Source organism: Aedes aegypti, chromosome 3 (assembly GCF_002204515.2).
Source record: "Aedes aegypti strain LVP_AGWG chromosome 3, AaegL5.0 Primary Assembly, whole genome shotgun sequence".
Classification (NCBI taxonomy): domain Eukaryota; kingdom Metazoa; phylum Arthropoda; class Insecta; order Diptera; family Culicidae; genus Aedes; species Aedes aegypti.
Genome location: NC_035109.1, coordinates 103,388,777 through 103,532,373, shown reverse-complemented (window position 1 = coordinate 103,532,373; position 143,597 = coordinate 103,388,777). Strand labels below are relative to the sequence as shown.

Here is a 143,597-nt window from a genome sequence, read left to right as displayed (position 1 = left end):
CGTTGGTTCGTTTTGTAGCACTCTTCCCTGGCAGTTCAGCATCAAGTCGCGATGGACTATTCTATCAATTTTACACGAGTAATTGCAGTGCGTAAAGCGAGCTTCAAGCAACTACCTACCTAATGAAATAGCAATAAGATCTGACAGACTCTTCTTCCTGTACCTCGTTTTGTTTCTGGCGTTACGACCTAACCAGAACAGAATCTGTTTCTCAGCTTAGTGATCTTATGAGCAATTTCACAGTTATAAACTAGGAGCTGTCTATGACAAATGACCAGCAATAGTTAATTTTAAGTCTGGTAAATTCTTCATATGCATAACATGATTTGTCAACTTAAACATTTTTTTTTTCATTTCTCTGGCAAGGTTGACCGAAGATATGGTCAATCAGCTCCAGCGTTGACTCTGCTGACGAATGGAACGAATGCGATTCATTGCTCTATTCGTAGAAGCTAAATTAGTTGATTGGCGAAACCAGATGCAAGAGAAAGGTGTATGATGCGTCGTCCGAATGTCCGAAGCGCCACCAACAAACCGGAACGAGACTAATGTTTGTTTCTACGAACGCTGCTGGGCGTCAAGTTTGGCCAATTTGCCACCGGTAAAGGGGCGTTGTTGTTGAGATGGTGTGTTGCATAAATGTTGACACACGGCTTCGACTCATTATCTACCGCCAGAAACTGGAACACACTGCGTGACTAATTCCAGCTGACCGGCTTAGTTTAATTGAATCGGTCCAAATTTAATGACACAATTTATGGGCAAAACGTGACTGAAAATTGGCAAATTATTAAGTTGAGCGAGCATGTGGCGTGAATCTGGCATGGATTTCGTTAAAACACGTATGATCTGCTATTGAAAAATAAAACTGATCAAGAATATCCTCAACGACATGTAAGTGGTTTGAATAGGATAAGTAATGGTTTTAGATAAGAAGATAAACCCCAAAAGGAAACTTGTTCGTAGTAATGTATCTACCTACATTTGTTGCATTTAATTTTAATCTAATTTAATCTAAACATACACTACCGTGTAAAAGATCCTCTCTTCTTCGAATAAAGGTGACAATGGTGACAAGGTGCAGATTTTTTGTAGCAACTTTTTACTACTGGATTCTAGGCAACGATGCAATCTTGCATCATGAGAAGAAAAACTGCCAACAAACTTGCATCTTTTCACATTTATTCACAGAAGAGAGGATCGATGAAGAGAAACCGATCGTGTGGCTTACGCCCTTATTCTAGCACACGTTTGATTTGACAAAAACATGATTTTGCTTGCTTTTTTTCAATTTAATTCGTCGAATCTACACGGAGCCGCAAATCAACCCAACTTTGACTTCTTTTGACGCAATTCGGCTCTTCTGTGGGATAACCCAAATTTGGGTTAACTGATGTATACCTATCATTAGGTTGTTTCCCTTTGACAGCGACAAAATAAACAACTCAGTGCAAAAAAAAATGTATCCATACAATCCAGGGAGGGATTTTTGCAGAATTCTTGAAAGCAAAAAAAAAATAACAAATGTGCCATAAATTCTCGGCAGATATCCCCAGATTTTTAAAAATGATTTTCACACAACTTCTGGCAAGAATTCCTAACATTCTTAGACACTGCAAAAAATAAGATTGTAACAGAATCCTGTGCGGTTTTCAGAAAAATAAGCAAGATTTTGCATATTTTTGTTCAGGGTACTACTTATAGTTTCATGTAATATTCACAGATCAATAGAAAACCATACAATTCTGGGATGATTGTTATTCAATTATGAACAGAGTTCCCAGCAGATTTTTAGTCAATTATTAAATACTTGTTTCACTGACTGGCTTTTTTATATTTCATAGAAGTACTAATGTACCATCATTCAATATTGTTTCCTGCTCTTTTAAATGGAGGGTCCTCCTAAGAATTGTTCACATAAAATTGTAAATCATGATCTATTTTCAATTTTTCGCCGATAGTTTATTCTTAACCAATGATTTTTGAAAAGTTAGAGCAAGAACCAGCTTTGTGTAAAACAAAAACTTAGGTTCATTCAAGTTCCCTACACAGCTACGGCCTTACGGTTGAGGTCGAATTACGCGTATATGTCAAAGGATACAAACTCTAGTGGAATTGAATGGTATAGTGCTAAATTTGGTTTCCCATTCATTTATAGGCATTCCACTAAACAGCTCGAAGATTAATTATCAAGAAATATTAGGTGGAAAATACTTAAAAAGTGAAATTAAGTAGTTTTGAAGAAATAAATTATTTTAGCTATATTTTTTTCAAATAACGAAAGCAACCATGTTGAACATGTTTACTTCTATACATTGGCAGGGGGGCCAGGGGGCCAGGGGGGCAGGGGGACCTGGACCCCTCCAGAATCATCCAGGCCTCCCCAGATTTTTTTAAGGATAAAAAAAACTATTTAACTTCTGCATCAATGTACATGACTCTTTTTATGAACAAAAATTTCATCAGTTAGTAACAAGGATGGAAATCTAGTGATCATGATAAAACAAATGATGCATCGTGGTTGTTCTTTATCATGCGATCATAGCAACAATGATAAACCCTTAGTCGTCAAGCCAGCACAACAAACTCCGCTCCGCGAAAAATGAATCGCTCGGCCTGTGAGCTGACGATCAATTGTTCGCCAATTAAAGTCATTATTTTTGAGGATTTTTATGATTGCACTCCACGATTTGTCTCCTAGCTTGTCGTTTTTAATGTGAAAGTCAATCGTGCATGGTATGTGAGAATGTTTAACCGTGAATTTTCAATAGATTTGCCTTAATCGCTACATGTTACAATATCCGACAAACCCTTTGTCCTACGACAAACAGTTCATCAGATGCTCGATATATCTATGATTAGCGCGCGTGGTGAGGTGTTGAAATCATGTTGCTGCATGAGCGACGGCCTTCTTGGACCATTCAAATACCGTGTTGTTTGTCGTTAGAGCTGACTTTTTTTTCCATCCTTAGTCAGTAACGTTATTTTATGTTGTACAACACTAGTGTCGCTTGTCTTATACAGCATCAGCGTGGCGGTTCTGACTTCGAGGAACCGCGCGACAACCGAAAGCTTTACCATCCGACTGTCAATCGATTGGTTACTGTTAGAACTAGCTTCTTGTTGTATGCGATAAGCGCAAATTTTCAACATTTCCGTTGCAAAAAATATCGTGGTACAAACGAGCAATATTTTTATTCCAAAAATACGTTTTTCTTCTGATTATTCCAAAAAATGCTGTTTTAGCATAAAGCAGAATATTCACTGCATTCCAATTCTCATGTTTTTGGAGGATACCATGCTTGAGGTGTGTGGTGGATGCGTCAAAAATTGTTGTTCGGTTGTTTTTTTTTAGAAATATTGTTTCGAATCCCCGGAATTGGAAGGAAATATGTCTTAAAATATCTCTTGCCTTCGTATTTTCAGAGGATATTTGTTGAAAACCGCCAGAGAAACTTTTGCTTCCGAAATTGGCATAGCGGTAAAGGAATCTGTAGAGAAACATGTAGCAACAAAACTGGGAAGAGGATGAGATTTATTAAGATATTCATGAAGAGTATTGATATTCCTTAAAACACTTCTTTAGAAATAGTTTAACCAACTATTGACAGAATCCACATTTCTGGTTTGATTTTTTTGTGCGATACGATACGATTATTACGATATTTCCAGAGGGTTCCTGGCAGAATTCTAGAAAACCAGAAGTCAAAGATGGATCGGTTTCAAGGATTATTTATAGAGAAGATTCTTATGGACCTTTTTCAGAAATTTGTTTAACTTGTTAATTCATTAGACAGATTTTAACAATACTGTAATTTGTTGGGATTGTAGTGTCGCACCCTTAGGTAGAATATACAGGCATCGTCGGTGGTAGTGTTGAGAGGTATGCTATACCATACTTAGTGGAAATGTATGAATTGTAGCTAACTGGATTGCATAAAAGAAACAGCAGTTGTTATTTAGGTTATCAGTTAGTAGTTTATTTCAACATAATTTACCTCCAAACAAAAGTTTATAAATTATCTTTCATTGAACCAATGCGCATCTATTGTTCTACCTGCTTCAATATATAATTGTTTCTCCTTCCTTCGCATGACGCTTTGAGGAATTTCGTACAAAAATCTTTCCATACTCCAAAAAGCAACATTTTAAAGAATCTTCTTCTTCTTCTTTTTGGCATTAACGTCCCCACTGGGACAGAGCCGGCTACGCAGCTTAGTGTTCTTATGAGCACTTCCACAGTTATTAACTGAGAGCTTTCTTTGCCAAAGTTGCCATTTTCGCATTCGTATATCGTGTGGCAGGTACGATGATAGTCTATGCCCAGGGAAATCAAGAAAATTTCCTTTACGAAAAGATCCTGGACCGACTGGGAATCGAACCCAGACACCTTCAGCATGGCTTTGCTTCATAGCCGCGGACTCTAACCACAAGGCTAAGGAAGGCCCCGAATCTATATCTAGAATCTATAAAAGGTAAATTATAGGAATTTTGAATGAATGCAGAATTCTTATACGCATTGTTCCTGATTCCTGCAAGTCTATCAGGAATTACTCAACAAGTTTTCAAAGTAACGCAGTAGTTTTTACTAAGAATTAAATTCATTAAAATCTTACATTTTCGCGTTAAACATCTACAGTACTACAAAATAGTCGATAATGGACCCTTCAAAAAAGTTTGTTTGGTATTTGAAAGCAGCTTTCGATCGTGTTAGCCATTCGATTTTACTGGCAAAGTTAGAGAAGCTTGGTGTTTCTGTTCAGCTCGTAGCTTGGTTCAAATCATACCTGTGTGACAGGAAACTCGCGGTCAAAATTGGCTCATCTGTCTCCAGCTGGTTCTCGAACGGTTCAGGTGTACCTCAAGGGAGTAACCTTGGCCCATTATTGTTTTCCCTTTTCATCAATGATGTCGTCTTAGTTCTCGGTGAAGACATCTGCATACTTTACGCCGATGATATGAAGATTTACAAGATTATTGAGCACATTTCTGACTGTTCCGAGTTACAATCGCTTCTTGACCGGCTTATTGAGTGGTGTGGGGCAAACAAAATGACACTCAGTGTTCCTAAATGCTCTATCATTAGTTTCCATCGTAAGAAACAACCGATCATGTTCAGGTATGCGTTCGGTGAAGAATTTCTTTCACGAGTTGACTTTATACGTGACCTGGGCGTTATTCTTGACACCGAATTCACCTTTAAGTATAATTTAAGTATCATCGTCAACTAGGATTTATGTCCAAAATAACGAAGGAATTTCGCGACCCATACACTCTTAAATCATTGTATGTAGGTCTGGTCCGTCCTATACTGGAATCATCCTCTATTGTTTGGGATCCCTATCATGCAACAATAATTGACCGAATTGAAGCTGTGCAGCGCAAATTCTTAAGATTTGCTTTACGGTTGCTCCCTTGGAATGATGCTGTGAACCTGCCTCCGTACGAAGCTAGATGCCAGCTTCTGCAAATCGAACCATTACAACTACGCAGAGAAAATGCCAAGGCTGTGTTCATCTCGAAGGTCCTGACTGGGGAACTTGATGCTCCTAACTTACTGGGATCGTTAGATATAAACGTGCCAGCATATACGCTCCGCTCCAATGATTTCTTTCGCTTACCACGACGACTCCACGCCTACGATTCGAACGAGCCAATTCGATCAATGATGAACATTTTCAATCAAATGTATCTTAACATAGATTTTATTTAATAACGACGTTTATACTCTAACTATAGATTCATTAAGACACACAATATTGTCAGATGAATACACCACCAAATAAATAAATAAATAAATAAATAAATTTCTAGATGTAGAAAAATGGGTTCCACATCGATATGTTCACCATAGTCTCATGAAACTTTGGAGTTCATACGAAATATAATCTAAAATTTTAGATTCTTTCAGTAAAAATTTCATCCGAATTTAGTATTTTTTTCCAAATTATATTTAACCTGCAATTATTCAAAAAATACCAAAAAAGGTCTTTCAAACCTTCATTTGTATGTGTTTCTTTAGAAATCTGATAAGGTGTGATTCGTAGAGGAATTTGTAAAGCAATCCCTAAAAAATATTAAGATATTCCTGGAGTAGTTTTTGAACCAAAAACTGGAGAGTAGATAATTTCTTATATGTAACTTACGAAAGAATCCTGAGATTACAATTCGCAAATAGCTAAGAGTTATATCTAGAACTTTAAAGAATGCTTGATGAAACTTCTGGATTTTTTTTTAAGAAGGATGAATGGATCATTAAAATAACCAAAACGGCCGCTATTGAAAGCATAGATAGCGCCACCGTAGCCTTGTGTGTTTGACAGAACAGCAATGTTGTCACAATGTTAAATCCCATATACAGTGGCGCTTTTGTTTTGATGCGGTGAACACTGGTAAAAACTACCTTCAATGATCCATTGCAAAAAATCTTAGTATAATCTGGTGAAATTCTTCAAAAAATTCCAAAAGCGTCGTTAGTGCGGTTCAAAGGAAAAAAATCTTTGGAAAATGCTTAGATGAATCTTTGGTGGATTTTTCGGAAGAATCTTAGGGGAACAATCCGGGAAATCTTTAGTATTCTCGCGAAAGAGATTTTGAATGAACAGTTGAACGTATTTCGCTAGGAACTTTATAGGCATGTTAGAATTCTTTTAGCATTTATTAGTCAGGCATTTTAGAAAAAAATAAAAACTAAAAATTTTTTCGAGAGAGTTTTGAAAGAATGCGAGATGTTGTTCCTTGATTTTCGGTAAATCTAAAAAAATATTATCAGTGAAAAAATACAGATAGATTTACGGAGAACTTTTTTGAGGAATCATGAATAACATTTTCCCAATTGAATTAATTTTAATTGCTTATGTTTTTTTGTGGAATGTTACGAAGAATCCTTAGAGTCCTGGAAGGAAGTCTGGAAAATTTTTGCTGCGATTTTTTCAAACCATCCTATAGACAAACTTTTGGTAGAACTTCAAAAGCAAAGTTGGAATCACTGTTTGCGAACTCTCGTGGAATGAATCCTTGTTTGATGATATTGAAAACATTTTTGGTGAGAATGCTAGAATTTTTTGTACTGTTTTTTTCTGAAATATGATTTAAAAAAAAAATCTTTAAAAAAATTTGACCGAATTACAAAAAGAATAAATCTTGAGCGAAAATTGAAATTTTCAAATATCGCTGATGTGCCGCGAAATAAGACCAAATCAATACAAATCTGTTAAAACTACGAAATTTGTGATTATTGAAACCTACATTTGTGGGGCCCAGATAGCCGTAGCGGTAAACGCGCAGCTATTCAGCATGACCATGCTGAGGGTCGTGGGTTCGAATCCCACTGGTCGAGGATCTTTTCGTAAAGGAAATTTTCTCGATTCCCAGGGCATAGAGTATCTTCGTACCTGCCACACGATATATACATGCAAAAATAGTCAATCGGCAAAGAAAGCTCTCAGTTAATAACTGTGGAAGTGCTCATAAGAACACTAATCTGAGAAGCAGGCTTTGTCCCAGTTGGGACGTAACGCCAGAAAGAAGAAGAAGAAGAAGATTTGTGGGCTTCTTGGTCGAGTGGTTAGTGTCGTCAGGCAATTAGCGCATCGTGCCATGGGGTGTGAGTTCGATTCCCGCTTCAGCTATTGAAATTTTTCGTCAGGAATGTTTCTCGGCTGTACCATTGGAGCATGCTTATCCGTTGTCTAGTGTTAAGTTACAGTCTGTGCAGCTAAATGGCTGAAGACGGTGTCCGTGTCCGTGTCTTTAAAAAAAAGTATTTACTAGGCCCCCTCCAGAAAAAAAAATCTTAGCTACGCCAATGCTTCTATAGGAGGTGAAACCCAAAATTACTGTAGAAAAATGTTCTATTTCCCGCTGCATTTCCCGCATTTAGAGCCTTCAATAACACTAACGATTTATAAAATTCATGCACCCAACATAGGCTACTCGATGAGATTCACGTTTTCGAACTATTGTACTGGGAAAGCCACGTGATTTTCGCGAAATTCAAGCCTAGTACTATTACCATTCCCAGCACTGTTCAGATGTTTTGAATGGTACTGTTACAGCGATCTCACCCAATAGTCTCATTGGAAACATGAGCTGAATAAAATATGCTTGGCGTGACATCAGGCACAGGGTGGCTTTGAAATTTTAATCACTTGTATGCAAGTTTACTCACCAGCCAAAAACAAACTCTATCAATGAATGTGTGCGTTGGGCATTGGGCACTCAGTCCGTCATTTAATGAATAATAATAGCAATATTTCGCGTCGTCAGCGTAGCACGTGGTGTACTCGTGTACTTGCTGTACTCGCTACACTGTAAGATCAAAGTACCCTTTAAAGGGTAAAAAGTACCCACTTTGAGAGAAACTAGTTTAACTCATAAAAAGAGTAAAGGGCCTTTACTCTTTAAAGAGTAAACGGCTTGTACGTCAGATCAACGAGTGAATTTTACCCATTATCCAAAACATTTGTTCTGAGAAACAGAGTAAAATTTACTCTTTTTCTAAATATGAAAACTGAATTGAAGTTAATTATTTTTTCTCGTTTATAAAATTATCAACTAAAGAAAGTTCATGCTAAAACCATTTTTATTAAATAAAGTATTTACAGGTGTGGGAGCATAATTCATTAGTTAACGTTGATGTTGTTAATCTAGTAAACGGGCAGCTGCCTTTGGTGATTTTGTGCACCGGGATATGCATAAGGGATGTATTTGGCAGCAATAGTATCCTGTAATATTTGAATGTTGTCTTATAATCAGGACACGACAAGGAAATACATTATACTTACCATTGATCTATCCGAATTTCAAAATACTTATTTAAATTATATCTTGTTACTGCAATATTGAAAGTATGTCAACCACTGCTACATAAAGAACTATTACAAAATTTAATGATTTTTTTCACCCATTAAAGAGTAAATTCATGGAATATATAAAAGGGTAAAAAATACGCTGTATCTGAAAAATTAAAGTACCCGTTATTTTGACGTTTCCATATATCAGCAAATAATGGGTATTTTTCACACATTAAAGAGTAATGACGAGTTAACAGTGTAGTATTTGAGCACGGTACAACAAAGTCACACAAAGTTTCGTATGAGTAATGCAACATGCATTAAAAAAAAACTCTCTAATGTTCCTTTTATTGGCGAGTTTGTAAGAAGCCTAACACCAGTAAAATTACACGCAAAATATCATATCACATGATTTATATACCTACAGCTAGTTTTAAAACTTTTAGCTTTTCATGTTCCAATTTTGAATTACCTTTCTTAATCGTATGTTCAGGATGCAGCTATGAAAGCATAAAAGCATACAAAATAAATTTGGTATTATTCATCAATCACGTAAGGGGTTTGAGAGGCTGAATTTTGTGATTTAAATTAATTACAAAATATTTAAAAATCTAGAAAACATCAAACGTTAGGAAGCATAATAAAGGCGCCATTGAGATAGAACGCTAATATATATAACGAAATCTTTAACAGTGCATACTTTGTTGCCACATTCTGTGTGTGGATTAAACACATGCGATGCGTGGCACTACTTTAGCGTAACCCACTCACTTTTGCACGGTTCCCCGACAGTCCGTTATTATGTAAAAAAATTGTCCTTCAAGTCTGAGCACAGGGCTCCATTCCTGAGGTCATTCTGCACCTCTGGACCAATTTAAAAAAAAAAATCCTTAGGAGGAATCACAAGAAATCTTGTCTTGAAGTATCTATTCTATTCTATTTTATTCGCTCAATAGTCTTCGCTTCTGTTCTCAAATAAATGTGCTTAGAGAGCCAAGAATTAGCGTTTTATCCAGGACAAATTGACAATGATGTTTAGTTTGGATATGCTTGCATTCATAATTGCTCTCTTTGCATTATTATTGAAAATTGATTAGGTTTGCGAAACACTTTTCAGTTTTGTACGATAAAGGATCGCGAGGTGTTTTGACGCAGTTGTTAACGAAATAATGGATCTATGAAGTCAGATAAGCCTTTTTCAAGCAATAGTGTAGAAATGTCGTTTCCCTTTGCAAGTTACGGGTCCCTAAGCTGGTTACGCAATCCGTGGAAGAATATGATCGCAATCAGAACACGTGTTTTTACTGCACAGGAAACATTACAAGCTTATCCTAGTTGTCCATTTTTAAAATAATGAAACCCTGCTATACTGCACTGTGATCGATTCTAATAAAGTCATCGTCTGCAAAATCAAGGAGTATATGCGTCAAAGCGCAATATTGAACAGTAAATTCGGGAGCTCATCTCATTTTCTTGCCATGTAATTTTACTAAAAAAAGTAGGCTCGTCGTCTACAATTCTTACAATAGATTGTATTTATCAGCTTAATTAGCTTTAAGTCTTCTTTTAAAGACTTTGATATTACCTGCCACACCTAGATTTTCGTAACTGAGTCGTGATCTAGAAATCAATAAACAGATTGACGACGAGTTCATTTAAAACGAAGTAAATGGGTACAGGTATAGGAAGTGGAAGTCCTAGTGATGTTGATACTTAAGTTGTACTTATTTGGGATTTGTATGAAGTTTTTTTGGGTCCGCAGCTACAAAGCAAAGCCAAAACCGATTCCTGGTCGATCCAGGATCTTTTCGTAATGGACATTCCTTGACTTCTCTGGGAATAGGGTATAATCGTACCTGCCATACGATATACGAATGCAAAAATGGCAACTTTGGCAAAGAAAGCTCTCAGTCAATAACTGTGGAAGTGCTCATAAGAATACTAAGCTGAGAAGCAGGCTCTGTCCCAGTGAGGACGTTAATGCCATGAAGAAGAATGAAGTTGCTAAAGACTTTGTTATTCTTCGAACACTTGTGACATATGACAAGCATGATTCCCATGTAGTTATAATCATGTTGTGGTTGAGAATGTTAAACACGCTAAACTTCATCCGCTCAAAAGTGAGTGCCGAGTACACAAAATCGGCCTCTCTTCATGCAGCACAGATTCTGTGCAAAGGGGGCTGTACACAGTTTTGTGCAAACGGTGGTAAACAAACCGAATGAGTGAAATGCGCACAGAGGAGGAACGGTTGGAATGCGGAATACGCTTCCATTTTTGTTTTTGCTTCTGAAAACATTGAAAATACATTCAAATTTTAAAGTTTTCAGAGATTTTTTCATTCGAATAGCCGAAGCGGAAGCAAATGGGGAAAAAACTTCCACATCTGCGACCATCTTCAGCCTTTTCGCTGGAAAAAAAATCCCAGAAAACTCTTACCAACGGCCAACTGATTGCTGCCGTGCCGGAGATGACTGACAGTTCCATTTTTTCGATCCGCGCACAGCCAATGGCCAACACATCGGCTACACACAGCATGAGTGCGACTTATACAGAATTTTCACTCAGCCAGAGAGTCCTGCATTGGTTGCCTCATTCTGTGAACACTGAGAACAGCGTTGCGGTTGAAAATACTATATCATAGGGTTAAATTAAATACACAACGCCACTTGATTTGTGCAGACTAAATTCGCATTTATTTAGAATATTTTGTGCATTCAATTTTACCATGGCACCATTTGTATAGTAAAAATTACTATATCATGGTTAAAAACTTGCAGCAGACCAGAATCGAACCGAGGATCTGGCGATTGTCAAGCGCAAACGCTAGCCGCTCGGCTATCGACGCGGTTGGATTGAGAGGGAACAAAACGCAAATAAAAAGCGTTCATGATAGCTCAATCGTGATTGGAATAGTAAATTTAAAAACACGTTCATGGTTCTCATTACTGCACCGCTTGTTTCAGTGTAGTTTAAACACATGCGCTGCGTTGAGCAGGCTTAGCGTGAACAGGATATTTTTTACGTAAAGTGCTGAGAGCAATACTCGGTGGAAAACTAGACGTTAAGGTCAAGAGGTACTACTACAGATGTACAAAGAAGCAAATATTTTTTAAGCAAAATAAATACGGCAGACTTTGGTGGGCTGGTTACATAGTGTGAAAGTAGAAAAATAAGCTGCAAATTAATAATATTCAGCAATGTACAATTCACGTTTATCGAACGTAACATCAATTCTATATTGAAATTTCTTTCTTAGATTTCATTCCATTAAATTTAGCTTACTGGTTTGAGCCATGTAGAAACATACATAAGCCTCTCTGGTAAATATAGTCAGTACCGTCAAACGGGGCTTCTTTTGACATTATTTCCACATTCTTCAACTTTGAGGATTTGTAGCTCTAAGAATTATGGATGGATTTCGATAATTCTTGCATATATCTTAGTTGTATGTGTACGTAACATATGTGCAAAATAGGAAGCAAATCCATCAAGAAATAAAAAAAATGCTTGAATAGCGAAAAATATGTGTCCTTCAAGACAAAAATGGGGCTACTTTGGACACTTTTAGAAAGCAATACGATTTGATAACAAATGATTATTTTCGCATAAATTTTGAACTGATTTTATAGATTAACGTCTATTATGACGTTGTTGAACGTTTTTCGTTGGTACACATGATCAAGAAAATTGTAGAGCGCGAAAAAAACACATACCTATATAACATTTTTCAGCAAAATATGGCTTTTGTGTTTATTTTCTAGTATGAAATTTCAAGTTTACATTCTTTTAAATAAAACTGTCAGCTACGAATGCTTGATTGTTTAAGTTGACGCAATCAAATGATGCAATTACCAAGTACTGCGACGATTAATAAGGTCTGATTAATAATGATTAACATCCGTTAAAATTCTAAGTGTTATTTTAATGATGTGTAGAAGGATCTCATCAATTCCTGGAACTAAAAGTAATTTTATTTTAAAGTGAAATGCATGAAGTACAAGAATAATGTTTCGCAAGATCGTAGGCAATTCAAATTTTACTTTTGTAATTATTTTGGTTCTCAATAGTTTTGGGATGGCTTAATGGTAGTTTATTTTTAGCAGATGAAGAATGAAAATGTTTTGTACTACGGATTCATGTTAAATATGACCGAGAATTATTTTTTCAAGGAATATGGTTTGAGTTTACTATCAATACGTAATAAAATATATAAATTTGATGACTATTAACTTTCCAGAATCTTTGGTTTATTTTATTTGTTGTAAAATATAGAAACCAATACTTTAACATAAAATAAAAGTCGTAAAATGAAGACCTTTGATCAATTATTTTTGTAACACAACAATTTTCAACATAAAATTATCACAATTTTTTATGAAACATGGCGATTTGATAGTTTTGTGACGTTCTCAACAATTTTCCACGATATGTAAAAAGTTCAAGCAATGTTTACATAGCAAATGTTTTGTGCATTGTGAATATGTGTTCGGAATTTTTTAATATATTTTCCTGTTTATCTTGTTATTGTTGATGTTGTTCCAAAAAAAGTTCATGTCTGGTTGTAGAGCATGTTTTGGTTAATGAAAGTGCTGAAGACACAAAATAGCCCAGAATGCTGCAAATAAATTAAAAACACGAATGTCCGAAGTAGCCCCCGGAATTAAAAGTAACCCCGTCTGACGGTAGTGAATATTTCTAATTATAGCAACGGCAACAGTTATAAATTAAGATCTGTTTGGTTAACTTTTTAACATTTTTTTTATATAATAACGGTCTGTCGGGGCACCGTGTTTTGTGATCTCATCGACTGATGCGACGACGGCGGTGGCGGCGACGTCGCGACGCGACGACCAAACATACCGAATGAAAGATGAACCACGGATGATGCCCTAGTTTATACTCATGTAATATTGTGTCTAAAACTACTTTTTTTTTTAATCTTTTGAATAAAATTTACATTAATACTGTGATGGGATAGGTTGAACATTATTGTAAAATTATAACTTAAACGGAGTGTACGGATGCCCACTCTGTGAGTGCCTTTTTGTTTACAAGCATGTTCCGTTATGATCAGACGTCTAGACGGTGCTCTGTGTTGGTATTAGTGACCGCGCTCATATCCCTTTACACAAGTGCAACCCGAGTGGATCTGTCATCCAGTCAGTCCCGTTCTATCGTTCCATTCATTAGGAGTTATCTAACCACTCGATTCGCCGGCTTGTACTGGCTAGCCACATAGTGCCGAATGTTGTGAAATTCGCGCTCGGTTTTTAGTTTATTGAAATTGAGTATTCAATCGAAAGTGTTTTTGATAAACAGTTCCTTATTGTATAAGCTTTAAAAAGTGTACGGAAAATGTCTCGGGCTCAGGATGCATTAGCGCTGTTGCGTGCCCTCAAAATCGTAGCGGAAGCTTCCGGCAAAATGCATAGCGAATATGCCCGTCACCTGTGGGCCAATTCCAGTGTTCGGGAACTGCTCGAGCAGCAACTGAAGCAGAGTGAGGACACCGTAAAGAAGCTTCTCCAGAATCCCAACGTAGAGTTGGAAAAGGCCGGAGGACTGCTGAAGGAGACCCTGGAACGGTCAGCTGTGGTGGCCGAAGGATTGAAGCAACTAGCCGCAATTTCGTTGCCGAAGGTGACGGGCCCCGGTGGCATTGGTGGAACGACGGGACCGATTAGGTTCACCGGAGGGTTTGGTCAGCAGGCACAGGAACAAGATCAGTCGGCAGCCGCGGGACGGACATCGGATATTGGTAAGCTTAAACCGTAACAATTTTTAGAGGTAAGGTACCGTGGGGCAAGTGGGTAATGGAATTCGCATAGTTGAGATTCTTCAAATTCTAGAGACTTAAAATTGAAACAAATGAGGCCGTGTATATTTTTTAGCTTGACTCCCACTAAATATAAGCAGCATGCTGAAATTAATTTTTATGAAAAATTAAAGAAAAAAATACAGAAAAAGTTTTTGAAAAATGTCTCCTTACTTTTCATTTGCCCTAAACGTGGGGCAAGTGAAAAGTTTACCGTTTTGAACAATAATTTCAAAAACAAAAGGTTATATTCACGATTTCTATTAGCTTTAACATTTCTTAAGGCTTCCCAATGAACAATAACACAAGTAACATGTAAACAAAGAAAATGTTATTCTTTTCACTTGAATTTTCTTCTGTTCAGTTATGTTAGTTGAAATGATTCGACAACATTATAACTGCAACATTTCCAATGTTAGTTCTTACATTATAGGACAGCAATTGCATTTCTGCTCTGTAGAATTTCCACCGCTCGTTATTTTTTTTTTCGAGAAAGTCGAATATGACGTCGGGTAACTCTTCGGGAGAAATCGAACGGAATTCTTCAATAACGTATTTAGAATCTTTTTTATGTGGATAGACCTATACCCCATTTTTATGTTTTGAACTAGTTTACATAGACATTCCACGAGATTTCCGTGTGTTCTCTTATATTGCAACTTTTCAATCAACGTCTTCCTTTTAATTGGCTGCCCGAAGTAGACATATTAATATTGTAATGTTTGGCAACATCTTTTAGAGAAGTTCCATGATTTGTAATAGCTTTCAACGCTTGAGTATAGTGTTTTTTGAATTATCAGCACGTTATGTTTTTCTATGATAATTGCGAACCATGTTTACTTATGGTTACTTAAGTAGGAAAACTCAAATTCAATCTCTAATGATAAACTTTTCACTTGCCCCACCTGATAACAAAATTGACGGTGTTTAAATCTAGTTATTTTTAGGTCTACGTCGAATTAGTTCTAAAACTTTTTTTATTGCGGTTTGAAACTGTCACAGAGGACAACTAAGAAGTGGTACAGGAAATTATTTTCCGCAACTTTTTCCACTGAAAAAAATTAAAATAAGATTGTACGCCGCCAACTTGTTACGGAGTAACAGTTGACAGGTAACAATTTTTCGCTGTATTATGCAAAAATGGCTGAAAAATCTCAGAAATCTCTTACCTCTCGTAATGCCTCAAAGGTTTACGCATGAATTTAAAACGTTAATTCACATATTCAGTAAAATATATCAATTGTTTTCACTTACCCCATTTACCCACTTACCCCGCGGTACCTTAATCAATGTTTTTGCATAATTGACGATGTGGACAAAACATCGCGCCTTTTATATTTACTTTTTGTATTTGGGAAACGGCCCACTAATTGCTTACTTACTTTGCATTAATTGTTATCCAAACAAAAAATCGGAACCACTAATTAGAGCTGACTTGAGAAATCAGGTTCTCTAGAGGTAATTACTGTAGAGTGGTCAGAGCATCTAATGGTAATGAATATTTTGATGCTCACTTGGATATAGTTTTGATTGATATATACCTACATGATTGGAAATACAAACGTGACTGATCATATATTCCGAAATAAGTTTTACAGAAAAGTCCATATCTCTGAAGATTTCCAACGAATCTTAATGCATCAACCTGCATTCACTCTTGAATTGATTCTTGTTTCTTGGAAAAATTTCAACATCTATAAAACTTTACACCGCAAAAAATTACAATCGGCAGAAAAAAATGTAATTTGGACATGACCTCGGAAAATCCGGAACATCTTCGGTGTCCGGTGGCCAATATGCATGGCCAGGCATATTACTGAAACTAGTTCCAAATTTGCCATCGAATGCCTCCAGATGCATCAAATTTCATCATATTTTCAAACAGTTGCAAGCATTTGAATTTGGGCAAAATTTTGCCTATCTTAATGATTTTGCCTATCCCCTGTATCTTTGTCACAATTAGTTAGAAAATCACTAATTTTAACACTATAAAAATGTACCCAAAATTCGTTAAAAAATATCATTAATTATTTTTATTTATATGTCGGTGATGGAAAAGAAAACCAAAACAAAATAGTATCGATTACGATAGGATACTTAATATCTATTTATCTATCTTAGTAATCTTGTGAAGAAAATTATTTTGAGTGCATTTCTATTCATTGTTAAGTCAACTTTAACAGTATAGAATATATATTGTAGCATAATCTTATTGACTGAGCCATTTTTGACGGGACCTAGTTCGTTCTTTGGTTGGTTAGTGAATGAGTGGAAGTGTTAAAATTAGGATTCTCTAAAACCACTGCACATTCTACTTTATGTGCTGTAGCTAACGTTGCTACCAACATCACAAATTCTCTTCGTTCTCGCGGCTAAGGGGAGTTCAAATATAATTCCTTCAGGAAAACCTCCGTGGATTTCATCAATAGCTCCTCCCGCAATATCTCCAATGTTTCCACCAGCCATTTATCCAGAAATTCTTTCGAAGGTTCCTCCAGAGATTGTATTAGGAATTCCTTTAAGATAATCGCTATCGTTATCCTTACACTGGCGAAATCCTCTAGTAATTCCACTAGGGATTTCGCCAGAGATTCCTCTAGAAATTCCTCCAGGGAGAACTTTTAATCGTTACTAGATTTTTTGGACCGGTTCCGACAGGACTCCAGGATACCTTCAGCAATTCCTCCAGGAATTCTGTCAGGTGTTTCTCTAGGAATTCCACCAAAGATTATTCCATGGATTACTGCAGAAAAATCTCTACAAGGATTCTTCTAGAGATTTTACAAGGAGTTACTCCAGTGATTCCTCCATAGGTTCCTCCAGTATAAATTTTTCTCCAAGCATTTCTCTGGAACTTTTTAAGCAATTATTCTAGGGATTCCTTCAGAGATTTCTTGGACGATTCCTCTAAGGACTCCTCCAGGAAAATCTCTACTCAATCACTACATCTCTACAGCCAAGTACTTTGGCTTTATCCGGGAATCCCTTCATAGATTTTAAAGAATTAATCCTGTTATTTTCCAGTGATATCTCTAGAAATTCCTCCAAGCATACTTGCAGAAATTTCCCCAGATACACCTCTCGAGAATTCTCCAGGAGTTATTCCAGAGATTTTGTCATGGATACCTTCAGGTATTCCACCAGGAATTCTTCAGAGGTTTCGCCAAGAATTCTTCCAGGGCTTCTACAATAAATTACAATAAATTCTTCCAGGGCTTCTACAATAAATTACTTAGGGGGACGGACTTGGTGTAGTGGTTAGAACACTCGCCTCTCACGCCGAGGACCTGGGATCGAATCCCATCCCCGACATAGTCACTAAAAATTTCAGTGACGACTTCCTTCGGAAGGGAAGTAAAGCCGTTGGTCCCGAGATGAAACTAGCCCAGGGCTAAAAATCTCGTTAATAAAGATAGAAAAAAAAAATTACCTTATAAAAATTCTTCAAGAAAATCGCTTACAAGAATCAATCCAAAGATTCTTCTAAGTTCCAGGAATACCGTTTTGATTCATATTACGGACACTTAAGGCCTCAGTGAAGTATAACCCAGCTTGGACCATACAAAATAAATCATTCTGTATGATTTTTAGCGTTATCAAGCGTCGGAAGCCCTTAACTTTCGGATGGTGGGCAAAGAATACGCGTCCGCAACTTGAATAATTTTAATTAAATCAAAACGTGTGGCCTCTTCATGATTCTTATTCCGGACACTCCCTCACTTTTGCCTCATATTCCGGACGCTTTGATTCGAATTACGGACAGCTCATGATAATCATTAATGGAACGGTCAAATCATCAATTGAAATCGTTCAACCACTTAAGAGACGTCTAAGGTAGTTGGGCATTATAAATTTGCAATGATATTTATGGAAAAAACCTAATAAAACGAGCCTCGAAAATGAGAACTTTTGGACGGCGAAAATTGAAACATTTCGTGTGAAAATGTTTTCCCATACAAACGACAGTGTCTGGAATTTGAAGCTGTCCGTAATATGAATCAAAACGGTAACTTGTAATTTTTGGAGAAACTTCTGAAGAAATTGCTGGGTAAATCTCTTGAGGAAACCCTGGAGAGATTTTTTTCAAAGAATCTTTGGCGGAGTCTCTGGAGAAATTCGTGTAGGAATCTCTGAAGGATTACCTGGGTAAATTTCTGAATTACTGTAATCCGGGGTAACATTGATTTTTTTTTTTGATATTTCTTAAACAATTCATTCAAAAAAGCATATGTTGCAAGTTTTTAAAGCAAATACTGACACCCATTGCTCGTGTCTACATACTGTATTATATTTTCTGAAAGTTTAAAGCATGTTTAAAAAAAGTGATTTTTTTATATTGCTGATATGAGGTATCATTGGTCACCCATGTAAAACAACGTTCGGTAATATTGAAAATGGTTTCCGGCCATTTGGTCGAATGCCGTTTGGCCGAACGCCATTTGGCCCGAATGTCATTTGGCAGAATGGATCGTTTGGCCGAATCAAGAACAAAAAAAAAATGTTTTCAACGCTGTTATGTAGGATTTATAAGTGTGGCCCTAATCTACCAGTTAACTTATCGATCTGTATGATGTGGTGGGTCGCTATAGAAGTGCTCCAAGAGAACAATTAAAACTATCCATTCATTCAGGACGAAGTTGTTAACTCGCGTCAAGACTCTTATGGTTGGTTTATGGTTGGTTCGTCTCTGGGCTACCAACGGTGTGCTCGGGTTTGCATAGTTTTTGATAATTTCATAAGATTTTTTTCTTCTATTAAACATAGGCTATTCTTTGAATTTGTATTGGTTTATTACTATTGGGCAATAATTAAGCTTATATTTTAAATGGGAATTTTACCTTTTTAAATCAACGGCAATCTTTTACAGTTATACTGATATAATAATTGTTTGCATTACACTAGCTTAAATTTTATAAGAGATGTTTCTTCTTTTGATCATAGGCTGTTCTTTCATATTTTAATATTTTTCAAAGGGAATAGAACTAAGACTTATGATACGTTTATAGAATCTTATTAAGAAATTAAACCGAACGACTCGCTGAACACTACGTTAAAGAAGCTAACTGTTTCTCCGTTGTGAAAAGAAGAAGCTAAACTGGTGATTACTAGAAATTACTTAGTTTACTAAGTACTATCAGAAGAATTAAAGCAAATTGATGCTACAGAAAGACGAATAAGTCGTAAACCGTTTTAGTAACTGTCAAAAGCTGACTACAAAACGCAATGCGAAAACCTATGCTGGCAGCTATTACTGCTAGCAGAGAATCAAGAGAATATTTGCATTGACTGTTCCTTGAACTAGCACTAAAGAGCTGTATATCAATGATGATTTATGCTTCTTTCAGAATAAACTGTTCTTTGAAATTCAGCTTTGAAATTCATTACAAATGTATGTTAACTGTTGTTCTCTAATGATTTCAATTTCGCCCAAACGGAATTCGGCCAAATGACCCGGAAACCATTGAAAATATCATTACATACCAAAATCATGGTCCCGTGAAGCCGAATATGAAGGCCAAATACTTACAAGTCATCTACTTTTTGAATTATTTCAAAAACACTTCCGATTGTGAAATACTCCTGAAGGTAGGCAATTTCCTAAGGAAATTCTGCATTCTCTATAGTATTTTGAGAATTATGCTAAACTGAACATATTTATGAAAGTTTTGACAACGGAACGTTTTCGGCGATGTGGTTTTTAGTTAACAATAGCAATTTCTCTTGCTCATATCGTTTTCAGCACTTATGTGAGACATGATTCTTCGATCGTGTCATTCCATAATCATGAAAATCATTTGGCCCAAAAGTTGTTAAATTACGCATGAACGTTACTCAATATTCGTAAAACCCTTAATGTTTATTAGGCTCATGAATAGATGGAAGAGAATCACCATTCATGCATTGAAAATATTTTCATCGTTAACAGTTGGCTCTAACTTTTTACGCAATGACCATCGATCAATGTTACCCCGGATTACGGTAATCAATGAAAGCTTACCAGGGTGAAGGTTATGCGGGAGGAATTCCTGAAGAAATTTCTGCTGAGATAGTTCTGGAGAATTCCCTGGATAATCCTTGGAGGAATCCGTGGAGAAATATTTGAAGGAATCCATGAAGGAATTTTCCCAGAGGATTAAAAGTAGAGATTTTTCTAATGTAATCCCTAGAGAAATTCTTAGATTATCTTCTGACAAATTCCTGAATCCATGGGCAATCTTCCGAGGAGTTTCTAGAGCAATTCTTGATTGAATCATCAGCGGAATTTTTAGAAAGCCAGAACGAATCTCTAAAGTAAATTACTGAGAGAATTCATGGAAGATTACCTTGAAAAATTCCTTGGGATAATTCACGTAAACAGTTTCTAGGAGGTATTCCTTTAAGAAATTTTGTAGAGGGATCCTAAAAAATGCTTTAAATAATTCTTATAGAATCCCTGGAGGAATGTATGGTGGAATCAGGCCCAGATTTGGGGGGTGCAAATGCCCCGGGCCCCCGGATCTAGAGTTGCCCTCCGAGAAGTTGAAAAAAAAGTAAAATACAATTCAATTGTGGCTTTTGACATAAACGATTTTAAATTTAAAATACAAATCCCAAAACGATTCGAACAGAGGTATTATGACATAGGGATTATAACAAGTCGAGCACTAGACACTGAAGAAGTCTGTAAGTCGCAGGCGAAATAGGCCGATCTGTCAAGATAAGCAACACATATTAGAGTTTAAAGGTAAGGCTCGCCTTACTTAGTGATTTTAGTATTTTTATTTTTGCAAAAAGTAAAGTGTTAAAGTTCAATTAGAAGTTTTAATCATACTCCAAATATTCCCTCCATAAATTTAATAAAAAAAGTGTAGACATAGGATTATGTTATTTTTATAATTGGTAGAAAAATCCATACGAATTTATCTAATTTTTTCAGTTTCAATTAAAATCCTTTTCTTTACAAATGAGAACTTCAAAGTTGTAATAAAAACTTTAAAACTCTCCTCCGGTTAAGGTAAAACATCTCGGAATCCAAAGATTGGCCGGCACAATGGCTGACTTCTCCCCCCAACTCACGTTTTCAAAGACACAAAACTGGAGAGAATAGTTGGCAAACGTTCCCAATCTTCTTATTTTAAGCTTTCTGCTATTTCACAAAGCCAAAAATAAAAAGTGCACTGTTGTGGGATATTTTCTTCACGAGATTTGTGCCTTTGAAGTTTTTAGTGAATCTTAGAAGTTTGATTTCCAAACTGTTTCACCTTAATGTACAGCAAACTGTTACAGCTTTCTAAAAAAACATGTTCAAATTACAGCGCTCTATGTCTTGGAATGATCTTAGACGAAGATACTCGATAATTCATACATTTTCAGGATTTTACTATCAGGTACTGAAACTAATATTGTATCAAATGTTGAAGAACAAGCACATCACACACCCTGCAGTTGGAGATGACTATGGGTAAGAATTGTACAAATAACGCTTAAGTGCCATCAGTCAGTAGCCTGTGTTAGACGGAAGCTGTTTTCATTTTATATTAACGAGATTCTTAGCCCTGGGCTAGTTCATCTCGGACCAACGGCTTTACTTCACTTCCAAAGGAAGTCGTCACTATTGTCAATATCTGGATCAGTAAAATTATAAAGTAAGAAAACCAAAACATTAGCCTCGAGGAAGTTCATACAGCTAATTCTGAAAGTTGTTAGGTTGGACCGAGAGTGAAGCTCATGTGCTTTTCTGAAACAATTGCTCCCTTGTCTGCAAAGACTAGTTGAAACAGCTGATTAAATCAACGCTAGGACAATTCAAGACCAACAATGTGAAAAGGCCTCAAGTCCAAAATGTAAACAAACCGGGTTTCTGCTGATTTAAGTGTATAAGAGCCTATTCTTACTGTAACATTACAATAGTCATGCAAAAATATGCATGAAAGTTGAAAAAATATCATTTTTTCTAAAAGGCCCCATCTCATTTCCCGATTAATTAGGATATTAATCGCAAATGCGGCCTTTCCCAAAAAGGCCCATTTCTAATGATTTACTTGAAACCGAGTTGAGGCCTATTGAACAAAACATCAAAATTGCAACTAAAATTACGAAAAAATGTTTCAAATTTACTAAGCAGATACAAGTTATACTTCAGCCGCTCCGCTCCATGTATTATTGTTACACAGCGCATAGTCTCAACAGCGAACATAATCAAATTTGTTCATCGGGTTCCTGTGAAGTGATGTATTTTGTATCATACTACCTAATAATACCTGTGTCAGCATGTCTGTAATTCACGACTTATTGATAACAACACGATTTTCCGTTACAATTACATGAAACATAACGTTCAATTGAAATATTACTACAATTGACAAATATTTCCATATAATTGCTCGACGACCACTCTCGCTTAGCACATCCATGTATGTTTATCGATGACGATGATTGAATAAATCACATACTTAATCGACCGCACGAATCTCCTCTTGCTGTGGAAGTCCCATGTACCTTGCTTTACCACGTAACACTCTTCTACACTTCAATTATCGTATTTATTCATGAATATTGAATGATTTTCAAAAGGCCACATCTGAAGATGATGAAAAAACAAGCCACAACTAGAAGGCCTCAACACATTTTAAAGTAAACAAAGGCGTCAACTCACAGGCCTCATCAGCGTCGGCCGGCGTCTATGGGCACAAATGAAAGGGGCTGCATAGCTTGTTGGTGAAATAAAAGGGCCTCATTCTTTGACTCGTTTTTTTAGCAGGATTTTTTTGCTAAAATGATTAGTAATGAATATTCATAGCTATAAATCAGTTTATCCATCGACTTTTCTGACGATAAAATAACATAAAATGCTTAAATTCATAATTTAAATTTGATTTATTGTTTGACAAAACAAGATTGCATTTTTCTCATTGTTTACTTTTTGGGAGATGAGGGCCTTTTGAATTGTTAGTCTTGAATTGTTTGGTTCCTTTACCGTTACGAAAACAATTGTTTGTTGCATGCTGTTTAATCCAGTCGCTAAAGTATCATTTTTTCTATCAATAAAGGTATGAAATAAGAAAATTCCTACACAATAAAATAAAATAATTAATCGATTTGCTAATTGCTTCAAAATTGACCGTCGTTCAAATTTATTCAATGGAAATATCTTCAGCCAAATTGAAAAAGAATCAATATAATCTTTGCTATTATTATCCAAGTCTCGATGAATCATATAGTCTTGATTTCAACTGAACACTTTTTAATTTTGGACTTTATTAACCCATATAGGCCTGAATGAAAGCAAAAATACTGAAGCCTCACTGCTCAGAGGATTCTTTAACGGATTCAAATGATTTTTTTGGGCAAGTTCACTGGCCCACATATCTAGTTTTTAAAATGGTCAGAGGAACTCGGAAATATTCCTGTGGCCGGGAGTTATTCCGGTGGGTCACTGGGGTCAAGTCGGGTAAAAATTGCTGTTTTTTGAGACATTGCCAAGTTACCTTTATATATTTTGCAATGACAATCATTTAATTTGGCATAAATTCATTAAGATCTGACATTCAACATTATAAGTAAAGAGTTTTGCACCGTTTAAAATATACCGGATGTGGCCATTCGGATGTAATGCCCGGAAGAACCGGCTATAGATTTGGTGGATACTAAACCGTTTCGATGCTCGAAAAGTAGAAATCAAACGTAATTTGCACTAAAATGTGTTCCCATAAGCTTGGAACAGATGTTCAGATACAAATTGGCCACTTTAACGTAAGTTTGAGGCGTCCCGGGACCCGAAAATGGTCATTTTTAGGATTAATCAAATGCAAAACTCATAGTTATCCAATTCAATCGTTTCGCAAAGGTTTACTCTGATGCAATTTTTCTTAAAAATTCCGTCATATAGTAGCCACATTATAACCGATTCCGGAAATTATCTGTGTCTCGAAATTTGCCTACCTCCAGGGGCACAAACGCACAGTACCCTTCTCACACCGACCTGACCCAGTAATCCACCAATTAACTCCGACCAACAGGAATATTTCCGCGTTCCTCTGTCCACTTCTAGAACTAGATATGTGTGCCAGTATACTGACAAAAAATCTTTTGAATCCATTAAGAATTCGCTGAGCGGTGAAGGTTTTTAGAATTTTTGCTTTCACTCAGGCCTAAAACGTTTCAGGTCTAAAATTAATCTCATCATCTATTATTTACGACTTTTGGTATCTTATTCAGATGATTTTATTTACACAAAATTCACGAAACGATGGGTATAGTCAAAGTCCAGTAATAGGGTGCCGGTGCCGATAGCAGACTTCCTAAGCTATAAAAAATCATAACATAATACATGTCTTATCTGCAATAAACTATCTGGAGTAGTCCTTGAAGAGATTGTTCTTTAGTAATCCCTGGAGAAATACTTGAGACAAGTCCATAACCCCGTTTTTCCTGGCCAAGATCACAGGGTTTGACGATGCCAAAGTCGACCATCAGAAGGCCGGCTCCAAAGGCACGTTCCCCACCAGTTGGGACCTGGCTTTACCTCTAAGTACCTGGCATCACGATGTACGAATGCAAACAATGGCAACTTTGACAAAGAAAGCTTCAGTTAATAACTGTGGAAGTGCTCATAAGAACACTAAGCTGAGAAGAAGGACTCTGTCCCAGTGATGACGTAATGCCAATTATAAGAAGAAAAACCCCTAAATCAGGACAAAGGATATTCTGTTAATCAAAACTGTTCATCAGAAAATACAGTTGAACAGACTTTATCAATCCACCATACGATTCGTTAATAGTCTCCTCGTTTTTTCATCTTCATTTTCCAGGCAATCTAGACATATCTCAAATTACGCTCAAAGAGCTGGAGGCTATCCTTTCGGAGCATAGCAAAAACCGACAAGTAAACTTATCCCTCGACGGAGATAAACGCAAACCATTGAACCGAAGAAGTTACAGGATTTGGCCGACCCACCAATCCCTCCGCCACAACAGACGCACGAAATCAAAGTACCGCCAACCGCAACCAAGGGACCAAGAACAGGTGTCCAAAAATGATCAACTTGGTAGCTTCTTACAAACCAAACGTACCAATTGAAACCTCCGACACCTGCCGGACCAATTGAACTACCTCAGCTGAGCACAGTCGCCAAGCAGCGGAAAGTGCCGTCGTCACGTGTGGCTCGACTTCGCTCTTTCGGAGGGCTCTTCGCCGGACTGGGACTCGGCACCCGTGAGCCGAGCTTACCAAAAGCGCATTGGGACTGGTGGCACTACCGATCCCAAAGAAGCCTTGTTCAGTCCTAACAATGCTGAACGAATCGTGGACACGTTGTGCGAAGTGCGTGGAGCTGCTCTCAAACTTGGGCAGATTCTCAGTATTCAGGACTCGAACGTGGTGTCTCCGCAGCTGTGAATGCCTTCGAGAGGGTTCGTCAGGCAGCGGATTACATGCCCGATTGGCAGGTGGAGCGGCAGATGGTTAGCGAACTGGGCGATGCATTGGCGCAAGAAACTGGCCAGTTTCGATCAGAAGCCATTCGCAGCGGGCATCCATCGGTCAGGTTCATAGGGGTGTGTTGCACGATGGGACGGAAGTTGCCATTAAGATTCAATATCCGGGAGTTGCTAGGAGCATCGAAAGCGATATCGATAATTTGGTCTCGATGCTGAAGGTATGGGACGTCTTTCCGAAGGGGATTTTATCGATAATGTGGTGGCGGTTGCGAAACGGGAGCTGGCTTGGGAGGTGGACTACGTAAGGGAGGCGGAGTATACGGAACGATTTGGCGAGATGATTCAACATATGCCGGAGTTCCGAGTGCCCAAGGTGATCAAAAGCTTGACGTCGAAGAATGTTCTCACGACCGAACTGGTGCCGGGAGTTCCCATGGATAAGTGTTTCAATATGAGGTAAGTCAAGAGGTTACGGTGATTGTACAGCATTCCCCAGAATCTCACTCTAAAATTGAATCATTTGTTATAAAACTGAATCCTAGAATGTTCTTCTTCTTTCTGGCATTACGTTCCAACGGGGACAGAGCCTGCTTCTCAGTTATTAACTAGAGCTTTCTATGACAATTGACCATTTATGCATGTGCATATCGTGTGGCTGTTACGAGGGGTAGTCAAGAAAGTTGCATAACGAAAAGATCCTCGACCAGTAGGAATCGAAGAAATGACCCTCAGCTTGGTCTTACTGAACAGCTGCGCCATTTTCCACAACGGCGATTGTACCGTAAAATGTCGTTATTCAGCGCACCTAAGACCTTAACTCTGCGCAGTTTTGAATGGTTCTTAATAAATTGGGAATAATTTTAAATGATAATTTCAAGTGCAGTTGTGATGCATTACCATCATATACAGATAACGGTACGGGAAAATTTGAAAATTTTCATAAATTTTGACTACTTTGGACCAAATATCACCGACTCCGGTATTTTTTTTTACCGGTAATATAAACCGCTGAGCGCTCAGTAATGCTTTCGGTAAAGTTAAGAATTACCAAACCGAACGATCAGTAATTTAAATCAAAACACAGCTTTCAAAATATTACAAACTTTTCGTTAACGATTACCGAGCAAATTGTAAAATTAATTACCGAAATTATTGTTGATATCAGCAAGCAGTCAGTATTTCGTTCCAGACGATTAAAAAAAACATAAAAAAGAAAATTCATATTGATGGTAAATGAAACAAATTGATTTATTTTGGGTATTCATATTCGTCTTCACTTCATGTATAAATAAGTATATTATTCTACAGTCTGAAGTTCAGAAGTACAATAAAACTTCGTAGGGCAGGACAGTGCCGGATTTGCCCTTCGGGGGGCCCGGGTCAGATCTCATAAAGGGGGCCCTTTTATACAAAAATTCAGCACGTTTTGGAATTCACAAACCAACGTAATTGAATTTGAGTTTTGAACGAAATGGTCGGTCCAAAAATATGAGTGGCCCAAATGAAAAGTGGGTTGTGAGTTATATTCATTGTCAGCTAAATTCAACTGATTTCAAGTTTTCCAATAGAGCTTTTAGGTGATTTTTCCGTTCAATATTTCAATTCGTAGAAGACTGGCTTGTGTTTCGGCTTCTATATAATTTGCATAGAGTGAAAAATTGCTAAACATCTACAAAGCCGTTATAGTCCAAAGCTCTTTTTGATTCAATTTAATACAAGTTTCCAATTTTTCTCCGTTACCATTAAACGAAAATCGAGCTACCACGATACACCTCTCGGATGAGCAGCAGAGAAACCTGATCCCAATCCCTACCATGTTCTTTCCTTCAAAAATTGTGACCACTAACCTCGAGTTGCCACGAATACCGTGGCTCCATCCCGTATTAATTTTATACTGCAAAAGTCATAGAATTGTATACACTAAAAAATTCATTTCGGCTCCGTAAAGCGAGTGAGCCTTAAAAAAAACGAAATAGCAAAAAAAAAGTTTGTCTCCGGTTGGAAAAAAAAGATATTTACAGTACTGGCAAGAATAAATTGGGTACTTTAGGCTGATTTTCATACAAAATGTTCAAGTTTGGAGACCTCTGCTCGTAGCAAACCGATTGAGCTGAAATTTGAACTGCATTTTGGAATTAAATTCAAATTAGAACTGGGGAATGAATCATCAAATTGTATGCAAAAGCGTCTAAGATTTTGAAATTTTTAAACATTTTGCCATAAAAATTCCATATTTTGATACTTAAATATTTTTGGAAACAATCAATTTACGATAAGTATAATCTTCTACAAAGTTTTGCATTCCATCTAAGTGAAAAATTGCAAAACCATGCCTACTTCTAAACATCAAATCAAATAAAAACATTCCAATTTAAATTTTCTGGCATTTTTTTCAAAATAGTATACATTTTAATATCTTCCAAACTCTTGAATAGAATTTGATCAATTTTATATGAATCTAATTTCAAGTTATTTATGAGATGTAATTCAAATTTCAGGTCAGTCGATTCGTTTAGAAGCTGTTAAACAGTTCCCTAAACTTTAACATTTTGTATGAGCATCGTATGTATATTCTATGAATTATATTCAAAGCTAAGCCATTACTGAAGCAAAGCTAAGCTTATACTGAATTCAAAGAAAACATGGCATACAAAATATAATAGATATTTAAAAACACTGACTACTGCGTCACAAAAGAATTTCTTTTACACTTCAAGTAATTTTTTAGGATCATGCAAAAACATTGAGAGCGTTTTAAATTCTAATATTTTTTTAAACTAATAAGAGAAGAATTTTGAAGATGTTGGGCTCAACATTCATATTTTTTTGTAGTATATTTATTAATCAAATCATACTGTGAGATTCAGATATTAGGCGAAGAAAAACAATTTATTTGATTATTGGAAAGTTGGCTGAAACGTTTTAGTTATATGTTCAAAGAGAAAATATTGAAAGGTATTTCAAAATGTTTTTTGTTCTTAATTTTTTGTTCCTCGGGGGGCCCCCTTAATCGGGGGGGCCGGGGCATTTGCCCCACGGCACCCCCCCCCCCAAATCCGGGCCTGGGGCAGGATTGATTTCATGTTCCCGAATATGCTTGATAGGACGTTGTAATCCGAGACGTAAACTGGTAATTGTATCCAACAACGAAACAGCAAATTCCAACCTAAAATACAGCTCTTTAATAAAATTTCCATGAAAATATACTTATCATACTACGGAGCAATTCTCGCTGAAACCAGGCCGCCATCGGCACCCATCGTTAGAATTCCAATTTTATGTCACTGATCGCTAGTTTTCGATAAAACTTAAGGGTGGTCCTTTCTGTTTTCTCAAATTGGTGGACCCCTCGTACGCCAGCTAGCTGAACAGTTTGCGAAAAAGCCCATTTTTAGATAAATCTTGGGTATTTCTTCACGGGATATGTCTCATATATCGCTTGGAACACATATCAAACTTAGTGGCATCGTATAGAGAAAGGATATAGCTTTAATTTAAACTTGAAAATTTTTGGCGGCCATTTTTGAATTTGGCCGCCATTTTGAATTCGGCCGCAATTTTTAATTTTGTTAGAAAAATCGATTTTTCACCATTAGCGCACCGCTAGTTTTGAATTCTGAGATCACTATCAGAAAGCTGAGGAAAAATTGCGTAAGATAGGCTACAAAAACTAGGTGAGCAAAGGTATTTACCCTATGATATGAACGATTTTCTAAATCATGTTCTAACTATTTTTGAACGTATATGGCGAGTGCAATCAATGCAAAAATATTTTTTGTACAACAAAGAAACAAGTTTTCAATCGCCTTTTCGTTGGCAGCCCTGAAAAGCGTTGGAGTCGATTTCTCAAACGCGCCTGGATTTTCGTGAATTTTTAAGAAAAGTTTGGTGACAAAAAGATACAAATTGAAAAAAGTGTAGTTCAAGTAGTGTGGTATCACAAGATTGTGAATGTTCTCCATATTATGGAATTATCACGTGTGCATTGTAACTTAATGTTTGCAGATTGCAGCTTTATAGTTTTTTTTTTTCATCGCCATTGACTGGGTGGAAGTTTGATGTGTATGTGTGTTTCTATCGACGCGGATAAGTTTAGAGCTCTCTCGAAGTTTTACATGTTAACTGTTAGTGTTGATTCAACAATGATAATCAAGCGTACCGTAGCTTTTTGATGACTGCGGTGTGGTAGTGGGCATGGTGGTAATGCGCACAAATTCTGATGGAGAGCAAAAAGTCACTACATACAAGCAGCTGCGTACAGATACGATTGGCTACGTTTTCATCGTGTTTCATATTGGACAGCAGCAGTTCAAATGTCATCCAGGAATCATCAAATCCCAGCTAAATTGAATGTTGTAGCCTTGTTTACTGTTTTTTACATTCTGTGTTTTTGTTCGCGGGGGGGGGGGGGCGGTTGGGGGGCGTGCAATGACAAATGAGAATATATAGTATATATTCTCATTGGACAATGACCAGTGCTATCGAGTGATTTCGAAGAAAGGCAAGGTGGTGTGCGTGACAGTTTTAAGAAATCACTCTCTAAATTATGTGTATGTAATTTGAATTAGTGTGCATGGACCGATGCACGAGTTCACTAATTTGATGTTTGAGCGGTGCCGAATTCACTGGGTTCCATGGTCACATAAACAACACCACCGCTAAAAAGTCAAATGGTGAACCCGTGCATAGGTCCATAGAGAGAAGAGATAAGCTCGTTGGTGTAGTGGTGGTTCATTTCTTTTTGGCGGTGTGTCAGTCATTCAAACATAAGCAGGCCGTGACGTCAAATCGGTTGATTAGTTTCGCAGGCCCAAAACGTTGATCGAATTGATTCATCAATATTTTAACTGGTGTAGAAAATCTAAGAGATGTGCATGATATTAGATTATCCGAGGGTTTTATTGTTTTGTATTTTTTAAAATTATTTCATATCGTATTATATTATGCTATATTATACGTAGAAGCCTGATTTTGTTAACCCTTTTTCAAAATGTTTGACAGCTCTTCTTATAAATGATAGTTATTCATCAGTGTTCTGTTTGTTTTTTTTTTTCTATATGATGTTAAATTATAGCAACTTAAACAGATTTAAGGCCGCACGAGACGTCATTGCAACAATAATGTAATGTAATATATGATGTTATATTGTATGTACTGGTAAAAGTATTTTATGTTATATATTATTGCATTATATTAAAAAAAAAAAAATCCTATGGTTCACGCTTTGCCGAAGCCCTTCCCCCATAATAGGGTGACATACTTAAGAACAGCCTCTCATACAATATCATATATCGTTATATTATATTATATTATATTATATTATATTATATTATATTATATTAAATTATATTATATTATATTATATTATATTATATTATATTATATTATATTATATTATATTACAGCAAACTTTTCTATTTTATAATTTGATATGGAAAAGAAATATCGAGTTGAGGAGAAAAAAATGTAAAGGGATTATAGGTATAGCCATCTAGACCAGCTTGTAGTAGTCAGACTTCATGATATTTAATTTCCAATCATGGTGAGTTGACTATTTATTATGTAATGTAAATCAAGATCTTAAGGAAAACTTTCATTCTCAGGAGTTAACAAAATAAGTGATAATGAGAATTTAACAATTTTCAAGTACCGATATTCTTTAGAAAATAATAAAATTCCTAATACATAAACTCTCGTTTCAGGAAAACTAGCAGCGGGTCAGAGATGGTGATGGTTAGATGTTTATGTTCAATTACATTATATCATGTTCTATTGTATTATATTATATTACATTTCATAATTTTGGTTTCTGTAAACAAACAGATCAGCATATTGTGCGATGGCAAAAGTGAAGAAAACCAGTATTTCTGAGGTCATAGTAGGACTTACATGCATATTTTAAATATAATTTACCAAGATGTGTTCACTATATAATTGTAGATTGTAATTTTCAATACTTACAGCGATCCGTGTCACCGATAACCATATCAGAGATTATAGAAACTGAATCACAGAGCGATTTTATTTCAATAACAAAACCCTATATTTCAATTTTTATTTATATACATCTCATCAAGCATGGGAAAATTCACTCACTCACCCGAACGCCACCGATAAAAAATAGCAAAAAATCTGCTGCTACCGAACATTCAGTGATAGCTGAATCGTACTGGGTGGAGTGTAGCATGAAAGCGTCAAAACCGATTGAGTAAAAGCAAGAATCGGAAGGAACACGAAAGAAGTGAATACCAATACACTTGTATCTGCGAGGCACGAGTGAAAGCATTAAGCATCCATTCGCCGAATGCATTGAACTGAGTGAGCGGATTCCCACTCACTGAATCATTCCGTGGTGTGGATTGCCAGTCAGTGAACACTCATCAGCACTCAAATCCGAATGCCACTCCAACGGAATCAGAATGTAAACAATCATTCGGTATGCATTCGGTTGCCTTCGGCTTTTAGAATCGGTAGCGACTCAATCAGTTGCCGTTTTTTGTTTCGCTTGGCGCTCGTCGAAGAAGCAGATTGGGCACTGGAAATTGAAACGTTCGGCTTGGTTAGAGAAACGGCTTTCTCGCTCCCGACTGTGCGTGGAAGCGAGTGAGAGAAACACAAAAACTGAGTGAGTGTTTCCCATGCAACTATATGTTGGGAATGGATTTGACGCGCCAACAAACGCTCTCGTGGAATGCTGGTCAAGTACTGCGATTCTCATTAATATATTTGTTGAATTATACAATTGGAAAGAGATTCTCTTTTAACCGTGGGTTTCGCGTAAGTGTCTGCTTACGGGTTTGCCACTCCCCCTGGCCCTTCATACAGGAGTAGCATGAATTGAAATGTATAATGAAAATGGACCTTGCTGTACAGTGGAACCGCATGCAGAGCAGGACTCAAGCTAGGATGGTGACTATCTACATACATACATACATACATAATCTTTCATTCAATGATTCCTGGTTATTGACTGCTATCTTATATTTTTTTATTTTTTATATATATATATATATTAAATTATTGTATTTAATTAGAGCATCAGAGAAGTCACAGATGGACGATGTAGTAGGGTGTCAGCCGGAGTCTATGGGAATGTGCCGTAACATCCTTGCACTACATGCTGTAACTTAAAAATGACTTCAATGTAATTATCCTTGTTTACTACAGCGGATGAAACGAAGCGTCGGATGTAATATTATTTTGTTTGTCCTCCCTTAAATGGAAGCTGGAATTTTGTTTCTGATGTATCTGGAAACTTTATTAACAAATCACTGATTTTTATTTTTATTCAAATTATTTGTTTATTTTTATCATTCTTCCCTCGACCAGCCAAATATCATCAGTAGGACAAATATTCAAAAGAAAAATATGTGTCGGCCGATATAATACTGCATTCATCCAGATGCTGTTTCACTGCGTCATATTATATTGTTGCTACCATTTTATTTTTTTTTTCATTTTTTATAATCATACTTTTATATATTATAATCTGTTATACTATATAACATATCACTAAAATTGAATTTATCATGTTTTGGGGAGGGAGGGAGCATCAGGGCATCATTGAATTTACAACTGGACAAAGAAGTGGAGTGCCAATCGGAGTCAGGAGGAAAAGTGTTAGTCGTTCGCGTCTAGTACTTTTCTCTCTAACAGTTGTAAAAGATTTGACGCGCCCTTCTTCTAACAAACCTTTCCGTGGAAAGCTCGACAAGTATTGCAAATTCTAATACTCAATCTGTTGGATCATATGGCTGGAAGGAGATTCTCTATTTCCCGCGGGTTTCGCGTAAGTGTCTCTGCTTACGGGTCCCCCACCCCCCTTTTGGCCCTTCATACAGCGATATGTTGAATTCAGATTGGTAATAAAATTTGACCTTACTGTTGAGTGGAGCCGCATGCAGAGCAAGACTCAAGCAAGGATTGGTGGCTACCTACATACATACATACAACAAAGAAACAAGTTTTCAATCGTTGGTGTACTATTTGAGACAGATGAAGAATAGGAGTATTAATTTGAGTGAAAAAATGTGGCGGCCATCTTGGATTTTGACGCCATCTTGATTTTAAGTAGTAGAATGAGTTTTCACCTTGATAGCACTCAGCATGTCGAATTTAGAGACTACCAATAAAAAAGGTTACGTATACTCTTCTTCTTATTATTCTTCATTTTACTGACGTTACGTCCCTACTGGAACCGAGCCTGATACTCATTTATTAGTTATAAATCCAGGTTATTAAACAGGTATTTTCTTTTTTAATGCGATTTCTGACAACAGAATAATTCTTTGACACATCTTTGAATTCAGTAATAATAAATAAATAAATTCAATAAATGAAAACCGTCAAAACACATTGAGGCCGCCAAAATTTTTTCAAGTTTAAATTAAAGCTATATCCTTTTTCTATACGATGCCACTAAGTTTGCTATGTGTTCCAAGCGAAATATGAGACATATCCCGTGAAGAAATACCCAAGATTTATCAAAAAATGGGCTTTTTCGCAAACTGTTCAGCTAGCTGGCGTACGAGGGGTCCACCAATTTGAGACAACAAAAAGGACCACCCTTAAGTTTTATCGAAAACTAGCGATCAGTGACATAAAATTGGAATTCTAACGATGGGTGCCGATGGCGGCCTGGTTTCAACGAGAATTGCTCACGGATAAGAACCAAACGCTCGTCTTGTTCATCCTACTTAGATTTAAAGAAATGATCACGAACACATCTTTTAAAAATCATCGGACACAATCCAAACGAGTCGTTTTGCACTTTGAAACAAATTTGGCGGCATGTTTGGTGTTTGGAACAAATTACAATTTGTTCGGTAAACCATTGTTGAGCTAGTAGTGAAGTACCTACTGTAAAAGTTTACAATCTACAGTAAATCTGAACGATTTACAGTTTTTCGCTAAATGTAATGACGACTTCGGAATAAAAGGATAAATATGTTTACGATTTTCCTATTTTTTAAAGTTTTTTCGGTAAAGCTCGTTAGCGATACCGAAACTTCAGTTCGTTTTTCATTTACAGGGCGTTTTCGGTAGAAAAATGTTTACCGAACGACGAAATAAAAACTAACATTTAGTACAGATGTAAACATTCTCGAAGCTTTCCTTATACGGCTTTATGCTGAGTAAATGCGCTTTATATACGAACGAAAGCTTCTATGCGATCCTTTTACCTACAAATCTGGCGAACCTACTAAGCTATTTTTAAGCTGTGGTGGCAGCTCTTATGCATACCGATCATTGATTTGTCTCGACTGTTATAGGACAAGTAGCTATATAACATCTTCGGAAGGCGCTTTCGTCCAAAAATTTCATGTTGCCAAAATCGAACGGTCTTTTCATGGTGCATTTTTCTAACATAATTTGATGTGTACTGAATGTTAAAGTTTATTTTGAAGAAATTTTAAAGGATAAAAAACCTAATGATTCCAAGATCTAACTCTAATTCAAAGTAGACCTAAATTGAACAATATTGAAACACCATAAATTTTTCAATCACTTGGGGCATGTGAGAAGTTTCTCATCAGTGTTTAAATAGGTTTAAATAAACATGGTTTGCAATCATCATAGAGAAACACACTGTGTTGTTAATTTAAGAAACACTTTACTCAAAGCTTTAAAAGCCATTAGAAATCATGAAACTTATCTAAAAGACGTTTCCAAACATGACTATATTAATGTGTCTACTTCGAACAGCCGATTGAAAGGAACACGTTGATTGAAAAGCTTCAACATAAGAAATCGCACGGAAATCCCATGGATTATTGATGTAAATGTAAACCTCAAATTTTCAAGAGCACAAATCTAGAGAACTAAACAGTCGTTCAAGCTGAAAACTTGATCGATTGGTCACCACCAGCGTGTGACTAATCGATTTAGTTTTCAGCTCAAACCGCTGTCTGGTTCTCTAGATTTGTGCTCCTGATAATTTTAGGTTTGGCTTCGATGCATTTTCACCTTATTTCATCTTTTCGATTTTTTCTAGCCAAGACCATCGCAACCACATCGCCCGATCTGTGATGAAGCTGTGCCTGAACGAATTGTTTACCTTCCGTTGCATGCAAACGGATCCCAACTGGTCGAACTTCCTGTACGATGCGGAAAGTAGACGAATCATGCTGATTGATTTTGGCGCCACGCGATTCTACCCAAAACCGTTTATGGATAACTATATGAGGGTTGGTATTTGAAGTAATGTTTCCTCAATACATGATCAGTACAAATCAACGATCTTTTCTAGGTAATCGAAGCCGCAACGAGAAACGACCGGAAACGAATCTTGGAATTATCACGCCAAATGGGTTTCCTGACCGGATACGAAACGCCTACCATGGAAAACGCCCACATCGATGCCGTCCTAATCCTGGGTGAGGTTTTCAGTGTCGACGGAGAATTTGAATTCGGGCGGCAGAGTACAACCAAGAAAATTGCTGCACTGGTTCCGGTAATGGTTGCTCATCGATTGTGTCCACCACCGGAGGAAATCTACTCACTGCATCGAAAACTGTCCGGGGTGTTTTTGCTGTGTGCTAGACTCAATGCTAAAATTGACTGCAAACCCTTGTTCCGAGAGGTACAGCAAAGTTACACGTTTGGATAGTTCTGTTAATAAAGAGGTTTTATTGGTTTATAATGTTCGTTAAGCCGCTAGCAATCAATCAGTTTTTCAATGCTCGTTTTAACAATTGTAAGATATGATACTGAAATAGTCACAAAACCTTCCAAGCCATTAGAACATATTCGATCGTCGCCAGCTTCATTTCTCCATTTTGATTCCCCTTTTGTCCATCGCTTTTTCGACGCACTCTTTAATGTCCACCGAAAGCTGGCAACGGTCAGCGTTCTCCACACTGGAGCATTCTTCGGCTATCTCCTCGGCTGTGGCCATTTTCTCCTGGTCCTCCCCGAACATCATTGCGCTGAGCTGCATAAACCCATCCTTGTTGAACCGTTTGCCGTCGGAAATCTGGAACTGGTGCTGAAAACACGAAAGGAAACACTTCTGGACCTCCGTTTCCGGTGTCTTGTCTTCGAGCAATGCTTCCACGTCCTCGTCGGTGGCGCCTTCTTTCTTCTTACATTCCTCGGCCATACCTCGCATCATTTCCTTGGCTTGTGCTTTCTTCTCTTCGTCGGAGTTGGCCTACGAAAGAGTCATCACTTGAGTAAATTAATGTGACAGACACATTGAAGCTCAGTCACAAACCTCCAAGCGTGCTGCAACGAACAAAATGATTAGGCAAACGAAAATTTTCATCGTTGGAATAGGTTGACCCAGTGCAGATGAAATACATCGGGTGACTGTGAACCGAATCGTGTTAATTGCCGATTTTATATTTAGTTAGTTGATGCCAATGTAACGTTCAAAAACTTATCTTAATTGAATCTGCAATATTTCCGCTACGCTCAGTTTTTTTTTCACCATGCTCATGCATGCTTAACTGCCTGTGCTGAAGTCGGAAACGTGTCATCCAGAACCAGCCCCACTTTTTGACTGCGGAAAAATCTGTCATTGTCGGAAGTAGCTAGTATAATTTATGCAGATTGGATAGGTATGATCAATTGCATGACTAGTAACGGTTCTATGGTTGTCGCATGATTACATCAAGTGCCCATCAAAACACTAACCACGTGGCAATTGCTGTACTGTTAATTATTATTTTCAAATGAATATCGCTAGTGATTGTATCATATACTTAGAATAAGCAAAACACATATGTTTGTTGATATAGTTTTGAACAAGGTAGCAACGCCAATTGTTCGTATGGCTGTTTTTACTAGGATCTCCTTGTGGTGCGGGTAAGGTACTGCGGGGTAGAGTAAGGTGGGGCAAAAGTTCGACCTTAGTGGTATAATCAAAGATTCCAGGAAAATAATAGCAGTTGAAGCAAAACAAATACCATACAGTGAACCTTCAACATATTAGCTATAATTTTGCTGAACAAACTTGTGTCAAAATATTTACCCATTTTTAGATGTAACAGTTTGAAAATTGATTGTCTTAAGCGCAATTTTGCCCCACCGGTGGGGCAAGAGTTCGAATCTAGTATGGGGCAAAAGTTCGTTGGTTAAAACACAACATATCCATACTTGTATGACAGCTGAAAAATACACACTACATGTAAAATTTTGGTGACATTTTTCGCACGATCAGGCAAATTCAGCTCAATTTGAAGATAATATAAGGATTTTAGCAATTTGCTAATTTTTCGTGAATTTATACATAGGTCGAACTTTTGCCCCGCTGATTTGAACTTTTGCCCCACTATTAGCATTAGCATTAGCATTAAGCATTTCGCACAAATTCGTAGGTGGTACAGTCCTAGACCATTGTATGAGGGTTGCCTCCTTCCCGTCCGTTACCAAAGTCAGAAATTTGGGACTAACCTCTAACTCTTAGACAAGATTGACGCATCCTCCAATAATCGAGAGCTGTCCTGGCCACGTCCTTGTGGAATGGGAAAGGATGATTGATTGAACACCTACTTAAGAAAGATGCAGAGAACTCTACGACCTCTCATAGGTGTTACGGGATATTGTGGAATGTTTATGGAAAGGGTAGTGCCATAGGATATGTTCGGTAAACGTTCTGGCCGACAAATGGTTATTATTTACGCATAGTGATCATGCGCTGCTGATCAGAACAAACTCACCAAATTCCTTTTTCGAAAGTCCTCCGCAATCCGTAGCTCCTCTAATGATGAACAATAGCGTAAGCCAACAAACTGCGGTGCATAATCCATCCCGAACCGAGCATCCACGAACCACATTCAATTTTTGAATCAACACGCTTAACACACAGGAGATACAAAAATCTAGTCGTGCGAACGAATTCAATAGCTAGAGTTATCACAAAGCACTTTCGAGCAAAACTCCACAAATCATTTTCAGATATAATCTTCGGAAAAAGCACTACAATCACTTTAAAAAACATTCCACAGAAAATTTGCACGTGGCATCATCCGTCGTATCTAATTTTCACAAGCCGAATCGAAAAAAATAAAATAAAAACGCCGGACGAGGTAAACGTAGGCTTACCAGAAGAATTTTTCAGAAAGGAGGACATTTTGCTTTACTGGTTTTGAAAAAGGAGGACATTTCAAAAATTTGCCATATCTTAACAAATATTTATTTTTGAAAAAAAAATAGAAAATGCTTTTGGAAAATACTGATAAGTGAACCATTTCTTCAAGAATCAACCTGAATCAATCAAAACCAGTTTGAGGAAGCAAAAATAGCGATGTTTCTACACCTAACACTAAGCAGTGACAATTAGAACACTTAGACAAAGTGATAATTAGAACGCTACTTACAACAGTGACAATGATCAGACGAATCGTAATTTTTTACCTTTTATACAAAACTTAAGTTAATTCAAAGTTTAAACTTCGTAAACGTATAGAATAAAGTGAAAATTCACACAGCCACCAACATTGGTTTCAAATTGATAAATATTTTATCCGTATCCAAGACTGATATATAGTTAGAGATTCTTAAGAATAAATGAGCAGAAAACGAATGGATAAATTGAATATTCGATTAATTTGAAAAAGGAGGACATTCTCAGCTTAAAGGAGGACGGAAGGACGCATGACAAAAAAGGAGGACATGTCCTCCCAAAGGATACCATCTGGTAAGCCTAGGTAAACGTGACACAAAATTCCATTCGAACTTTTGCCCCACTATGGGCCAAAAATTATTTCTAAGCATTTATGCAAAAACTAATACACCTCAAAGCATCATTATGATAGGCCTAGAAACGCCCTTACATAACATATTGTAAGAGATTTTATCTTCATTTGGTTCCAGGGGACGGGCCTGGTGTAGTGGTTAAAACACACGCCTCTCACGCCGAGGACTTGGGATCGAATCTCATCTCCAAGATAGTCACTTATGACGTAAAATGTTAAAGTGAAGTCTTCCTCCGGAAGGGAGGTAAAGCTGTTGGTCCCGAGATGAACTAGCCTAGGGTTAAAAATGACCTAGATAGAAAAAAAAAAGCTTCATTTGGTTCCATGCAACAAAAGTTTGACCAAAAATTACAATATTCACGTCGAAAAACAATAAATAGCCGTAACTTTTTCAAATCTCAATCGATGTTTATGATATTTGGAGTGAAAGTTTCTTACTTTAATAGCACTCGAACCACCATGACTTTTATAAGTTTTGTTTTGAATTGAGCTTCTTCTTCTTTCTGCCATTACGTCCCCACTGGGACAGAGCCTGCTTCTCAGCTTAATGTTCAATGAGCACTTCCACAGCTATTAACTGAGAGTTAATACTGTGCCAATGACTATTTTTGCATGCGTATATCGTGTGATAGGTACGAAGATACTCTATGCCCTGAGAAGCCGAAAAAATTCCCAACTAACATATAGGGTAGGTGTATCAATTAACAGGGTGATCAGCGCACCGGGAAAAAGCCGGGAATTTCAATTAGCACCGAGAAAATTTTGCATACCAAGTAATGTTTCAACCCGCACAATATATATACAGCCATTCCATGAAAAACCGATCTAGTGGGTCACCGAAATCCGTGAAAATTTGCTATTTTGTTCCTTATCCGAAATAAGCATACACGTGTTTTGGACTATGCAAAATTTGTATTTTTTTAAAAATTATAAATTTTGAACCGCTTTACCGATTCTCAATTTTCAAAAAGCTAAAGATTTTGACTTTTCAAGAAAAATATATTAATTTCACAAAAAAAATTACCTGTATAAAAAAATAAAAAAAAAAAAAGTTTTTTTGTGTTTTGAAAGCCTTGAGACCTAAAGGGATATTGCTATTATTCTCATTTTTTCTTGAAAGTTCAGAAAATTTTAAGTTTAGTGTAAAATTTTCAGCGATATATGTTTTTTAGTTTTTCAGATATATATTTTTTTGAAAATAAAAAAATCAGTCGTTTTTTATCGGCACACACTATAGGTCTCAGCGCATTCAATATTTTATTTTTAAAAAATCTAACTTTTGAACAGCTCAACCAATTTCTAATCTTTTTTTATGGAATAAAAGCTTAAGATTTTTCAAATTCAAATTTTCAGAAAAAAATATAAGACTCTGAAAAAAATCATGAAAAAATATTAAAAAAAAAACTAGTTCTAAGGCTTTTTTTTATTTTTTTTTTGTTTTTTTTTCGGTTCTGGGAAAGGAAACATCTTGAGAAAAACTTGAGAAAAAAAATATGATTTTTAGAAGTCAGTCTTGAAAACAAACTATAAAAATCTTAGTCAGTTTAGAGTGTCCCATGGGGACGACTTTACCATACAGCCATTTCAAGGCTAGTGCAGATAAAAACAAAATTTTCACACATTTCATTCTTGCACTTATCAAGGGCAGATTTTTAATTTAGAGCGATTTTTTATTTACCTGTTTATTGATCGTGTTACATTTCTAGGAGCTTCTCTTATCAGTTTTGCACAAATCGCGTTATTTCTGAGTGACTTTGTTGTACAAAACTTATGCTTGGTCAAAAAATATGTGCAATACAAATCTGAAAAAAATATATTTATCATTGCCGATACGGTTGATGATCAGACTATAACTTACTTTAATGGAAATCATAAACTTTTGTATTACTTACTTTACTTTTGATGGCGCTACGTCCTTCAAGACATGACCTGTGTCTCAATGTTACGCCAGCTAACTCGATCCATGGCTGCTAACCTCCGGTTTCTCGATCACCCGTCTTGTACAGGTCGGGTTCGAGGTGAACACCATTTTTGCGGGATTGTTGTCCAGCATGCTCAAAATGTGTCCCGCCCATCGTACCCTTCCAGCTTTGACGACTTTCGTGATACTGGGTTCACCGTAGAGTTGCGCAAGCTCGTGGTTCATTCTTCTCCTCCATACGCCGTTCTCACATACTCCGCCGAAGATCGTCCTAAGCACACGTCGTTCAAAAACTCCTAGCGCTTGCAGGTCCTCTTCGAGCATTGTCCACGTCTCATGCCCATAGAGGACTACCGGTCTTATCAGCGTCTTGTACATGGTACACTTAGTACGGAAGTGAAGTTTACCAGACCGCAAGGTCTTGTGGAGTCCATAGTAAGCACGACTTCCGGAAATGATACGTTTTCGAATTTCTCTGCAGCAGTTGTTTTCTGACGTTATCAATGATCCGAGGTAGACAAATTCGTCCACCACGCTCGGTTCCTCCAGCCAGCAGATATTTCGTCTTCGACGTATTTACATTCAATCCAACCCGATCTGCTTCATGTTTCAGCTTGGTATACTGTTCAGCAACCACCTGGAACGTTTTTCCGACAATGTCCACGTCGTCAGCGAAACAAATGAACTGGCTGGATTTATTGAAAATCGTGCCCCGCATGTTGAAGCCCGCCCGTTTCATAACACCTCCTAGCGCAATATTGAACAGAAGGCAGGAAAGACCATCGCCTTGTCGAAGTCCTTTGCGTGTTTCAAACGGGTCCGATAATGCACCCGATATCTTCACACAGCACTGTACACTATCCATCGTTGCTTTGATCAGTCTAGTCAGTTTTCCGGGAAAACCATTCTCGTCCATAATCTTCCATAGCTCTTCGCGGTCGATGGTATCATAGGCCGCTTTGAAATCGATGAATAGGTGGTGTGTAACTTCCCACAAATCTGCATGCCAGTGGCGATAGACGGCGGAAGATGATCTGGGAAATCACTTTATAGGCTGCATTAAGAATGGTGATCGCTCGATAGTTCTCACATTCTAACTTGTCACCCTTTTTGTATATTGGGTATATTATTCCCTCCTTCCACTCCTCCGGTAGCTGTTCTGTATCCCAGATCCTGGCTATCAATCGGTGCAGACAAGTGGCCAACCTGTCCGGGCCCATTTTAATAAGTTCCGCTCCAATCCTTTCCAGCTGCTTTGATGTTCTTGAGCTGTTTGATAGCATCCTTAACTTCACCTATTGTGGGAGTTGGCACGTCTCCCTTATCCGCCGTACCGATGAAGCCATTTCTCCTGCTGTCTTGATCTTCCTCCTCTGCGCCGTTTAGATGTTCATCGTAGTGCTGCTTCCACCTTTCAATCACCTCACGTTCGTCCGTCAAGATACCTCCATCCTTATTCCGGCACATTTCGGCTCGCGGCACAAAGAATTTGCGGGATGCATTTAGTTTCTTGTAGAACTTACGCGTTTCTTGAGAACGATACAACTGCTCCATCTCTTCGCACTCCAACTCTTCCAGGCGGCGCTTTTTATCCCGGAATAGATGGGTTTGCTGTCTTCGCTTCTGTTTGTATCGTTCCACGTTTTGACGGGTGCCTTGCTGCAGCATCATTGCCCGCGCTGCATTCTTCTCGTCCAAAACCGTCTGACACTCCTCGTCGAACCAACCGTTCCGTCGATTTGCTTCCACGAACCCAATGGGGTCCTCAATAGGGGCTTCGGTGAGCTCTCCCTCTTCCGGCAACGCTGCTTCAAGGCTTTGCGCGTAATCAGTTGCGACTTCGGGTTGCTTGAGTCGTTCCAGATTGTACCGTGACGGGCGTCGGTACCAAATGTCGTTCACAACGGAGAGTCGTTGGCGCACTTTAACCGTCACTAGGTAGTGGTCCGACCCAGAATGAATGTGCATCCAAAATCACATATTCATGCGTCTAAAATCAGAATCACACAAGATGCCATATTAAGCGTTATCAATGTCAAGACAAGTTGTATATAAATCCCCAATACGATTCATAAACGACAATCTGTGTTGACAACAAAACATGTCGTAAATAGTGCAACATAGAATCGCGTTATGTTATATAAACTGACAGATCATATATCAATCCAGAAAGCATCGTATGAAATCGCAATAACTTAGCAAAAATTGCCATCCAAATTTGGCATCTGCTGACGATGGGCCTCATAGAACAACAAATTATGTGTCGCTGTACATGAAACATGTATTAATATTGGCAAAAAATCACCCATTAGATATGCAACCCTTGGCGGTACAGTGGTTAGGTGTCTGATTACTGATCCAGAGGTCCCGCGTTCGAGACTCGCTGGAATCTTTTTTTTTTATTTTCATCCAAATTTTGTGGCATCGTATATCTGATCGCAGAAAGTCCGAAAAAGTCGTGGCAAGTACGCATATAGCCTCCACTTTGGTAGGTATATAGCCTTTTCGTGCATTCTATACGATTGAATTGATTCATATAGAATGATGTATAACAAAAGTTATACCAACCAAAATGTTGACTGGGGAATCGATGTTTGCGCCGCGATAAGTTCTGACGTCGATAATGTCCGAGAAGTGTCTTCCATCTATCAAAACGTGGTTGCGATTCAGTTTGTTGGGGTGATCTTCAGGTGTACCGATACGGGAGGCTGTGCTGGAAGTAGGTACTACGTATGGCCATGTTTTTGGAGGCGGCGAAATCAATCAGTCTAAGGCCGTTTTCGTTCGTAAGCTGGTGAGCGCTGAACTTTCCTATAATCGGTCTAAATTCCTCCTCCTGGCCAACCTGAGCGTTGAGATCTCCGATAACGATTTTGACATCATGGCTTGGGCAGCCGTCGTATTCACGTTCCAGCTGCGCGTAGAAAGCGTCCTTATCGTCATCGTCACTTGCTAGGTGAGGGCTGTGCACGTTGATTATGCTGATATTGAAGAAACGGCCTTTGATCCTCCCCATTCGCATAACAGTTTACGAACAAAGTCGTTTATTTACACAAATTTCATCACACCCGCACAACATGGTGGATGATATCGTTTGATCGATGAGTTTCCTCGCATAAAACGCTATTTTATGAGTTCATATGTACATTTTGTTTCCTCCCGTATACTCGTACGAAGTAAGTCGGATCAATCCGTAGCAGCTGTCAAATCAATTTTGTTATCATAAATTAAGTCGCATAAGAGTACAGACTAGTTCGCAATAAAATCTACACACTCGCATTACATGTTAGTTTTCATCATATAAAATATGCACGTATATCGTCTCCACTTGTGTACGTATAAGGCCTTTTCGCAACATGTTATATGTGAAACTTTGCGCACATAAGCATCGCATAACGCAAAAGGTAATTTCGTTATATGTACATTCTGGTTGTCTGGGTCAACTTGCACATTCTGTTGTCGTTTGGCCACCACCCAATCACGCGCCTCTGCATTTCGCCCATCACGATAAAAGCTGTGCCCAGCTCATGTCTGTTGCCGCAGCTCTGGTAGATGGTATAACCATCCCTATACGTATGTACCGTCGACCCTTTCCAGCAAACCTCCTGCAGCGCTACGATGTCGAACTAGCGGACCCTCAATAATTCGGAAAGAATGCGGGTACTTCCCAAGAAATTGACAGACTTACAGTTCCATGATCCGAGTTTTTAATCGATACTCCGTTTTCGATGCCTGAGTCTATGCCGATTGTTCCGGTCCGATTTACATTGTACACGGAGAAAAAAGAATTGTCCAGTCAATCATATTTGCTGGTAGATCAATCATATTTTACATTGAATTCCAGTCAACCATACATTAAAATTGATTCAACTGTATCTATGGTTGGTTCAACTATTTGGTATGACTGGTTCAACTACACAAAACAATTGAATCAATTATAGATATGATTGACTCAGTAATAATATACAATCACGTCAATGGTATTATTGTTGATGTTGTGTTGTCAAAACCGTCACGAATCTTCTTTATCGACATTGCAAAAATGCGACAAAATGTAAATAAATATGGGAGCAGGAATACAAACTACTATCTTGTGAGTGAGAGCCCATCAGCTTACATCTACTCCAACATCGCTTGTTGGTAATCAGCGGTTTTTTGCGGTACAGGTCATAACGTTTCAAGGTAATAATGTACGGAAAGCTGATTCAACAATAATATAATTGAAATATTCATGTGATGGAAGACAGAAACAAAAGCAAAAGGGATTGGGCAAACCATACTGTCAGTTTAAAAGCACCGATAATATGCTTGTAACAATCGTATCCAGGCATGTTAAAACAACTATCGGAAAAGTTATGTCAATCGTGCAAGAATTTTCTGCGTGTATGCTCCCTGTACTGATGATGACCACAAATGGGATCTATTTTATACCTGCAGGTACGCGAAGTACCAATGGTACGCATTGTCCAGGCATTTACCACCCAAAAATTGAAAATTGAAAATTGAAAATTGAAAATTGAAAATTGAAAATTGAAAATTGAAAATTGAAAATTGAAAATTGAAAATTGAAAATTGAAAATTGAAAATTGAAAATTGAAAATTGAAAATTGAAAATTGAAAATTGAAAATTGAAAATTGAAAATTGAAAATTGAAAATTGAAAATTGAAAATTGAAAATTGAAAATTGAAAATTGAAAATTGAAAATTGAAAATTGAAAATTGAAAATTGAAAATTGAAAATTGAAAATTGAAAATTGAAAATTGAAAATTGAAAATTGAAAATTGAAAATTGAAAATTGAAAATTGAAAATTGAAAATTGAAAATTGAAAATTGAAAATTGAAAATTGAAAATTGAAAATTGAAAATTGAAAATTGAAAATTGAAAATTGAAAATTGAAAATTGAAAATTGAAAATTGAAAATTGAAAATTGAAAATTGAAAATTGAAAATTGAAAATTGAAAATTGAAAATTGAAAATTGAAAATTGAAAATTGAAAATTGAAAATTGAAAATTGAAAATTGAAAATTGAAAATTGAAAATTGAAAATTGAAAATTGAAAATTGAAAATTGAAAATTGAAAATTGAAAATTGAAAATTGAAAATTGAAAATTGAAAATTGAAAATTGAAAATTGAAAATTGAAAATTGAAAATTGAAAATTGAAAATTGAAAATTGAAAATTGAAAATTGAAAATTGAAAATTGAAAATTGAAAATTGAAAATTGAAAATTGAAAATTGAAAATTGAAAATTGAAGATTGAAAATTGATAATTGAAAATTGAAAATTGAAAATTGATGTGCTTACTGCCTGACGACACTAATCGCTGGGCATGAAGTCCGAATGTGATTCATACTTAAGGCGTATAAAAGCATATGCAAATCTTGACTAAATGTGCTCCACAAAACAAAACAATCAAAGCACACCTAGCAACGATTTTCAAAATCACCGCCGCAATAAAATGAATGATTCTGTCTGGAATTTGAATCAGAACGGTAGTGGTGATCGGGCAGCTATTCAGCAATACCAAGCAATCGTGTGTTAAAATTCTACCGGTGGAGGATCTTTTCGGGTTGGAAATTTTCTCTACTCCTCATGGCACAGAGTATTATCGTACCTGCCGCACGATATACACATGCAAAAAATGGTCAAAAAGCAAAAAAAAAAACTCAGTTACAGTGAAGATGTAACGAAACCAAAAATCGAATTTTCCAAAGCACAAGCCTAGAGAACCAGACAATCGATTTAACTGAAAGATCGATGGATTGGTGACCAATCGATAAAATTTTCAGCCCGAACGGTTGTTTGGTTCTCTAGATTTGTGCTCTTGAAATTCGAGGTTTAGATGTGGAAGTGCTCATAATAACACTTTGCTGAGAAACAGATCTACACAAAAAAAAAAAGAATGATAAGAAGATATGGGAATTGTAATACAGTAGTTTCTCGTTTTTATCACTGCTCGTTTTAATATTTAATATCCTAGTTTTAATAACTCTCTCGATTTTAGCACAGTTTTGTATTCGATTTTACCACGCCATAATAATTGTATGAAGTTCATACATTTTACATTGAAAAATAACCCTAAGGAATTAACATATATCGATTGGACCAATCTCCTACTCTATTTGCCCTATTTCTACATAAATCTTAAATTTTGATGAAAATTGTATGGCAGAAAAATACATTATCATCATCATCGCATCTTTATATCAATTCTGTATCAACTACTTTATTTGATATTATGATCTTTATTTATTTATTCTGAAATTCTTTATGATGATCATAAATTTAGTAAACCCCGACTTGTATTCTGCCATAAACGGTCTAATGAAGATTTTAATTTGTAGTTGACACTTGTTTTTGAGAATTATATAACCAAACTTCTATCACGAACGTCACTCCAGCACAAAGTGACCCACAGCCTAGAACAATCAATCCCCCAAAAACGTCCTCCACTGCCAGGGCCTTCGGTTGATAAGGTTCACGTTCATGTGAACTCAAAGCACCCGTTTGCACGTAATAGTCATTATGCTGATACATTATCCGGAGCTCTTGAACACGCAACAGCAATCCACTAGCGGTCAGGTGCAGCAATTCATTAAACTTCTCGATCAGTGGCCACGTTTTGGTTGCCATCGCCACTTCGTGTTCGTAGTACAGATCGCCTCTCATGAGCTGATAGTTGTGAATATTACCCGAATTGATCCAATCGCCTAGCATCAGGTGCCCGTTGTGAAGCCGTCCCATTGCGAACGCCGAACCTCCCTGATCCGCTATCTGGTGCAACTTGGGAGCTGGGTAGACTTTAAAGTGGGAAACCAACTTCATCACCGCTGGCTGAAAGATGTAATATATTTAAGATAATCTGTGTTCGCTAAGAATCACAATTAAAAGTACATTTTTCGATAACAGCAATGAGTAAGTCCACGCTTCATGGGCTTGTAACCACGGTATACCGCTTTCAGCCAAATCTTCCAATGAATTAACTTCCTTTTCATACAAAGGAATAGTTCGTAGACTCGCATATTTCCCAGAGTAAATGGCAGCTATGTTTAAGCTAAATAAGAGTAATGCCACGGATAGAACGGTTTCGGAAACTGAACGGTTACGGATGTTGTTGGTAGATTGGAGAAGAAATACGGCGAATACGTTGAACGCATTCCATACGACGCTATTCTCCAAAGGTTTTTTCCTAGAACACTGGAAAATAATGGTATAAATGATTACACTGCACATGAATGTCCCAAAAATGATCAGATAGACCGATGTCAAAAACACCATTGCGACGATTTTCCATCGTGGGAGAAGACTAAAAGATATGATATTTAGTCACGATTACAATTATCAAGATGATTTCGACTCACTTTGGTTTTGGAGTGAGACAGGTTACACCACCTCGTTGAACAGGGGATGAGAAGGTCAGAAACGAGTAGCAGTGGTACCAACTACTAATAGCTCCTAGTCCGATATCTGCACGACGTTCGACCAAGTTTCCAATAATTCCGTTTCCCGTCCGATTCGGATGGATTACACCCCACATGTTTTTTGAATCTACAATGATAATAAATTAGGAATCTCCTATTTGATGTTCACCAGGGCTGTGACGATTTACTGTTTATCGATATTATCTACAGTTAACTCTCCCTTACTCAATATTCCGTATCTCGATATCGAGTTAGAGAACCATAGTAAAAGTTGGTTTTCATGGCTAACTCGATGGTCTCTTGGATCGCAGTTGCATTGGTTTTGTGTTCTGTTACTCGATACCTCCCTAACTCGATGGTCCCTTCAATATCGAGTAAGGGAGAGATGACTGTATATCGATCATGGGTGTCTCAAGGATTTCCATGAGGGGATAAAGGGAAGAGGAGTGACCTTAGAAGTTCATTTACGCATTTAAAGCAAACACGATCTCTATACTCATCCCCTACATTTTTTTGCATAAACATTCTACTGGTAGAAATCATAATCACCAACAATTTTAATAGGCATCCCTAAAATAGATTTATGAAGTATTGCTCTAAGAATCCGTTAAAAACCTACAAATGTCTTCTTCAGCTCCAATAATGTATTCCAGCAAATGTAAATCTTAAAAAGTAAGGCATTTGTTCATAAAAATCATACTAACATTTGTTGCAGCTTTTGAAAATGGCCTATAATTTTTTGCATGCAGCTTATTTGGAAAATTCTAACTACGAAACTGTTGATTTTAGAGAAAAATGTTTTATGAAGAAATTACACACTGAAAAAAAATGTATGTTTTTTCAGGAAAAATTGAAAAATGAGTAGTGGAGCATCGACTCATGAAGGGCTGACTGTACTTCTAGAGAAATAATTCATATAATCATTATGGTTTAGAATCATTTCATGATGCTTACTGTATCATTAGAACTATATATTTCGACAAAAAAAAAACAAATTTTGAAAATTGACCAACAGTTGTTCTTGGAAAAAACTTTTTTCTCCATCATGAAACTTTGTCCCAAACATCTGTTTACTATCAAGATTCTATGGTGAAAATTTAAAAATAATTAGAATGGGATTTCTGTGTAATTTAAAATTTAAGTTTTATTTTTCATTTTTTATGAAAATAAATGAAATATTTTTTCAGTGTATTTTTTTTATAGTACAAACGGTTCACTACAACTTCTTCATAGAACATTTTTCTCTAAAATCAACAATTTCGGAGTTAGAATTTTCCATATAAGCTGCATGCAAAAAATTATAGGGCATTTTCAAAAGTTCTACTTGAGTCAAAATGATCATTTTTTCTATGGAAAACACTTATTTTACCATACCAAAAACATGTGCAAAATTTAATCCAAATCGAAGACTATTTTTTCGACTCATTCTGGATGGAATTCGTCATTAGTATTTGTCTGGAACTCTGGCATTTATGTTCTAAAATCATGAATTCTCCAATAATCTAGATGGAGGAATTTCTAAAAGAAATGGAGGTTTTTTTTTAAACTAAATACATCTATTTTTTTTTGTCTTAGGCTCTTAGGAGGTCTTAGGAGCTGTTGGGAGCTGTCATTAGCATTCCAAAATATCACGAAAAGTAAAGCCAGGAGATTCTTAAGGGGTTTCTCCTAAAAATGTCTCAGATAGTTCTCCAAAGACACATCAAGGATTTTTTGTGAGAATATTCTTACAAGAAATCCATGAAATGCAAGAAGTAATGTCTTATATTTTATTTTTAATTAATTTCGGTAGTATTTTTCAAGAGTCAAAGACATATTATTACTGTTATTATAGAAAAAAAAAGGTAAGAAGCATTGGATGAAGTCTTGGAAAAACGTCTGAACTATTTTCAAATGTTTCCTAGGCAGTATTCTTGTTTCCATTTCCTCCTTATCCATGGATCGCATCACCGATTGAAGGTGACACCCGGTTTTTTTCGTTCTAAACTAAAAAATAATACTCTTCCCGTGGTGATTGTTGAGATGCAAAGGTATTCCCGGTCTCTAGAAGCAAGAACTTATAATTTTGTCAATAATTTTGCATGTTTTTTTTTTGAAGAAGCCCCATAAACATTCCTGGAAAAATTGCTTGAATAATATCTTAAAACTACTTAGGGTAAATTACTGGAAAATTCTTGGATTATTTCATGTGGTATCCTCGCCTAAGGCAAAGTTTGGAGATATTCTCAGTGAAATTCCTGGTTTTGTGTACCGTAAGGACGCCATCCACCGATCATTTAACAGCATTTCAACACATTTAATTCTGTCAAAAATCTGTTTTTTAATGTTTCTGAAACATTTGTCGCTCCGCCATAATAAAACCAATATTGAACTCACGTTTACCACCTTAAACAGCATAACATTATTTTTGCCAGACAATACTGAAAATTAAATTAAATGAATTGTACTATAGCATAGTCATTTTTGATATGTTAATACAAGTTGGCAATTTTTGTCGCAGAATTTTCTTCAGTTTACGAAAAAAAATGTCATGAGCGGTGAGTGGCGTCCTTACGGTATATTATTCTTCGATCTAGGCAGATTCTTCAATCCCTAAAAAAATGGAATTTCTGGAAAAATCCTCAAAAGCGTTTTGGGAGGAGTTCTCACAGGTTTCTTATAACAAACTGTTTGCTTAGTTGTAGGTTGCAGTTCATCAAGGATTGCCATAAAACTATAAGGAGAACTGATTTCTGTAGGACTTTATGGAGTCATTCAATGCAAAATTCGGTGTCCGGCCATTTGGCCGAACGCCATTTGGCCGAATGCCATTTGGCCGAAAGGGTCATTTGGCCGAATGCCGTTTGGCCGAATCATGAACAAAAAAATCAAATTGCTATAACGCTGATGTGTAGGATTCATAAGTGTGGCCCAATAACTGATGAGCTTATTAATTTGTTGATTTTTATGATGTGACAGGACATCATGTTTGTCACTATATAAGAGCTCCAAGAGAATTATAACATCGAACCTTTAATTCAGGACGAAGTTGTGAACTCCACACATCGCGTCAAGACTCTGAGGTGATGACTGATTCGTCACTGGCATACCAACTGTGTAATAAGGTTTCAAGTGTTTTTAATGACTTCATCAGAAATTTTTCCATCTTTAAAACATAGGCTATTCTTTCGAGTTATACTGGTTCTATTACTATCGGCAGTAGTTTAGCTTATATTTTAATTGGGATTTTTTCCTTCTTTAAATCATCGGCAGTTCTTTGTAGTTGTACTGATGAAATTATTATATTAAATTAAATTTTCATAAGAGATTTTTCCTTCTTTTGATCGTAGACTGTTCTTTCAAAAGAGACATATTTTTCATAGTTATTGGAATTAAAGCTTATAATACGTTTTATTCAAAACATACTTTTTAGCTGAAGGGTTAACTTAGGTAAGATGTCATTCTCCTTAAAAATTAAGATTACAACATGTGAACTGAACACTGCACCGTTCCTTGCTGTTGTTGTTGTTGTTTGATGAGAGGGACTTTAACCCGAATACCGTTCCTTGCGTATAGCAATAAACGACTCGGAGAACACTTACGTCAAAGAAGCACACTGTTTCTCCGTTGTGAAAAGAAGAGGCCAAGACTAGTTGATGTCAGAACTATGACATATATTACTTAGTACGATTCGAGGAATCGAAGCAACCTGATCCAGCAGAAGGACGAAATAATCTTAAACCATTTTAGTTACTGTCAAAAGCTAAATACAAATGCGATGCCAAAGAATCTGCTAGTGGCTATCACCGCTAGCATAGAAGCGAACAACTACTTACATTTAAGATGTTCTTCTTTCAGCACTGACTGTTTCTTGAACTAACACTAAAAAACTTATTAGAATAGTTTAAGAGGTTTTGGATGAGCTGGTTATTCTGGATAACTGGTTCTTTGGTGCAGGTGGCAAATATGTAGGCGGTTCTTAAACTTAATTTGCGATGATTTTGTAAACCAAGTCCAAAGAAATGTAAAATCGGGTGAATATTTGTGTCTTGAATTTTGAGATGAATATTTACTCCGCTAAATAACCTTGAATTCTCCGATGAGTTTCTGTCAAGCCTGCAGCTGGAAGTGTCGATATAGGAATTTATTACATCATATAAACTCTCTGACTTACTCATTCGCTCTTTCTTCACTTCCCTTCCGTGGCTCCGTTTGGCACATGTCACTTGAGCTTTCATTAGGTGCCTTAACATAGTCTTGAGGATATACGTCCTCTACATTCGGTACAATATATACATAGGAACGCGGTCATCTACAGCAGTATGCTTAGCACATAATTGACCACTACTATCTGTGGGACTGTTATGCCTAGAAATTCACCAAAAACCCCGTATTTCTAGGCATAACAGTCCCACTATGAATTTCGTAGCTAAAATTACATTTTTCCCACAGCACAAACTCTTGACTCTAATGAACGCGATATTTTTGACGTTGGATAACGTCTTACGGCAACATATGGGGGTACAATTCAGAAAAACGAAAAATTGAGCATGTAACGAAAAATGGTCAGGTTTTGACCGCTAATAACTCAGTCATTTATTGATAGATTTTCAATATTTATCCATGAATCGATTGGAAATTTATCTACGCGTCGATTCAAATGGAGGACACTATTGATTATTAGCAACAAACTATTGAAATATCGTAAAACGTTGACCCCTTTCTTATCTAACCAATCACGTTCAAGCACATTTTTCGGTTCCGCTTCCCACTATAAAAGCGCACCGCACCCTGCTTCTTCCCTCATTCTTCTTTTTGCCGTCAGACTGTGAACACGGTCGGCGAGCAAATTTCGAGAGTCATTCGCGTCCTCAGTTCAGTTTTCAATAGGACGCGAATACAACACGCATTAGAACCGAAGAACCACGCATTTCGGAGCCGCAGCAACTGAAGCCGCTCATTTGAGTGCACCAGCCAGCATAATCGTTTTCGGCCAGAAATCGTCGCTACCAGCCAGTGCTCCGCTGTCATTGCCATGCGGGAGGCTAGCGCGGTCATTCTGGTTCATTAGATCGAGCGGCACAGCCGTTACCGTCCGTGTAATATTCCCTAATTTGTACGAGATGGCTGAAGAAAATCGACCAAAGCCGCTTGTTGAAGCGCACATCGTCATCCGCACCGCAAATCTCATCGGGCGAGGCAGATTGAAACCAGTGCGCCGTCAAAATGTGTCCGTGTTACGCAAATTCAACAACTCAATCGGCCCTTTTGAGAGCCAACAAATGTGTTTTAAAGAGTTATTTGTATAATATTCCCTAATGTGTTTACCACATACTTGCTATAATCTCTTAATTCATCTCATAGTATCATACAATAATTGATTTATTACGAATAATTGACAATACGGCAATTTGGAGCTGTTTCCGAGGATGCTGCTGCAGTGCCGTCGGGTTGCAATAACAGCATAATGCTAATCTGTACATCCCTTACCCAGACATCAGTTTCATATAGCCTATTTCCCAGATAAGAAAACGAAGAATATGAAAGGAGGAGCATCATCTGCTATTCTAAGGGTATAAAGCATCCCTCCTTCGTTGAATCTGGTTTCATTCTGTTTTCGCTTTCAAGCTGGTAAGAGCTTCTCCAAACCTGCTCAGCTCCTCGCCACCAGAGGCAAGCTGTTGTACGAGATGACTGAAGAAAATCGACCAAAGCCGCTTGTTGAAGCGCACATCGTCATGCGCATCGCAAATCTCATCGGGCGAGGAGGATTGAAACCAGTGCGCCGTCAAAATGTGTCCGTGTTACGCAAATTCAACAACTCAATCGGCCCTTTTGAGAGCCAACAAATGTGTTTTAAAGAGTTATTTGTATAATATTCCCTAATGTGTTTACCACATACTTGCTATAATATCCTAATTCATCTCATTCCATCATACAATAATTGATTTATTACGGCAATTTGAGGCTGTTTCCGAGGACGCAGCGTAGTTAACGTCATGCAATCGGGTCTTGTACACAGCCCCCTCTGATTTTTGTATAGAAATAAAAATAAATTAAAATATAAATTGTATGGCGCGTGAGAAATCTGAAACCCCCTCCCCCCATGAACCTTTATGTAATAAATGGATGGCCCCTAAGGATATTATTTCCATCTATTAAATGTAAGGACTAAAGAATATGATTATCTCTGGGATTATTCATAAGGAACGGTCGCATTTCCCAAGTGATCCATTTCATTCATAATTTTCTTGTCAATTATCGCAGTCATGATCATTGATTAGTTGCGAGTTTGGTGATGCATTCCCTATTACGGACATCATTTTCATACTACAAACAGATCACCCAAAACTCTTTCTCTGTTTATTTGGAGAGCAAAAGTTACCGCCCATGCTTCTTCTTCCATCGACCAGTTCTATCGGTGTTGAAGTGTTAACCGAACCAACCAAATAATAACACTCAATATCCATAATAGATCAGAATTGACATGCAACAAATAGTTTGAAAATTGATTAGATTTTTAGATTTCCAGGTAAATCTTTCATAAGTTCGTGACGGTCCTAAATCAGTAAATAGAAGAAGCTAACGTTATCCAACGTCAACTTGGCGGTCGTATCTCGGAAACAACCTCTTACTTTTTATACTACTGTAAAGATTTTAATTTAATATACCACACACCTGGTCAATACGAGGCCTAAATGTGTTAAAATCTTTAAACGCGTTTTTCTCGATTGCATATTTTGGAACATGGGACAATTATGCGTATAACGGCAGTGCATCCCCATCAAACACTACCTCATCACTATTATCACTAGGCCTACCTCTATCTCTACCTGCATCCATGTACTTCATTTTGGTAGAATTATGGATCAAAGATATCCTCGCTGTCTCCCTCTCCAAAGGCACGAAGGCCTCCTCCACTACTGACCTGCGATCGATTAGAATGACGTCGATAATGTCCGTAAAGCTGAGGAGCATTTGCGATCGGGTGATGATTGTGTCGTTTCTGTGCACGTCAGAGCTCCTAATAGTACACTCGACTGCAATGTTGAATATTAAATTTGAAAGTGCCTCTCCTTGCTGTAGATCTTTAGGTTCAGTGCAACCTGTCTTTTGACAGATCGTGAATTCAGATTGTTCAAGTACCAACCTTCCACGTCAAAATGCATGCTTGTAAAGTTACACGGGAGAATAAACTGATATGATCTATCTTTTGTAGTGGACGTCGACCAGTGATCGTCTTTCACTATTGATGTATTGATATTGAAGAAGCAACCCTAAATTATAGTATACAATACGTGCCTTAATCCGTCTACTTAGCGTCACAAACGAGGTTGACATTTTTGCAATCCAAACACTTAATTTCGAACCATCCTGCAATGCACGTATTAGCCTAATTAGTTTCGCTGGAAACCGATGTCCAGACATTTCTGCTATAGCCTATTTTTTTACTGAATTCGAAATCAATAAACAGATGGTGAGTCTGCAAGTTATACTCCCGAAATTTATCAAAGATCATTCGCAATGTAAACATCTGGTCCATTGTCGAGCGACTCTCACGAAAATCAGCCAAGTATTCGCCGACAAAGGACTCCTCGAGCGGTCTCAGGCTGTTAAACCGGATGCGTGACAATATTTTGTACGCCGAATTCAGCAGTCTATGTCCTGACTTGTAGATTGGGTGTATGACGCTATCCGACCAACCGGTAGGCATTACTTCGTCCTCCCATACCTTCAGAAGTATTCGATGGATCGATTGGTAAAACTGCTCACTTCCGCGATGGAGAAGCTCGACCGGGATCTCGTCCTTCCCAGCATCCTCAGAGCTCTTCTGTCTAACCTCTCCTATGATTGGTAGGTCCACAGTATGAGGACACTCAACTGAGAAGCAGACTCTGATCTAGCCAGAGAGAAGAACCTGGCTGTAACCGCCATTTTTTTTGGTTAACAAAACTCCCTTCATTCATTCAAACTTTCGATCATTGCACATGGCGGGCACTAGTACGCGCGTCTTTGACCGTTGCATAAAATCTCCGCATATCGTTACGGTTCATGCTATATTGTGATTCAGCTAGCACACTTTTTCTTGCTGCCTTTTCTTTCTGCGGCGAACACATTTTCTTTAGCTCTCGCTACTCTCTAATCTGTAGACTACTGGCCACAAACATACGGATTCAAGCGAAATTCTTCATTTATGTCACACTCTGGCACTAATTGGACCAGTCGTTACGCATTCATTGATTAGTGCCAATAGCATTCCGTGCCGTTTTAGTCACATCATCATGGATATGGTGCCACAGGCAGTTGACTTCTCCAGAAACGTTAGTACGTTGATCCAACTGCTCGTTTAGCTGCTAGCAGTACTGTGCAACTTCCCCATCGATCGACAAGCAGTCGATAGTGAAGCGCAACGTTTTGTAAATTCTGAGACTCGTGACGCTACATCCAGAAAAGATAATGAAAAGGGCTTCGAAAGGTCCGGACATCTATAACATCTGAAAAATGTCTTTCTGCACGTGGTCTGTGCACTAAATTTACATGCACACTAATACTACGTAGCGGCAAAATTGTACATTCAAAATTTCACTTTGTGAACGCCATGAGGCTTCTGAACAGCTTTTCTGCAGACCACAACTTCGTAAAAAATATGCTGAGTAGAAGAACTTGTCCTTCATTCTCAGCACACAGATTTGATCGCTTAGGCAGTGGCCATTTCAAAATTAAAAATTTTCAACAAATTTCGCCCTACCCCAATCGCATTTTGTATTGAAAACTCCAGCGTTATGTAAGTTTGTGGACGGCGCCTTACTGATTTCCACCGGCCCAAACGCAATAATAACGGAACGGCTACGGAAAACGCTTGCTTTATCAGCTTCCCATTCCCAGCCAACTCTACGATCCGCTCTGTCGCTGCCACTTTAGCAGATGTGGTACTTGAATGAAGAGTTGGCGATGGAATCCATCGCTCGGAATTCACGTTCTCTGGTTTTGGGCCAGAGTTTTTCTCGGATAGCTGCTATTTTCACGTCGAAAACCAACAGTTCAAGAACCAGGTACTCAAAATTGATAAAACGTTCAAATATAGCAATGCTCATGGCTTGATCTAAAAGCATTGCTCAGAGCTTCAATATTTTCAAATCACTAATCCATCGTCAATCCAAATTGTTAGCAAAAATTGTTACAGCTAGCACTACCTCGCTCTTGATGTGAATGACGTGGTTGATTGAGTTCGTGGTATTATAGAAAATATTGTAACTTTAAACGAATCAAGCTGACCCTATTCGATAATTATCGATATTATCGTATTTATCGATACCGTCACAGCCCTAAAGTGCACATATAAATTTAAACTTACCGACAACTAGATCAACCGTACAATTGCGTCTTCGGCAAAAATCCACCAGTAGAATACCATGCAGTCCATCCATTGAGTAGGATTGATTCCCCAGTCGAATTTCCGTATTCCTAGCGTCATCGCTAGATAGGAAAATATGGGGATTAATATTGAAAGTTGCCAAGCGTATCGGCCTTCCCCGCAAATTGAGCGTTTTATCAGGAAATAGCTCAGACTCAAATTCAAACGAACGCCTTTGAGTGTGGTAACGATCCACCAAATTCCATTCAAAACCTTTTTTGGTGTCAACAAAGCGATGGCTTAGTAGTTCAACCAACGGTCGTTCATCAGATGGCAGTAAAATTAGTAGATTCATGATTTCCCATATGCTAGGATGCTTTCGCATGGAGTCCAGTAATCCCTCCGAACCACGGTCTTCCATCAATAGTATCACATATTTGTTGGGGTTTCTGTAGTTAGCTTGGTCATGTATCTCCAGAAAGATGTTCAAAAAGTCCAATACCACGTAATGCTGCACGATAAAAGTGTTACATCCAGATTCAATGCTGGTTAGCAGAGTATTGTGCGTCGAATTGGATTGACCAATGTCTTCTAGCCTTATCACTATGTACGGTATACCGGATAAAATTTCCGAAATCGGGAGGTGGTGAATTAGATTCCCAATTAGCAAGCAAACTGTATAGATACCCGTTATATTCGTGAAAGCTAGAATTGAGAATCAATTAACAAAAATTATCCGACGTTAAACTTTCCTGTGCATGATTTACAGGCGTCATTTAAAATATCGCCATAATAATTCCAAAACTTTACGGTTTCACGCTCTAGCTGCTCCATATTAACTGATATCGAGAGTGGAAATTTTTCACATGATCAACACTCAGTCTCCGATACATAGTTAATCACCACAGTATTGAACTATTGGTCACGTCAATGAGCAAAAAATCAATTAAGAATTAATGGCCTCGTTTTGTAAGATACATATAGGTTCTGAACACACATAGGACTAGCACATACGACCAATGTCACGTCAACTATATGTACAGTAAACTGTAGGAAGATACCCATTTGAAAATCGCAAAATCAGTGGAACTACGATACCAAGGACTATTGTTGTAGCCATGAAAACCAACTAATGTTATGGTGGGTTGACTGTAATCTATAACTTGAGTGCGCATCGTACTCTCCTGCTGTGTGAACACAAATTCATTCTAATGAACGAATATATAAGACTATCTATAACTACAAAACACTGCTTCTCAATGATACTTTCCATACCTGGTGATCCTTTTTCGATCTTTGTAAGGATTCTTATCTTTAATTTTTGTTAGGCCCGAAAAAAAAAATTTCGTTGGGGGTGATATGGAAGAAACGACGTGTTCCCAAAATCACGCTTTCTTTTTTGATTCAAGTGAGGAAACAAAGAGTGCCGCCAACCGTGGTGAGTTGTTCCGAATTTGGAAGAATTATGCAGAAGATCTTAAGCTCCTTTAGGAGCATTAAGGTTTTCTTCCTAATCGCAAAGGAAGGAGACTGTTGCGCCGGAAACTCTTAGACATCGCGAACTTCTTCTCAAAAAACTTCAAGAGAAGAAGCCATTTTTTTTCAACTTATGACGACAAAACTGAACGTTTGTTCAAAGTCGGTTTTGAAACGTCTCTCAAGTGGCTATAAGTCACCTCAAGATATCAAAAATGGAATAAATGATTCACTTGGATTTTCCCCAGTCCAAGTAATCATTATGAAAAAGAGAACCCAATCTGGCATTGTTTGGAAAGGGCTTTAGAAAAAGCAAGACTTATGTTCGATGTCCGAGTGACATGGGATCATTTCCAGAAACCTGGAGGAAATTACCACAACCTAGGGACGTTCCGATACTTCCGATATATCGGAGTATCGATATTTTGCTTTCGATATTCGATATTTTGGTATCGATATTTCCTATTCAATATATCAGTGATATCGATATTTTCTTCCGATATATCGTACATTAAATAAGGAAAACAATTGAAGGGTTTTCTCAATTCATAATTTATTTTTTTGTATTTATAAAAGCAGTTACCATTCGAATTGTACTACAAATGTATCTTAACAGAAGATGTTTATGTCCATATCGGTCAAAATACCAATAATCATGAGTGCTCAAAGATTTTTTTTCGGATCCTACGAAGTTAAACGGTAGGTCACTAAGCGATTTAGCAATTTTTCTTCATGCAAATATATCGTATGATAATCCGATATATCGATACTTTGATTCAATATATCTGTGGTATCGATACTTTGATTCGATAATCGCATTGAATCAAATATCGATACTTTGCAATATCGGAACGTCCCTACCACAACCCCACTCAGTGCCGTCGGTGCCAAAAGTGGAGTCATGGTACAAAACATTGCCGCTTGGATGCTAAATGCATGATTTGCGGAGGTTCATCTCACGCCAAGGATGTCTGACCAGAAAGATATCGATAAGTTCATATTCGCAAATTGCGGGGCAATCATAAGTCCAATTTTTGGGCTTGCCCTTCGCATAGGCGAGTCGTCGAGGCTCGTGCCAGGCAGATGAACAATAATGTCCGTTAAGATAACGGTCGTTTCCGGAATTTCCCTGTTAAAGTTTTGACTAATGCTCATTTTTCAGTTAACGATCGCTTGATTTAGTATCATACCCATCAGGAAGATCATAATCATGCTCATTCACAAACTAATTTTAATCCGCCGGGTAGCCATTCGAATCTTTTAATTTCGAATGTATCTACTCAAGAAATATCTTTTGTCGATATCGTAGCAGGTATTTTGAACTCCTCCCCTATTCGTACTATGAGTACCCAGTTTACTTGTTTCAAAAACTTGTAAGCGCAGCTGTTGATATTTTATCGGATGACTATAAAGTTTCCATACTCAAGCCTCTCAAACCCAGATTAAAAGTCATTGGCTTGTCCGAGAATCTAGATGCCTCAGAATTTGTATCCGCTCTGAAGAAGCAAAATGGATTGCCAGATTCATCTGATGTGACATTAATTCACATGCGCAAAATCGAAAAATGGAAACAATTTCCATTCATTGCTGTTCTAGAGACTGACGCTCAGACATTCGAAACACTGATCAAACGACAGCGTGTGAATATTCGTTAGGAAAGGTGTCAAGTTACTGAAAATGTAAACGTTTATCGGTGCTTTAAATGCTCAAGGTATGGTCACAAAGCTACTACTTGTGTGAATCCTACTTCTGTCCCCTGTACGCTGGAGATCACGCTGTTCAGGAATGTGATGCCACATTTGAGAAATGTATCAACTGCGAACTCAAAAATAAGCAGAGGAAGTTGCCATATGACGAGCTGTTAAATATTAATCATTCCGCTTGGAGTTCAGAATGTCCAGTTTATCAGAAGCGTTTAAAGGCTGTGAGGAAAATGGTGGATTATTCAGCTTAGCAATCAGTTAACTATTGTGCTATATATGCTTCTATAGAGCTTAGTGACATTTGAACACACGAACACTTGCATACGCTGATCATACAAAGTTTGTTTTAGTTTTCCTCAAAGAAACTTGCACACGCTTTCCAGATTTGTTGATATAGACAACGAGCATGCCACTCTGCACCTCTTTAAGGTGACATCTTTATGTTGCGCCTCTCTCTGTTGTAGGTCTTTAGCAACAGCAGCATCATTGCGCATCACGCGCCAAAAGCAAAAAGCAAAAGTGAAAGTGAATTCGTAGAGTTAACATCGTTGTTAATAAAGTTCCGTTTTATTTCGTAAATTAATTAAACTCGGCATTTCATTCCGCTGTAACCTCAACTCCAATAGGTTATTGGCCCAGTTAGCGTTGGAAGTGCTTGAGTTTTGAGGACATTTGTAGCGTGGTAGTGGATTTTCGGATCGTTCTTTTCGGATCGGAAGTGTCGTCGGTGTGCTTGTGAAAAACAAGATGGCGGACACAAAAGCGACGGTCGAAAGGTTGAACGACGGAAATTACGCGGTGTGGAAGTTTAAAATGCGTTTGCTTCTGACAAAGGAGAAGCTGCTGAGAGTGGTCATCGATCCGAAACCGGAAGCTGCTGATGCGACCTGGACCTCGGAAGACGAGAAGGCGCAAGCACTGATCGGTCTGGCTTTGGAGGACACTCAGCTAATCCACGTGATGACGAAGCAAACGGCAAAGGAGATGTGGGATGCGCTGAAGGATTACCACGAGCGCTCATCTCTGTCCAGCATAATCCACGTAGTGCGACAGTTGATTACCATCCGGATGGCAGAAGATGGTAACATGGCGGAACATCTCAAGCAGATGACGGCGTTACGGCTCCGCTTGTCTGCTCTGGGTGAGGAAGTGAAGGACAACTGGTTCGTCGCGTTGATGTTGTCCAGTCTTCCGCGATCGTACGACGGTTTGATTGTGGCACTTGAGAGTCGACCGGATGCAGATCTTACAGTGGACTTTGTGAAGGGTAAGCTGCTTGACGAAGGTCGACGTCGTGTCGAAAGTGACTCTAGTGTTGATAATAAGGCTCTGGTGATAAGTTCGGCAAAATCGAAAAATGTGAGTAAGCCGAAAGTGAATAGGGAGTTGTTATGTCATTACTGCAAGAAGTCGGGCCATTTCCGGCGTGATTGCCAGAAGCTGGCACAGGACAAGCGTGGGAAGGAGAAGTCCGATGGCCCGAAGGCAAACGTCGCAATCAACTCAGATTCCAGTTTCGAGGTGTGTTTAGCAGCGGGTAGAGTCGGCGGATCCGGTTTCTGGTACCTGGATTCTGGTGCAACGTCTCACATGACCAGTGATGCATCGTTGTTGGTGGATGTGGATAAATCCAAGGCATCGGCGGTTTGCCTGGCGGACGGAAAATCCATTAAATCATCGGGAAGCGGTACAGGTAAGCTCGTCTCTTACAACGGAGATGGTGCGAGAATGAATGTGCGGCTCGACAACGTTTTGCACGTCCCGTCTCTTGCTGGTAACCTGCTGTCGGTGAGTAGAATCACGGATTTGGGGTTTCGGGTTCTGTTCGAGCAGAAGGAGTGCCGTATTCTGAAAGGAGAAAAATCAGTGCTAGTTGGGCAACGTAAAGGAGGGTTGTACCACTTGAAGCAAGCTCCGGAGAAGGCGTTTCTAGCGAATCCGAAGCATTCCGATTCGTGCAAGCATCTGTGGCACCGACGTCTCGGGCATCGCGATATGCAAGCTGTGGACAAAATAGTGCGGAACAATCTGGGTTACGGGTTGAAGCTTGATCCATGCGAAGTGCGGTCGGTTTGTGGTCCGTGTTGTGAGGGGAAAATGGTTCGTGAATCGTTCCCAAAAGTATCGGACAGTAAATCTTGCGCGGTGGGAGATCTTGTGCACACCGACTTGGGTGGTCCGATGGAAGAGGAAACGCCCAGTGGAAATCGGTTTTATATCGTGTTGGTAGACGATTACTCGCGTTACAGTGCAGTGTACCTGTTGCGGCGTAAATCGGACGCTGATGAACGCATTCGGGAATTTTGCAATCTGGTGAAGAATCAGTTTGGGCATTTTCCTAAGAAGATTCGATCCGACGGTGGTGGCGAATATATGAACGATTCGTTGCGGAAGTATTTCGCGGGTTGTGGTATTGTGCACGAAGTAACGGCGCCGTATTCTCCACAGCAGAACGGTGTCGCGGAACGGAAGAATCGTTATCTTGTCGAGATGCTTCGGTGTATGCTTGCTGAGTCGAAGTTGCCAAAACGGTTTTGGGGCGAGGCGATTTGCACTGCAAACTATTTGCAGAATCGTCTGCCGTCGTCCGTCGTGACCAAGACACCGTACGAGCTCTGGCATGGGAAGAAGCCCTCGTATGGACATCTGCGGATCTTCGGTTCGGAAGCGTATGTGCATATTCCCAAGGAAAAACGACGCAAGCTGGACCACAAGGCAGAGAAGATGGTGTTCGTGGGCTACGCTGAAGGTCGGAAAGCGTATCGTTTCTTGAACCCTGAAATGGATATGATTAAGATTAGTAGGGATGCCAAATTTCTGGAATTGTGTGACACAGAAGAAACTGTTCGGTGCCGGAATCAGGAAACAGGAGGAGTACTGGAAGTACCGCTGACGTGGCCATCTGAGGATGAGCGGCGGTGTGAGCCGGAACCGGCTGAAGTAGAGCAATTTGAAGATGCTCAGGAACTCAACGAGACGTTCAACGAAAGCGTTTCGGAAGGCGATGGATCATTCCATGGATTCTCTTCGGACGAAATAGCACGGCGTTCGAATCGAGCTACGAAAGGGGTTGCGCCGCGTCGCTTGATCGAGGAGATTTTCGCTGCGGAATCGCTGGATCCGGACGAGGTTGAACCGAAGACCTTGAAGGAAGCGGTGACCTGTGAAAAACAGGAATTGTGGAAAGCAGCGATGGTTGATGAGCTGAAATCCCACCAGCAAAACGGAACGTGGGAGCTCGTGGACTTACCTGTCGGACGGAAAACAGTTGGTTGTCGCTGGGTGTACAAGCTGAAGAGGAATGCATCCGGCGAGATTACCAAATACAAGGCACGTCTGGTGGCTCAGGGATATTCCCAGAAATACGGTGTCGATTACGACGAAGTTTTCGCACCGGTAACTAGCCACACTACTCTGCGGGTGCTGTTAGCCGTGGCAAGCAAGAGGAAAATGACGTTGAAACATTTTGATGTGAAAACGGCCTACTTGTACGGCGATTTGAACGAGGAAATCTTCATGAGGCAGCCACCTGGATACGCAGTGAAGGGGCGGGAAAATATGGTGTGTCGCTTGAAAAAGAGCATCTATGGACTCAAACAGTCAGCGCGGTGCTGGAATCAGCGACTCCATAGTGTTCTCGTGGAAATGGGTTTCGAACAAAGTGCGACCGATCCGTGTCTCTATACGAAAGTAGTAGACGGGAAGCGTGTTTACCTACTGGTATATGTGGACGATATTATGATTGGCTGTGAAGATGGGGCTCGTATTGACTCGGTGTACAACGTGTTGAAGCGGTATTTCGAAGTGACGAATCTCGGAGAACCGAGTGACTTTCTTGGACTGAAGATTGAGAGAATCGACGGAAAATACAGTGTTTCTGTGGAAGGTTACATCGATCGTGTTGCGGATAGATTCGGTCTCCGTGATGCGAAGCGGGCTAAAACGCCAATGGACGAAGGTTTCACTAGTTCTGAGGACAAAAGTGCAAAACTGCCGGATGAGAACGAATATCGTAGTCTCGTCGGCGCGCTACTCTACATTTCTGTCTGTGCTAGGCCAGATGTAGCAGCTAGCGTAGCGATATTGGGCCGGAAAGTGTGTTCGCCGACTGAAGCGGATTGGGTGGCGGCAAAGCGTGTTGCCCGTTACCTGAAGGCAACGAAAAAGTGGAAACTGGTGTACGGTGACGAAGGTGGAAAACTGATCGGCTATTCGGATGCTGATTGGGCCGGCGACGCAGGTACAAGAAAGTCCACAACAGGTTTTGTCTTCCACTATGCTGGTGGAGCTGTATCGTGGGTTAGTCGGAGGCAAAGTTGCGTCACTCTGTCTTCGATGGAGTCCGAATATGTGGCGCTGAGTGAAGCTAGTCAGGAGTTGATCTGGCTGCGGAAGCTGTTGGCAGATATGGGCGAGAAGCTTGAAGGTCCTGTCACGGTAATGGAGGACAATCAAAGCTGCATCCAATTCGTAAGCTCGGATCGCAGAAGTCGTCGGTCAAAGCACATTGAAGTGAAGCAGCATTTTGTGAGACAACTGTGTGAGGAAGGAACCATGAAGCTGCAGTACTGTCCAACGGAGGATATGGTGGCTGATGTACTCACTAAACCGGTGGGTGCAGTAAAGATGCAGAAGTTTGCAAGCTTGATGGGTTTGTCATAGGCTGGCAATGTTCGTTGAGGAGGAGTGTTGATATAGACAACGAGCATGCCACTCTGCACCTCTTTAAGGTGACATCTTTATGTTGCGCCTCTCTCTGTTGTAGGTCTTTAGCAACAGCAGCATCATTGCGCATCACGCGCCAAAAGCAAAAAGCAAAAGTGAAAGTGAATTCGTAGAGTTAACATCGTTGTTAATAAAGTTCCGTTTTATTTCGTAAATTAATTAAACTCGGCATTTCATTCCGCTGTAACCTCAACTCCAATAAGATTGATCAAAATGCATATGGAAATATCATCCAATTTGAAAAATTTACACCCGGATTCTGGGGGTTTTCAAGGCAGAGTGCATATTGTTTTCCTTTAAGGTTCACAACCACATCTACGCTAGGGCACCCATACCATTGAGCGTGATAACCACTATTGGTAAAACTAACACTAGTATATGTCCTGCCGAAGCTTCAATAGATTCTGCACAAAATCAAATGGATCTTTCACCACAGATGCCAAGATCTACTGACGTTAGCAGCGATACCCAGGTGATGGATGTTAGGTCAACCAATTCTGATGATTGTCTTGTGGACAATCCTGCTTGCTCAGGTAATTTTAGAGAACGTATATGTCATGCCGAAGCTAGACAAGATGCTGCCCTCCTTAATAGTCGTTCGGTTTTACATACTGACTCTTCTACTGCGATATTCAATGGATGCGCCCCACATGTTGTTCCAGGTAACGATGGCAGTATATGTCTTGCCGAAGAAGCAGGTGATACTGCACTCTCTGAATCAAGCTCTCGGTGTAATTCCAGCTCCGACGACAACTCTGTCCCGCAGATCATTGACTAAGTAGCAACACGGCACAAGCTTTCGTTTTTCTATCAAAACGTTCGCGGACTACGCACCAAGATTGACGACTTCTTCCTTGCAGTACGGCATGCCAGTATGAGGTAATACTGTCTCCTCAACTTTTTGGAAACTCCTACACAGTCTTCAGAAATGACATAAATTAGCGTAACAGCCATGGTGGCGGTGTTCTAATTGCCATTACATCGAGAATAAGTTGCTGTCGCGAATCTTCTCCAGTAAACGATTTTCTAGAGCAGATTTGGGTGAAACTTAAATTACCCAGTTTCAATATTAGCGTTGGAGTTATATACCTTCCTCCCGATCGTAAAACGAGCGTAACTTGTATCAAAAACCACATGGAATCTATTGAATCAGTTTATTCCAATTTGGATGCACATGATCATGCCTTCATGTTCGGCGATTATAATCAATCCAGTTTATTGTGGAAAACAACATCGACCAAATCAACTGTGGATATAATGTATCAACTGCTTGCAGTAGTCTTCTTGATGGGTTCTGTTTGAATGGGCTTACTCAAATCAACCACGTTTTCAATCGGAATGGTCATCTCCTTGATTTAGTTCTGGTCAATGAAGCAGCATTCGGAAATTGCATTCTTTCAGAAGCCATTGAGCCTCTCACAGCTCTTGACAATGATCATCCTGCCTTGGAAGTTGAAGCGTACTTGCCTCGTACCCCATCAAATTTGACGAAGCCACACCTGTTCCTGGTCTTGACTTCCGTAAAGCAGATTTCGATGGTTTAAATGAAGCTTTGCTTCGATATGATTGGAGTTTCTTGGAGACAGTTGATAGTATTGACGATGGTATTGAAAACTTTACACGCATTTGTAATGCTACTATGTATAACTATGTTCCTTTACAGACTTCCCGCTAAGCCTTCATGGGGTAACTTTCGTCTGAAACACCTCAAGCGAAAAAGATCAAAAGCACTTCGGAAATACTGCAGAACCCATTGCATGCTTGCCAAGCAGGCATTAATCAGAGCTAGCAACAAATATCGGTTATACAATCGGCTTCTATACAAACGTTACACTTCACGAATGCAAGAACATTTACGGACAACTCCAAAGCTGTTCTGGAATTTTGTGAATTCTAAGCGCAACGAAACAGGCCTACCCACGGAAATGTTTTTGGGAGATGCTTTCGCTTCTTCAGACCTAAGTAAATGCAATCTATTTGCTAGACATTTTCAGAATGCATTCAACGACACTGCATCTACTGATTCCCAGGTGTAAATTGCCTGCAAAGAGACTCCGCTTAACGTCTGTGAGCTTGCGATCAGTCGCATAACGGTGCGACAAGTTGCTTCCGCAATAAATAAAATGAACTACTCAACCGCGGACAGCCCTGATGGTATTCCGTCCTGCGTATTGAAAAGATGCTGTGATGCTATAAGTCCTGTTCTGGCAATTTTGTTCAACATCTCGCTACAGCAACGCAAGTTTCCAGAAAGTTTGAAATTATCCATTATGTTTCCTGTGTATAAAAAAGGAGGCAAGAGAAACACAGAGAACTATCGTGGAATCACATCTTTATGTGCCAGCTCTAAGGTATTCGAGATAGTAGTCTACGACTCAATGTTTGCTGCTTGTAAAAACTATATATCGATCGAACAGCATGGTTTTTACCCAAGGAGATCAATAAGCACAATTCTTGTTCACTTCGTTTCCAACTGCATACGGGCCATGAACAGTGGTTTACAAACGGATGTGATATATACCGATTTCAAATCTGCATTTGACCGTGTAGATCACAACATTTTGTTAAAGCGCCTCGCAATATTAGGCATCTCTTCAGACTTTGTTTGCTGGTTGAAATCGTACCTGATAGATCAGAAACTCTGCGTAATGATTGGGTCTGAATCTTCTGATACTTTCTCAAACATATCAGGCGTTCCACAAGGAAGCAATCTTGGTCCACTGCTATTCTCGCTTTTTATTAACGACCTCTCCCGCCTATTACCATCTGGATGCAAGTTGTTCTTTGCCGATGACGAGAAAATCTTCATGATCATTGAAAGTTTCAACGACTGTGAAAAACTTCAGCAAATGGTAGACAAATTTTCGCATTGGAGTTCGAGAAACATGCTTACCTTAAGTATCAACAAATGCAGCGTCATATCGTTTCATCACAAGCAAAGACCTATTGTCTATTGTTATGCAATCAACAGTATTCAGCTACAGCGAGCCTATCAAGTACGAGACTTGGGCGTTACACTGGATTCAGCACTCAGCTTCAGCATTCACTTCGACGATATCATCTCAAGAGCTAACAGACAGTTGGGCTTCATCTTCAAAATTTGTGGCGAATTCACGGACCCACTTTTCCTCCGGTCATTATATTGTGCACTCGTGAGATCTTTATTAGAATCCAATGTTGTTGTATGGTGCCCATATCAACTGACGTGGATTAATAGGATAGAGACAATTCAAAGACGATTTGTAAGACGTGCTCTACGTAATCTACCGTGGCGTGATTCGATGAACTTGCCACCATACGAGGACCGATGTCGTCTTCTTGGCATTGATACCCTTGCCAACAGAAGATTTATCCAACAAGCGGCTTTTGTGGCAAAAGTACTTACTGGAGAGTTGGATTCGCCTGAAATTCTGTCCCGTTTGAATATCTACGCACCTCAACGAATTTTACGGCAACGTGATTTTTTAACAATTACACTCAGTAATACGGTTTACGGCCAAAATGATCCAATAAGTGCCATGTCCACTGTTTTCAACGAAGTTTACGTATATTTTGACTTCAACGTGCCTGCTGCAGCATTTTCAAGAAGGCTTCAACAACTCAACCGATCATGATGTCAGGACGAAAAATCAGGCGAGTTCCGTTCCTAAAGTTTATTTTGGAAAGAATTAAGCTACCCATTTTTCATTTTCAGCAGTGTTTCCAACTTGGACAGCTAGAGAGTGTGACGTCGTTGTTATCGTCCATTTGCTGAAAAACTAACTATTTTTAAGTAATGTGCTTTGTTTTAATGTTGACTTTTAGCTTGTAATTGGTGCAAAATTGTAAAGCATTGAATTGTAAATGTAATTTTGAAAAGATGCGGGGTTTTAACGCCCTTTGGAGAATGACAATTACAGCGCTTGTCAACTCCAACGGGCTTTTCCTCACCACCTTCATTAAGCCAAAAGGCAGATGAAGTGAAAAGATAAATAAACAAATAAACAAATAAACAAATAAACAAATAACAAAAAAAATCAAATGGAAAAACTACCGCCACAGGTAACTCCTACTCCGCCTCTTCGTCTACCGAAAATTCTAATGGAAAATCATCAGATAATGTACCCACTTCAAGTGATATGTCTGCCTCTGATTTTAATTTTCTAACTGAACAATTGAATCTAATGATTGATGCAATGTTCAAAGCCACCACTATGACTGAAGCAGTCCAGATTGGTGTAAAATTTACTAATCAAATTGTTTTCAGATTACGCTTTCCTGATGGATCCAAATAATAATTTAAATATTTTAAATTGGAATGCTCGTTCTTTGAATAGTAAAGAGGACGAGCTGTTTAATTTTCTTACAGCTAATAACATACATATTAGAGTGGTTCAAAAAATCGTTTTTGCTCCACACCGCTCATTCGATTATAGATCAAATTCTAAGTGTCCTTTGAGCTCATTTGGATGAAAACTGAGACTGCACAAGCCCTTTAAAGTTCATATGGGAATTACTATGAGAAAAGCAACCAATTCGTTCAATCGATCATAGTATTTGCCCATGTGCTCCTGGAGATTTGATCTACGTTGATACTGTGAGATACATTCATCAGCTACAACTTTGCCGAAGACCGTTTTCAAATCGGACGCCTCAGTAATTAGTTATTGATTTATATCCAGTCACAAATTCTTCAGCAGTGCTCATTTAACTTCTGAACAGGCAACATTGCTGCACCTGGCGCGAAAGATAGCACGCACAAATCATGGCTACTATGTTTTACTGCATATATCCAGTAATGCCTGCACACTTAGATTTTTATCACGAGCTCGGCTGTGCGAATCTCGGTTTCCCGATTTTAACCGAGACTCAGCTAACAAATTGTCTGGTTGCTTAGCAACGAAGCACGATTTACTGATACTCGGCTTTTATCTGCTGAGATCCCAGGAAATGTGTTTGCCGACTACTCGGCTGTGCGGATCTCGGTTAAAATTAGCCGAGAGTCGGCATTCTGAATTAAGTGTGTGCAGAGCAGCCCAATAATTATAGCCAAAGTTTTACAGCTCATTCAAAAATTAATAACTAATTACTGGGGCGTCCGATATAAAAACGGTCTTCGGCAAAGTTGTAGCTGATTATTGTATCTCTCAGTATCAACGTAGTTCTAATCTCCAAGAGCACATGGGCAAACACTATGACCGATTGAATGATTTGGTTGCTTTTCCCATGGTAATTCCCATATAAATTTTAAAGGGCTTGTGCAGTCTTAGTTTTTATCAAAATGGGGTCAAATTTTGGGAGGACACTCAGAATTTGATGTAGAACCGAATGAGCGGTGTGGAGCAAAAACGATTTTTTGAACCACTCTAATACATATAGCAGTTATTACTGAAACGTATTTGAAACCTGGATCCAAACTCAAAAGAAATCCAAACTTTTTTGTTCATCGTAATGATCGACTTGATGGTGCATATGGGGGAGTTGCAATCATCATGCAAACTTTAGGTGTTTCTGTTGGAACACAGTCTGGTAAATATACTTTCATAGCAGCCTATGTGTCTTTTCAATGCTCTGAGCAGCAAGTTCATTTGCTTCAAAATGACTTTCAAAAATTGTCTAGCAATAAGTCAAAAATTTTGTCATTGATTACTTCAATGCCAAACATCGGTCATGGAATAATTCACAAAGCAATTCCAACGGTGGAATTTTATTTAATTAGTGCTCTTCAGGATATTTTTCAATTTAATACCCTGATACCCTGAAAATTATATGGCAGGATTTGCAGAAAGAAATCAAAAACCGTTTTGCACAATTAAGTAACAAAAATTTTGAAAATAAAATTTCTAAATTGGACCCTGGCTCCAAGCCCTTTTGGAAATCATCTAAAATTTTGAAAAAAAAAACTCAGAAGCCAATACCAGCATTGAAAGAGGAAAACAAATTATTGCTAACTTATTGCGAAAAAAAACTCAAAAACTTGCTATGCAGTTTGAAAGCGCGCACAGTTCTAATTTTGGACTTACTAGTCCAATTGAAAATCAAGTTACTCAGGACTTCGAAAATATTCTCAATCAAGAGAACGTTTTCGAAAATTCCTGGGGGAATGATTTGGAAGAAGTGAGAACTATTGTTAAAAAAAAAATCAAAAATATGAAAGCTCCTGGCGATGATGGAATTTTCTACATCCTCATCAAGAAACTTCCAGAAAGTAGCTTATCATTTTTAGTTGATATATTCAACAAATGTTTTCAATTAGCATATTTTCCTGACAAATGGAAAAATGCTAAGGTTGTTCCAATTTTAAAACCAGACAAAAATCCAGCAGAAGCTTCTAGCTATCGTCCAATCAGTTTGATTTGCTCCATCAGTAAACTTTTTGAAAACGTAATTTTGAACTATCATTCTGTCCACATCAATGAAAATTCAATTTTTGCCAATGAACAGTTCGCATTCCACCATGGAAATTCGACCACTCATCAACTTCTACGTGTAACAAATTTGAAATTTGGTTTCAACAAATCTGAAGCCTATTCTACTGGTCTTGCTCTCCTAGACATAGAAGCATTCGACAGTGTTTGACATGAAGGCTTGATCGTAAAATTAAAAAACTTTAATTTTCCAACATACATTGTTAGAATAATTCAAAGTTATCTGTCAAATCGTACTCTTCAGGTTAATTATCAGAACTACAGGTCTGAAAGACTTCCTGCGAGAGCTGGTGTTCCCAAAGGCAGCATTTTAGGACCAATATTATACAATATTTTTACATCTGACTAACCTGAGTTACCTCAGGGATGTCAAAAATCCTTGCTTTCGGATGACACAGGCCTCTCCGACAAAGGACGATGTCTGCGTGTCATCTGTAGTGGATTGCAAAAAAGTTTGGATATTTTTTCTTCATACTTGCAAAAATGAAAGATTTCTCCTAATGCTTCCAAAACTTCTCTAATAATATTCCCATATAAACCGAAAGCTCTTTATTTGAAACCTTCCAATAAATTGGTCAGATGAAGTTAACTATTTAGGACTCATACTAGATAAGAATTTAACTTTCAAAAATCACATTGAGGGCATTCAAGCTAAATGTAACAAATATGTAAAATGTCTCTATCCCCTTATTAATAGAAAATCAAAACTTTGTCTTAAGAACAAGCTTTTGATCTTCAAACAAATTTTCAGGCCAGCTATGTTGTATGCTGTATGAACTAGCTGTTGTAATACCAGGAAGAAAGCTCTGCAGAAAATTCAAAATAAAATTTTGAAAATGAATCTGATGCTTCCTCCCTGGCATAGTACCAATGAGTTAGAAATAGAATATTCAATGTTGAAACATTGGAACAAATGTCAAATGAAATAATTAATAATTTCAGGTAAAAATCGTTGTAATCTTCTATTGCCACGATTAATGCGTTATATATTTAGGTTAAGTAAATTGAAAACTTGTTTTTTTTTTCTCTTATAAGCAGGTGAAATAATCTCATCTGTAAAAAATCTGAACTGCTACGGCAAATGAAATGTAATATGATGTTAACAAAATGTTAATAAAATCTTTAATTTGTTTTACCAAATTAAGATGATAGTGTTGTCTAATAACACAGAACACCTAGATATAAGAAATGAATGTAATGTTTGGAATGATACTAAAAAAAGAAGATGATTTGTTTGATGGCAACTGGCTCTTATATTATTAATCATTAACCTTCCGTAATCGATACGCCATATAGGGCCATAGTATCCTTGAAACTGCTCTATGGTATTGCTCAGTCGTGTCCTTTGCAATCTTACAAATTTTCTTCTCATAGAGAATCAAGAATCACTTTCTCATGCTAATAAAACATTTGTTAGCTAATATTTGACGCATTGTAATGAAAAAGGCTGTATATCAGCAGACTTATAGCATCAGTATTATCCAAAACAATATTTGGTGAAACGACAAAACATCAAAAACGGTTTGCTCAACAGAAACAAAGAAGGCAACCATACTATTTGCATCGACCTATGTCTTCTTTTGCCTAGCATAAATGAAACATTTTTATCCTGCTTTCAATATTACATCTCAAATGGAACCTAAACTAACTTTAGTTTTGTATCAAAAACGATAATCGAGTGCTAAATTAACAAGCAAGTGATGTTTTTAACCAATTCCTGATTAGATAGTTCAAGACTATTCAAATTCCAAAACCATCAAACACATTTGAAGCTCCTTTGCATGCATCTACAGACCAAACCAAAGAGGGCCTCAGGAGAAAACGGTATAAAAACCACCCCATTCGAAGTGGAACGCGTTTTTGTTTCATATAATCGGTTGTCATTAAGTGGCGAAACGAATCGCTATGGAGGCACTTGTGAAATCAGTGAGTGAAGTTGACGCCCTACTAGGGTACGAGCAACTGCTGGCGGAAATATGTAAGTTGGACTCACATTGCACTGCAGACTTGTTTAACTGTTGAGAAAAAAAAATTGATTATAAAGAGCCGGGATTACATGTTGAATTCTCGTCTGACACGTCTGACACCGATTCAATACTAATTTGTATATGAATTGTTCTATGATTTTGGAATTTTCATTCCTTACATCTTGTCATTATCCAATCAGGCATAAAGATTTTTTCTACCGTGCTGCATAGAATTGCCGGACGCTTCGAAAGCCGGACATTAGCATAATTAAAATGTCTTCTACATTCTCTTAGCATAATAGTTGCCGAGAATATCATTTTCGGGTGATTGATGGCGGTGTCCAGTATTCGAAGCTTCAGGACATTTCAAATCAACACGGTATAGGAGCATTTACAGCAGAATATATTTTTATGATGGAAATGTCGGATAAATATAACGTTGTTTGGTCGCAAAAAGTAAAAAAAAAACTGTATTTATATATCTAAAATATCCATAAAATATTTGCACTGTAGCGTAGCAGACGAATATTCTGTATGTTCAGTATTCTATTATGAAAGAAGTCAGATTTATTATAAGAATTAAGAGAAACAAGTTTTCAATATTGAGTGAGGAACTAGCCGGATGAGTTAAAATTCACACAAATAAAGTTATTTTTTTTTTCAATATATCAGTTTATGACTTTAAGTATTCTTAAAAGTGCAATTTATTTATTATGTGTACCATCATTTTCAACAATTTTCAACTCTTCAATCGCTGATTTTTTTAGATTGATAAGGTTAACGTTCAAAAGTTTACAATAATAAAGTTTTTGAATTACAAAAATATTCTACAACTTTGGTTAACTTTTACAGTAGCACTCAGTACTGGTCACATTGATACGACATCGATTTTTGTTTTAATTCTGGAGCTTCGTTGTCGTTGGATAAATTTTGATGAAATTTTCAGACTCCTATTGCATACAAATGCGAAAAATTGTCAACTTGCAAAGAAAACTCTAAGATCATGGGGAAGTGCTTATAAAACTCCAAGCTGAGAAGTAGACATAGTTCCGGTTGGAACGTAATGCCACGACAACGGCATTCTCATCCAGCACTTTGATGGCGAGTGAGTAGTGTGTGGTCTTTCAATCTGTATATATAAAAATGGAGTGGTGTTTGTATATCACGAAATAACTTGAGAACGATTGAAGGGATTGACGTAAGTTTTTCACCGTTGCACTCGACAGGGGATGCGACGTGATCGTGCGATGAAATAGTTTGGCAAAGTCTCCGAAATAATCGGGAAAACGGGAGAAGACTCATTTTGTATGGGAGATAACTTGATGGCAAGACGAAGATTGCCGGGACCACTAGTACATAATAAATAATGTGCCCTCGGCTAGGCATTGCATATACCACAGAAAGCGTTGTCTAATTTCCTCTCGTAGTGTAGGAGTAATGCGCCCTATCTAGTGAACACGGAGTCGTTAGTTCAATTTTCACCGAGAAGACGTATAACTTTTTCGTAATTTTCATATCAATTTGTCCATTCAATCCAATTGCAAAGAATATGTAATGTGTAGTTTTTACGATAGTTGTTAGAACTTATACTTGGCTGGTTTTCCGGTTATCAGGAGGTCGTAATTAAAAAGTACAAAAAACTAGTATTTTTTTGAGTTGTAGGTTTAGCGCCAATTTCAGCTTGCATGGAAAATTGCGGTACCGTAAAACGGGGTAACTTTGATAGTTTTTTCGACGAAAACTTCAATATTTATGCATTCTGTATCAAAGAATTATATTTTATATTTTAAAAACAAGTACTGACATCCTAGCTATTGATTGCACTTGATAGATTGCCAAAAGATTTATTCTGAATGGATATATAATTTTTCATATAATCGAAAGTCGGTTTTCTGTTTTGGGGTAACTTTGATAATGGAGTATAAATCGAACAAGATTGAATGAATCACGGAACATTTATAGGGCGTTGCATACCTCTAGGCGTTTCACGCTATATAGAAATTTCTGACTTAGATTACAAAAATGGTCCCAGTTTGTAAAAATGGTTTTCGCTAAGAGATTTGAGACCGAATTCACGTTCTACTATAACTAGGCTGTCATGGGTAAGTGACGAACTCATTATGACTTTATCAAATAGTGGTCGTAGAACATCGTAGAAATCCTCAAATGCACTTGATTTCAACGAAAATAACTTTGACATGAAGTGTCATACTAATACTCTTTACTTTTGCATTCGTTTTCCTTAACTGATTGACAGAAACTCGTTTACTATGTTGGGGGTCTCATACTATCAAAGTTACCCGCATTATCAAAGTTACCCCGTTTTACGGTACGATTAACGTCTTGTACTGTCTCGATGTAAAATGATTGTGTTAAAAATCGAATTTTCACCAGAAAGCGTCTTAAGTATCATGGAACTTAACCGAGAAGCGTCTTCCACTTTGCTACTAACGCTGCCTTACCTGTGCGTTAAACATAATGTCGGAAGTGGTGCGCTGTATAGAGCATCTGATGGATGGACAATACATCGCACTGCTTCCGACCTTATAATTGACAGGAAAAATAAGCGAAAGACGCTCTTCGGCTTAGTTGCAATTGAATCTGAGAACACTGTTTTACCCAATCTAATAGAAAATCCAAAAAAGGCAAAATATACTTCTTTCTAGGCATTGCAGAATTCATTCCCATTTAAATTAGAAGCACGATCAAAGTTAGCGAAGAAAAACATCCCATCTGTAGGTATCGCTCTACAACCGTAAATGTTTCGCAAGTTGTAACCTAAGACAAGATATGTCAGGGCAAAGTACAAAAACGAAACCAATTAGGTACCTGTAAAAACGACCACTTCTCATTGGCCGTTTTGGAAAAGACCTACTTTCACATCGTTGAATTGAATTTAAAAATAGCTATTTGTTGCCAGCCGTGTTGCTGATTCGTAAATTGGAGTTGCATCAAAAGTTTTCCAATTTTATTAAATCTTTTTGTTCCAAATCTATTCATATTTGATGATGCTGCATGTGCTCCAATAATGCTAATATAAATAAAAAATACTTAATTGAGAGCAATATCATGGAAATTGTGTCAAACTTTTCTTAAAATATCGCCTGTTTTGAAAATAAACATGATTTTTAAATAAGCTAACATTCCCTATTGCATTGAATGAATGTAGCGTACAAGAAACTACCAAATTATGAGCTAATTGAATTTGTTCACAGGATTTGCTTTAAAAGGATACTGGTACCACTGCACATTGGTCTCAAAGCCATATCTAGGAAGACAAAAATGATTGTGCCTAAACCGTCAATTTTAGATATACGGTGTCTTCGGCAAAGTTTCTCCATATTTTTCAGACATTTTTTTCAGAGATGTGAAATTAGGGTGGCCCACATGGTTTACGGGATCAGCACATAAACTTTTTTGCTGACGCATTTAGGACTACACAATGTTCTACAATGTTTTAGAACAACCGATTTGGAGCAACTTTGCCCAAGAACCCAAATTTCTATCTCCTATGGTTCGCGAGTTATGATTTTTTTTAACAAAAAAGTTAGGGTGGTACTGGAAAATCGTTTTTTTTCTTGATAACTTTTTATAAGATAATTTCTCGCAAAAACTTTGTTCCGAGCACTTTTAGAACTTTTGATTGCGCAACTTTTTGCCGAAGAATCTTTTGTTCTATCTCTTATGGTTACAGAGTTATCGGAAATTTTCTTCGAAGAAAATGTTGTTTTCACATGCCGATATCTCCGAAAGGCGCAAACGGATTTTCAATCTTTTGTCGGCATTAGAAAGATTATCTTTTTCTGTGTTTATGGTGAAAAAACTGTGAGGACGTTTTTTGTTTGAAAAGATTGACAAAATTTTGAAAATAATATGTTTTTTAACCGAAAATTGTCCATAACTTGAAAAATATTCGAGATAGCTTTTTGGTGCCTTCAGCAAAAATGTGCAAAATTGAAAATTCTGAAAGTGCTTCATACAAAATATTCATAAAAAATCAACGCTTTAAGATATATTCACCATAAACCGAATTTTATATGGTGAAGAAAGCGAAAAAAGAGATATTTGCTAGAACAATCGAAATAACTGTATGTAAAGTCATTTAAAATTGAATTATCATGTATTGATATCGATCATAGTAAGCGGGATCTGAGGAGTTGAAAAGAGGAAAATTATTTGCTGAAGCAGTTTTCGAGTGATCAAGACCCACCTTCTGGTTCGTTACCTTAGACAAGTATTTGGGATTTATATCTGGTTCAAATTCAAGATTCATACATTCTTCAACAGGCGAATGCTGCCCTGACTAATTCGTTGTGGCAGATTTATTGGATTTGATTGAATTGAATGGGATAAGTTGGATGCCCAGATAGAACAATTGCAGATACTTCTATATTTCAATGGGAGGATATCACGGGCAGTAAGGTTTTGGTAATTTGAATTAATTCTTCAAAGTATACGTTTTGTTATCCTTTAGGGTTGAGAATATAATAAACGGGACCGGTATTGAACGCATGACCTTCAGCTTAGTAAGCCGAAGCGGTAGCAATTTATAACCAACCACGGCATAGGTTAGCGGGACAAACATTATGTCGCGAGAAATAACAAGACTTCGTTTATGGATTAATGTTCCTTGGATCACTGTTAACGTTCAACGCACCGTCATCGTAATCATCGTCATCATTGAAACTTCAAAAGCAGTTTTTCTGTTCGAAAACAAAAATTATTCGATAAACATGTGTTCACTGTGTTTCGATTGGAGAATAGAATACAGTGATCACATTTTCCTAAAAAAAATTTCTTGATTTTGAACGAAAAAACTGCTTTTGAAAATTCTGAAATCAATGACGGATTCTGCCCCCTTTAAACTGCTTTAGCAACAAACTTTCCCTAACTCCTAAAATTTCGCTTACTGTGATCGATCTTATTTCATTACATATATTTTCAATTTTAAATGATTTTACATACAGTTATTCTGGTTGTTCCAGCAAATATCTCTTTTTTCGCTTTCATTTTCACATAAAATTCGGTTTATGGTGAATATATCTTAAAGTGTTGATTTTTTATGAATAGTTTGTATGAAGCACTTTCAGAACTTTCAATTTTGCACATTTTTGCTGAAGGCACCAAAGAGCTGTATCGAATATTTTTCAAGTTATGGACAATTTTCGGTTGAAAAACATATTATTTTCAAAATTTTGTCAATCGTTCCAAACAAAAACGTCCTCACAGTTTTTTCACCATAAACAGAGCAAAAGATAATCTTTCTAATGCTGACAAAAGATTGAAAATCCGTTTGCGCCTTTCGGAGATATCGGCATTTGAAAACAACATTTTCTTCGAAGAAAATTTCTGATAACTCTGTAACCATAAGAGATAGAACAAAAGTTTCTTCGGCAAAAAGTTGCGCAATCAATAGTTCTAAAAGTGCTCGGAACAAAGTTTTTGCGAGAAATTATCGTATAAAAAGTTATCAAGAAAAAAACGATTTTCCAGTACCACCCTAACTTTTTTGTTAAAAAAAATCATAACTCGCGAACCATAGGAGATAGAAATTTGGGTTCTTCGGCAAAGTTGCTCCAAATCGGTTGTTCTAAAACATTGTAGAACATTGTGTAGTCCTAAATGCGTCAGCAAAAAAGTTTATGTGCTGATCTCGTAAACCATGTGGGCCACCCTAATTTCACATCTCTGAAAAAAATGTCTGAAAAATATGAAGAAACTTTGCCGAAGACACCGTATATCTAAAATTGACGGTTTAGGCGCAATCATTTTTGTCTTCCTAGATATGGCTTTGGGACCAATGTGCACTGAAAAACAATGGGGCAGTCATATTTGAGCTATCACGTCCTGTCCTAGATTGTAACAAGCTTGATAAACTGAGAGAGAGGAGACAGCTGGCTTAGATTGCGAGCTCCCAAAAGTTAAGGGAATCTGTCATCAACTATCACTGGAAAACCGTACATTCGAAGGGCAGAGCGTGAAAAATCGTCAAAATTTGGCCAACCTAAAACTGAATGTGATTGAAAATTCAGGTTGTTTTTTTGTGCTCTCGCATATAAAATCGTTGATTATTTATTTATTATCGATTGGACTCAAATTGCTATTGAAATTTTCTAATTTTGTGATCTTTTTGATAACAAATGGGATGTGAACATAGTTTTGACCCAGCTTGTGCTCTCCGAACCATTGTGCGCAACCCAAACTTGAGAAAAAGAAATCAACAAGCCTGTTGTCAGTAAGCTGTCTCCTCTCTCTCAGTTGATAAATAGCAGCAACGAACGAGTGCCCCAAAGAGGGAGCGATGATAAGATACATTTTTCTCGCTTTACCATTGGGGGTAGGTGTTTTGCTTTACTTGCACGATAAACAATCCCCGAACATCCTATAGCAATAGTGTCTCCCTGGTTTGGAGCTTGTTTTGCTTGGTTTTATCATGCACTGATTTTCCTTGATCTAATAAGAACTGTATCAGTATACGACAAACAGGCTCTCATGAATTGCTGTAGATCATGATTGTGACAGCGAGCTATAATTGAGAGATTCACTCATTTTCTTCAGGATTCAATCTCTGCTTTTTTCAAGTTTTAAGTCTTGAAGTTTCGATTTTTAAGTTCGAAAGGGTTTCGGGACCCAACTACAAAATTGGCTTTCTAAAAAGGTTTCAAATTTTCTCTAGAATTGATTTTTCAGGAAACAGGAAATAAATCTGTCATTTCCCAGGAAGTCCCGGAATCCCAGGAATTCTTCAATAAGTCGATTTATAATTATCGAGTAAGCCAATTGGGAGCACCGAAACTTCCGGACTCATAAACCTCAGGGTCGGCAACACTCACCAATACAACTCGCAGTCAGGAAATTCTCGCATTTAGTCGCAGTTAGTCAACCATAGAGCTTCTTAAAACAATTTATTGGCTGGCTCGCTTCACTCTCCCTTTCTTAAATTAACCAACCTTATGCGGGGCACCTTCTTCTTATCTACCACCTTGCTGCTACAGGATCTCTACTCCGACGCAGATTGGTGCAGAGCTCTATGTCGACAACGATGCAGCACGACGTTGTCTTCTGGGGTGGCTTGGGGTATGGGCACCGTAGATTTACTGCGTGTCCTGGTCCTGTCGATACGGTAAAAAAACAGATACTGTCACGTTTCGTCACAGTGGACTATTTCCGAAATTACCTGCGGTCCACTTCGCCTTCATTTCTTCCACGTCTAGTCTCTTCTTCTTCTCTCAATATTGTCCAATTCTTCTGCATTAACTCTTCACTTTAACTTTTTGGTTTAGCCTTATACTTCTGACTGTTTCAGTCGACGAACTCTGGGCAAGTGAAGGTAGTACTGAGTAGTCGACTGTCTTGCGGTTCCTGACCTCGTTGCTCGGTCATTGCCCTCTCCATTAGCTCAATGACCCCATTACGTTGCCCAGAAGATGGTAACCAAGCCCTCTGGTGGTGGGTTTTTTCACTACAGTGGGTAGGAGGCTGCGTGAGTTTTCCTGACATTTGAAAGTTTACATTTTACGAAACTCTAAACACGAATTTCCCGATGACTCTCACGACATAAAATAACCAACATTTACAGATTCTTTGAAGCTAATATGATTAATATTGTTTAGAAGACGGCTCTGTACCATTCCTTCTCTTTTTTCGAGTAGTTATTTTTTTTAACCATTTTTATGTTCCTCAAATCTTTTTTGTTGGCCTTATTCTGTAAATAGGCTTATCAACAGATCTGTGGGCCGAAATATTCTTGGTTGGCGGCGGCGCAGATCACTTTTGTGGCGTCATCGGCGTTACATCATTGTAAATTTTCTGAAGCGAAGTACATCGGCGTGGAGTACCATGCCCACACAGTTACGGATCACCCACAGTGACGGAAAACTTTGGCGTTCAACATCGGATAACTCGCTCAAAACATAATCGTTGACCTAAAACATATTTTTCCCATGTTATACTATTTGTCTTCTACCATTTGTAATGTTAAGCACAACATTCAACTGCTAAAAAACGGTGTATTTGACAAATGTTTAGTTGATACCACACAGCTATCATTATATGGTCGTTTTCTGTAAGAAGTGCCGTCAGCATTCATAAGCCCCCACAGGTGGTAAAATTCAAATGGTATACTATAAAACATGCTCGTTCGTTTCGATTTAGAATGAATTTATCTTTGGAAAACATTTTTCTCGATTGTTGATTCTAAATACCGAATATTAGCACTTCTAACTAGTGATCCATAATATGGACCAGGAAATGATTGTTTACCACGGTTATGGATCACTACCAAATAATGTAGATTTCTGCCGTTTTAAGCATTGGATTTGACGTTTTCAGACAATAGCACTAAGGTTAAAACTAATAAAACAACAAGGTTTGTAAATTTCATTTTTTAGCAGACAAAAATGGGTGGAAAACTTGGTGTGGAGCGAAAACAGTACATGTCTCACTTACTACAATGCAGTATCACAACAAAAATGGCATTTTACCCTTGTTTCCAGCTCCAACACTGCAATTTTTTGCAGTAATATGTGACATATTGATAACTTTCGCTAAATCATGGAATACAGATGCATTGAGTTAAAAATCTCTTGATTTTGCGCACTGATCCATAATATGTCACAATTTGATCCATAATATAAAAATTGATCCATAATATGGTTTTCAGAAACCGATAAAATTTTTAATTTTTATGCAACGCTATGTAAATATTGCACTCAAAACAGTTTACTAATCAAAGTTCCAATTTGAAATGATTCAATTCGTGCTTTTAAACTTCAATTTTACGTTTTCCAAGTCGTTTTATTGAATTTTATAGGTTGGACTCCACACTATTTGATCCATAACTGTGGGGTCATGGTAAATTGAAAATAAACACAATTGAAAATATTATTTTTGCTATTTATCATCGTAATAGGCTGTTTTTCATCATGCCAGTCTGTCATGAAACGGCCTACTTTCTTGCACTGAACCTCAAAGCCAAAGGGGCAAGGTTTAGGGTAAGTGTTCCCTTAGTTGTGGGTGTTCCTATAGTTGCGGTAGTGCCGTTTTCACTGATATTATTACACTAGCCACAGAACCGGCACTGCCAATCGACGTATTGGCTTGTTGATACACGGAATAGTTGAAATGAGCGTTCAAATTGCTATAAAACTGACGAAATAGCACTAAAATTGCTAAAACTGTTTTTACATGTACCAATAGTTATGCTAAAGTGTTCCTATAGTGGAGGATCCCATAAGAAATGAATGGATACCGCAACTATAGGAACACAAATTAAAAATATACCGCAACTAAAGGAACGGTGTACCAATAGTGGAGGTATTATTTTTCACTGACATGCCGAGGTTTACTGCGATGAAATCATTTTTCCCATCAAGTCAATGGTCGTTACTTCCTGTTACAACATTAACATGTACATAATTTGCGCTTCTTGAATTTAGACGATTAAATGAAGTTCCTTAGTGCTTAGCACCTCCACTATTGGTACATTTACCCTAGCCATTTTTGCAAGAGCATTTATAAAAGCAAAATGCAATTGTTGTAAATTGTGAAACATAGTATTCGGTCTAAAACACTGCGGAACACGTTTTTGTCTTCAGCATCAAAATACCTCTATTTACTCAATTAAGGGTTGCTGAATCCATTGCCGTTTACAGAAATATCATAGCACGTCTAGTTTTTGAGATATTGGTTGTTGAAAATGCAAATAATGACTATTTCAGCCAACTTGCATGCAAGTTTGCCAGCTTGTAAGGCAATTTATTTGCATAATTTGCCACAGAATTCAAACTTTATATGTATAACAATACTTATCATCAAAGTTTATAATATTTTTGGTGCGGCAAAATTATTTTTTGATGGTTTAGAAAAGTATTGTATTTAGACCTGTGCGCCGAAATATTTTTAATCGGCGGCAACGTGAGTGCATTTTTATACCGGCGGCGGCGGCGTCATCGGCGTCACGCCGTTAACAAGTTTCGGCGGCGGCGGCGGCGTGCATCGGCGTGAAGAAAATTGGACATCAAAATGTTTGAGTTTGTCTTCTTTTTTCCAGCGTTACGTTCCTACTGGGACAGAGTCTACTTCTTAGCTTAGCAATTGTTAAGTGAGAGTCGAAATATACGAAACAATCCTGAACTAGCCGGGACATTGCCATTAGGCTTAAATAGCCTCCAAGATACTCTATGTCAATTATGTCACAAAACCTTCTAGCTGTGGGGCTTGAACTCACAACCCAAACCCCAAGATCATGCTAAATATTTTCGCGTTTAATGCTACATAAATTTGGGTGCATAAATATAAACGACAATTAAAACGATGAAGCAGTTAATGCACCATTGCAATAATTCAAAATACAGCGATTGAAATTGTTGTCCCATATGCGCTTATCTGGAATAATCTTGAAAATCTCTGAAAAAAAATGCAACAGATCCTGAAAAAAAAAATTGGGGAAATTTATGGTGAAATCCTTTCAAGACAACTTATCCATTATTATTATTCTCCGGACAAAATTTAAAAGTAGTTCCTGGACGAATCCTTGGGAAAATAATTAGGAACCAGGAAAAATACTCGACGAACCAGAAAGGAACTCACAAGAATATTTGGTGAAATTACCACAGACAAATGTGTGTGATTTATAGGAACACTGTGTAAGAGGGATCTTTGGAAATTTTTTGCTGGACTTTTGGGAAAACTATTCGAAGAATTCTTGCACGAATGTTTGATGAATTCTCAAAGTAACCCTGAAAAAAAAGGACGTTATTGAAATTCTAGCAGAAATATATGTGCTAGTAAAGACTTGCTTGGAAGATGTTCTGGAGAAAACTTTGGAGAAATGCCTTCAGAAATACAAGAATAAAATCTGGTGCGCATCATTGTAAGTATTACTGAAGGAGTTCTAGGTCGTATCCTCCTAAGTATTTTAGAAGAAATCGTTGCAGAATTTTTGGACGTATCCCTGAAGAAACCCATTGTGCATTTCCTGAAAGATCTTCAGGAGTATTACAAAAAATACTAATAAGATTGTTTAATAAATTTCCCGAAAGAAAAAGAAGGATATTTGGAGAAACATTAAATAGGTTTCACTTTTTTGAAGAATTAATATTGAGTAATTCATGAACTAGTGCATTATGAACATTTTCGAACAGATTTGTATGCGGCATTATGAGCGATATTTTGCTTATGCACGTGAAAGTTGCAGACATTTTTGAATTAGCTGCATAAATCCTGGAAACAATTCTGCAGGAGCTCTAAGAGGAATACCTGTAGTGCATGGAACTCCAATTAGTACAACACTTTTCCATCAAACACAATATATTCTCGCCGAATAACATTAAGCTAATACAGTGCCTTCCCTATTTTGGCAACATCCGCTTTTGTCTACCTCCGATTTTGGCAACACCCGTTTTTGGCAACATTTTCTTCCCGATTTTGGCAATACATTGAAACATATTATCAATTGATTATTAAGTAGGGGAACTTACGTATTGTCGGCAGCCTAAGCAGCTGAACTTTTAAGAAGTCAATTTTACGCAACAATGGAGCACAACAATTAGCAGGAGACACCTGAACTACACTTGAGCACTCTTCCTTTATTGATTGTTATACATAAAACACTATTTTGTTCTCTTAATCTTCTATTTTTCCTCACCAAAGTCACGAGGCATTTGTTCTTTTATCGGCAATGCAATTACTATTGTCGGCAACAAAAATGTTCACTTCGGCAATCCAAAACTGCGCAAAAACTAGTTTATGTATTGGTAACATTTCGTATTTGTTGACAATTCCTGAAATTAAACGTCACTCATTATTTTCTACTCGTTGAAAGGGCCAATGCAGAAAAATACAGACTTCACTGAGAAAAGAATTGCAGTTAGAAATAAAATAGCGGAGATTCAAATTGAATACACAACGCCACTAAATTTATGGAGACTAAGGCGCCGTCCACATAATACGTAACGCTTTAGGGGGAGGGGGAGTAGGCTCAAACGTTGCGGCTCAAACACATTTTTTTTTTCATGCAAAGACCGTTGCGGAGGGGGAATGGTCGAAAATTGTAAATTTTAACGTTATGTCATAAATGGACACTGCCTAATTTCATTTTCATTTATTTTATCGAATAGGGTAACAGTCGTATTTTGGACCCCTTAAGGAAGTGATTTTAGTTTTTTGTTCCAATTAATCAATTGCACAGCGCAACCAAGTCAAATTATACGCCAAAATGTAGAGAAAAACTTCCTCTACGAGATAACAATGCCCATACGGTCATGTAGGATCTAAAAAACGTCGAAAATAATTGAATTGTGATGCACTGTTTTTCATTATTTTGGACACACCAATACATTTTGGACCCTCAAAGTATATATTTTGGACCACCGGCATTTTTTATCGTTTGGCGACAAAGTCCACGACACTGGTTGTATAATACGCTTGCCCATAGTCTAATCAATCGATTGACAATGGAAAACCGATGTAATAATGTTCAGAAATATGAAAAAAGTTTTTGTTTACATTTGAAACATTTCTGACGGCTTCAATTTCTGTGTGTAACGTGTTGTAACGGTTGCATGGATGAACCGATTAAATTAAATTAATTTCAGATGAAATAAACACTTAGTCTATGTACAAATGGTTGAAGCAAGTGCGGAATAATCCTATCTTTCCAAATGGCATGCGAATTGAGTTGGTCTTTCGATTAAAACTGGGAAATTTGCAGGAAAATGGCCCAGGTGGTTCAAAATATATAGGGGTCCAAAATATATTGGTTACCCTAAATTTTGTATTCAATCTCACTATGGCAGCATTTCGGCTTTAAAAATTGCCATGTCATGGTAATAAACTTGCAGCAGGTGCGAATCCAACCTAAAAGTTGCAGCGTGACGTCATGGTTAATTGATTCATAATATTGTGCTTTGCAAGAAAAATCCACGGAACGCGATTATCGGATTTCTTGAATTTCAGAGTTGCGTTTGAATGAGTTACATGCATGCTCCTATTTGCTACTCGCACATGCGCTACAGTCTATTTAGGGTGCGGCTTATTTTTCAAAAGTTCTCAAAACCAAAAAATTGTGTACTAAATAATTCGAATCATTAAAGGAAAATAATCAGATTTCAATTATTTGTTCAGCATTTGCAACGTATTCTCATATTTAACCGAACATATCAAGTCAAATTGCGAAAGTTATTTAAAAATAAATGAGAACTTACGCATTTTTGGCCAAATCTCACCCCCAACGATGGTACTTGCATAGTTGTTTTCATTTTTTTTTAATGTCAAGAATTTCACCGTGAATTGAACTATTCACTGACAAGCTGAATGGCTCGATATGGTTTTGGTCTGTAAAGTTTGCTGCTCTTGAACGCTCTATCACCAAGTTATTACCGAGAGAATGAATGGTTTTACAGCCCAACCTCTTTTTACGACCGTTTTTTACCGACGGTTCGTTTTACGACCACTTTTTAACGACCGAAATTCAGTTTCACGACCGATTTTATAAATGACCAATATCTTACAAAGTATCACCACCATCACTGAATTGCGGTATTCTACCACTAGGTGATGCTAGTGAGCATAAAACATTTGTTTTGCGGTTATCTTAGGATCCTGGCCACTTAGAGATATGGCGCCTTCTGCAAAGTTGTTCAGTAGCTCAAGGACTATCATTGTAAAAGCTATGAGATTCAGAATTTCGCCACCAGGCAGCGCTAGTGAGCATCAAACTTTTGTTTTGCGGATATATCAGGATCCTGGCCACTCAGAAAGATGGCGCCTTCGGCAAAGTTGTTCATTAGCTCAAGGACTATAATTATAAAAGCTATGAGATTCAAAATTTTGCCACCAGTTTCATGCTAACTTGTGCCACAGTTAGCATGAAACTTTTGTTTTGCGGATATATCAGGATCCTGACTACCTAGAAAGATGGCGTCTTCGATAAACTTGCTGAGAAGCTCAACTTTGCCCAAGACGCCATGTCTATTTAGTCAGGATCCCGCAAAACAAAAGTTTCATGCTCACTAGTGCCGCCAGGAGGCAAAATTTTGAATCGCATAGCTTTTATAATGATAGCGCTTGAGCTTCTGAATAACTTTGCCGAAGGCGCCATCTTTCTAAGTGGTCAGGATCCTGAGATGACCACAAAACAAAAGTTGCATGCACACTTGTACTGCCGGTGACGCAATTTCACTTAAGCAGTGTTGCCAGCTACGACAAAATTTTGAACCCTTCATGAAAAACTGGATTACAGTGGAAGAGTATTGCTATGTTGCTAAGCATTCTATTTTTCTGTTCCGCTCAAGTTTCATGGTTTTGATCTTTTCTTTATTCTTCTTGAACAGTGCTGCCAGCCACATGAACATTTGTGATTCGGCCGACTGTATAGCACGCAACACTTCATTCAACTTTGGTCAACATTCGGTACCGTCATCTTTGAAATTTTTTGGTATTTGCATATCACACCCCCATAAAATTGGCTCTTTTGATAACAATCGAGCAGTGTTGCCATCTATTACCAGAATATGAAAACTTGAACGGCCATTTTGGAAAGTTCTCAACCCAGGCTTCAACTTTGCCGAATATCCCGAATCAGTATTTCCGCATCTATATGCGTTGCATTTTTCAAAAACATAATTATTACCCAGATTTTTTTACGACCTCCCGATAACGGTCGTAAAAAAGAGGTTGGGGTGTATTAAAAAAAATCCGATTGCGATGTCCCAGGATTTTTTTTTTTTGTTTTTGAATATCACTCTCCGAACATGGTTCGATCAGCTAATTCGGATCAAAATCCAAACCTTGCCAGTAATTTTTAAGGTTCATATTCTTCTCAGTGTATGAGAAAATCAGAATAGACCCTTTTCAAATCTACTCACTTTTGATTTGACACAATTACATCATCCACTGATTGCCTGTAGAACAACAGGAGTGTTGCCAAAATTGTTAACCTATTAAAAGACGTATATTTTAATTGTTTCTCAGTATTTTGAAGTTTATGCGCTACAAACTTCAAATAAGGAAGGCATTGAAAGACTCAATTATTACCCATGCATGCTTTGTTGCATAAGTCCAATAAATTAATTAGTTGTGTTGTATCTTTTCTGTGAATTTAAATCGTGAATAATAATTACACCGCAATTGAATATGGTTTTCTGGCAACCTGGTGCAGTAATAAAAAGTGATTGCCGAGGAAAACAAAGTTCATTAATTTTTACTTGTGATTTGAAGCATAAAAATTAAGTATTTTCGAGTGCTTTATAGACCAATCAAAGGTTTAATTGTGCATAAGTGATCGGTGCGTAGATTTTGTGAAAAAATTGGCATTGGAGCGGAGAATTGGACCTTTCCAAGTGGTGAGTTTTTCCTAAGCTGTTCTTGTGTTGTTCTGTTCGGCAGCTCACGAATGACGATGATTTCGTAAGCATTTATTTCATTTAATAATAAAACCCATATTATATAATATTTTCGTCAAGAATGTGATTTATATGGAAGATTATAGTTCAAGGAACATGTTGAGTACATTGAAGGTAACCCTTGTTCCGTAGATAAATTCTAACAAGGACGATAAGTTAGTGTTGCCGAAAATACCCTCAGGGTGCCGAAGCCATCATTTACCCTACTGAAACCTAATATTGTGAGCTTAAACAAAGTGAAAATAAGTCAAAATGAAAATGCTGCTGGCCATTGCGAGCTAAGAAATTATTGAATTACTTATTGATTATTGAACGTACTTATAAGTAAAACGCGTATATTTCAAAGTTATTGTTTAACGTATAGGAGAATTCTCATAAAGCAGACAAGCTGTATAAATAATTGCTACATTGTTTAAAAGGCATAATAATTTAATCTTTGAAATATTTTATTGAATAATTGATGAGTGATTTCTTCTAGGTAGTTCTGTAGTCATTTTAGTAACAGTTGTTGAGGAAAACATCAAGAAAGTTTGTTTATTGCAAATTTTGCAACTCTCAGCTTGATTTTTCCCGAATCTCAACAAATAAGCATAATGCTAGGAAAAGAACTCGTCAATAACTCTATTTCTGGGCGCATATGGGTGCTAGTCTCGATAAAAAAGCTGGCATTACATTTCAACCGTGATAATATTGATAGTAAAAGTATGAAGCAATTTAGAAGAACTTCCACTTTTTTCCACTTAGAACCTTGTTCACTATTAAGACGTATGAGCACCAAAATTGCGCTCTATGTTCAAGGAATCCCTAAAATAAAGCCACCCGAAAGAATCCTCAACCGAACCTGTATTCATAATCTGCTACTTTCAATATGGTCTGGCTTTAAAACTGCACTTTTGCGCTCTAGAACAGTCGCAAATGGTCACTGAAAGTAATACCACGCTTGTACTGTGTACAACAAGTGTGCTTTTCAGATGGTGCATATAATCAGTACATGATGTTTCTGCTTTTGAATCAAAAGCTCAACTGAAGAAGGCTGCCAGACAATTTTCACATAATTCGTAGTAATTGCCATGTATTTTCTGATTCTTTTAGAGATTAGAATGATAAAAACATAAGCATTTCAAAATTCCCGAATTTGGCAACATCCCCATTTTGGCAACATAAAAATCTAGCCTTGTTGCCAAAATAGATAAGACACTGTAATACTATATTAATTACAGTATACATACTATGGAAAATACCCGAAACTCTAGCGAGAATGAAAAACTGAACCAGTTATTGACTTGGTAATCTTGTTATTTCATAAGAAAATTGATATTATTTTCTATATTAACAGTTCAATAAAAGTAGTAAAGTTTAAAGTTTAAAAATCTATTATTCAACCGCTCAGAAAGAACGATAAAAATGTGCATAAAGTGTTTTTTTTTTTTGGTTTTAAAAGAGATATATTTGCTTGTGAAACAACTTTTGTTACATTTTTCTGCTGTGTTTGATTAATTACTTTCTTTAGCAATGGTTGCTTATTTAGTTTATCAATTCATTAAACATTTACATCGAAAATACAGGTGCGCTTATAGAAATTTACATTGCCACCATACTAATTTTTTTTTTTCAAAAATCGTTACGGAATTTACTGAAAGCATTCTTGTCGAAATTAGCAAAGGAATTTTTTAAAGTACAGGTTGAAAAATCGAGTAAAACTTACTTGACAGTCCAAGAGTCCTTAAACAAGCTTTAAAGTATTTTCTTTGGAAAATTTTTTAAATGAACATTTCTCGCATAACTTATGATCTTGCCCTAAAAACCATTGGTAACCATGTGTGTAGCTCGTTATTTCTGAGTATTTGAATGGATTTACACGTTATTTACCAACTCTATGGTGAGAAAAGGATCATTCTCTACCTGCCAGTGATGTTGGTTTGGATGCTTATTCATTCATTTACTCAGAAACAACGAGCTACACAGGTGGTTACCAATGGCTTTTAGGGCGTTATCTCAGATTATGCGAGATTTGATGGATAAACTCAATGAAGTATCTTCTATAAGTTCTGAATAAATTTCAGGAGTAATCCTCAACGGATTACCTACTCACAAATGCGATTGAGAAATGTAGGTATCCTATATCCATGTAATCCTTGGAGAAATGCCAAAGTGGTGGCAGAAATCTTGAAGGCATCTTTGCAATAATTTCTCGATAAATCCCTATAACAACGTTCGAAGAAATTACCAACGGACTTTCTGGAGTGTTTCTTAAACAAATAATTGGAGGAATTAGTGCAGAAACATATGAATAAATCCCGCAAAGGTTCTTTTTTGTAGGTTTATAGAAGAATTTCTCCAGGTTTTTTTTTTTCAAATAAATTGTTGCACTATTTATTATAACACGAGAAAACTTTGAAAAACCTTCTTTGGCAATAATTCCTAGGCATATATTTGTTTCAATTATTTAATAATCCTTCTATAAAGATTCCTGAGTAGTGTCTTGGAGGAACTCCTGGAAAAAAATAAAAAAATCAATTGATTTTTATCGAGGATTTTTTAAAATTAGTTGAAAGCTTACTGATAGAATCTGTGTAAGCATTCTTAGAGTAATTGCTGGCCTTGTAAGAATTCTAAAGTATCGTCGTTGGGGGTGAGAATGGGTCAAAAAAGGATAAGTACGAATTATTTATTGAATAACTATCGCAATTTAACTCCAATAAACTTCAAATTTGGTGTGTATGTACTTTGATGGTACATTACCAATCGTCAAAGAAAACAAAAATCAAAGACAAATTTTAATTCACTACGGCACTACAAGTGAATGAAAAATGACCCAATCTCACCCCATAGAGAGGGTGACATTGGGTCACTGTAATTGAAATAACTTGTTTTTGAGAATATGGTTGCAGAACCATTCGTAGCTGAAAAATATTGATGAAATACGATGCAAAACAAACGAAAAGGCATCTAATTTGTCTCACAAGTATGATAAAACCACTTAATAGTACGATTTTACCGAAGAATTGAAGAGCTATGAAAAAAATTATGTAAACCCAGCATTTATTGTCAATTTTACATAAATTTTCTTGTTTTGTTCCTTCAAATTGTCTTCGAAATCTCATTCCAACTGCCATAAAGCCAAAGGTGTACTGAAAATGTGATTATTTTAAACCATCATAAATAGTTAAATTTCGATGCGACATACCACGATCAAAATATTTCCGGAAGTTGTTGACGTCAGAATCTCGGTATTTCAGCGATCCAACTCATTTGTACTTCCGTGAAATGTTTCAATGATATGAAAATACTAACAAATAATTAAATAAAAAAAAAATCAATTGATAAAATTTTACGATGTTGCTGCATACGAAAAACAGTTGCTGGTAAGAGAAGTTGGCAAAATGTTTTGCATTGTTATTCAATGCACGAAATCCTCAAGTATACTTGTTTGATGTCTATGCGATGCTGTATTTAGAAAGACTTAAAACATCTTAATGATAAAAGAGTACACAGCACCGTAAAACGACAAAAACGTAGACTTGTGAATTCATTCACAATCGTTCTTATATGACCCAATCTCACCCCTATTTTTAATGTTTTAGACACCGTACTGAAAAAAATATGGAAAAATCATATAGATTCTGGAAAATACGAGTGAAGTGTATTGAATAGACTTTCAACTTTCTACTAACATAATACTAGAGGTAAAAGTACATGCGTGATACTTTGTACAGAAGAATTTAAATGTTGTAAATTTTTTCTAGTTACAACATACAAGTTTGTTGATTTTTTAACAAAAACTACTATTTCTAAAAATGTATATTGTGATTAATTATGTGTTATAATATGCTCTCTAACATATGAATTATAAATTTTAGAAATATCAGCGTTATTAGCAGAAATATTTCATAAATCATATTTTTCCGTTTTGACCCAATCTCACCCCCTAGACCCATTATCCCCCCATCGACGGTATTATCTGAAAGAATTCATACAGGAAACTCTGAAGGAGTTCAAGCAGAAATCCGTGTATCAATAAATCACTGAAGAATCTCTGGAAGGTTTCAAGATGGAGTTGATAGATAAATTCCTGAAGTTCCCAAAGAAATACATAGAGGAATTCTTGGACTAATTGCTTGATGAATTCCTGTAAGAATCCTTATAGAAATTTCTTAAGCAACAATGAATTATTTTGTAGAGCATTTTTTCAAAATAAAGTTATCAAATTTTACGAGCCGAATTATTTTTCGGCGTAAAAACACAAAATCGGCGGCGAAGTGCTGATCGGCGTATGGCGCGCCGCCGATGCCTCACTCGGCGTCGGCGTGACGTAAAATTGATCGGCGGCGGCGGCGTGGCGCGGCGGCGCACAGGTCTAATTGTATTTTGCCATATAAGAGAAACGAAGAATTTTGTATGGAGACTGCAAGCATGTTGAAAAAATCGGTTTAATCTGAATTTGTTCGTGAAATTCCAACCAAAATATATCTAAAACGAAAGTTTGAATCCTCTTTTGCATGCTTGGTGGATAAGATCACAAAAAAGTTTGATAAAATATGCTTCAAATTTTAAGTAAACATCAATAAAACCAATGTTTGATACAACTTTGTCGACCTATAGCTAAAAATTGTGACGTGCTGGGAAATTACTGTGAACGGACACATAATTTGATTCTTGAGACACGCGAATATATCATTTTTGTTACGCTGTGAAATCCATTGGAAATTGTATCTAATCAACTGGTTAGTTGTTTAGGGTACTACTGGTTACCAGGTGGCCAAGGGGCCAATTCCGGATGCCATTGAACGGTTCCCAGGACATCCGAAGTAGTGGCCGATTTATGCTTAGGATGGAACCAAGCTGTGCGGCACATCAAAATTTGCACAATTTTATACCAAATTGATCCAAGACGTTGCAATCTGAGTATGGCAACATTGCACTATGGTCCAGGAATCAGTTTTACGCGGAAAGATGCATTTTGAGCTTTAGAATGAAGCATTAGACAAAAACGGTCTTCTACAAAGTTGTTTGTATTAGTTAAGCCCTTTGTTTGGTTTTATTGAAAATTAGGGTGGACCACATTTTCATAGAAATGATTAAACTAACTTTCTTATTTGTAGAAATTATATTATATATGCTTCAGCAAAGTTGTAGACCATTCAATTTCAAGCAGCTTTGCCAAAAAAAGTTTTTTTTTATCTCTTAAATTGACCGATTTAGAGCTTTTTTTCTGCAGTGACATAGGGTGGTCCGAACAAAACTGGTTTTCTGGCTCTAGAGTTTTCAATTCAAGTTTCTCATCAAAGTGGTCTATGAAACACTTTTAGAGCTTTGAAAAATGCGTAATTTGGTGAGTGAAGTAACTCGCTATCTCCTTTCGTTTAGGAGTTATTGTTGTTTTTCTTCCAAAAACATGCCTACTTTGATTGTGAATTTCTCTGATTGGGGCAAACATAAAAAATATCTTTTGACGGCGTTCAAAAGACAAAATAAAGTTGTATATTGTATTAAAAAATTACAGATGTGTTATTTTTGTAACTCTAATAAAACGTCTTGAAAGTCAAACATTTTTTATCACAAAAACTTCAATAACTTTTGAACTACAATAGATATCAACAATCTTTTTGCATAAAAATTTGCGTTTTGTTAAGTTCTAAAAGTCGTTCATAGACGACTTTGACGAGAAAATAATATTAAAAAAACTAGAGCCAAAAAACTTATTTTTGTTGGACCACCCTACGATGATTAGGAAAAATTGCTCTAGATTGGTCAAATTTAGAGCTACAGAAAAACTTTTTTTGGCAAAGTTGATCAAAATTTCAAGTTCTACCGCTTTGCCTAAGAGCATATACCAGTATTTTGGCAAATAATAAATAAAAGTTGATTATATGATATGTGTGATATTGTGGACCACCCTAGTTTCAAATGACACAGTATGAAAGCTTACATTTTTAGAAACAATTTTGTAGAAGATCATATTTGTCTAAAATTTCATTTTCATTCTCAAAATGCAAAATAATAAAGAAATACATACCATGAAAATCTTCAAAATAGTTTTAGAGCCCTATCCTTCTTATTTCAGATTTCTCGTCAAAGTCGTCTATGAACGACTTTAAGAACTTAACAAAACGCAAATTTTCATGCAAAAATATTGATGATATCTATTTTAGTTCAAAAGTTATAAAAGTTTTTCTGCTTAAAAACCTTTGTTTTTCAAGGCATTTTATTAGAGTTACAAAAATAACACATCTGTAATTTTTTGATATGATATACAATTTTATTTTGTCTTTTGAATGCCGTCAAAAGATATTTTTTATGTTTGCCCCAATCAGAGATATTCACAATCAAAGTAGGCATGTTTTTGAGAGAAAAATAACAATAACTCCTAAACGAAAGGAGATAGCGAGTTTCTTCACTCACCAAATTACGCATTTTTTAAAGTTCTAAAAGTGTTTCATAGACCACTTTGATGAGAAATTTGAATTGAAAACTCTAGAGCCAGAAAACCAGTTTTGTTCGGACCACCCTATGTCACTGCAGGAAAAAAGCTCTAAATCGGTCAATTTAAGAGATACAAAAAAACTTTTTTTGACAAAGTTGCTTGAAATTGAATGGTCTATAACTTTGCTGAAGCATGTATAATATAATTTCTTCAAATAAGAAAGTTAGTTACACAATTTCTATGAAAATGTGGTCCACCCTAATTTTTAATAACACCAAACAAAGGGCTTAACTAATACAAACAACTTTGTAGAAGACCGTTTTTGTCTAATGTTTCATTCTAAAGCTCAAAATGCATCTTTCCGCGTAAAACTGATTCCTGGACCACTGTGCATTGTCAACATGGCCGATTCTTGGGTTCCCTGGGGGTCCTGGGAAAGTGGCCAATTCATTCATTTGATAGAACCATATCATGCGACCTATAAAAATTTACAGAATTTCATAGATAATTAATTAAAGGTGCATTCAGTTATCTTAGGCAATGTTAGCCACCTGTTGGTTCCGTAACAGGTGTCGGAATTGCCGGAGAAGTGGTCAAATAATTTATTTGATGTAATCATATCATGCGACATATCAAACTTCAAAATTTCGCACAGATTTCATTCGAGCCCTTTGGTCAGCAGTCATTTTATATGTCTGTTTTTCTTCATACTTGCAAAAATGGAAGATTTCTCCTAATGCTTCCAAAACTCAACTAATAATATTCCCACATAAACCAAAAGCTCTTTATTTGAAACCTTCAAGTAGACATATTGTCACAATGAGAGGGGTTCCAATAAATTGATCAGATGAAGTTAAGTATCTAGGGCTCATGCTAGATAAGAATTTAACTTTCAAAAATCACATTGAGGGCATTCAAGCCAAATGTTATAAATATGTAAAATGTCTCTATCCCCTTATTTATAAAAAATCAAAACTTTGTCTTAAAAACAAGCTTTTGATATTCAAACAAATTTCCAGGCCAGCCATGTTGTATGCTACCGTAATTTCGGGTGAAATTGATCATTTTTCACGGTTTTTCTAGTCTGTTTTCTATATTGTTAACAATGTCAAACAACTAAATGCAGGAAAACAAGTACGGAGGTGAGCCTCATCGACTCATGTACCGAAATTTCCTAACAAATGTCAATTTAGTACTAACAAATATTTCTAAATTAAATAATAATTTCGGGGTGAAATTGATCGCTTATTGTTACTTATTGTTAGTTTTCAAAACAACTCTACATGATAAATTTGAGCTACCTGAATCCGAATATGCTTGTCAAAATCTTACCAACGCAATATTTATATTAATAACGAATAGTTAAATTTCAAGAATTAAGCGGAAAACGCCTAAATTTATGCAATTTCCTAAGGAAATCAATTATATCTAACAGAAATTCAATTATTTCAACCATTTGAGCTAATTGGTACGAGTTTTGGTGATGAAATCTGGTTTGCGGATATATCTCAAGCATCCTTACAAACTTTCAGGTTTATACTATGTTCAAATCCTTGTTTAGAAATAGAAGTTTATAGGTGTTTGTCAATACTGCACCGTGCATGATTTTGAAACTTGATATTATTTTCACAGTAATAAACATTCTTCAACGCAAAAAACTTTCCAGCACACAAGTCGACAATACTTACGACACATAACGTTCATTTACTGCAGCTAACATTGATATTTGTGCACCATTACGCATAAATAAAATCGTGTGATACGATGATCAATTTCACCCTTCTGATCAATTACACCCGATTTTACGGTACCAATATGGACTGGCTGTTGTAATACCAGGAAGAAAGCTATGCAGAGAATTCAAAATGAAATTTTGAAAATGATTCTAAAGCTTCCTCCCTGGTATAGTACCAATGAGTTACATAGAATATCCAATGTTGAAATATTGGAACAAATGTCAAATAAAATAATTAGGCAAAAATCGTTACAATCTTCTATTGCCACGATTAATGCGTTATATGTTTAGGTTAAGTTAGGTTAAGTATATTCAAAGCGTTTTTTCTCTTATAAGCAGGTGAAATCAACTCACCTGTAGAAAGTCTGAACTGCTACGGCAAATGAAATGTAATATCTTGTTAACAAAATGTTAATAAAATCTTAGACTTGTTTTACCAAATTAGGATGATAGTGTTGTCTAATAACACAAAACACCTAGATATAAGAAATGAATGTAATGTTTGGAATGATACTAATGAAGAAAAAATATATACAGCCATTCCATGAAAAACAGATCTAGTGGGTCACCGAATTCCGTGAAAATTTGCTATTTTGTTCCTTATCCGAAATAAGGATACAAGTATTTTTGGATTTTTTTGATTAGGGTGACCATTTCCAAAATAGGGTGACCAGAAAAATCGCGACTTTGCAAAATTTTTATTTTTAAAATAATTATAACTTTTGAACCGTTCGACCGATTTTCAATCTTTTAAGACGAAATGAAGGCTAGAGATTTTGACTTTTCAGGAAAAATAAAAAAGTTTCACAAAAATTGTGTTTTTTACATGGAAAAACTCAATAGTTTCCGTTTTTTCGTGTTTTGAAGGCCTCGGGACCAAAGGGGCTATTGCTGTTCTCATTAAAAGTTCAGAAAATTTTACGTCTACTGTCAAATTTTCAGCGATGTATGTTTTTTAGTTTTTGAGATATATTTTTTTGAAAATAAAAAATCAGTCATTTTTCATCGGCACACACTGTAGATCTCAGCGCATTAAATTTTTAATGTTTAAAAAAAATCATAACTTTTGAACAGCTCAACGGATTTCCAATCTTTTTTTATGGAATATAAGCTTAAGATTTCAACTTTTCAGAAAAAATAGAAAACTTTGAAGGGTTATTTTTTTCCATTAAAATATATGAAATTTTCGAAAAAAAAACTAGAAAGCTTTCATTCCTTAAAAAAAGATTGGAAATCGGTTAAGCTGTTCAAGAGTTATGTTTTTTTTTTTTAAATAAAAAATCTAATGCGCTGAGACCTACAGTGTGTGCCGATGCAAAATGACTGATTTTTTATTTTCAAAAAAAAAAAATATATCTCAAAAACTAAAAAACATACATTGCTGAAAATTTGACAGTAGACGTAAAATTTTCTGAACTTTCAAGAAAAAATGAGAACAGCAATAGCCCCTTTGGTCCCGAGGCCTTCAAAACACAAAAAATGGAAACAATTGAGTTTTTTTTATGTAAAAAACGCACTTTTTGTGAAATTTTATATTTTTCCTGAAAAGTCAACATCCTTAGCCTTCATTTCGTCCAAAAAGATTGAAAATCGGTCAAACAGCTCAAAAGGTATAATTTTTTTTAAAAATAAAAATTTTGCAAAATCGCGATTTTTCTGGTCACCCTATTTCGGAAATGGTCACCCTAATCAAAAAATCCAAAAATACGTGTATCTTTATTTCAGATAAGGAACAAAATACCAAATTTTCACGGAATTCGGTGACCCACTAGATCGGTTTTTCATGGAATGGCTGTATATATATATTAGACTGGCCCTAAAACAAAAATGTTGTAAAACTCAACGGGGCACCCCCTAGATATAAACCTTAGGGTAAGAAAAAAGCTCTCTAAAAATTTCAACTCGATTGGTTGCTCCACCAGCTGGCGCATTCAATTTGTAGTTTGTATGGGATATTCGTTTCAAATATATAGAGAATTGACCCAATGTCACTGTTTCGTTCCGTACACTAGTTGGTCGCGTTCAATTGAGCCCAGAATGACAAATACACTAGTTGATACCCTAATGAACATAATTGCAGAAGGTTGTATCTGGATTTGAGCTCGTTTTCATTAACTTTTCAGTTATTGAAAGTAAGGCTGAATCAGCCTCCCGCACAATCACATATATGCATGCGCCTTGTGTAGCAGCTCGCCCAGCGTCATAGGTGGCTATGATGTGCTTAGTGGCTATGTTAAAGAAATACAAAGCAGTATAGCATGAGATTAGCAAATCTGCTTCAAATAGTTAAAACACCAACTTTATCAATTTTAATCATGATACATCCTTCTACAATATTGTTCACTATGGTATCAAGTAGTGTTTTTGACATTCTGGTGGCAATTGAACGCGATCAACGATTTTCCTGAACCAAACAGTAGATGAAGTGCTGAAACCCATATGTTTGAGCTGGAAATCTCATATTAATTTCAATTCAAATGCGCCAGCTCATGGAATGACTGAATGAGCTGAAACTTTCAGGAAAGCTTCTTCTAACTCTAAGGAATAATCCTGGAGGGTGCCCCGTGGAATTATACAGCTTTAATTTTCTCCCATACTAAGGTGGGCCAGTCTAATATATATATCACTGAGCTCTTATTATAATTTGTGTACAATCTCTCGCCTGCTGTTTTTTTCCAGCTTCATCACATTGTAATGGGTCGACTAATATAAAAATATATTTGATAAATCTTCAAAATTATCTTGTACAACAACTATATATAGAAGACACACTTTTATTTGTTTTGGATCCCTACCTTAGACTTAATTTTTTTATGGAACAAGATTATGGGGATACAACTCAAAATAATAAATACGAAGCTGAATTCCAGTTGTGAGATACTTTGGGCGTTAGAGTTAAGCATATCTCCAAAAATCTAGGCTAAAACATCTATTACATGTGTGTTAAAACTCCCATAACCACACTATACCTATGTAAATGGGTTTTATTAGAACTCTCTCAAAAACCTATTATATAAAAATAAATCCTCGGCCTTTAACCGTTTTCAGTGACAACCTATTTTCTGGGCATATTTACCCTATGTCGAGTGCTTTCCACCACAGAGCCGTCGTCGCATGCCACCCTCAATATCGAAAGCAAACTGCCATTTATGGTGCTCGACCTAGACAGGAAAACTCTCTGGAACGATAACAACTCGATGTTGGCCGCCATCAATCTCGGTAGTACTGTATTCATTGTTGATGAGAATGCTGCTTTGCCGTTTCTTGACAATTTTATACGAATGCATGATGAAGCCATGTTTCGCAAACCAGAAAAGTTTGTCGTTGTTACTGTGCAATCCACCAGCAAACCTAGAATCACTGAGATTCTTGAGGTGATACAAAACCACCCAGCGATTCAAGAAATCGCAAACTTACTGCTGATTGTCCCAAGTGGCGAACGATATGAACTTCTGACTCATAGATACGTTGGAAATCCGCCAGAGGCGCTGGATCTTCTACTTTTGGATACGTACTTCCCGGGTAATAACTCCTTTGCGGAGGGAAACATGCTGTTCCCGAACAAACTTAAAGACTTGATGGGGAAGACATATCGATTGGCGTCATTCTATCTGCTTCCATGGGTAATGCCTCGTCAGACCGACGATGGAATCATTAACTATTTGAATCAGTCATATACCATCGATGGATTGGATGGATATCTGCTGGTGTTATTTTGCAAGCGATTGAACTGTACTTGGGACCTGCTTATCGGTAGGTATGACTTAACATTTGGTTTGCCATTGTATTAGAATTTGCCCGTTTTAGATCAATACTGGCAGTACGGACAGGTGTTCGAGAATCACACCGGAAATGGAATGGTTGGGGCTTTGGTGGAACGAAAGGCGGATTTTGCATTGGCGGCTGTTGGAGCATGGCATCAGCTTTTTCGATACTTCAGCTTCTCGATTCCTATTCAATGGATCGGGATAACTTGCTTGCAACCGAGGCCAACGTACGTAAAATTTTATGTGCATTAATGATTTCTAACTAACCAATGCATTTGATTCTAGATTGATCGAATATTGGAAGATTATATTCATGATGTTCTCGACAACAGTTTGGGCTGTTTTACTAGTGACATTTGTTCTAATAGCGATTCTAGATAACTATATGCCAACCATGATCGAAAGGTGGTCCCCGAATCGAAGAGGCATTTCATGGAGCTTTATCAATGTGCTTTGCTCCTTTCTTCTGTTGCCATCTGTAATGCGACGAAGCCGAGCGTCGGAAGTTATGCTCTCCGTCGGATTATCGGCCTTCACTCTGATTGTTGCCTCCGTCTACATTGGCAAAATTCACAGTATTTTAGCTATCCCAGTTTACGATCCTCCCATCGATACCATTATTGACTTCGCCGAAAGCAAACTCCGGTGGAATGCTCCACATGAAGTGTGGATGTACCTTATCGCGGAAAGCGAGAATGTGAGTCTAAATAAGTTTGCTCTTCTCAAATTCGTTATGACTGCCCTTCCAATTTCAGCCGCATATCAAGCAAATCTTGACCAAGTTCCACGTGGCCCCGATTCCTGATTTGGAAACCATAGCAAATCGCGGTCTGGAACCGATCGTGATGGCCAAGCTACACTTTGGTCATTCTATGGTTGGCGAATGGTTCACCGCGGAAAACATTGAAAATTATCGGCTCATGACGGATTTCCTGTACTACGAGTACGACACCGGATATGCGACCAAAACTTGGCCTCTTCTGGGGCAGTTTGATCATTTGTCAATGTGGTACCGTGATGGATGCTTGTCGCGATTTGTCGAACAGTTGGACGTATTCCGGTACATGAATCAACGGGTGCAGATATCGATCGAACACTCACGAGATCGTCCGCCCAATAAGTTGAAAGTGATGGAAGTGGACGAAATCGAGGGAGGACTGTTGATGTTGGGGATTGGTTATGCGGCGGCAATCTTGGCTTTTGTGGGGGAGCTTGTTCTGGACGCTGCCAAACGGAAGAAGGTTGCGAAACGACTTGCTACGAAGTGGATGATCAGATCCGTGGGAAGATTTCGTTTGAACTCAATCGATCAATTGAATTGACCCAAGCAAATAAAACAAATAAAACATTGATTTCAAACCATTCGTTTACGAGTCAGACGTAAATTGTAATGTTTTACTGATTCATTAAAATCTCGAACTATTTTATCAATTTTTGAGAAAATAACGCTTGCATCAAACACTATTACCATAGTGGTAAACCGCTTGGCAGTCCGCAGGCTTGTTATGTTTGATCCTAAGGGAGTGTCCATGAACCACGTGTTTTTTTCAGACCCCCTTCCCCCTCCTGGTATTTTGTCCACACAATAATTTCTAAATTTGTATAGACCCCCACCCTTATCCCCATAAATGAACACCTCGTTTATGGACGGTTCCTAATAACGATGAGGTGTTTTGCCTTTAAGGCGACACGGGAAACCGTGGTATTTTTTCTATCTTTTGTCTCACTCTAACAATTATCATCAAAACTTTGTGGAAGCAAATCTCCAGTTTTAGTGAACCGATGAAGCTGAAAATTTATTGCGTTGTGCACTACATATATAGAATCATAGTGATACATTTTCGCATCGATATATGGAGTGGTTCTTGGGATTTGCTTTTTGAAATGGATAGGGTGATTATGATGATGTCCCGTGCGGCCTTAAGGCGAAGTAGGCCTACATTGAAATTTGTTGCTAATTCACCTCACGATTTCGAATCAAAGAAAATCAGTTGGTTTTGCACTGACACGTCTGAAAAAGTATCAGCATACTCTATAAGGCAATCTGACGTTTAATCACCTTTCTCTTTCCTGCACACGCACGTTAATGAATTGTTTTCATACGGAAACCGTTTCCGTATGAAAACAACAAACAAAAAAGACCATTTGATCTTGTTGCTGGAAAGAGAAGGGTGCGATAGCCTTATGCATGTTAGCGCGTACAGTGATACTTTTTCAAGTCTATATAGACTATCAAGACTGAGTTTTATCACTTTGAATTGCAAGCTGAAAAGTCATCATTGTTGCCAAAACGAATGACGGGCTACTTAGCCTTAATACCCTTTTGATTACCCAATGCAGAAAGTATCAACCTTCGAATGTAAAAATGATTGCTTTGGCAAAGAAAGTTCTCAGCTGATAATTAACATTAGCATACGCTAAGCTGAGAAGCGGCTTTATTTCAGTATATATGCAATGCCATAAGTACTGATAATGACATACGAAAAAGCAGACAGGTGGATTTTGTTATAACCTGGCAGCACTGGACGCTACCAACCGCAACGAGAACACTTCCGCCGACGATGCGTTCACTCGGCGAACGTGCCAGAATAAGTAGAGCCACATCGCCATTATTGACTCTCTATTAAATCAGTTAAAATAAACAAGTTTTATTGTTTAATCGGTGAATTTCAATTGCTTGTCCCCATTCGCGATTCGGACTGTCGTGTCGTTACAATAGATTTGAACTTAAAGAGTTATTTACATGTGTGATGGTGTGTTAGTGTAGACCATGGTACGGCTTGCACAAAATTGGTTTGGGAAATGTTCGAATCAATAATTTTTTTTTTGCACATTTAGTTTTTAGAAAGCTTATTTAATCAAGTTTTAATCCATGAATAACAATTTTAGAAAATTTACACAGCCCGCAAAAAATATTCTAAGAGCATCGACAAAGTTGTTTATCTCATCCGTTTCTTTGTTTTCTCCTTCAATTTTAGCACTTCAAGGAGTTCTTGTTTCTGCTTCTTTTGTTCTTCTGCTTTAGCTATTCTTGCTTTCTTGAGGCTTTCTCGATATTCCTTCTTCAAAATAGCTTTACGACGTTTCTGTTCGCTAGCTTCTGCCTTCAATGTTTTAACAAATTCGTCTTCTTTCTTAGCCTCCTCCCGTTTACGAGCAACTTCTGCCTTAAGCATAACTTCATTTTCCTTTTCCTGTTCAATCTATTGAAGCTCTTCAAGGCGTAAGTGCAGGATCGCTCTGGTCTAGCTCCATTAGTTCCCCAGTTACTTCATCAATGTATTATTTCCGGCGACTACTGATCTTTCCAAGTCTATGTTACTAGATTCAAATGACTGGACAATGTTGGCATCTGTGTTTGATGATTCATTTTGGACGTTCATTTGCAGCTCTCTATATTCTTCAATCACTGGTTCTTTGACTGTGGGGTTGATTGCATCTGTTGATTGCATTATGTTACTCGTTTTCGCTCCGTCTGACCACCGATGTTGGTTTCTCACCGACCCCATTTCATAATCACTGAGGAACGCTTGGTTAAGCATCGGTTTTAGTAAATCATCGTGCAGCGATCTTACAACCTTTTCGTCCTAGGTCAAACTGTCTACAGTATAGGCCCAAACGCAATGATAGCGGAACGGCAACGGAATGCGGAACCGGTTCGCCATCATGAACTATAATCAGCTTGTCGACTCAGTGTTGATCCAATTTCATTCGTTGTCAGCTTAGTCGAGATGTTTTGATTCATGCTGGCGAACCGGTTCCGCATTCCGTTGCCGTTCCGCTATCATTGCGTTTGAGCCTTATGAAGTTTGCGTATGCGGCCGTCTCCTATAGAGCTTAGTGACATTTGAACACACGTAGACTAGCATACGTTCGTCTCACACAGTTTGTTTTTGTTTTCCTCAAAGAAACTTGCACACGCTTTCCAGACTCACCAAAATGCATATGGAAATATTACCCAATTTGAAAAATTTAAACCCGTTTTCTGCGTGTTTTTCGAGACTGAGTGCATATTGTTTTCCTTTAAGGTTCACAACTACATCTACACTAGGGTACCCATACCATTGAGCGTGAAAACCACTATAGTATCTAAAGCCTTCCGGACACATGTTGATGGTAGAAGGACAGTACTGCTCACATACATAGGGGTTGTAATAGTGTTGTGTCGGTGTGACTTCCAGTTGCAGTTTCAGCAAGCTATCGGCACCGAGTGGAAAGATGCCACAGGCACTGAATCCATTAACGATGCTGTCTTTCTTAATACCTCGATTGATTGCAGTTTGTAATACTGATGAAAAATACTTCAATGAGAGGATTTCACCACTGTTTACTCCGCGCCATTTGGAAACCGCAGATTTCCAGGCGTTTTTTAAAGGCTTAAAAACGGAAACATCTGCAGGAGGTGTAATCCTCGTACACACTACCAAAAAATAATGTGATTTTACGTCTTATTATGTGCATCCAAACATAAAAGAAACGAGCAGAGTGATTGAAATTTATGTCAAATTGCAAACACGATAGTGTCTGGTTCAGGAATCGTCGATCACAGTTCCATCGCTGTCGTGTCCATTAAGATGTAAAATTACATTTTTTGTTCAATACACCTTCATAGACACGTTTTTGTGTCGTTCCATCACTTACATCATGTGTCGTTCAGTCATAACGAGAATTACGTCCACAGTAATTTTCATTATTTTTAAGAGTGTAGTATTTGGTTAAAGATCTACAAGAATGATATTCAGATTGAGGCACAAATCGGCAACCACCGCTGCCGTATGCGAACTGTGACCGTCGACGAAATAAACAATTGGCATCGTTACTCCTTTTCGCACGGAAATGTTTCTGACGTAACGCATAAAATTACATACATCCATCCAACCTTTATCACTTTTACCTATGCCCCAGTCTTTAGGAAAAGCTCGGAGTATATCAGGTTGAATCCGTTTCAGCGGCAAGACTACATCAGCAGGAACGAGCGATCCATCAGCCCTAAAACTGAACATCACTGTGATGTTTGTGTGGCTATCTGCATGTTCTGTTTCATAAACATTCCGGTTTCCGACGAAAGCCAAAACCGATTTTGTTTTGGGATGGAGGAAGAACGAAGTTTCGTCTCCGTTGTATATTCTTGATGGATCTCCAAAGCGGATACCGCTTCATGGTTTGTTTGTTTGTTTGTTTATTAGAGACCTTTTAACCGCTTGGTCATTCAGGTCTTGAGTATAAGATTACAGAGTTTATTTACTTAATGGATAGTATAGTATAGTAATCTGGTCCGCATTGGCGTAGCTAGGATTTTTTTCTGGAGGGGGCCTAGGGGGGGCCTAGCATATACCTGTTTTTACAGATGTATTATTATTATTATCTCTATTAGGGAGATTTTCAGCCCACGGCTGGTTCATCTCCAACTTACAGATGTAATGTCGGTCGCAATAATCACGATTTTCACAAATTTCGTATTTTTAACAGATTTGCATTAATTTTAATAATTTGTGATTTTGTTTCATTTGTAGTTTTAAATTGACAAATTCATACTTTTTGTCATTCATTCTTCTTGTAATGTCCTTTGCGATTTTTCCATATTTTTTTTCAAGGATTCAATCATGTTCTTGGAAGAGATTTCTTTTAGAATTCCTACGGAAATTTCTTTATGAATTATTTTCATAATTTCCAGAGCTTTCATCAAAAACTCTTTCACCAGTTTTCACGAAGTTCGTCCTTGGCTTTCCACAGAAAATCATACCCAGACTTTGTGATATCACCTGAAAAATTCTCGAAGAATCTGTATCGAATTACTTAAACAATCTCTTGGAGAATACAGCCAGAAAATGTATTATGTAAATTATTTTAATCATTTCTTTGGAAGGTCCTCTACGTACTTATTATAGATAAACTGATAGTTTAAAGTGTCCTCCAGTTGCTCATTAATAATTTGTTTAGCATTTAAATCAATTACTGAGTATTTCTCCAAAAAAATAGTACAGAAAAATCACCAAAAATGTCTTCAAGATCACCAAACAAGGATTCATTCCACGAATTCCTCAGAACAGTTTTCTTTTGAAGTCCTGCAGTGCGGTTTGAAAATAATCACAACAAAAATTATCCAGACTTACCGCAAAAAACTCTTCTAGGTGTTACTCTAAATATTCCTCGTAATATTCTACAAAAATGTTATAAGCAATTAGAAAGAATTCAATTGGGATATTGTTATTCTCACGATTTCTCAAAGTAGTTCTCCGCATATCTATCTGGAAGGAAGAACAGTTAAAATTGAGTCTATGAAGAAGGTCTCAAACGGACCGAAACGTTTGACAAAATAAAATAACAGTTTTTTTATTTTGTCAGGCCTGAAAAGCCAACCTATCATCAACGCAAATCCACTTGCATTTTTTATACTTATCTAAAATCAAGGAGCAACATCCCCCATTTCTTCAAAACTTCCTCGGAATTTTTGTTTTATTTTCTTTGCTTTGCTTAACTAAGAAATGTTTTAAAAATTCTAACATTATTGTAAAGTTCATAGCGGAAACCGTTGAACTGTTCTTTCAAAAACTCTTGCACGAAAATACTCAAAGATTTCCCGAGTAATTTGTTCAGGGATGTCTAAGAGAATAAAATTATTGTATACCTAAGGTTCTCGTAAACAAAATACCAGAGATTCATCTTAGTATATTCCAGAGATTTTTGTCTTCAAACCGCACTAACGAAATTCCCAAAAGAAAATCCGTCATCAATTCTAGAAAGAATTTTTTTGAAAATTTTTTTCATCGATTTGTTAAGATTTTGCAATTCATTCTTGAACTTCTCAAAAAAATTCTCCAGAAATTCCATCAAGTATTATTTTAGGTTCTAGAAATCATTCCATTTTTTTTATTGGTAATCTCATGATTCTTTCATAAATAACATTTAAAAATTTATCCACTCTCCATATTTTAATTCAAAAACTACTCCCTGAATATCTCAATACTTTTAGGAATTGCTTTACAAATTCCTTAACGAATCACTCCTAATCAGATTTCTAGAGAAACACATACAAAAAAGGATTGAAAGAACTTTGTGGGTAATTTTTTTTTAATAATTGCAGCTGACATTTAATTCGGAAAAATTTACTACATGCCTGTTGTAAAATTCATAATCGTCTTTTATAATAAAAAATTATAGGTGTTTTTAAGATGGAAGTTTTACTGAAAGTAAAATAAAATCAAAATCTTAGATAATATTTTGTATGAACTGCGAAGTGTCATGATACTATATTGTGAACATATTGATGTAAGAAAAACCATTTTTCCTACCTTTAGAAATATCAAACTAACTTGAATAGTCTATCATCGATTATTTTGTAGTACAGTAGAAGTTAAACGCGGAAATATTGCCGGTTTTTTTAATAACATTACCAAAGGTGTATTGTACATTACTTTGAAAATTTGTTGATGAACTTTCAGAAATCAGGAACCACACGTTTAAGAATTCTGAAATTTTTCAAAATTCCTACAATTTACCTTTTTTAAGATTCCATCAGAATCATCTTTAGAAATTATCCTTGAAATCTATCCTTCCTTGACTTCTAATTTTCTAGGATTCTGCCAGAAAGCCTCTAGAAATTCCGGATAAAAATATACGAATTTGGAATCAGACAATAATTGCTAAAATTATTTCTAAGTAAGTGTTTTAGGAAAGATCAATAAAAATTTCTTTATGAATATCTTAAAATATCCTTTCCCCCTTCCCAGTTATTTTACTACATGTTTCTCTACAAATTCCTTTTCCGCTGTGCTAACTTTGGAAGCTAAAGTTTTCCAGGGGTATTTCAACAAATTTCTTTTAAGGTTTCGAAGGCAAGAGATGTTTCAAAAACAATTTTCTTTCCATTTCATTAATCAACCGGAGATTTAAAGCAAAATTTCTAGAAAAAAACGCAAAGAAGACAAAATTTGTGTCTGTTTTTTTCAATTATTTATTTTCTGACATCATACAACTTGATGTTAATGTATGGTTCTTTTTTTTAGTGAATTCTCAAATGGGATATCAATCGGACGGTTAAGCTTTCGATTGTCGTACGATTCACCGAAGTCAGAACAGCCGCGCTGATGCTGTGTAACGTAAACGAGGTTTTCTCAATATAGTTGTACAACATTACATAACGCAACTACTGAAGCGATTTTTTTGTTAATAACATGAGTCATGTACATAATTCCAGAAGAATTTGCGTCATCTTAAATCGTTTTTGTTTATTTTATTGTCATCAAAAATTCTGGGGGGGGCCTGGATGATTCTGGAGGGGGCCAAGCCCCCCTGGCCCCCCCTGTTCCTACGCCAATGCTGGTCCGTCCTTCATACAGGGCTGATTGCGGCCCTGGCTGCCTTGGTCGCCTGCTTCTGCAGCTGGTTTTTGATTAGCCTGGATTGACTGTTTCATCGGTTTCCTCTGAGTCTGAATGGATATACTCTATTTGATCACACGGTGTCATTTCGGTGATTCCTTTCTTCTTCCTGGGGGGTGATTGTATGGTGTTTTCTTGGCTCCTCGTATATTTAGGGGCTCCCTTATAACCGTAAAGTTTCAGCATTTGCTCCAGTTTGATGCAGTTCTCCTTAAGTTTTTCAACTTCTTTTTCAGCCTGCTTTCTTCGGTGTTTTTCTTCTTTATACGAAGTTGCGAGGTGTTCGCATCTTTTCTGTAGTGCTAGCATATTTTCCTCCATTTGTTCCATTTTCTTAACTTTTTCTTGAATGGAGTTATTCAGCTCCTCTTTATATTGGTTCAGTTTTGCGTCAAATTGTAGTTCCAGTTCATTTTTCAGAGTCACAGCGTATGTCTTTTTTTCTTCGTTTAACTCATCGATTTTTGCACTTTGAGCACTGTTTTCTTCTGTAAGCCTTTTCACTTCTTCGTCGATCGAAGCTTTGACGGTGTTTGAGTACTTGGTTTTGAGTCCTTCTTCAACAATATTCCTGGCTTCCCAAAAGGTAATGTTCCTGTCGATTTTTAGCTTTGTGATTTGTTTTTCCTTAGCAAGCACTGGACACTCCTTGGCGAAAGCGCCATGCTCATTTTTACAGTTCACACATTTGGCTTCGTTGTTGCATTCATCGTGGAATGCTTCACCACACTTGCTACATTTTTTTTCACTATTGCAGTCCTTGCTAGTGTGTCCGAACTTGAGGCACTTGAAGCACCTTAGCGGGTTCGGGTACCATGGCCGGGTCTCCAGTAACAGATATCCTAGTATTATTTCCTTGGGAGGACAGATTCCCTTCACGGTCAATATGAATATGCCGGTGGGGGTTTTGTTGTCCTCCGGGCCCTTCATAATTTGTTTTACTTCCGTTATTCCTTGTTCTTTTACGATTGTTAAAATAGCGGCGTCTGTATCATTTTTCACATCACGGCAAAAGACAACGACTTTGCACGAGTTCAGTGATTTGTGCTCGTATACCTTGACCATTATTCCATCAGCTAGTTTGCTTATTTTAGCCAAGTTTTTGGCTTGGCTCTCGTTCCGCACTGTTACGAAGATTTTTCCATCCTTGGTCTTCTTTGCAGCAATGACTGTTCCACAATAACTTTGGATGGTCTTCTCCACTAGCACTGGAGACACGCCATGAAGATTTTTGCCTTCCTCTTGTCTTTCAATCACCATAATTTTTTCTCTGGAACCTCCGCCAGAGGTTTCCCCCAAACGGGGGAAACTAAGGTTGTTCATCTGGCTCGGCTATCGCCAGCTGATTTTAATTTAATTTGCACTCGCATATGCTATTCACTAAGGTTGTTCACTTTGTCCGTTTGCCTAGTAATCGTTTTTGCCGGTAGGCCGGGAGCGTAATATGACACCTTTTTAATTAATAACCGCGAGCACCGATTGCGCCGATGCGACTTAACACGACCGGGGTTGCACTCGAACTGACCGCTTCATGGTGTTCGTAGGGTTATTGATGGATTGCGCTGGAGGAATGACTGCAACCATTTTCTGCCTAGAGGATACATTTTTTGTAAATAACATAACTGATATGGTATAAATCGTATGCGTTTTGTTGTTGATACACCGGACGCGATCCTAAATAGCTGCCGCAACGTAAACCCACTTATGTTTTCTTCTCTTTTTGGTCTCCATACTGGGAAAAATCATTTTTATTATTATATTATTTATAAAATCATCATTGAGTATTACCTTTCTAACTTTTCCGAGGATTTGAAGCACAATATAAATGTAAATTTAACCAGATTCACTTTTTTACTCACGAACAACTCGAAAGTAAACAAAGTCAAAATACGTCAAACCATAGCCACAGTTAAATAGCATAACCTCTCTGTTGCATACAGCTACTGGAACAAAAAGGTTTTCGTGTATCAATAGTGGCTCCCGCAAAAAAAAAACGTGTAAAATATAAAAAAAAAATACTTTAAGCGCAGAAATAGTACATTAAGGTATGTTCTAGCGTGCAGAGGATTTTTTTTTGAAAAAAAATTCTTTTTAGTAAAAAATGCTCTTAGAAAAAAGGTGTCCGCTAGCAAAACGCTTAAAATATTCCAACCGAAGATGCTTCATTACTAGTTTTTGATTATTGGTGTATTTTAAAAATTATTTGCTATGCACTGATAAAAATCCACACGTTTGATCCATGTGTTTAAAATTATGGATCGATTTATGAACGTCTATATCGATTTGCTGTGATTTTTTTACAAACTTCGTGTGTATTACACATTCAATTCTTTAGTTTTGCTTCATGGACTGATTCATCAACCGACAACATGAACTCCATAGTTTTACACATACGTTCCTGAAGCTTTCCATTTTAAATTCGTGTGCGTCAACCTATGGATGCATAGATCATCACCCAACATGGATTCAGTGTGTTTAACTTATGGTTATCTTGTGTCATGATCATCATGTTCAAGTTGCTCGATTTGAAATCGATGAGCTTGCTGTTGATTTCCGAGTTGCAAATTTCTAAATTGTTAGTGATCAACCCATAGCAAACTAAATTGCGGTCGGACCTCGTGTCGAACGACAATCATCATCATGTTCCAAAGAGAATGAAGCTGAAAGTGTTGAGGAAAATTTGCGGATTCGTTTTTCTTTCGAATAGTGAAGATGAGGAGTTCATTCTAATTTTCTATAAATGAAATGCATTACTTCCAGCACTGGATATAATGTTCTAACACCATACCATAAATCGGATTCCACTAACAGATTTTCCTAGCTTTCAGCTTCGAATAAAATGAAATATGCTAATCCCGGGCTTCCTAAATTATAGATTTGCGGCGCCCCGCATGTTGCTGACTCACTTGTCTGAAAAAAAAAACATTCAAGTGCGCTTGCGACAAGCAGAGGAGCCTCGAATCCATATTTGGGTACCGTCGATGGGGGTGACAATGGGTCTAGGGGGTGAGATTGGGTCAAAATGGAAAAATATGATTCATGAAATATTTCAGCTGATATTACTAAAATTAATAATTCATATGTTAGGGAACATATTATTACGCGTAATATACATTTTTAGAAATAGTAGTTTTTGTTTACTATATCAGTAAACTTGTACGTTAAAACTAGATAAAATTTATAACATTAAATTTCTCCTGTGCAAAGTATCACGCATTTACTTTAACCTCTATCGTTATATTAGTAGAAGGTTAAAAGTCTTTTCATAACACTTCACACGTTTTTCCGGAATCTATTTGATTTTTCCACAAAAAAATATTTTTTTTCGGTATGGTGTCTGAAACATCAAAAATGGGGGTGAGATTGGGTCAAGCAAAAACGATAGTAAATGAAATTGCAAGTCCACTTTTTCGACATTTTACGGTGCCGGGTGTTCTCTTTTTTTCATTAAGATGTGTTTATTCTTTCTAAATACAGCATCTCTGGAATATCAAACACGTCTACTTGAGTATTCCGTGCATTGAATAATAATGCATCGTATTTTGACAACTTCTCAAACCAGCAACTGTGTTTCGTGCGCAACAACATCGTAAAATTTTATCAAATGGATTTTTTTTAATTTCATTATTCAGCAGTGTTTTCATATTAAGGTACCCCGGGGCAAGTGAGAATCCGGGGTAAGTGGGGCGTTTCGTCATAGCTCAACTAGGAAAAGTTTTTCATGGGGGTATTCTTTTAGAAAGTTGAAGATACAATGACAAGGAATGTATTTAGTACTAAACATATTGTTATTTTTATTACAATGTGGTTCATGTAACAGTTGTCAGTTCAGCGCCATTTTCAACTTGCATGACAAATTGTGACACGTTTCACGTCTTGCATTGACTCGCAAAAAATAAATGTGTTTTAAATCGAATTTCCATCAGTAAGCTATAATTTTTAGTATTATTACAAGCTGCTAACGATAAACCAGTATTTTGTTTTCATATCATATGAAATTTTCGATGGTCTATCTTACCCCAAAATATATTTGTACCTGGGGTAAGTGGGACCCATCAAAACAAAAACCAGAATCAAAACTTTTCGTACACGTTTCATACATTTTGCTAGAGATTAGCACTAAAACATTCAAACAAATGATTTTTATCATAAAAGATCAACCTCAAATTACGTAATTGCATAAGAGGGAGAAAAAAAGTGTTATAATTCTTTATTTTTTAATTATTTTTTTATTTTTGAAATACGACTTCAAAATTGAACAAACACACAGCTGAAATTTGAAATGCATCATGTGAACCATTACTTTTCTATGTTATTTGAACTTCATTTGTTATTTCTACCATCCCATAAGGTGGTTTTCTGCCATGCATGTAAATAATAAAAAACATATTTATAATTTCGTTAATTATTGATTGTTTATGTGCTACATTTTAATTAACAACTTATAAATGATATATTTTGAACATGTTTAATTCCTCTATACCCTTTTTTGAGGAATTTTCAGTTAATATTAAATGTGAGGTGACATACTATTAAATAAAGGGTTTCTTCCTAAAACGTTACGTATTTTATGGTTGATCCCTTTTGTACATCAAATATGTACTTAAAATTAAAAATCTATGACTAATCAGTCCTATTATTGTAATGGTTAACTTACTGATGTGGATTGACGCATGAAACTGGATGTGTCTCACTTGCCCCGCTTAGCGAGGTAACTGCGTCAATTGGCTCATTCTAAAACTTTCTTCCAAGGTTTTCACAATTTCGAAATTATTCGATTAGTTTCATGCACACACCAGCAAATTTGTTGCCAAAACGTGATTGTGTTGTTGGATTTGAAAAATATTGACATTTGAAAATTTTATTGAACAATTTGTTTGAACTATCGTTTTATTCGTTCCCACTTGCCCCGCGGTACCTTATAAAAACATCTCACGGAAGTACAAATGAGTTGGATCGCTGAAATACTGCGATTATGACGTCAACATCTGCCTGAAATGTATTGATCGTGGAATGTCACACCGAAGTTTAACTATTTGCGAAGGTTTAAAATAATCACTGTGTCAGTACACCTTTGGGGAAACTGAATAGGCTTTATGGCAATGGGGATGAGACTTTGAAGACAGTTTGAGGGGAAAAAACAAGAAAATTTATGTAAACTTGACGTTAAATGTTGAATTTACATATTTTTTCTCTTTTAGCTCTTCAATTTTTTGGTATAATCGTTTTTTCAAGTGGGTTAAGCATACCTGTGAAACATCTTAGATATCTTTTCGTCTTGTTTGCATCGTATTTCATCAATATTTTTCAGCTGTGAATGGTTTTGCAATCATATTCTCAAAAACATGTTATTTCAATTAAAGTGACCCAATGTCACCCCCTCTATGGGGTGAGATGGGGTCATTTTTCAATCACTTGTGGTGCCGCTGTAAATAAACATTTTTCTTTAATTTTTTGAACAGTTGTTAATGCACCATTATAGTACATACACACCAAACTTGAAGTTTATTGGAGTTAAATTTCGATAGTTATTCAATAAATAAATCGTGCATATCCCTTTTCGACCCATTCTCACCCCCAACGACGGTAGCATGAGTTCTTCTATCAAATTTCATCTTTCAGTTTCATGACATTCATGTTCTATCACACATGACTATCTAAAGCCACTACATTTCGAACTCAATACGCAAATCAGTTGGTTTTCATGATTTACATTTTGGACATTCATGTTTGTTTCGCATGACAACTTTTTGTTGATACACAGGTTATTATACCATGAAGTCAATGACGAAATCCATACGGCTACCACACTCAAGTCTTGTGGTTTTCCTTATTGCGCAAATCTATAAGTAAAACACACGACATTAACGTGTAGATTTTTCTCAGTGTATAGTTTTTGGAGGGAAAAATGAACATTTTTGTGTTTCAGTAGAATCAGTAAATTTAAAGTCATAATATAATGGTTTCGTTGGAGAAATCAAGCTTTATCGAATATTCATCTACTATTGGTGCTTCACAACCCTTGGAGCGTTTTCCTTATTGAATTGAAAAGTGGAACCCTCTTTTAAATTTAAGTATTAGTTTTTGAAATCTCGTAGCATTTGTTTCTTCAATTTTCTGTTCTGTGTTAGTCAATACTATCATCTAGATGAGTAGTGTCTGATCCTTTGCTCGCGTCACTTGCTCCATCGGGGGCGGGTGATGTGAGCAGGATCAATCGTGTTGCGCGTCGCTCGCGTGGCATAATTAATTAGTGTCACGAATCGCGAAGCAAGTTTCAAATTATTTATCACGGTCTGATCGCTTATCAAAGTGAAACAATCCTCCCCATTAACAAACATCCCTCCCAGTAACCTTTGTGGAGATGCAGAGGCAAACACGGTCTCCAAATAGCATAGGTTACACACTAACATTCCTTCCTCCAATCCCACCTGACTGCAAGGACGTGGCCCTGTATAAATATGGCACTGAATTATGCACACTGAAGAAGATTATGGCCAACTCCAGCCGAACTTCTAGTTGATTCTTTGTGCATCTTCACTGACTTCGGTCAATCACGGAATAGCAACCATTGATATGTGTAGTCAGTCTAAGCTAAGCTAAGCTGTGTTAGTCAATACTATCATCTAGATTAAACTTAATCAAGCTATCATAACCGTTTTGTTAACAGAATAACCAACTAGCTGGTTTTGTTCAATGCGGTCATAAAATCTGAAGAAAACATTTTTGGATCTTCTTCGCGAACGTTGGTCTAAGCATCTTCGTGATCCAACATTCGCCAACATTCATTTTTATTTTTTGCGTCACGAAGAGCATCGCAAAAAGCAAACGGATGCAACGCCGAAGAAGCAAAATGAACATACCGATACGTTGCTCGCGAAGGCCTTCCACTCGTAGGATTTATTTATCCACGCGCTGTTCATTCTCGTGATTCATTGCAAGATTGCTTCTTCTCGCAAAGTCAAATAAACACTCTGCTAGTCACATTGTGTACTGCAGTGATTCCCAAAGTGGGCGAATTCACCCCCTGGGGGCGATTTTCAGGTCTAGGGGGGCGAAAATTTGTAAAATGGAATTTGGAGGGCGAAAATATTAGAAAGGGGCGAAAGCAGGAGAAACTGAAAACTACGATTCATTTGGGGAAGAGACTCAATTTAACAGGTGATTATTCTCTAATAACACAGCGTAACAAAAATGACATTTTTGCGTGCCTCAAGAACCAAATTATGTGTCTCTACCCCAAAGCGTCCTATAAATAGGACTTGTATTGCAAATATCTTGAAAATAAACAGGTTTAGAAGAAAACTGTCCTCTGCAAAGTTGATCACAGGACTGCTGACTTCCACTTGCTAACAAAGTTGAACAACTAAATAATACCTATTCGCATAGAAAGTTTTTAGTTTGGCATACACTCTAAAGATGGCGCCAGCGGTCGAACATTTTGATTGTTTATATCTCAGTTCAGTGATGAGACACAAAATTGGTGTCTTCGACAATGTTGAACATCTAAATGATTCTTAGTCACATGAAACCTTATAACACTCACAAGATTGCGCTAGTGAGCAAAGATTTGATTTGCTAATATCTCAGTCAAGTGATTAGATCAAAGTTTGTATCTTGGACAATGTTTAACAACTAAATGAGTCCTATTCGCCTAAAACCATATTTAGTTCGGAAAACACTCACAGGGTGGCGCTAGCGGTCATTTTTTTTGTATCAGTCCAGCGATGAGATTCGAAATTGGTGTCTTCGACAAATGTGTGCAACTTAATGGTACCTATTCGTCCAGAAACACAGTAGTTGGGAAAACTCTCCCAAGGTGGCGCTAGTAGACAAACATATTATTTGCTTATATCTCAATCCAGTGATTGGATACAAAGTTAGTGTTTTTGACAAACTTGAAGAACTAGATGAGACCTGTTCGCCTGGAAACTTATTACTTCGGAAATCACCTAAATGACTCTATTGGGCACACATTTTATTCGCTTATATATCAGTCCATCAGTCAAGTCATTCTCATGATGGCGCTAGTCGGCAAATATTTTATTCATCTATATTGAAGTCCAGTGATGACAAATTTGGTATTTTCGAAAACGATGATCAACTAAAGGAGATTATTTTCTACCTAGATCAAAACAATGGATACTTACTATCGATTCGAGCAACAATCACTTATTTCGGATGCAATGCTCCTTACATTTTTAAATGAACTTTGACACCATTTAGATCTTTTGATCTTTAGAAGGGATTGAAGAACGAAAAAACCGACAAATTGACTTATCCATCCATGAACTGAACTCCAAGGGTGAAGGGTGGCTGTCAAATGAGAGTAAAATTGAATAGCCGCCAACCTAAGTCCAGAACCAGTTTTATGGCTTAACGTGGAAAAGTTATAATTATTATTCGCAAAATTACAGGTAATAAATGCGCTTGAAAGATATTGTTTGCAAGCAGTTATTTACTACGCGCTGCTGCAGTGCGTTGTTGCCAATTTATTCAGAAAATTCTACTAAATTGCCAAAATGTATGTTCTCGAGAAAATTGATTACGCCTTCACCATTGTTTGGTCGTAATTTTGTATGGTTGTTTACTTTTTAGAACCAGCGTCACGTTGAGGTAGCAGTAAAGAGCCTTCCTTGCTGAACTCACTCGGTCCAAGAATCGTCACATTGGTGCGGGCACGCTTTCGTATGCTCCCCAGGTATTCTGGCCCACTCTAGTGTCAAAAATCTTGGACCGCGTGGATTCGGCTCTATCGCTGGACAAGACCATATGCATCAGTGATGCAGTAACTTCAACGTTATAGACGAATAATGTTGGCTTCAAATGTTCACGTCTGTAAAGCATGTAATAGATAGAGACTGTCATTGGACTGAAAGACTAACTTTTGATTAGCATTAACAAAATTCTGATATTGCCAAATATATATATATTTCAATCGCTGTCAGATCCGAGCCACATTGTGTACTAATAACTTGACCAAGAAAAAACATTTTGATAGTTATGTTTTCATTATCAGCTGGCAAGTTTTATAGAATCTTTTTGAAGATGATTCTGAAACGTCTGTAGGTATTTTTTTTATAAACCAAATATTTGACGTAAAATTTTATTTTGTTTTTGGTATAAATGGTGTAAGTGTGCTTAATTGAACATGTACATATATGGATGTTTTTTTCGTCTACGTGCATCATATAAATTCGGCTGATGCAATCACAAGTTGGCCGCAATCGTTTTAAATTTGTCGAATTGTTCTTCGTGACAGTGAAAAAGTGGAAACCTTCATTCGGCGTGAAATTGTTGCTCTTCCGCGTTTTAAATGTTGTTCAGTGTCGCGTTGAAAAAAAAACCAAATCGAGTGCATTCAGTTTCTGAACCTGGGAAAACAAATACGTTTCAACCTGGATCAAGAGTAGGGTGGACGTTGACCGGCGCCGCGGCGGGGGAATAAGTAACTTTTTTCCGGAGGCTGCAAGCATTTGGTGAGTCCGTTCCTTTTAAACAGAATACCCGAATTTGTTTAAGATGTAACGGTTTCGTGATCAGATTTTCGCGTTTCGGAGTGCGGCATGTTTCTGCGGTTGTCCCGGGTGTTTTTTTCTCTCGCTTATTTGAAGTGCGGCAATTTACTCGTTTCAACCGGTCGCTTATCGTGGAATAGGCTATGCATTGTGAGTGCATTTTGGTCGGTTGTATGTTCATGTAAATAACAGTTCCATGTGAATCATAACAAAGTTTTTTTTTTCTTATTTAGATGACCCTGGAGGGATCTATTCTGCTATTTACTAGGTAGAAAGCGGATCGTTATTACCGTTGAACGCGTGATCGACTATTTTGACGTGAAACAACATTCTTTATACTGTAAATCAAACAATTGTCCTCTTTTGATTGCCGGCATTCAAGAGATTAAATCAAAAACAATTAAACAAAAACTACTTTGGGTCTATCGCTAGCTTTTCAGGCGAATCCTGATGACCTAATACCCCTCCCAACCCCCAACTCCGTAGCACTTATGAGGGTGTCGCTGAGTCGGAGGCCTCTCATTAAGTAAGTGCTGCATCAACATTTCCTTCCCCAATCCCAAGTTACGGTAAAGATGGGCGTGGCCGGGAATAGCAATATTCATGGTTTTGAAATTCTTATGTAAGATTGGTTCAAGGCTTATTCCCAAGCCTTGGTCCTGAAGGCATTCTAGATGAGATTATCAAAAGAAAAAACTTGAATGTTGCTAGTATCCAATCTACGAAGTATACCGTAACTACGCTAACGCTTAATTGAACATGTACATATATGGAAATGTATGTATGTCTGTATCTTACTTACGTGGTAGAGCAGGAAATTGAATTGAAGTCACTAAATGATTTAGTTCTGGCATGCATGTTTCGCCTCTGAAATTTGTATTCTTCATGTTGCAATTTTTTTTATCAGGGTACGTCCATAAATTACGTCACGCAAAGATTTGCCATATTTATACTCCTCAATTTTTCTCTGTATCACACTTTTTGTATGGATTCCAATTTTTACATGGGTAGTCACGTTTCCTTGTGACCCCCTCCTTCCTCTTCTGTACGTGACGTATTTTATGAATTACCCCTCACCTGCAGTTTTTCTTCAACTTGTTTACATATTTGATTAATCTCGAAAATAAACAGCTAGATATGGACGACACACTTTCAAGAATTTTTTTGGATCCCCACCATAGACTTGAAATTTTTTGGTGAAATCAGGTTTAATTTATGGAAATACGGCTATGAATAACAAAAACGGAGCTGAATTCCAATTGTGAGATACCTTGGGCGTTAACGGGTTAAAAGAATGAGTTTTCACTATGCGATAGTAAGTTTGTACTTACATTCTAGTACTAATGTGTTATCCATAGTAATTTCTATATGAACGTACATCGTCTTTGAGCCACTTTATATAACCAGCTAGAAAGCTGTAAATTTCACAGAACCCTAATTTTATAGCTAGGATGGTAAGAAAAAAAATGGGGGATTGTATTTTAAAACTTTTTTAAATTATAAAGCACGCCCTAATGGCCCATACATACAAATTTTATAGATAAACCTTTCAAAACTATATTGATAACATGCAAGTATTGAAAAGTGTGTGAAACAAATAAATATTTAACATTACAAGTCGACACATGTACAGCATTATTCTGAGCTGGAGAAATCTGCTTCGAAGTGACCCTTACTAGGTCTGGTCATCATATGGTTCATTAAAAAAGATGTAACAATACCCTAATAATTTTCAAAACCAAAAATTAAAACATAATATTTTAAAAGATAGGTTTTGATTTTGATATGGTTTTGATTTGGAATGGAGTCCCACTGTAACAATTCGAAGGTTTAGACAAATTTTCCGAACATCAAATCGAAGCAGCTTCTAGCCCAGGCTCTTTGATTCAAACGAGGAAACGAAGAGTGTCGCCATCGCCGATCGTGGTCAGTTGTTCCGAATTTGCGGGATTTAGGCAAAAGATCTCGAATTCCATCAGGGGAATCAAGGTTTCCTTCCAAATCCCAAACTTTTTTTTTCAATTTGCGACGAAAAAAACACATTTTTTTTTATTTGCGACGAAAAAAAATACGTTTGTTCAAGGTCGTCTTGAACGGTCTCTCAAGTGACTGTAAGTCGCTTGAAGAGATCAAAAAAGGAATTAAAGATTTACTTGGATTTTTCCCAGTCCAAGTAATCATTATAAAAAAGAGAACCCGATTTGGCACTCGTCGGAAAGGACTTTCTTGATAATATTACTTTATTCACTTCAACAGAAGTGATCTAAATTATATTAAAGCTTTAGAAAAAGCAAGACTTATGTTCGATGTCCGTGTAACATGGGAACATTTCCAGAAGCCTGGAGGAAGTTTCCAGAACCCCACTCAGTGCCGTCGGTGCCAGAAGTGGGGTCATGGTACAAAAAATTGTCGCATGGATGCTAAATGCATGATTTGCGGAGGTTCTTCTCACGCTATCTATCTTGTGAAGGAAGATACCAAAAAGTTTGTATGCGCAATTTTTGGGGTTGAGGCTCGTACTAGACAGATGAACGGTAATGTTTTTCGTTCCCGGAATTCTCCAGGCAGAATCTCCAACAATGTTCATTTTTAGATACCGCTTAAAAACCATCAGGTAAGTGCTAAGCATGCTCACTCACAAGCCAATTTTCTTCCGTCAAATAGCCGTTGCTAACTTGTATGCCGATAATGTAGCAGGCAGTTTCAGCTACTCCCCTTGAAATTGTCTTTCTACGGATAACCGTTCTACAGTCAGGTCTCCTATTAGACACATGGTTGGGGGGCGTAATAGGAATCTACGTTATAGGAGACCCAGGGCTTATGGGATTTCATCACTTTGGGGGTGTCGTTGAATATCTCGTATGCCAAAAGAGATAGTACAGTACTGTCTTCGGCGAAGTTTCAGTACTAAGTACGGTCTACCTTTAGGAGTTGAGGATCATCCTTTTAGTTGAGAACTTGGCCGGTAGGGGCGCTTTTTCTGATTTGCACTATATGAACCATGAGGGATAAGAATGCAACATTTTGTAACATATGATATCTCTGAATCCTGATATTTTGGAAGGTTGGTGTCTTCGGAAGAGTTGTTCAGTAGCTCAAGGGCTGACATGTGGTGGTCATTCTGATACGGAATTACGCCACCAGGCGGCGCTAGTGGGCATGGAATTTTTGTTTTGCGCATAGCTCAGTTTCCTGACCACTTAGAAAGATGGCGTCTTCGGCAAAGTTGCTCAGTATCACAAGGGCTAACATTATTTGAGCCGAAAGTTTCGAAATTTTGCCACTAGGCGGCGCTAGTGAGCAAAGAATTTTTGTTTTGCGCATAGCTCAGTAGCCCGACCACTTAGAAAGATGGCGTCTCGGCAAAGTTGCTCAGTATCACAAGGGCTAACATTATTTGAGCCGGAAGTTTCGAAATTTTGCCACTAGGCGGCGCTAGTGAGCAAGAAATTTTTATTTCGTGGATAGCTCAGTAGTCTGACCACCTAGAAAGTTGGCGTCTTCGGCAAAGTTGCTCAGTGTCACAAGGTCTAACATTATTTGAGCCGAAAGTTTCGAAATTTTGCCACTAGGCGGCGCTAGTGAGCATGGAATTTTTGTTTTGCGCATAGCTCAGTAGCCTGACCACTTAGAAAGATGGCGTCTTCGGCAAAACTGCTCAGTGTCACAAGAGCTAACATTATTTGAGCCGAAAGTTTCGAAATTTTGCCACTAGGCGGCGCTAGTGAGCAAAGAATTTTTGTTTTGCGCATAGCTCAGAAGCCCGACCACTTAGAAAGATGGCGTCTTCGGCAAAGTTGCTCAGTATTACAAGGGCTAACATTATTTGAGCCGGAAGTTTCGAAATTTTGCCACTAGGCGGCGCTAGTGAGCAAGAAATTTTTATTTCGTGGATAGCTCAGTAGCCCGACCACTTAGAAAGATGGCGTCTTCGGCAAAGTTGCTCAGTATCATAAGGGCTAACAATATTTGAGCCGAAAGTTTCGAAATTTTGCCACCACGCGGCGCTAGTGGGCATGGAATTTTTGTTTTGCGCATAGCTCAGTAGCCTGACCACTTAGAAAGATGGCGTCTTCGGCAAAACTGCTCAGTGTCACAAGAGCTAACATTATTTGAGCCGAAAGTTTCGAAATTTTGCCACTAGGCGGCGCTAGTGAGCAAAGAATTTTTGTTTTGCGCATAGCTCAGAAGCCCGACCACTTAGAAAGATGGCGTCTTCGGCAAAGTTGCTCAGTATTACAAGGGCTAACATTATTTGAGCCGAAAGTTTCGAAATTTTGCCACTAGGCGGCGCTAGTGAGCAAAGAATTTTTGTTTTGCGCATAGCTCAGAAGCCCGACCACTTAGAAAGATGGCGTCTTCGGCAAAGTTGCTCAGTATTACAAGGGCTAACATTATTTGAGCCGAAAGTTTCGAAATTTTGCCACTAGGCGGCGCTAGTGAGCAAAGAATTTTTGTTTTGCGCATAGCTCAGTAGCCCGACCACTTAGAAAGTTGGCGTCTTCGGCAAAGTTGCTCAGTATCACAAGGGCTAACATTATTTGAGCCGAAAGTTTCGAAATTTGCCACTAGGCGGCGCTAGTGAGCAAAGAATTTTTGTTTTGCGCATAGCTCAGTAGCCCGACCACTTAGAAAGATGGCGTCTTCGGCAAAGTTGCTCAGTATCACAAGGGCTAACAATATTTGAGCCATAAGTTTCGAAATTTTGCCACCACGCGGCGCTAGTGGGCATGGAATTTTTGTTTTGCGCATAGCTCAGTTGCCTGACCACTTAGAAAGATGGCGTCTTCGGCAAAACTGCTCAGTGTCACAAGGGCTAACATTATTTGAGCCGAAAGTTTCGAAATTTTGCCACTAGGCGGCGCTAGTGAGCAAAGAATTTTTGTTTTGCGCATAGCTCAGTAGCCCGACCACTTAGAAAGTTGGCGTCTTCGGCAAAGTTGCTCAGTATCACAAGGGCTAACATTATTTGAGCCGAAAGTTTCGAAATTTGCCACTAGGCGGCGCTAGTGAGCAAAGAATTTTTGTTTTGCGCATAGCTCAGTAGCCCGACCACTTAGAAAGATGGCGTCTTCGGCAAAGTTGCTCAGTATCACAAGGGCTAACAATATTTGAGCCATAAGTTTCGAAATTTTGCCACCACGCGGCGCTAGTGGGCATGGAATTTTTGTTTTGCGCATAGCTCAGTTGCCTGACCACTTAGAAAGATGGCGTCTTCGGCAAAACTGCTCAGTGTCACAAGGGCTAACATTATTTGAGCCGAAAGTTTCGAAATTTTGCCACTAGGCGGCGCTAGTGAGCAAAGAATTTTTGTTTTGCGCATAGCTCAGTAGCCCGACCACTTAGAAAGATGGCGTTTTCGGCAAAGTTGCTCAGTATCACAAGGGCTAACATTATTTGAGCCGAAAGTTTCGAAATTTTAGCCCTTGTGATACTGAGCAACTTTGCCGAAGACGCCATCTTTCTAAGTGGTCAGGCTACTGAGCTATGCGCAAAACAAAAATTACTTGCTCACTAGCGCCGCCTAGTGGCAAAATTTTGAAACTTTCGGCTCGAATAATGTTAGCCCTTGTGATACTGATCAACTTTGCCGAAGACGCCATCTTTCTAAGTGGTCAGGCTACTGAGCTATCCACGAAACAAAAATTGTTTGCTCACTAGCGCCGCCTAGTGGCAAAATTTCGAAACTTTTGGCTCAAATAATGTTAGCCCTTGTGATACTGAGCAACTTTGCCGAAGACGCCATCTTTCTAAGTGGTCAGGCTACTGAGCTATGCGCAAAACAAAAATTACTTGCTCACTAGCGCCGCCTAGTGGCAAAATTTTGAAACTTTCGGCTCAAATAATGTTAGCCCTTGTGATACTGATCAACTTTGCCGAAGACGCCATCTTTCTAAGTGGTCAGGCTACTGAGCTATCCACGAAACAAAAATTGTTTGCTCACTAGCGCCGCCTAGTGGCAAAATTTCGAAACTTTTGGCTCAAATAATGTTAGCCCTTGTGATACTGAGCAACTTTGCCGAAGACGCCATCTTTCTAAGTGGTCAGGCTACTGAGCTATGCGCAAAACAAAAATTCTTTGCTCACTAGCGCCGCCTAGTGGCAAAATTTCGAAATTTTCGGCTCAAATAATGTTAGCCCTTGTGATACTGAGCAACTTTGCCGAAGACGCCATCTTTCTAAGTGGTCAGGCAACGGAGCTATGCGCAAAACAAAAAATATTTGCCCACTAGCGCCGCCTGGTGGCGTAATTCCGTATTAGAATGGCCACCACATGTCAGCCCTTGAGCTACTGAATAACTCTTCCGAAGACACCAACCTTCCAAAACATCAGGATTCAGAGATATCATATGTTACAAAATGTTGCATTCTTATCCCTCATGGTTCATATAGTGCAAATCAGAAAAAGCGCCCCTACCGGCCAAGTTCTCAACTAAAAGGATGATCCTCAACTCCTAAAGGTAGATCGTACTTAGTACTGAAACTTCGCCGAAGACAGTACTGTACTATCTCTTTTGGCATACGAGATATTCAACGACACCCCCAAAGTGATGAAATCCCATAAGCCCTGGGTCTCCTATAACGTTCTGGTGTGTCTAATAGGAGTGAGCGTAATAGGAGTGCACGTTATAGGAATGCGTTTAATAGGAGACCCGACTGTAATTGTTTCAAATCATATAGAAAAACCATTGCCAAATGCAGGCAACTCCTTTTCCATCTCTTCCACCTACTTCTAGTGAAATGTGTCCCTCTGATTTTGATTTTTTAGCTGAACAAATGATAATAAATAATATTCTGATAAATATTGATTTACCATTTCATTGCAAACAAAAGTAAAATTCGAATCCGTGATTATAGACGATGATTTTTTACTCTTAATCCGTCTTGAAAACATGGCGAGAAGGCGATTTCAAAGCACTCGCGATCCTGCTATGGAAATTATATGACAGTAACTGCAAAAAGAAATAAAAAAACGGTTTACTCTATTAATAAACAAAAAAATTGAAAATACAATTTCTCAATTGAACTCTGGCTTTAAGCCCTTTAAGAAATTTTCAAAAATTCTGATAAAAAAAACTTCAGAATCCAATTCTGGCCTTGACATAAGAAAACAAATAATTACTACTAAAAAACGCTCAAAAACTTGCTATGCAGTTTAAAAGCGCGCATAATTTTAATTTACGACTTATCGGTCCAATTTTTTCGATTTTAGCGTTACGTTATCAATGGACACTGCCTTATTCGTAATTTTCTACTCATTGATTGATAGGTTTACAACTCATCAAGCAGTGTAATATAAAAGTGGGAGTGTTTTGTAACAAATCCCATAACTGATTCCATCGACCAATTATGATTCTCGGCTGGGCAAAGCAAATACATTAGTTCAATGAACGAGTGAATGGAAACAACAATATCATTAGTCAACATACATTGGCTAGCTTCGTTCTGTGTATCCATGTCATTACAAATTCAGCACAGATGATATGATAAATCGCACGAATAAGTTTACCTTATATCATGTATTTCAGAAACCAATCCAGGCATCCTGTGCGAATAGAATCTATTGCATAGATATCACAAGAATTTCATAAAATAAAATATCAATTACAATGTACAACTTGAGAAATACAATATCCCAAGATGCACTACTTAACTTCCAGTCCAAACTTATCAGTCAAATTGGTAAAATGCTTCAAACATGTTAAAAATTTCCTTCAATTACTCATTCCTTTTCCAGTGATCACTTACTTCCTAGAAGTATACACCATTTGCCGAATAGTTAATCAAACGAAATCAACCAACAAACCATTCCTGAACATCCAATCTGATCTACCGATAGCAGTCGTTTACCCACAAGAAACCGCCGATCTCCTTCACAGTCCAATGGTGCAAGCAATAGAACTGGGCTGCACCCACTTCCTAGTAGATGAAGATGCCCTCCCGTACTTCCTCGATCATTACATATCAATCCACGACGAAACCTTGTTTCGAAGGCCGGAAAAGTACGTTCTCATTGCAGTACAGTCCATCGGAACAGCACAAGCTTCGCTGATGAAAGCTGTTCAATTGCACCCATCGCTTCAAGATATTGCCAATTTGCTTCTGGTGGTTCCCAACGCGGCAAAATTTGAACTGATTACCCATCGCTACGTTGGAAATGCTCCCAATTCGTTGGATTGGATCCATCTGGATACGTACGATCCGGAAACAGGATTGTTCATGGCAGATGCTAACCTGTTTCCTGACAAATTGAGCAATCTCATGGGTAAAACATTGAAGGTGGCAACGTTCTATCTACTTCCGTGGTCCATGATGCGCCAAACAGACGATGGAATCGTTCGATATCTGGATCAGCAGTACACGATCGATGGGCTCGATGGGTACATATTGATCCAATTCTGTCTGTGGTATAACTGTACCTGGGAGCTGTATTGTGGTAAGTATTGTAGCATTGGTTTTGTATTGATTTTTAGTTATTAGTACATTATCCCACAGATCAGGCGAACCAATACGGGCAAGTATTCCCCAATCGAACGGGGAATGGAATGATCGGAGCGTTGATAGAACGGAAAGTTGACTTCGCGATCGGCGCCGTCGGAGGCTGGTATCAGCTATTTCAGTACTTCAGTTTCTCCAATCCAGTGCAATGGATCGGGATCACGTGCCTCGCACCAAGACCAGGGTATGTTCCACTCGCACTAAGAAAAAGTTACACAATTTAAGGGAAGATATGACTCATTCATTGCCAATAGGCCAATAGTCCTGTCCCAATTTTAATGCCAAACGCTTAAGTGTAGGCCAAAAATACATGTTTACTATTTTTTTTAATGTTTTCCGTTGGTTTAAGTCCAAAAAACATGTTTTCATGTTTCTTAAGATTTTGTCACACCCCTTTGCTTAAATTCAAATTTTGGGTATATTTCGTTTTCCGTGTCCCTTCCGAAGTGTCAGATAGGAACAACCCCAGTGTTAAAACTAAAACCCCTGTGGTGTTTTTGTCGACTAAGTGAACGTCAAACTTGATCAAAAGTGTCAAGGTTCATTTATGGACCCAATTTTCAAATTAAAGTTTAAACATGATATAGCCGTCATTTGAGTGGGGAAAATTGCAGTAACACGCTCTTTCGTGTTATAAAAACAAGATTTCATTAAAAATTTTAGGACCCAATTCATTCAAAGAATTTTCTAGGAATTCCTTTATTTAGGGTGATGTGCTAATAATCATCGTATTAAGCTTTAATCATTGAGAAAATGCAATTTTCCCAGTATTGCAGTGAATAATTCTGATACAAACCGATGCCAAACAATTCTTACCCAAGACGGATTTCGCATTGTGCAATTATTTTTTCATAAATCTTGATCGTTTATTGGTAATGATGCAACGAAATTATTATTTACCGTTTTCTCTATTCGTTGTATCATTTTCATTTCAGAAACAATAAGTTTTCAGATTCGTCTCACAACTTACGTGGTCTAATTAAAACACTTCAGCACTAAAATAATATGTTTAACAAGACTATTTGGATTTTTGAGCATCCCTCTCCATTCCCACAACATGATAAAATATTAGGATTTCCCTTAAAATTCATCGGCCTCATTCGATTATGAACGTATAGATCAAATAAATGAGCACAAAACTGGAAGATAATGCCTTACCGAACCGTCTCGTCATGGAAGTCACCTGTAGAATAGCTTCACTTCTCTTATTTCTTTGGACAAATATGTAAACAAATTGCCTACAGGGTATCGCCATAATTGGGTACTCATACACTCCTTGTACCAGTTATCGAAATAGTGGATATAACATGATTTACAACTTGAAACGGTTCATTTTATTTCTCGCTATCCAAATTCTGTCCATTTGTCCTCACTAGGCAACAACTATTCATCGGTTGAAGTGGTTTTACCGGACGAAAACATAAATTTCGGTGCGGGTGTCCTTTAGCAAAACGCTAAGAAGGAACATATGCGTGATAAATACAAAAATAAATACAATAATTTATTACATTTTTTTAGTGTACAAGTAGACGAACAATAACAGCTTTCACAAAATTATTGTTGGAAAATTAATCTATGTTGCAAGTTAGTTTGAATATCCGCCGTAGTGGAATATTCTAAGTTTGATACGACGAATAAGAGCGCTTACGACGAAGTAGATGGAAACTCTATTCCTCGTGGAAGAATTTTTTCACGATTTTCCAGAAATTGTTCAGATAATCCCTCCATCGATTCCTCCTTGGATACCTCTTGAAATTTCTCCTAGAAAACCTGCATAAAGTTTTGTACGGATTTCTCAGAATGGATTCCCAATTTTTGCCTCAAGAATTTTTACTTGATACCATCCCGGCTTTACATATCAGGTATCAGAAGGCCGGCTCCAGAGGCACGTTCCCCGCCATTTGGGAGATTTGTGCCATCGCCATATTTGAGCCTATTTCATCATCTACCCGATGGAAGAGGAAAGGGAAGGAAAAGATGGGAGGAAATAGGAGTGGGATCCCTTGAAGAGGGAAGATCGCATAAGCGAAATGAGAGCATGTAGCTCCATACCACAATGGGTTCGAACAGCGCCCTAATAAGGGCACTGCAAAACGCTTGAGCGTAAAGAGAGCCTATAGCTCATTACCACAGCTGGTTAAAAATAACAGAATGTCATGCAGATTCAGGTTTCTGAAATCAGTTTCACTTAATAAGTGTTTACCAAGTAATTAGAATCGTCCACTCGTCCCGCGAAGGGAGTTGTGAGGAACATTTCATATAAGCTAAGTGACAAGCAATTGTGAGATTACTCGAAGCAAGGACAATTGTGTCCCAATTCACCGTGGAAATGGAAACATCCAGATCACTAGGATTTCCAATGGACGGAGAGAATCCATTAAATTTGGTCATAACTAATTCCCAGTTTGTGGAATATAACAAATGCAAAGTCTGCGAATTTACATTTATATGTTCATATAGAGATGTAGCGATGATCAGATAATGATTCATCATCTGATACATGCCAATTCGTCAACTCGTGACTGATTCTCTTCGAGCAGAGCATTATGCCTAACACTTCTTCTCTAGCAGATACCATGAAGGTGCGGCGATTTCCTATAATAAGTAATCCAAGATTTGAACTACTTATGCATTCCGTCAGACTGGAGCTTCTCAAATTGATATCTAAGCTGCTCCAGATCATGTGATTAATATCAGCATCACTGCCCACAATCAGCAGAAAGCCTTTTCATAGGCAATGGATTCGTTTGAAATCATCCATAGGGGATGGTTCATCATGTGGTAAATACACCACAAAACGAAAGACGTATTTCCTATTGAGGTCACCAACAGAAATATCAATTGTGCCAGTACATACATCTCTGATAGTTGACTCAGAAATGAGTGTAGCAACGATTGCTTTATTAACGTGCACGCATGCACAAGGCATGGAACGCGAGTTTGCCATTTCATGTTTCTGAAAGTAGCAAAAACTGGGTCCACAAGGTTATCTAGATAAAAGTGCACAAAAGTAAGTTTTTTGGACTAGCGCCACTTGAACTGTACCATTTGCATGAGTCTACGAAGATTGATCGTTGCTTATATTTTATGCTGAAGATTGGTCTAACTAAGCTATCCTAACCGTAGCCACTACCCAAACTAGGCAGAATTAAGCTTTTCACAATCTCAGCACGAAAAAGACCAGCAGCGAAAAAATCAGATCGGTAACTCTAAAAAGTCACCAAAGGCGAAAAGCACAGAATACACTGTGTAAAACGCATAATGCGAAACCATTAAGGTGAAAATTTAAACTAAATTTCAACGTATTAATAATCCCATGGGGGGTGGGGGTGTCTAAAAACTGCCAAAATTGTCTTACGTAATTAATGGACCGCCCCTTATCTCGGAGAAACACAAGGTCACCTGCACCATTGCTCCGGATAGCACAGGAAGGGCATAATACTGTAGAGGGCGCCCTGGTACTCCACAGGCTCGGTTTGCGGTTAGGTTTTATTTAGACCCCCGCTAACCATTCATTCTTAGGCACGGTAAGCTTAAAGCCGCATGAATTAGGGGTCGCCTGTGAGGTGGACTTTTACCACCGGAACAGGCAGTCCGTAATGTCAATTCTTAGCCAATTGAAACAACCGCTACCGACACTACACGGCTATCTAGGCTGATCGGGAAAAGGAAGTTAACATTGATGATTAACTCCTGACGTGCCCAAACAGCCCGGGACTCCTGATAGAGTGAGCTATTTATTAAGCGAATTCTCCAAAAGTTTTTTCCACTGACTGATAAAAAAAACTTGTACAGACACCCCACAGTTATTGATCAGAGTTGGATTAAACGGATAATACCTCATCATCTTGAGTTGCAGTTACACAGAGCACATTCTACCTACGTTTAAGTCTACAGCATATAAATCAATTATAATATGCTGAAGTATAGTTTCTCGGTCCATAGGAAATATCAACTATATTGCTATAAGTGCTGATTCACAACTGTGGGGTATTAAGAACCATACTACATTCATGAAACAATACTAAGACGATTCCAAAAGAAACACTAAAATGTATGCTTCCACTAAGTCGAAGTCGAAACTTTTCCGTATATAGTCTCAAATTTTGAGGTGTATTCTCGAAAAATATTATATTCTGTACAGCCTGGGAGATAATTTTATTTTATGCATCGTCACCAAAATTTTTAATCACATGTTGCTTTGAAAACTGACCCTAAGTTGATTCGTAACTAAGGGGAAACTGTGTGCCTTATCCGGTGAAATCTCTGGAGAATTCCTGTAGGATCGTGGACGAACCCTCGAAACAACTCATGTATCAATGGAATCTATACTACTCCACGAAAAAATGTTGACGGAATATAAGGGAGAATTTGTTACGATTATTTTTGTAACCATGTATTTTAATTACACTGCGGAACATGTTTTTGTCTCAAGCACCAAAATACCGCTGGAGCTGCTGCATTTCCGTTTTCAAAAACATCATAGCACAAATCATCAGATACAAATGTTACGTGCAATTTAGGTTAAACTATTTCATACACTAATTCTAACTAAATTATTTGATGAATCATAGTGTAAATTTTGATTCTTTGAAACCGCATAGTGTGATTTTAAAAATTCAAGGTGTTTCCATGGCGAAATTTATGCCAATCAACTCAAACATAACTACTAAAACAAAAAGAGATGAACCAGCGTCGGGTTGCTCATAATTTTGTTTCACTTTCAAATAATTTTAATTCGGATATCTCAAGAGTGTATACTGGATTGTTTTCAATGATAACCATAGAAATTATGTATATCCTCAAAGATTTACGTTTAGAACATCTTCAAATCTTTGTGAGATCTCCTAGAGTAATAACTGACGAATTCGGTTGAAGGATTAGTGAAAAAAAATACCTGGAGGAAGTATACTTTTTGGAAAATAATCGAAATAATCCCTGTGGAAATTATTAGAGGTAGCATGAGTATAGTTGGAGTGCTCAAGTATTTCGTGGATAAAATTCTCTAAGCAATTTTTGAAAAACCATTTGTATATAAGGAATTGGTAGAAGAATCTCTAGAAGAATTTCTAGAGAGATCTCTGTATGAATCCCTGATAGTATTGCAGATGAAATCTTTGGGCAAATCACTTGAAGATTCCTTGAAATTTTTCCTCGAGACATGTAAACGAAATTCTTGAAGAACCTGCTGAATAGCCACGTTATAGTCTTTGAATTTGTCACTGGAGCCTGTTGAAATTTTGCATCAGGATTCACTGCAATCAGAGTAAGACTTCAAAGACCTTTTTGATTATAATACATACCTTACAGACCTTCCATAAAAATGGGTTAACCAACGTGTGAAGTTCGATTTTTGACCAACTTCGCTGCGTCGCAACTCGATTCTCAATAGTGCGCATAATGCACACGGTGAAGGGCATAGAAGCGCACTATAGCGAAGTGACTCGCGACGCGTCGAAGTTGGTCAAAAATCGAACTTCGTACGTCGGTTCATCCACTTTTAGTCGCGAAGCAGTATAAAACTGTCAAATTCAACTCGGTATTGGTATGAATTTATCTGATACATTTTATTTCGATGTCATCGCTTTTCAATCCTACGTTGTATGAAACGTTTCGTTTAACAAATAATTGTTAGCTATAAAAACTGCTTAATTTACTGATATCTGCAATTGTATTCCAGCATTTTCAGCCAAGTTTTTTTTTGAGAACTGACTCTCAGGAAGAGCACCAGCAGCCATTACTGGAGGAATTTAGAAAAAAAAAGCTCATGATAAGTTCCTGGATAAAAACATGAATAAATCCTTAAATACAATGCATTGCTGATGATCTTGCAGGAATTCTCACAAGAGTGGAATTTATAGGTGATCATAGGAAAAATAGTTGGAAGAATTTCTTATGTATTACCCGCTAGAACCTTTGAAAAAAATCCAGAATAAATTAATATTCCACTAAACTAAGCTCAAAGTTTTATTATTACCTGGAGGAATGCGTGGAGAAATCTGTGGTAATGGATTCATAAATAAACATTTAAATTTGACTTTAAATAAATTATATCGATGATCATCATTTGAAAAGTAGGACCTTTTCAAAAGTAACGCTCTGGGCTGCATTCGGTTGAGCATCACGTTAGATAAAGGCTTCAGCGGGAGAGTTATTTAAATCTGTGTAGACATTAGGTTGGAAGAAGCCGTCTCTCTCACTCGGTAAAGAACAGAGTAAGATAGTGTGTGCGCGAGTCACGATCTCAGAGAGCCGATCTGAAGTTTGACTATGCAACGATCACAGGAAAAAAATGAGTCAGTCAATCGGTTATAGTTGAAAGCAACAGACGTTGCAACGGTTTGGTTGAGGAAGCTTGACTTCCTCAACAGGATACGACATGGTGCAGCCAGTAGCTGTGAACCAATATATTTTTTGATAGTTAGAAATTTGCAAATCGATGAGATGGAGTGAAAAAAAATAGATGTGGCCAAAAAAAAAACTTTATCGAGACGGACATAATATAAGAAATAGATGTGGCTATGAAAAGAAAAAGGAGAACGGACAAGAAAAAAAAGTCAAAAAATAAAGGTGGCTTGATATGGATATGGAGCTTGAAAAAAATAAATGTGGCTAAAAAAAAAATAGATGAAAACGGACATAATAAAAAAAACAGATGTGGCCCAAACAGAAAAAAAGGATGAGAACGAACATGATATGAAGCCAAAAAATAGATGTGGGTAAAAAAATAAATAATAAAAGGATGAGCGAAACAGACATGATACGAAGCCAAAAAAATGTGACTGAACAAAAAGAATTGGGAATACAGACATTGTGGTGCTAAACAAATGATGAGGCTGAAACAAATTGCAATGGAAAAAAGAGAGATAACCGTGAATACGAGTTAAAAATTCGGTTCTTCGGAAATTTGATTCAACATAAAAGGAGCTTGAAACGAGAATCGATCAAGGAATGCAAGTCACAAATAAATACGACATAGCGAACACAAATATAATTATGAATAATAATAACAGCACAGTTTCTTCGAAGTTGTCTATAATTATTGGAGTAAACTGAGCTTTTGGACATTCGGCAGAACATCTGGATATGACTTAGATTGAATTTGGATTGGTTGAGGATTGGATTTGATATGAAATGGTTTGAAATTTAATTAAGTTGAATTTTGATTGGAGTTAGTGAAGTTAAAAAAATAGAATGGGAATAGAATTGAGTTTGCATTATATTTTAATTGAATTGGACTTGACTTCGATTGTATTAAATTGAATTTAGGTTGGGTTTGAATTGGAGTTGGATTGGATTTGCATTGAAATTGGATTGGATTGGATATGCACTAGATTTGGATTTCAATTGGATTGCAGAAGATAAGATCCATATTAAATTAGGATTTGATTTGCGTTGGAGTAGTCTAAGAATTTGATTGAACTACGATGGGGATTGTACTTGATTTAGATTGGATTTGAATTTATATTTTGATTGGATATGGATTTTATTTGAATTGGACTTGGTTTGGATATGGATTAGATTTAGAATAGATTTGAATTTAATTAGGATTGGGTTCTTAATGTTCCTAGAATAATGGAGTTTGGATTGAATTGGATTTGGATTTGATTTGAATTGGATTTTGATCGGATTTGGATTAAATTCGGATTGTATGTGGATTGGATTTAGATTGGATTTGGATTAGATTTGAATTGGATTTGAATTGAGTTGGATCTGGATTGCATTTTCATTGGATTTGGATTGGATTGGATTTGGATTGGATTTAGATTTGGATTTGGATTGAATTTGGATTATATTTGATTTGGATTTGAATTGGATTTGGATTGAATTTAGATTGGATTTGGATTAGATTTGAATTGGAGTGGATTTGGGCTAAATTTGAATTGGATTTGGATTGGGATTGGATTAGATTTGAATTTTATTGGAGGTGAATATGATTTGGACTAAATTTGGATTGCATTTGAATTGAATTTGGATTAGATTTGAATTGGGTTTGAATTGAGTTGGACTTGGATTGCATTTTCATTGAATTTAGATTGTATTTGGACTAAATTTGGATTGTATATGGATTGGATTTCGATTCGGATTTGCATTGGATTTGGATTGGATATGGATTGGTTTTGGATTTGAATTGGATTTGGATTGCATTTGAATTGGATTTGAATTGAGTTAGACTTAAATTTGATTTAGATAGCATTTTCATTAAATTTGGATTGGATTTGGACTAAATTTGGATTGGATTTGGATTGGGATTTGGATTTAGATTCGATAGTGTTACTTTAATAAGTTGTTTTCTAAATACTCATCTTAATAGTAATGCTTATATAATTTGTAAAATGTTCTGTGTCTTCAAAGATAATTTGTCAAACTTTTAAATGTTATTTCTCAATGCCTTTTTTTTTCTTGTAATGTCAACATGTCTTGAAATTAGCGCAATTTGCATACCTTTAAACGCAATAAGATGAAACTTAATAGTTTTTTTTAGGTAAAGACTACATTTTTCCTGTATTTGTGATATGCATCAATTTCAAGACATAGGATCTGAAAAGTAAACAAAAATATTATAATTTGGAAGTGCATGGTTCAGAGAGTTGCAAAAGGAAAATAATCGATATTTCGAGCATAAAAAAAAATCGCAAAATTTTTAGTAACTCGTTTTTTAAGTAAGACCTTTTCAAAAGTAACGCTCTGGGCTGCATTCGGTTGAGCATCACGTTAGATAAAGGCTTCAGCGGGAGAGTTATTTAAATCTGTGTAGACATTAGGTTGGAAGAAGCCGTCTCTCTCACTCGGTAAAGAACAGAGCGAGATAGTGTGTGCGTGAGTCACGATCTCAGAGAGCCGATCTGAAGTTTGACTATGCAACGATCACAGGAAAAAAATGAGTCAGTCAATCGGTTATAGTTGAAAGCAACAGACGTTGCAACGGTTTGGTTGAGGAAGCTTGACTTCCTCAACAGGATACGACAAAATCTATGGACGAAATTCCAGAAAGAATAATTTTATGTATTCCTGAAGGCATGTTTTGAGCAAAATTTCGAAGAAATCGGTAGTTAAATTCCAGAAAGAATTTAGTGCCTCAGCGTGCTCTGGATGGAACCTTGAAGTAACCTTCAGCGTGATCCGTAGTATATTGCCTAGAAAAATCTTTTAATTAGCTCATGTAAGCAACCTCGGAGAGGTTTTTGTGAGACCCTTTGCTTTAAAAGTTCTTAAGGAAGAATTTTTGTGAAAGCTTTTGGAGAAATTCCAAAAGAAATACTCAGAGCAATCTTAGAAGCAATGTCAGAAGGAATATCAAAAGAAATTCTTGGAGGAATATCAGGTGAAATTCTTAATGGACTTAATTCCAATTGACATCCTAAAGAAGTGGGCCTTCTTTAACCGAGTGGTTAGAGTCCGCGGCTACAAAGCAAAGCCATGCTGAAGGTTGGTCCAGAATATTTTCGTAATGGAAATTTCCTTGACTTTCCTGGGCAAGTATCATCGTACCTGCCGCACGATAAACGAATGCGAAAATGGCAACTTTGGCAAAGAAAGCTCTCAGTTAATAACTGTGGAAGAAGTCATAGGAACACTACGCTGAAAATCAGGCTCTGTCCCAGTGAGGACGTTATGCCAAGAAGTAGAAGATCCTAAACAAATCCATGATGAAATTCTTGTTAAAATTCTCAGAGAAAATGATAAAAAAAATCCCTAGTGGAATTTCTTGGGAAATATTTGGCGGAAAACCTTAAGAAATCCCCAGTAGAATTTTATGGTGGAATCACTCGAGAAATTTCAGATGGAAGTCCAAAAAAAATCTCCAGCGGAATCCTCGTTAGAATTTATTTAGGCACAGTTCATAAATGACGAAGCATTTTTGGGGGGAAATGGGATATGGTTCTTACGATTTTGTGACGAACCATGTATGGGAAAATAAACTACAATAAGGAACCCAGACAACCAGAAATCGCATGAAAATTCATGTTACAACTCGTGTATTCATACTAATTACATCAAACTCGCAAAACACCGTTGATAAACTCGTCAGATTGATGAGCTTCGTCGCATAAAACACTTCTTTTCTGAGTTCATTTGTACATTTTGTTCCATCCCGTACACTCGTACAAAGTAAGTCGAATCAATCCGTAGCAGCTGTCAAATCGACATTTGTTATCATAAGTTATGTCGCATAAGATGACAAGTTAGTTCGGTGGAATATTTATACACTCGCATTGTATGTTATTATTCATCACATAATATATGCACGCATATCGCCTCCACTTTTGTACGTAGAAGGCCTTTTCGCGACATCTTATAAGTGAAATGTTGCACATACAAAGCCTCCAGGTGATTTCGTTATACGTACATTTTGGTTGTCTGGGGAGGGGGTGTCTAAAACATAGCAAAAGCATGCTACGTCATTTATGATCGTTCCCTTATAGAATTGCTATACCGTTCTCTGGTGGAAATTTTGAATACAGGATATTCTCAAGTGGTCCAATTGGAAAAGAAGTCTCTGAGCTGATAACTGTGGAAGTGGTCATTAGAAAAATAAAGCTATGATGCAGACTCCGTCTCAGTTGGGACGTGAAGCCAGATAAAAAGAAAATGTTTAGACTCTATTTCAATCAGGCAGTAAAATCATAAATTATGAGCTGTAGAATTGTGGAAGAATATGCTGTCCTGGAAATTGCCACGCAATGACCTACCACACCAGACGGAAGTAACAAGATTTTAATATAATGAATTCCAATGACATGATTTTTTATATTACCAGCTGTTATAAAACATTTACCGTTAGAAGTTTGAATAACAAAAAATCTAACTCAATTTGTACCAAATAAAACAAAAACATTAGAAATCATATTGCAATTTAAACAAAATTATTACCTAATGTGCTTCTAAGAAGTTACAAATTAACAAAATAATTGCAAATTTTGTCACTATTCATAGTTTCGGATGCTATTTACAACAAACATATGATTGTAATTTCAAATTTTATTTCAAATGTGATACACGACTAACAGGCCAAGGCATCTTAATAATAACATTATACCAAATTCTGTTTTTTTATCTGCTGTTGATAGAAATGTGTTGAAACTTGTTATGCAAATCTAGTCGGGTATCGGAATCGATTTTGAAATATTACGGAATGGCCAAATCCTGGGAGGGAGGCGCAGATACTACACGCAAAATTTGATGCAATTTTTTTTCCAAACTGCAAGATAACTCCAGTTTGCCAACCACAATCAAGGCAGGCTTGGTGAAAATCACTAGTTTTCATTTGTTGTGTAACTTCGATCTTTCTGGACAAACATTGAAAAAGGGCTACAGTTTTATATGCGTTTAATATTCAGTTTTATTGAAAACAGTAAAAGAGCCTTATTCCAATACGCTATATTCAATTAGAATAAACGGTGCTCTCGTGACGTTAATTTTTAGTGTGCATGAATTGATTCTAATTCAATTTGTGCTATTTTGATGAAATGCAAAAATATGCTTTGGCTAATTACGCGCTTTTGTCATGTTTGTCCATTGTTTAAGATCCGGGCTCATAGTGACAGTTCGTGACAGCAAAATCTCGGCTTACTGTGGCGTAGAGAAATTTTGTATTGGTTTCTCCCTCCCAGGCCAAATCCAATCGTTTATGACTTGATGCTCTCGTAAATCAGATTAAAAAATCACGAAATGGCAGCCGTCATACCATACAATCGTTTCAAATTCTAAATGGTGGGTACCGGTTCCATTTTAATGAGGTTCCATGTATCGTTGTGTCCTGAAAGGCTAAATAAATAAAAAAAAAAAAAACAAAAGTATCCAATTTTAGGGACTTATGTCTTCCGTTTGAATCTAAAAGAATGACAATCGGTATGAAACTGGAATATTAAGCATTACAAAATCCCCGTTTTTTGAACCTTAATGCATAAAATGTAACTAAGCACCGCTCCTAGAGATCGCTGAGAGTATTTGTCTTTTAGTTAGAGTTAGGAAAGGTCAGAAAATTTCAAATATATATCTCTTTTCTATACAAACTTGTTCCACAGACAAACAGATGTAACACTGTTGAAATTTACTTCGACTACAAATTTTTTATCTTACAAATCTTACAACCAGAGGCGCTCGCATCATTTTTCTTTGCTTTTGACGTTTCTCACTAGCGCCTTCTGCAGCCTTGTTGCACAAAACAGGATTTCATGCAACATTATTGTTACCAGATGACGACGGTGTAAACTGGGCGATGGTTTTTAGAGGGATTTGTTGAGCACTACGTCTGTTTGTCTGTGGTTGTATCATCTTTACTGTGCCTATTGGCGAAAAACTACCATCTGCTAGGCTAAAGAAAAAGTAACTTGAAATATCATTTCAGGCTCATTGAGTACTGGCGCATCGTTTTCATGATGTTTGCTGAAAGCGTATGGGGGATACTGATCCTCACGTTCATAATGGTTTCCATGCTCCAGTATCTGCTACCTCCTCCGGACCTACCGGAATCGCACTCACAACGAAGTTTCTCGTGGATAGTGATCAACTTGCTGTGTGCCTTCCTGCTACTACCTTCTAACCTGCGACGAGATCCACTTTCGGACGTGATTCTATCTTCAACGCTATCCGTTTTCACCCTGACCGTGGCCTATGTCTACATCGGTAAGATTCATAGCATTTTGGCGTTCCCAGTGTACGAACCTCCTATAGATACCATACTGGATCTGGCGGTTAGCGGAATTCCGTGGAATGCACCACACGAAGCGTGGATGTACGCACTAGTAGGAACAGAAAACGTTTGTTTATTTTGCCAAATGATACACTCATAAGATTCAACTCATCCAGATCTTTATTCCAACAGCCCAACGTTCAGAAAGTGCTCACGACCTTCCGGGTACCTCCAATTGAAGACATACCGATTATTGCAGATGAGGGTAAAGAGGCCATCATTATGGCGCTGCTCAACTATGGTCATTCGATGGTAGGCACCTGGTTTGATGCGAAAAATATCGAAAACTACCGGCTTATGACGGAGCTGTTGTATTTCGAGTACGACACGGGATACGCGACCAAAACGTGGCCCCTGCTGGATCGATTTGACCGATTGGCCATGTGGATCCGGGATGCTTGTCTCTTTCAGTACGTGGAGCTGGTGGATGTATACCGGTACATGAACTACTGGGTGCAGACTTCGATCGCTCACTCCAAGGATCGACCGCAAAATTTGCTGAGGATCATGAATGTCGAGGAGATCTCCGGTGGATTGATGATCCTCGGAATCGGACTCGTGCTGGCGATTGCTGTGTTTGCCCTGGAGCTGGGTATAGTGGGTTTCAGGAAAACGTCGGTGTACAGAGTGATATGTTTGAAGTGGAAATCGATAAAACACAGCTGCTGGAATGTGAATAACTTAATGAGGAACTCGCTGGATTCAGTAAATTAAGATTAATATTTAAGGTGACACAGTTTGGAATCAACTCTTAAGATTGCACTGAAACTTCAAAGGCACAATCCATCGAAGTAAGTACAGTAAACGACTTCTGTTTTCGCTGATAACTTGAGCAGATCAATGTTATCGGTTGCCACCATTTTGTCATTTGGAAACAAATAAATATTTAAAAAAATATAGCTCCAAAGAACAGCCTATGTATAAAAGAAGGTGTAATCTATTCAAATTTTAAATCAAAAGTTTTTAAACCTATAATTATGGTAACATCATATTTAGGAAGAAAACAGAACGTTTGAAAGAAGGGTAAATTTGTGCTAAATATATTGAAATCTTCAGTGCAAACATTTATTCCAATAGCGAAACTCGAAAGAAAAATTAATATTTGAAAGAAGAATAATTTCTGGATAAATAATAAAACACTATTGACAATAACTTTCTTAATATGTTTTTGTTCATTCAAGAACATATGATTGTTGAATAAAGTTTCACTTTGTGTCAATTGACTCCAAAACAAGCTTGATGTCATCAGAAAGATTCAATCGAAACGTAAAAACGAATGTCATTTTAAGAAATTATTGGTTTCAGACGCCAAACGACTATTATGCCAAACGACCATTATGCCAAACGACCGTTATGCCAAATGGCCATTATGCCAAACTACTTTATGCCAAATGACCTACCACTGTTAGTAGCCGCTCCCAGGGTCTGTTCCCCATGTCAGGGGCGGCTGAGCATCGTCCGAGTGCCAGAGAAGGACTTTAAGCTAAACTGCTGAAGCTGAAGCCCTGCAAGCCAACCGTAAAACATCAAGCAACGAATAATCAACGAGAGAATACAAACCGGGACAATCGGCGAAGACCACAGCGACGGAAAAGGACTAGCGATTGGAAGCTCGGTAGTGGAACTGTAAATCTCTCAACTTCATTGGGAGCATACTTATACTCGCCGATGTGCTGAAGGACCGCGGATTCGGCATCGTAGCGTTGCAGGAAGTGTGTTGGAAGAGATCAATGGTGCGAACGTTCAGAGGTAACCATATAATCTACCAGAGCTGCGGCCACATACACGAGCTGGGAACAGCTTTTATAGTGATGGGTGGTATGCATAGGCTTTCATAGTGATCGGGTGATGGCCAATCAATGAGAGAATGTGTAAGTTTAGGATCAAAGGCGAATTCTTCAACTTCAGCATAATAGATGTGCACAGCCCTCACTTCGGAAGCACTGATGATGATAAAGACGCTTTTTACGTACAGCTCGAACGCGAGTACGACAGCTGCCCAAGCCACGACGTCAAAATCATCATAGGAGATCTAAACGCTCAGGTTGGCCAGGAGTCGGAGTCCGACCAACTATTGGAAAGTTCAGTGCCCACCGGCTGACGACCTATTATTTTCACCGCCTCCAAGAATTTGACCATTCGTAGCACCTACTTCCAGCACAGCCTTCCATACCGATACACCTGGAGATCACCACAGCAGACATAATTACAAATCGACCACGTTCTGATTGATGGACGGCACTTCTCCGACATCATCGACGTCAGAGCCTATTGTGGCGCTAACATCGACTCTGACCTCTATCTGGTGATGGTCAAACTGCGCACACAACTCTCCGTCGTTAACAAAGTACGGTACCGACGGCCACCCGGTATGACCTAGAGCGGCTTAAGCAACCGGATGTCGCACCTGCATACGCACAGCACCTCGAGATTGCATTACCGAAAGAGGGTGAGCTGGATGAAGCCCCTCTTGAGGACTGCTGGA

General features: G+C 37.5%; 5 protein-coding genes across 6 annotated transcripts; 3 read left to right on the top strand and 2 right to left on the bottom strand.

Annotated features, from left to right (window-relative positions):
* Positions 1–14,153: 14,153 nt before the first annotated feature.
* LOC5563635 (atypical kinase COQ8B, mitochondrial) lies at positions 14,154–36,731 on the top strand. The gene is given in 10 exon segments (XM_021849532.1): positions 14,154–14,556; positions 25,404–25,643; positions 25,646–25,806; positions 25,808–25,982; positions 25,985–26,073; positions 26,075–26,122; positions 26,124–26,271; positions 26,274–26,487; positions 36,026–36,218; positions 36,281–36,731. Coding segments are annotated over 10 exon segments (2,031 nt in total). The 3' UTR covers positions 36,641–36,731.
* On the bottom strand, positions 36,638–37,358 carry LOC5563606 (general odorant-binding protein 19d). The gene is made up of 2 exons (XM_021849533.1): positions 37,247–37,358; positions 36,638–37,183 (listed from the first exon to the last, which is right to left on the bottom strand). Exons 1-2 carry the CDS (start codon positions 37,295–37,297, stop codon positions 36,797–36,799), a joined length of 438 nt encoding a protein of 145 aa, XP_021705225.1. The 5' UTR covers positions 37,298–37,358; the 3' UTR covers positions 36,638–36,796.
* A 10,520-nt stretch (positions 37,359–47,878) lies between these two features.
* LOC5563636 (glutamate receptor ionotropic, kainate 5) lies at positions 47,879–59,334 on the bottom strand. Its single transcript, XM_001647858.2, has 5 exons — positions 59,177–59,334; positions 58,410–59,114; positions 49,016–49,202; positions 48,549–48,960; positions 47,879–48,488 (listed from the first exon to the last, which is right to left on the bottom strand). Exons 1-5 carry the CDS (start codon positions 59,241–59,243, stop codon positions 47,988–47,990), a joined length of 1,872 nt encoding a protein of 623 aa, XP_001647908.2. The 5' UTR covers positions 59,244–59,334; the 3' UTR covers positions 47,879–47,987.
* A 15,261-nt stretch (positions 59,335–74,595) lies between these two features.
* Positions 74,596–141,840, top strand: LOC5563600. 2 transcript variants are annotated; one of them, XM_021851962.1, is made up of 5 exons: positions 74,596–74,698; positions 127,655–128,353; positions 128,413–128,599; positions 140,768–141,179; positions 141,245–141,840. In XM_021851962.1, exons 1-5 carry the CDS (start codon positions 74,626–74,628, stop codon positions 141,824–141,826), a joined length of 1,953 nt encoding a protein of 650 aa, XP_021707654.1. In that variant the 5' UTR covers positions 74,596–74,625; the 3' UTR covers positions 141,827–141,840. The 2 variants fall into 2 exon arrangements, with proteins under 2 accessions (XP_021707654.1, XP_021707655.1); XM_021851963.1 differs by lacking the exon at positions 74,596–74,698 and adding an exon at positions 127,205–127,599.
* LOC5563611 (glutamate [NMDA] receptor subunit 1) lies at positions 101,305–103,389 on the top strand. The gene is made up of 4 exons (XM_001647859.2): positions 101,305–102,003; positions 102,058–102,244; positions 102,303–102,714; positions 102,773–103,389. Exons 1-4 carry the CDS (start codon positions 101,400–101,402, stop codon positions 103,337–103,339), a joined length of 1,770 nt encoding a protein of 589 aa, XP_001647909.2. The 5' UTR covers positions 101,305–101,399; the 3' UTR covers positions 103,340–103,389.
* Positions 141,841–143,597: the final 1,757 nt, after the last annotated feature.

Excerpts from the sequence above, each read along its gene's own strand:
- LOC5563600 (XM_021851962.1), top strand. The coding sequence starts at position 74,626 with ATGGAGGCACTTGTGAAATCAGTGAGTGAAGTTGACGCCCTACTAGGG. Across the intron at positions 128,354-128,412 it reads TACCTGGGAGCTGTATTGTG|ATCAGGCGAACCAATACGGG; the intron begins GTAAGTATTGTA and ends ATTATCCCACAG. Across the intron at positions 128,600-140,767 it reads TGCCTCGCACCAAGACCAGG|GCTCATTGAGTACTGGCGCA; the intron begins GTATGTTCCACT and ends ATATCATTTCAG.
- LOC5563611 (XM_001647859.2), top strand. The coding sequence starts at position 101,400 with ATGGTGCTCGACCTAGACAGGAAAACTCTCTGGAACGATAACAACTCG. Across the intron at positions 102,004-102,057 it reads TACTTGGGACCTGCTTATCG|ATCAATACTGGCAGTACGGA; the intron begins GTAGGTATGACT and ends TGCCCGTTTTAG. Across the intron at positions 102,715-102,772 it reads TTATCGCGGAAAGCGAGAAT|CCGCATATCAAGCAAATCTT; the intron begins GTGAGTCTAAAT and ends TTCCAATTTCAG.
- LOC5563636 (XM_001647858.2), bottom strand. The coding sequence starts at position 59,243 with ATGGAGCAGCTAGAGCGTGAAACCGTAAAGTTTTGGAATTATTATGGC. Across the intron at positions 59,115-59,176 it reads CGATATTTTAAATGACGCCT|CTTTCACGAATATAACGGGT; the intron begins GTAAATCATGCA and ends TCTCAATTCTAG. Across the intron at positions 48,961-49,015 it reads TGTCTCACTCCAAAACCAAA|TCTTCTCCCACGATGGAAAA; the intron begins GTGAGTCGAAAT and ends CATATCTTTTAG.
- LOC5563606 (XM_021849533.1), bottom strand. The coding sequence starts at position 37,297 with ATGAAAATTTTCGTTTGCCTAATCATTTTGTTCGTTGCAGCACGCTTG. Across the intron at positions 37,184-37,246 it reads TCGTTGCAGCACGCTTGGAG|GCCAACTCCGACGAAGAGAA; the intron begins GTTTGTGACTGA and ends ACTCTTTCGTAG.